We start from the raw sequence: 144,179 nt of genomic DNA, 5'->3' as shown, positions 1-144,179 counted from the left end.
GTTAGTGGTAAATTTCAGTTGATATATTTTGTTTTTATAAAAAAATCAAAAATGTTATGAAAATGTAACAAAATTTGCACTTTTCCAAATTTGAATTTCTCTGCTTTTAACACAGTCCGTTAATAATTAATATTTATCATATGTCCACTTTATCTTGGCATTATTGTTTAATCATACTTTGATTTTTGTGGAGAGGTTAAAAGGCTTATACACTTTCAGACGAGCGAGTATTACGCATTGCGCCCCCTCGGAATCTGGACCCATTCATTTCAATGGGGCTGTGTACATGTGCACCACTTGTGCGTTGCGTGAAAACCACAGCATGTTCTATATTCTGCGATTTTCACAAAACACTGGCCCCATAGAAGTGAATGGGGCTGCGTGAAAATCGCATTGCATCCGCAAGCAAGTGCGGATGCAATGCATTTTTCACGGATGGTTGCTAAGAGATGCTGTTTGTAAACATTCAGTTTTTTATCATGCGCGTGCAAAACTCATTAAATCGCATTGCACCCGCACAATAAAAACTGAACAACTGAACGCGATCGCAAACAAAACTAAATGGACTTGCTTGCGAAATCTCGCAGTTTTCACTGAACGCATCCGGACATGCTCGTCTGCAAGGGGCCTTAGCAGCAATTTTACAAATTTTCACAAGAAAATTTGCACAATGTATTTTTTAGGGACCAATTCAAGCCTAAAGTGGCTTCGAGAGACCTATGTATTAGAACACACCCCTTCCCCCCATTTAAAAAACTGCACCCTCAAAGTATTCAAAATTACATTTAGAAAGTTTGTTAACCCTTTTGGTGTTTCATAGAAATTACTGCAAAATGGAGGTGAAATTAAAAAATATTATATATTTAAGAGAAGGAGTGCCATTTGGCTCTTGAAGTGCAGATTTTACTGGAATGGGTTTAGGTGTCATGCTGAACTTGCACCACCCCTGAGGTACCAGTACTGTGAAAATAACACAAAAAAAACTAAATTTTTGAATCTGCACCCTTGAGGAATTCAGCTAGGGGTGTAGTGATGGTTTGGAATCCACAGGTATTTCATAGACTGTGAAAAGGAAAAAATGTTTAAAGCGAGAAAAAGCACCACATAATTCGTTATAAAATTTACAGAATTACCACAAACATGGTCATAAACAGCTGTTTGGAAAGACAGCAGCATCTGGATTTGCTGAAATGGATGAAGAGCCATAACTTTTTATTTTTTTGTTGACTGAGTGGTGTGATGACTGGTTTTTAATGGGACAAGCTGTCATTTTTATTGGTACATTTGACTTTTTATTTACTTGCTTTTTATTAATTTTTTTGGGGAGGTGAGGTGTGCAAAATTCTGTCTGTTTATTTTTTTATGGGGTTCATCATGCAGTATATATGATATAACTTTATTCTGGAGGTTAATAGGATTATGGCGATACTAGATGTATATAGTTATTTTTTCCATGTTTTTCTACTTTTGCATCATAAAATGACTTGCATTTTGCAATCATCATATACTAACATTCATAATATTTTTATTTTTTCTGTCAACATAGCTATGTAAAGGCTTGTTTTTTGCAGAATAGGCTATAGTTGTATTGGTACCATTTTGAGGTACCATTTTTTTTCATTTTTGTAAGGTCAAGTAGGGAAAAATTGCAATTGTCATTTTTTTAAAGGGAGTCTGTCACCTACCTGACCGGTTTCAAACAGGTGACATTGTTCAGTGGGGCACAAAGACATGACACAGATGTTACCTGTGGTTAGTTCTTCTGATGCTTCAAATCGCCCAAAAAGTCGTTTTTATCATATGCTAATGAGCCGTCGCAAGTGCCCAGGGGCGGAGAGTTTTCTGAATTTGCCCAAGTTCCTCCGCCTCACTCATGTCTAACTCCGCCCCTCAGTAAGCTCAGGCCAGCCCTGTGGTATCATATTTCCCTGTAGGCTGTTCGCGCATCACTGCCGGGCCCGGGCAGAGGGACAGGGATATAGAGTGTGCATGCACCAGTTACTGGCGTGAAATTGGCGCATGCGCACTGCATATCTCTGAGCCTCTGACCACAGTGGGCAGAACAGTGCGCATGCCCGGGCTGGCAGTGATGCGTGAACAGCCTATAGGGAAATATGATGTCACAGAGCCACAGAGCTGGCCTGAGCTTACTGAGGGGCGGAGTTAGACGTGAGTGAGGCGGAGGAACTTGGGCAAATTCAGAAAAATTCTGAAGAACTAACCACAGGTAACATCTGTGTCATGTCTTTGTGCCCCACTGAACAATGTCACCTGTTTGTCACCTACCTGACCAGTTTCAGACTCCCTTTAATGAGATTTACCATGCAGTACATATGACATGATAACTTTATTCTGCAGGTTAATAGTAATATGGCGATACCATATTTATATAGGTTTATTTCATGTTTTAATACTTTTGCAGTATAAAATTAAACTATTAAAAATCTATTTTTTTGATTCCCAATATCTAATACTCATAGCTTTTTTATTTTTCTGTTGTGTGGCAACTGAGTGAGGTCTCGTTTTTTGCTGGACAGGCTGTAGTTTTTATTGGTACCAGTCTGAGTATTTATGAGTTTTTGATCACAGTTTCTACCATTTTTGGGGGGAGGTGAGGTGTCAAAAACAAAAAATATATATGTCATTACAATTTGCGTTTTTTTTTTTTTACACAGTGTACATCACGCAGGATAATGATGATTACACTTAATGGTAATCGGATTTGCCAGGCCTCACGACAGCACCACAGAGAGGGTTCGCCCCCAGGTACAGGAAACCTACAGAATAAAAAGGCGGAGCCTCTCTCCCTCCTCAGTGGTTTTCAGAGTGTGATAGTGACTCCACCCAAAGTTAATTACGCTTACGCTCTTTTTTTTTATAATTTTTTATGCTACACCATTTGCAACTAGACAGAACCCATAAAGGAATACCAAGAAGAGAATAAGGAAGGGTGCTGTCATGGGGTCCTGAAAATCTAAATTACCGGTAAGTGTAAACATTTTTCTCTTCCCCCACAACAGCACCACAGAGAGAAAAAACAATTCCTTAGGGGCGGCAAGAAACTCTAGGGACCTTGACCGGAGCAATTCTATCTACTGTAGGAATCATGTACAAATGGCTGGCTCACAGTAAAATATTAGGCAATTTATTAAATCATATACAAATATTCAGATAAAATATATTAATATAAAAATATATAAATAACAGACTGTTCACTAATTTAAACCCAGTTGCGGAGCGCATGACTAATATTATTTCATATAGTGCTGTAAAAAAAAATCATGTAAGAAGATAAAAATCCAATGTTAGTGCACATTCTATTACTGGCCATTTGGAATTGAATAAATGTTCAAAGTTATGGTGACTAATTCGCTGTTTGATAGTAGTAAGCCACCTCTGTATCATAGTTAGTTTCCCAATGAATAGGCCAAGTGTATCGTGCCTCTTACCAAAATCCAGACTCCACCGTATACACATACACACAAACTATCCATCTATATTTACTGTTAAAGGTGAGCGTTATCTGCCCACTCTCCTGTATGTCCTCGGTGGCTAGTTAGTAAGCGCACCAAGGATATAGAGCACACAAACGCTGTCAGCATCTTCAGTGTATAGTACTGCTCTGTAGTGAACACTGATGACAGGTTAAGGAAAAATTTAGAGCCAGTTTTTAAATAAAGTAGAAAAATCACCAAATAATGTATATTGCAAAATTGGTAATTAGTCTTACCGGTAATTGTTTTTCCAGGAGTCCAACATGACAGCACATGGGAGGTTGTCCTTATAGGTCTCTGTAGGGACAGGAAGCAAGAGAGAGTTTAAAAGGCCCCTCCCCACCCCCCTCTCCAGTGTCTTATAAATCACTACACCAGAGTTTTCACAACATTATATATTTAATATATTTAAATTCACAATGTTAACAGCACATTGGTATTATATTAGTATATATAAATGTATATACATAATTTTTTATTTATTTTTTTGCGGGGGGGGGGGAAATAATGTAGGTGCTATCATGTTGGACACCTGGAAAAACAATTACTGGTAAGACTAATTACCGATTTCCAGGACGTCCCCATGACAGCACATGGGAGAAATACCCAATCACTTTAACTTCTACGGGGGACTGCTGCTTGAAGGACCTTCTGTCCAAACATCAAATTCTGATTGGTGAGAAGGTCCAGACAATAATGTTTACAGAAAATATTATAATTTGTCCATGTCGCCGCCCTAAATATCTGATCTGTCGTGGCATTAGCTTTCTCTGCCCACATTGTTGCCATAGCTCTGGTCGAATGGGCCTTAATGGAGATTGGACAGTTCTTTTTTTTGTAATCATGTTTGTCCATCTTGAATCGTATTCTTGATCCATCTTGCCAAGGTTTGTTTAGTAACTTTCCAGCCTTTATTCTTTCCCAAATGCTGAATGAACAAATTAGAATCCTGTCTCCAAGATTCTGTTGACTGAACATGTTTAACTACTGCTCTCCTCACATCCAATGAAAAACACTCCTCTTTGGTATTTCTAGGAGAAGCACAAAAAGGAAGGAAGAATTATTTCCTGCTCTTTATGGAAAATGGAGACCACTTTCAGTAAGAAAGCTGGGTCTAATTTTAAGATGATTCTGTCATCAAGTTGTTTTAGATAGGGTTCTTTCATAGAGAGAGCCTGAATTTCCCCTATTCCAGCAGCGGAGGTAAATCTAGGTAAGCAGAAATAGCCAAAACTTGGACTTTTAGGGTACTAGACCTCAACCCTAAATCAAACCCTTTTTGAAGGAAATCTAGAATGTATGAAATAGTAGGTAAGGGACAATCTGGATGTTAAGTAGACAACCAGGAACCACATTTTTTCCAGATTTTCCTATAAATGGCTGAAGTAACTGGCTTACGACTATTTAGTAATGTTGAGATTACTTTTTCAAAAATACCTGGCCTTTTTACCATTTCCCTTTCAGGATCCAGGCCGTTAAACTCAAGGTCTTCAGAGGTCCCAAGAAGATCCTGTCTCCTGGGAAGGATTAATGGATCTTCTATGCACATTGATCTGAGGAGTGAATACCAGCTCCTTTTGGGCCAGGCTGGAGTAATTAATAGCACCTTTGTCGTGCTCTCACCAATCTTCCTCAATACTGCTGGAATAAGAGGAATTGGTGGGAAGGCATAGACAAAGTCCATGTCCCAGATTTGTGACATCGCGTTCCACTGCTAGAGGATTGTCCCTTGGATTTAGAAAGTAAAAACAGCTTGACTGTCTGTTTACTCTGGTCGCAAATACGTAGGTCTATCTGAGGATGACCCCATCTGTGACATAATTCCTGGAACACTTCTTTGTTTAGCATCCATTCTCCAGGATTGACTTTGTTCCTGCTCAGAAAATCTGCCGTAGTGTTTTCCTTGCCCTTTTAATGTAGGGCTGAAATTGATAATACTTTAGACTGGGCCCAGTGAAAAATCTGATTTGACACCCTCAGCAGAAAGTGGTTTCTGATCCCCCCTTGGTGTTTGAGGTAACACACCGTAGTGATGTTGTCTGAGAATATCCTTAGGCGTTTCCCTTTGTTTCAGAGTCTTCAGAACCACCGTTAGTTCTTTTAAATTTGAAGATCCAAAATCCTCTAGAGGTGACCATTCTCCCTGAAAGTATTGATCCACCACCTGGGCTCCCCAGCCTAACTTGCTGGCATATGTGGTCACTGTCATAATTCGATCCAGTTTCCAGGGGATTCCTTTCTGTAGGTTGTTCTGAATTAGCCACCAGTTTAGGGATTTTTTTTTACCCCTGTGGTAAGGGATATCCTTCTGTTTAGGGATTTCTGACTCTAGTCCCAACGAGATAGGATCAATTTCTGTAATGGTCTTGAATGAAAATGGGCCCAGGGAATCATGGGTATGCAGGATGTCAAAATGCCCAGAATTCTCATTGCCTCTCTGATTGTGCAATTTCTCTTCTTCTTGAAGTGTTGGAACTTTATCACCAAGATCTTTTCTTTGCGTATAGGCAGTAGAAACATTTCTTTCACTGAATCTAGAAGGGTACCCAAGAAGATCTTCCTGGTTTCCAACCGTAGATTTGATTTGTCGTAGTTGATAATCCACCCCAATTTTGTTAGCACCTGCAGAGTTATCTGAAGATGATCCTTCAAAGTCTCCTGAGATTGGGCTGTTAATAAAAAATCATCCAGATGTGGGATTATAATTATTTTGTAGTGTCTTAGGCGAGCCGTCACTTCTACCATCAGTTTAGAAAAAAACTCTCGGAGCTGACGAAATTCCGAAAGGCAGATATTGAATTTGGAAATGATGTATGTGGCTATCCACATGTATGGTAAATCTCAGAAACTTTTGATAATGAGGATGAATAGGGATATGATAATATGCATCCTTCAGGTCTATTGTGCACATGAATGCTGCTGGGGCAAATGAGTGGAGTGGCCGACCGAATAGATTCCATCTTGAACTTGTAATAGGAGATCCACCTGTTCAGGAATTTTAGATTTATAATGGTCCTGAAAGATCCATTTGGCTTTTTTTTTTTTACTAGGAATAGTTTGGAATAGTGACCCTTGAACTGTTGATGAGAGGGTACTGGAACAATGGCCTTCATCCTACAAAGAGACTGAATATCCTGTAGAAGTTGAATCTGTAATGACTGAGTGAGGATTGGTTATCTGAAATCTCTGTGGGCAGGAGACTTGAATTCTAGTATGTAACCATCCTAAATGATTTAGATTACCCAGGGATTTCCTGTAATGGATATCCATTACTGACTGAAAAAACAAAGTCTTCCCCCCACAGGGATGGCGTCATTGTTTACCGGGATTATTTGTGTTATTGGGGTTGAGAAGAAACCTCTGCCACCTTTCGGGTAGCTCCATCTACCAGATTTTCCTTTCCCTCTACTTGTCAAGTACTTGGTTTAGTGATGGCCTTGCGGTTCGTGGCAAACTTTGCACGTTCGCGATCCGCCGAACATACGGCGATGTCCACGCGCGCCATATTCTTTTGCATTGCGCCGAACTTTGACCCATGACACATTCCTCAAGTGGGACAGGACAGCCAATTGAGACGTTTCAACACATGGACACACCCCCAACCCTATAACAGAACCCGATCTGGCAGCCATTTTACATTATGTGTTTTGCCAGTGTAGAGAGAGGTTGCATTTTGGAGCAGGGACAGGCTGTTAGGAACTTAGGGACACCAAACGCTAGCTAATAGGGCCATAAAAAAAAAGTCCTTTTAAGGACTGGTAATGTTGTGCTATCGATAGGTGTGATACACAGAGGGGTATGATATACTTATAAATATACTTTCTAATATAGAAAGTATATTATAGTGCATATGTATGCTTCCAGAAAATACTGATTGAGGGCTGCGATCTATCAGCTTCCACAAAATAGTGATTGAGGTTTTCCATATACCTGCATCCACAAAATTACTGCTTGAGGGTGATATACCAGCTTCAACTAACAACTGATTGAGGTCTTCCATATATCAGCTTCCACAAAATAGTGGTAGAGGTTTTCCAATATACCTGCATCCACAAAATTACAGCTTGAGGGTGATATACCAGCTTCAAATAACAACTGATTGAGGCCTGCCATATATCAGCTTCCACAAATACTGCTCTTCTCTAGGGACTTTGGCACAAAGTCATTTTGAAAATGACAGGCAGAGGGAGAGGCAGGCCATTCCGCAGGGGTGGTAGGGGTTGGGCAGGTGCACCAGGCCGGAGCCTAAGTGGGAAGTTGGAGAAGGTGCATGCGATTATGTCAAAAGACGCACCAGAGTTGGTTGAGTGGCTCACTCAGCCTTCCGCTTCTGCTCCCTTCTCACTCTCTGCTGTGTGTACCCCCAAAGACACCACCACCATAGCCCCTCCACTCGAGTTAGAGGAATTATTTTACCATCCATTCCCTGATCTTACCGATGCGCAGCCATTCTTAGCATCGGATGAGGAAGAGGAGGTAGCAACAGCCGCCACCCAGCGGTCTGACGACAGTACCCAGATCAGCCCAAGGAGGGTGGTCCCAGCTGTTTCTACCTACTCCGAGATCTCTAATGTCATTGGTGGTAAAGGTGAAGATGATGACGTGTCAATGGATGTCACGTGGGTGTCCACAAGATAGAAAGAGGAGGGGAGTTTAGAGGGAGAGACGGAGCAGCAGATAGGGAGGAGAAGCAGGCAGAACTCGCAGTGCACAGGAGGCAAAAAGCAGACTGCAAATGTATCTGGAGCGAGCCATCCACCAAGCATGGTCACATCTTGCACTCCCAGGACGCCGGCACATGGCTCTGCAGTGTGGGCTTTTTTTTAACGTGTCAGCTGCTGACAATAGTGTTGCCATCTACAGCCTGTGCTGTCAACGCATAAGTCGAGGTAAGCCCAACACTCACCTAGGGACAACCGCCTTAAGAAGGCACCTAGCCTCCCATCACAGAGCCCAGTAGGAGCAACGCCATCAGAACCCACAAACCCACACTCCCGGTGCTCCACGTCCTGCCTCTTCTCCTCTCTCCTCCAATTTGTTCTCCATTCCACCTTCCACCGTGCCGTCATCGCGTTCATCTGGTACAAGGCAGGCTTTGTTCTGTGGCCGAAATGTTCGAGCGTAAAAAAATTATGACGCCGGTTAATCCTCTTGCCCAGCGGCTGACCGCTGGCTTGTCAGAACTGCTAGCCTGCCAACTACTGCCATATAAATTGGTGGACTCTGAGGCCTTTGGAAAATTTGTGGCCATTGACAATGGAAGGTCCCCGGAAGGAAATATTTCTCCCGGAAGGGCATCCCTGAACTCTTTGGCCACTTTCAGCGGCAAGTTAATATATCTCTGGCACACAGTGTCGGTGCCAAGATACATCTGACCACATGGTCTAGCAAACACGGGCAGGGAAGGTACATAACCTTTACTGCCCACTGGGTGAGCCTTCTGACGGCCATCAAGCATGTAACCTGTGGCACCCGTGTGGATTTGGTGTTACCAACATGGATTGTATGCAGGCCTGCCTCCTCTTCTCCTCCTCCTACTCCATCCTCAGTCTCCTCCTCGGCTGACTCCTCCTTTTCCACTGCTACCGCCTCTTCCGCTGCACCCCCCAAGCTCCCCAGAACCTATTTGACGTGCCAGGTAAGATGTTGCCATGCTATGCTGTGGCTGTTGTGCCTGGAAGCCAAGAGCCACAACAGTCCTGCACTGCTTTCAGCTCTGCAGTCACAGGCCGATCAGTGGCTAACCCCGCTCAATTTGACAGTTGGTAAAGTCGTGTGCAACAACGGTGCCAATCTGCTGAGCACGCTGAAACAGGGCGAAATGACACACATGCCATGCATGGCACACGTCCTGAACTTAGTCGTTCAGCGATTCGTTGCCAAATACCCCGGGGTCCAGGACATCTTGCGGCAGGCCAGGAAAATCTCTGGCCATTTTAGAAGATCTTACAAGGCCATGGCTCGCCTTACTGATGTTCAGCGGCGACTAGTGTTGAGCGAGCATGCTCGGCCAAACTGCTGTTCGGCTCGAGCATCGCTGTGCTCGGAACTGGCAGTAATCGGTAGCCAATAAATGTGCAGGTAAGTACTGCCATCACTGTAATGCCGTAGCCTTGTTGGTTACTGGCATTACAGTGATTGGCTGGCAGGAACACCTAATCGGGTGCTATATAGCACCCGATGGCGCGTGTTCGGCTCATTATTAGTTAGGGAGAGCTGCGCTCAGGAAGGGACAGATAGTATAGGGAGTGTGATCGCAATCTATTTAGTTGAAAAACCATTTCAAAGACCCAAAAGTCATTTTAAGGACTATTGTGTGTGGTGGCAGCAATATAATATAGCCATAATTTTTTTTCTTTTTCTATAGAGGGTGTCTGCAGTGACTTGTGACATCTGTGCAATACCCTGTGTGTGTCAGGGCCAGAGATAGAAAAAATATAAGTGAAAAATAGTATATTTTTTCCATACTTTTACGTACTTTTCCTATAGAAGGGTGTCTGCAGTGACTAAGTGAAATCTATTTTCCCTTTTCCATCCTTTTTCCATATACTGTACTTGCTGTGAACTGTGATATCCGTGCCACATCTTGTGTGTCAAGCGTGCACATAACATTTAATATGAAGAAGGCGAGCATTAAGGGACGGGGAAGTGGCCGTGTAGCTGATGGTACACACAGAGGCCAAGGCCGTGGCCCTGGGCACGTTGAAACTATGCCTGCTGCCAGAACACAAGTAAAACAATCATCCACGATACCTAGCTTCATGTCCCAGTTTACAGGGCGTGGCAGGACAAAACTCTTGAAGTCAGACCAGTTCGACCAGATGGTCGGTTGGATTGCAGCAGATAATGCTTCCAGTCGGTTAAGCACCACCCTGTCTTCCACTAAGTCCAGTCTCAGTAGCCAAGAGTCTGGTCAACAGAATCCTCACCCTGATCCTCCTTCCTCCCACCATGGAGAGTCTGGAGAAACAAGTGATCCCACACTCAGATATTCAGAGGAGCTCTTTTCATCGCTATTACTTGATTTGGCCCTCTCTCCAAGCACGCTTGAAGAAGGACATAAGATCTTGTGCCCTGATTCCCAACCCCTTTGAGCATCCAGTCACAAGAAGATGACTGTGGGGAACGGAAATACGTGTGTAATGAGGTGGATGATGATGAGACACAATTGCCATTGAGTCAACCGCAATTACTGTCTCAAGAGGTTGATGAAGTGGATGAGACACAGTTGTCAATCACGGAGGTTGTGGTTGGGTCAACAAATCAGGAGGATAATCAGTGAGGAAGTGGAAGAGGACTTGGTGGACGATGAGATCACAGACCCAACCTGGGAAGGTGGAAAGCCGAGTGAGGACAGCAGTACAGAGGGGGAGCGATTTGCAGCACCGCAACAGGCTGGAAGAGGCAGTGGAGTGGCAAAAGGGAGAAGGCGGGCCACACAAAACAGGCACGCAACTGTTCCACGGAGCACCCCCTTGAGTGAATCTCCCTTGCCAAGGGGTAGGTGTTCCGCAGAAGAATAGTAGTTTGCAACCTGTGCCACACCAAAATAAGCCGGGCGTGAACACTAGCAACCTCACCACCACAAGCATGATCCGCCACATGGCATCCAAGCACTTTAATAAGTGGGACGAATGCCTGGGTCCACAATTAGTGTCTGCGGGTCACACCATTGCCTCCTCTTCCCCTATGGTACGTGCCGGCTAATCACCTGTCCTGCACCTGAACCTTCGTAAGCACCATCAGCGACCACATCCACTTACCTGTCCCAGCGCAGTGTCTAAATGTCCTTACACAGGCATTTGAACTCGAGCGCAAATACCCAGCCACCTACAGGACATAGCACTAAATGCGCACCTTTCAAAATTACTGGCCCTGGAAATGTTGCCATTTAGGCTTGTGGACACTGAGGCCTTCCGCAGCCTGATGTCGGCGGCCATCCCGCGGTACTCTGTCTCCAGCCGCCACTATTTTTCAAGGTGTGCCGTTCCCGCCTTACACCAACATGTGTCCCGAAACGTCACACGTGCACTGACCAATACAGTTACTGGGAAGGTCCACTTAGCCATGGACACATGGACAACTGCATTTGGCCAGGGATGCTACACTTCCCTGACAGCACACTGGGTGAACATTCTGGAGGCCGGGAGCGAGTCGTACCCTGGGATGGCACAGGTGCTACCCACGCCGAGGATTGCGGGCCCTACATTGATCAGGGTTTCCGCCAGCACCTATATTAGTGGCTCCAACCCGCACTACTTCTCCTCCTGCCTCCTCCTCCACTTCCACCTCTGAATTATCCGCGTGCAGCACCAGTCAGCCATCAGCCGGTAGCTGGAAGCAGTGTAGCACTGCAGTGGGGAAGCGTCAATGGGCCGTGCTGAAGCTGATCTGCTTAGGGGACAAACAGCACACCGCTGCAGAGCTGTTGCAGGGGATAAGAGACCAGACTGAGCTGTGGCTCTCGCCACTCAACTTACAACCAGGCATGGTTGTGTGTGATAATGGCCGTAACTTGGTGGCATCTTTGGAGCTTGGCAAGCTCACACACATCCCATGCCTAGCCCACGTCTTAAACTTAGTGGTTCAGCGGTTTCTTAAAACCTACCCCAATTTACCTGATCTACTGGTGAAGGTGCGCCGCGTGGGTGCACATTTCCGCAAGTCATCGACAGCTTCAGCCGATCTGTCAACGCTGCAGCAGCACTTGAAATTGCCAGCTCAGGGGCTGTTGTGCGAATGCTACATAGTCGTCACATTTCCAGTCAGCTTCCGCTAATTAGAAGCGAGGAGTGGGCATAGACGTCTGAGCTCTGTGAGGTTTTAAGAAACTTTGAGGAATCAACACAGATGGTGAGCGGCGATAACGCTATTATCAGCGTAACCATCCCACTTCTGTGTCTACTCAAACGCTCGCTGCTCACAATTAAGGCCAACGCGTTGCATATGGAAGAGGTGGAAATGGGGGAAGAAGACATTACACAGGGTGATAGCCAGACCACCCTCCGTCCGTCTTCTCAGCGCGAATTGGACGATGAATTAGACGAGGAAGATGAGGAGCAGAAGATGGTTGCCTCCGCTATAGAGGGTAGTACCCATGGAAGTTTAATTCCATCTGTTCAGCGTGGGTAGGCAGAAGAGGAGGAGGAGATGGACAGTCATTCTCCTGATGACGACAGCGAAGTCTTGCTTGTTGGTAATCTGGCACGCATGGCTGATCATGTTAGGCTGCTTTCCCACGACCCGCACGTTATACGCATTTTAGACAACACGGGACCCTTCTCGACCCCCCGCTACAAAGAGAACTTGTCATCTCTCATTCCTCAGGTGGAGAGGACGAGCAATACCAGAAGGTCCTTGTTGAAAAATTGCTCCAAAAATTTCTATCTGACAATGCTAGAGGCAGAGTCCGTACTTCCTTGGGCAACCAAGGAGGGGAGACAAGGGGAACACACAGCAGTTCCAACAGAGGCAGAGCAACACTCTCCAAGGCCTGGGACAGTTTCATGACACCCCGCCAGCACCCTCACCCTGATGCGCGACCTAGTGTTACAAGGAGGGAAAAGTTTTGGAAGATTGCTCCTGACTTCGACTCCACCAGAGGAAAGCTGATGAACATAAAGGCACTTTAAATGTGTTTTTTTTTTTTATAATGTACTGAATATTCTGTATTCCCATGCACCCCTTCCTTACACAACAAAAAAAGGGTTGAATCTTCCTTTTCTCCTCCTCCTCCTAATCCATCATATCAACATGCTTATTCGTCGCATATAATGCCCTCGTATATATATGCCCTGGCATATCATTTTTTCACATGGTCAGCTCACCCCCAGGTCCTCATATAATTTTTTACAGGGTCAGCTCACCTGCAGGCCCTCATATAATGTTTTAGAAGGTCAGCTCACCCGCAGGCCCTCTCATTTAACTTTTTACAGGGTCAGCTCACCAGCAGGCCCTCAGCAAAAATCTTTTATAGGGGGCGAGCTAACCAGCATGCCCTCACCCATAATGTTTTAGAGGGTCAGCTCACCAGCAGGCCCCCAGCGTAAATCTTTTCGAAGGTCAGGTCACCAGTAGGCCCTCAGCAGAAATCTTTTAGAGGGTCAGCTCACCTGCAGGCCCTCGTATATCTGTAAGATACAGTGTACCTTTGCTGTAGACGCTGCGAACAGTGCCATAACCTGTGGTACCTCTCCTGTATAACGTTTCCTCATTCTAAATATCTATAACATTCCCTGTAATTTTTTAGTACTCATTCCAATGAGTTCTGTATTGTTATTTATCGTCATTACCTCCCTGAGTCGAGAGTGGGTAATTTGCATGCCCCCGCCTGTCTTTCTTGGAAGTGGTAGTCGTTACTCAAGCTCCCTCTCCGGATCTAACCCTGATTCCCCGTGGTCACCATGGTAGGCGCATAAAAGAACATCGAAAGTTGCAAGGGCAGACATCCAAATGGATCGTCGACATCACGGGGACGTGCGATCACCCAGAAGTTATCTAGAGTCAACAAAGCGGCAGCAGGCACTTGCACATAATGTTTTAGAGGGTCATCTCACCAGCAGGTCCTCACCTACAATCTTTTACAGGGTCAACTCACCAGCAGGCCCTCACCTACAAGTCCAGTCTCACTATCCAAGAGTCTGGTCAACAACATCCTCAACACCGGGGGTCACGTGAGTACGTAGCACGGAGGAGTATCGTTGGTTATTGGAATGAACCACACAAATCATCTCGATCCACCCGCTCACAACAGCCATGCACCACCACCCACAGAATCGAGAGGTATCAATCTGTCAATCCTTTCCGAGTCCGGGCCGGGTGAGGATTCCCGTGCGTAGTAAAATTAAACCGCAGGCTCCACTCCTGGTGGTGCCCTTCCGTCAATTAGTTTAAAGTTTCAGCTTTGCAACCATACTGCCCCCGGAACGCAAAGAGTTTGTTTTCCCAGAAAATGCTCGGCCGGATCGCCTGTGGGATCATCTTCGAACCTCCGACTTTCATTCTTGATTATTAAAAACATCCGTGGCAACAAATGCTTTGGCTGTGGTTCGTCTTGCTCCGGTCCAAGAATTTCACCTCTAGCCGTACAATACGGATGCCACTGGCCAACCCTCTTAATCATGGCCCCAGTTCCGAAAATCAACAAAATTTTTGGCTGAACTTGCACTTTATATACAAGAAAATATACAGGAAAGAATGTTTCCTAACAATTTTTACTCTACAATCGATTTTATCTTTGGTTTTGTGCGTTTTATTGTCAGTCTGTAAAAGTGGCGTACTACTCGGACAACATCGGTCCCAGCAGCGACATGGGAGTTCAAGATGTATGCAGACATCCTTCCCCATGCTGTTCTCGAACAGTTTCGGTGGTGTTTCCTTCAATTTCAAAACTTTTCATATGAACCAGGCACCCTCCACTCTTCAGAGCAGGGGGTGCCTGGTTTAATGCTCGGGTCCTCCAATTGACTTCCATTATACTCGGGTGCTCGGTAGAGCACCCGAGCATCACGATGTGTTCGGCCAGAGCACCCGAGCACTAAGGTGCTCGATCATCACTAGTGACGACACCACTTGCCCGTCAGATGTTTGATTTGTGACTGCCTGACGCGCTGGAACTCCACCTTGCATATGCTTGATAGGCTGCTCCAGCAGAAATGTGCCGTTAACGACTACCTGTATGAACTCTGCGGCAGGACAGCTTCTGGGAGCTTGTTTTCTTTTCACCGTGCCAGTGGCTGCTCATGCGCGACGCATGCAGACTTTGGCAGCCATTTGATGAGATCACCAAATTGGTCAGTCGCAGCCAGGGCGCCATCAGTGACATTGTACCTTACGCCTTCTTTCTGGAGCATGCATTGATCAAGCCGTCGAGGAGCTGGAAGATGAGGAAGTCGCAATACTGAATGAATTCACAGGGGAGGCTACTCCATCTGAGACAAGTCAGGAGTCTGAAGAGGAGTCAGAGGAGGATAGGGGCTGGGGGGAGGAGGAGCAAGAAGAGCAGGCTTTAAACTTTTCGGGGATCCCTGGTGTTGTCCGTGGCTGAGGGGAGGAAACCGAGGACGACATTCTCTTGGGCAATGAGCAGGAGCAAGGGCGTTCCACCGCTTCCAATTTAGTGAAAATGGGGGCCTTCATGCTACAGTGTTTAAAGAGGGACCCCCGTACAAAAAGCATAAAGTTCAAAGACCTGTACTGGGTGGCAACGTACTTGGACTCCCGGTACAAGCACAAAAATGGGCGGACATTTTACCAGCATCACAGAGGGCTGTCAGAATGCAGCATTTCCAGGCCTTGCTTCGAGAGATGCTGCATTCTGCTGTTACGGGCACTGGCAGAGGAATTTCCACTCACAGCAAAACAGGTGCAGGTACCAATCCTACCGCGCCTGCAAATATAGGGCGGTTTGAAGAGGTGTTGGTTACTTCGGATATGAGATCATTTTTGCAGCCAATACATCGACAGCCTCCCCCAGATCCAGCCTCAGGGAACGCCTAGACTGACAGGTATCTGACTACATCGGGTTAACGGACTACGTGGACGCTCTGAGAAGCGAGGAACCCCTTGACTACTGGGTGTGCAGGTTTGACCTGTGGCCACAGCTGGCACAATTTGCCATGGAACTCTTGGCTTGCCCCTCGTCGAGTGTCCTGTCCAAAAGGAAGTTCAGCGAAGGAGGGGGGGGGGGGGAGGGGATCGTGACCGATAAGCGCACTCGCCTAGCTTACGACATTGTGGACTACCTCACATTTTAAAAAATGAATGAGGCATGGATCTCGGAGGAATTCAACACCGGTGATGACCATGTGTAATTGAATTTCCTCATGCCAGCCCACACATATCCACCAGCACCCAGAACAAAGAATGGTACAGACCTTATGTATATACAGCGGCATAAAAGGCCTTTTATGTCAGGTGAATGCCTATTTTTGGGGCCTGTACTGGCCGACAGTAACATATTTATCCTGTGACCACCTAATGTACCTCCAGCCACAGAATCCAAAGTTCTTTGCTGTCAGGTGAATGCCTATTGGCTAATTTTTATCCTGCGACCGCTGTGAGGCAGTGAAAGGCCTCATAGCTGCTAACGGAGATTCATGGCAGGAGTTTGTGTCTTCCCCGTCAGTCATCAGGTCTGAGGCAGCACCAGGTGACACAGTCAGTCTGGGATAAGAGCCCAGCCCAGACTGTCAGTCAGGGAGAGAGACTCTTGGTGCAACAGAGGCCTGCTGGAGGCTCTGGAAGGGTGGTCTCAGCTGGGCAAGGCTGAGGGACCACAAGGCTGGGAGACAGCCTGGAGTTCGGGGCCGAAGCGACTCCTGGGAATCGACGGTCGCTAGGCCATTGTCAGGCGGGCGTCTGTGCCACAATCCCCCAAAGGTACTGGACTTTGTTACAGCCTGGAAGTGCTGGAGTACTGGCTAAGAAAGCCGCATGTTGGTACAGTGTGTGAACGGTGCTATAAGTGAGGTAGGATTATTCCTGTTTAGTTAGAGCCCAGATGGGCAGGCTTTTATTTTGTACTGTTTTGTTGTTGCTGTGAAAATAAATCTCACGTCTGGACCTGCAATCCGGCTGTGGCGAAGCGATTTGTGAGAATGACCCCCGAAAAAGAGATGATTTTGTGGAGAATGCAGGCAATAACAACAGCAGGTTGCTAGGGGCAATGAGCTGACAGAAAAGAGTAGGTGCTGCTGAATGTTGCCAAGGAATTGCTGTGTTGCTGTGCAGTGATTTAAAGGGCTGAAAGCCTGCTAGTTCGCTAGAGCAGGTGCTGCTGGAAAACTGCTGGTGATAATCTGGAATTTTTTTTTCTGAGGTGCAGCACTGGACGACAGTTACATTTTTTATTTCTAGCTACATAATCGCACCCCTGTCTCACTCCTTTGCCTCTCATTATGGTGGCGTATGAACTGCATTCACCATAAGGACCTTCTAATGTCACAGGGTCATGTGTCTGTGCCCCCTTATACCCTGCATTGTGCCCTTACCACACCCTGTGCAGGGCCCCTAGTCATTCCCTGTACTGTGCCCTCTTATACCCCTTTTATCCGGTCACGGTATGGCGGTGTTATCTGGTCACTGTACAGAGGTGTTATCCGGTCAATGTACGGCGGTGGTATCCAATAACTGGATGGCCATAACTTTATCCCTTTCCCTGCCCACGACATCCTTTTTTTAGATCTGGCATGAGCGGGAAAAATATGCAGATTGCGGTGCTAAGGAACCTTGCGCCACAATCTGTCAGAAATATGCCTAACAGACGTATTTCTATATAATAAACGACCACCTAATTATATTATTATTCGGGAGTAGGGCTAATATCTTTATATTATATAGATTCTAGTGTATTTTACTGTGCCCTGTATTTCCCGGTAGAAAATGATCTCATCCCTGACCACCAGGACCAGGTAGCGCTCTGTCAGTACATGGCAGCCTCCCCTCTCCGCCACGCTGCTCCGCTGTGTACTGGTGCTTATTCTGACACTAGGGCTGGGTTCACATACTATTTTTGCCATCTATTTAATGCATACCAAAAATGTATGCGTTAACAGATGCCTCAGACTGATGCCGTACAATGGCGTCCGTTCACCATACAGTTCCATGGTAGAAAAAGAAATTGACATTAACTTATGCTTTTTTTTTTTTTTATGGACGCTGCAGGATACAAAACGTGGAGTGCTACACATTTGTATACATCAAGCAGACAGGAAATAAAAATTTTCCAGGCACATTTTTGAGAGTTTCCCTTTAAGACGCATACAAATGGCCCCTGATTCAAATACAAATTTTTTGTGGGAATTTTTGCCAATGATCCCCCTCTGGTATATCACTGTCCATGTTGTGGGACTATTTGTGTACTTCTTGTTTGCTGGCTGCAAATATGACCTAAAAGGTTTTTCAGGTTCGCCTGCCATTAAAGTGAATGGGGCCCGCCGCGAACATTTGATCTTTGTTCATCACTAATTGGGATTGTCTGTTTGTCTTCCGAAAAGGCTGACCTTTCTTGGGCTTGTCTTCCGGAAATCCCTTTTTCTTGTCCGCAGCTCTTTCTAAAATGGTGTCCAGTACTGGTCCAAATACATACGAACAGGAGAATGGTATTGCACATACTGTAGCTTCACAAGAACAAGTTACAGGTATGTCGCCTGTCCAGGTCTAACCATAAGGCCCTTCTAGCAGTATTTGATAGTGTTCCACTTCTCGCTGCAAAACAGATTCGGCAGAGGCGTCCACCATGAAAGCTGTAGCCATTTTTAGCAGAGGCAGAGATTTTAGTATTTCTTCTCTAGATGTCTTGAGCTTTAAATGGTTCTCCAATTGATTGAGCCATAATCCCATTGCGCTGGCTACAGACGTGGCAGCAATAGGGAGATTTTTTTGTGAAACTCACCTTTAAAATCTTTTTCTCGTCTTTTCCATTGGGGGACACAGACGATCGGTATAGCTTAGAGGTATTAGAAGGAGGGCCACTATGCAAATATAAAAGAGAGCTCCTCCTCCTCGGGCTATACCCCCAAACTCCACCAGGAGGAACTCAGGCGTTGCAAAAGCAGTAGGAGAAGGAGACAAAAAAAAATAAATAATGTAAGCCATCGGACCAAAGCCTATGAGGTGCAAACAAAAACAGAACAGAACTGAAGTCCCCTCCTGCAACAGGCAGAATGGGTGGGAGCTGTGTCCCCCAATGGAAAAGACGAGAAAAAGATTTTACAGGTGAGTTTCACAAAAAAAAACTCCCTTTCTCGTACTTTTTTCCATTGGGGGACAGAGACCATGGGACGTCCCAAAGCAGTCCATGGGGTGGAAAAAAAACACCAGCACCGCCAGGAGGAATGTCCATCGGTCAAATAGGAACCACAGCCTGCAAAACCCTGCGGCCAAAGACAGCATCAGCCGAAGCCAGCAAATGCAACTGATAAAACTTCGTAAAAGTATGTAAGGACGACCAGGTGGCCGCCTTACACAGTTGAGACGCAGAGGCACGATTGCGCCTTGCCCAGGAAGCTCCCACCGCCCTAGTGGAGTGAGCGGTAATCCGAGCCGGGGGAACCCTACCACGAGCGCGATAGCCGAGCGAATCCATCGCGCCACAGTGACCTTGGAGGCCGCCAGACCCTTACAAGGTCCCTCGGGGATCACAAAGAGGGAGTCTGAACGGCGGCGGTAGCCGTCAGATACACCTTCAGGGCACGGACGACATCCAGGGAATGGAGAGCGCGTTCCTTGGGGTTTGCCGGAGAAGGACAAAAGGAGGGCAGTACAAGATCCTCGTTAAGGTGGAAGGGAGAGACCACCTTGGGCAAAAAGGAGGTAACCAGACGGAGCACCACCTTATCCTGGTGAAAAACCAGAAAAGGCTCCTGGCAGGAAGTGCGGCCAGCTCCGATAACCGCCTGATGGCAGTTATGGCCACAAGAAAGACCACTTTCCAGGTGAGAAAAGTCAGGGAGACCTCCCTCAGAGGCTCGAAGGGGGCCGTCTGGAGGGCTCAAAGGACCAAATTGAGATCCCAAGGCGGCAAAGGAGGGACACACAGAGGGACCGAATGAGCCACCCCCTGAAGAAAAGTCCTCACAGGACCCAGAAGAGCAAGGGACTTCTGAAAAAAGACAGCCAGAGCCGAAACTTGACCCTTCAGGGAGCTCAACGACAGTCCCATCTCGAGTCCGGACTGAAGAAACGAGAGCACCACAGAGATGGAAAAACGAAAGGGAGGAAAACCCGAGTTCTCACAAAAAGTCAGGAAGGCCTTCCAGGAACGATAGTAAATCCAGGAGGAAGCCGGCTTCCTCGCTCTGATCATGGTTCTAACCACCGAGTCCGAGAACCCTTTCTTCTTCAGGATGGCGGTTTCAACAGCCACGCCGTTAAACGAAGAGACTGTAAATTCTGGTGGAAGAGCGGGTCCTGAGACAGTAGATCTTCTCTGTCGGGAAGAGGCCATGGGGCGTCCGCCAGCATCCGAGCCACGTTCGAGAACCATGCGCAGCGAGGCCAATCCGGGGCAATGAGAACGGTCGGAAACCCTTCTGCCTCGATCTTGCGCAGAATCTTCGGCAGCAGAGGGAAGAAAGAGGAGGCTGAAGTCCTGCCACGGAGACACCAGCGCATCCAGCCGGTACGCCTTCGGATCCCGGGCGCGAGCCAGGAACACCGGGAGCTTGTTGTTGAACCTGGACGCCATCAAGTCCACATCCGGACAGCCCCACCTGCGGCAGACATTTTCGAATACATCCGGATGCAGAGACCACTCGCCTGGATCCACCTTGTTGCGGCTTCAGAAGTCCGCTGTCCAGTTGTCTCCTCCTGGAATGTATACCGCTGACACCGGAACGTGCGACTCCGCCCACAGCACAATTCTCATCACCTCCTGCATCACGATCCGGCTGCGGGTTCCTCCTTGATGGTTGATGTAAGCCACAGCCGTGGCATTGTCCGACTGAATCCTCACCGGGCGGCCCGCAAGGAGAGGAGACCAATGGGAGAGGGAGTGGAAAATCGCCCTCAGCTCCAGAATGTTGATTGGGAGGTGAGATTCCGCCGCCGACCAAACCCCCTGAACCGTACGAGACTGGAGAACGCCGCCCCAACCCAGGAGACTGGCATTGGTGGTGACTATCTCAGGTTCATCGCGGACAGCCACCAAGGGAGAGCTGCCCGAACCCGCTGAGACAGGCGGATGCGATGGTCCAGACCACGAGAGGTCTTGTCCCAGAGGGAAACGATATCCTGTTGCAGCAAACGAGTGTGAAACTGAGCATATGGAACGGCCTCAAATGAGGCTACCATAAGACCCAGGACCCGCATGCACTCCCGGATGGAGAGACCCGGGGAGTGCAACAGGTGTGACACTGCCCCCTGGATCTGGGAGGACTTGGAGACTGGAAGAAAAACTTTGGCGGCCAAGGTATCCAAAACCATCCCAAGGCAGGAGAGCTTCTGGGACAGGAGGAGAGAGGATTTTGGGAAGTTGATCAACCAGCCGAACTGTTCCAGAATCTGAACAGTGATCCGGACGCAGTCCTCGGCCTGCAGAAGCGAGGGGGCCTTTATCAGGATGTCGTCCAGGTAGGGCAGCACAGGAATACCCCTGGTGCGAAGAAGCGCCATGAGCGGCGCTAGGATCTTCGCAAAGACCCGAGGGGCAGTTGCTAACCCGAAAGGAAGGGCGACAAACTGATAGTGCCGGCCACCAATGGCGAAATGCAGGAATCGTTGGTGAGATTCTGCGATAGGGACATGCAGATAGGCGTCCTGGATGTCCACGGACGCGAGGAACTCCCCTGGAAGAAGAGAAACAATAACGGAGCGGAGGAATTACATTCGAAGCCTCCGCACCCGCAGAAACTTGTTGAGCAGTTTCAGATCCAGGATCGGACGTACCGACCCCTCCTTCTTTGGGACTACGAACAGGTTTGAATAGAAACCTGTGCCCTGTTCCTCTGGGGGAACTGGGGTAATAAACCCCCCCCCCCCCCCCCCGGTCCAGAAGGGAAGAAACTGCCATCACGAGATCCGAGGCTCGGGCCGGATCCCCCGGAACGCGAGAAGGGAAAAAAGCGTTCCGGCGGCCTGGACGCGAACTCTATCTTGTAACCCAATGTTACAACTTCCAGAGCCCAGGCATCCTCAACATGAGCCCTCCAAACCTGCTGATAATAGAGCAGGCGGCCCCCCACCACGAGGGGTGGGGGTGTCCCTTCATGCGGAAGACTGCTTGGGGGCAGCAAGTCGGGCCGACTGCGCCCTCGGGCGCAAGGAAGGCTGGGGCTTGGAGGGCTTCTTGCGGGAGTCCTGTGAGCCCCCTGCGGAGGAAGAAGACGACGTCCTGCTAGAAGAGAAGCGGCGAAAGGACTGGTACCAGGAACCAGAAGACCTGGTCCGAAAGGGGCGTTTGGACCTAAGTTGGGGAAGATGAGTGCTCTTGCCCCCAGTAGCGGCAGAGATGAACTCGTCCAGTTGAGCCCCAAAAAGTCTGGAACCCTCAAAGGGGAGGTTAGCAAGGGAACGCTTGGAAGAAGCGTCGGCGTCCCATACCTTCAACCAGACCTCTCTGCGCTGAATGACCGAGAGGGCTGAAATGCGGGCAAAGAGGGAACCAATGTCCATGGAAGCCTCACAGAGGAACTTGGAAGCCTGAGACATCTGGAGAACCAAATCTAATGTGTCAGCAGACGTATCTTGTTCCACCAGGTCTTGGTGGTGGCGCTGCAACCACACCGAAAGAGCTCTGACCACCCATGACGAGGCAAAGGCAGGTCGCAGGGACGTGTCCGCCAGTGAGAAGATGGATTTGGAAAGAGAATCTAGGTGCCTGTCCACAGCGTCCTGTAGAGAGGAGCCGTAAAGGACAGGGAGGGCCATGTTTTTGGCTATCCTGGCCACCGGGGGATCCACCTTAGGGGGAGAAGACCACTTCTCCACACTGTCCGCCGGAAAAGGATAAAGAGTATCCATGCATTTGGTGGCAGAAAACTTTTGATTAGGACAGTCCCAAGCCTTGGATATGAACGCGAAAAATTCCTCATGGACCGGAAAGACAGCAGCCTCCCTTTTTCCACCCAAAAAACCGGCTTCCTCGTAGTGGAAGGGGGAGAATCCCCTTGGAGATTAAAAGGTGTCACGGACAGCCGCTACTAAGTCAGCCACCATGGTGGAGAGCTTAGGCGGAGGGTCCCGCTCCATGACCTCGTCCGAGCCGGACAATTCCCCTTCAGACCTGCGCTCCCTAGGGTCAGGGGAGAGTCGTCCGAACACGCCTCTAGACGAGGGGTGGAAGCGGAGTCATCCGAGGAGGGATGCTGCCGCTCACGCTGCCTCTTAGTAGTCAGGCGTCCTCTGCGGGAACCACTGCCAGGAGACGGAGTGGTAGGTGCCACAGGGTTGGAAACTGCCATACGTTCCATAAAGGACATGGCTGCCTTGGCGACTAAGGCCAAATCAGCGGCCGCACTGGACATGGCGGATGCCCAAGCGGGAGCCGCAGACTCCGCGGGTGGGCTGGTCTGGACAAGAGAAGGGGGAGAAGGGCGATCCTGTCCAGAGACAGGGCAGGAGGCACAGGTACCAGTGACCGAAAGTGGAAGAAGACACTCCATACAGGACCCTATTGGGGTCTGAGAAGAGGTCTTAACAGACTTAGGCTTAGGCATGATGGCAACCCACAAAAAAAGATCTAGAAGCAGCGGCTAGAAGCTAAAAAGTCCTACCACCCAGGCAACAGCACAGGAAAAAACCACCAGAGAGGAGCAGGGGAGCAGCCACACGGCGTGAGGAACTTCTTATCAGACGGAGGAAAGAGCAGGAGCGAAGCGCTAGGCTCCACCCCAGGACGCGTCATACAAGCGCGAAAAGAGAGCGCGCTTCACTGCCAGTGTTATATGAAAAAATGGCCCCCGGCGCGGAACGCGGCATAGCGGGGGTTAATGAAGGTACGGCACCCCCTGCAGGGGAGTTGGAGGCCCCCGAAGTAGCGGGAGATCCGCCGCTGGTGTGTGCTGCCGCTCAGAGAACAAACACTGCATGGAAAACAGAGAACAAACACTGCATGGAAAAGTGGGAGCCGAGTGGTTGATGAGACCCAGTATGGATATATGCCCTTAATAAAGTGTCTCCAGAAGCCCCAGCGCCCCAGACAGAATACACCCAATTCCCCATTCACCCAGGCAGCCCATAGGTATCAGACAGGGAGGGGAGCAGAGAGTCTTGTAGTATACTTATCTGCTCCTGAAGTCTTCTCCCTCAGATCGATACCAGCAGGGCTCACCTCTTCAGACATCTGACTCACCTGAGTTCAGTGCTCTGGATGGAGGGCAGCAGCAGGTGACCCAGGAGCTGGTGGGATGCCAGAGCTAACAGGTCGAGCCCGGATCCACTTGTCTTCTTGGGGGACAAATAGAGGCAGCCAGGTAGCGTCCGAAGACGGCAGCAGGCACTCCACGGGGGACCAGGAAGGCGCTATGCCGACCTGTGTCCCCATCTAGAAGAAAACAAAAAGGAGTAGAATAAAAAAAAAGTCATCCTCCTTCATCAGACACTAAGCAAAGACTGAGTTCCTCCTGGTGGTATAGCCCAAGGAGGAGGAGCTCTCTTTTATATTTGCATAGTGTCCCTTCTACTAATACCTCTAAGCTATACCCATGGTCTGTGTCCCCCCAATGGAAAAAAGTACGAGAAATTAATATTTATTGTTGATGAAGATTCCCAGACTATTTTTAGGAGCCAGTCAAATTTTCGGTCCATGTAATCTTTTAATTGGGATGAATCTTCAAATTGGATGGTAGTCTTTTTTGCAACCTTAGATACCTAGACATCTATTTTTGAAACCTCAACCCATAATTTAGAGTCATCAGGATTAAAGAGGAGACGTTCTTCTGAATTCCTCAGAAATAGAAAATTTATTTTCTGCATCTTCCCATTCCACTAGTATCTCTCAAGTTGGAATTAAACTGAAACAGCTTCTTTTTCTTTGCCCTTAATCAACCAAACATCTCGTCCGGAGTTGTTTTAGGTTGCTGAACCTCCTCCACCTCCATGGTTTCCCTTACCATCAATACTAGAAAGTCTAAATCTTCCAAAGAGAAAAGATATTTTTTCTGGTCTTCAGAAGAAACTGGAGGAATGACTAACTCTAATTCCCCATCAGAATAGTAAGTATTCCCACCTTGTCGATCTGAATCAGATTAACAAGGTGGATTCTAGTTTTTTTTGATACTGGTGGTGAAACAGGTGGAGAAGGAATAAAACTTCAGACTGAAGCCTGTACTACTTCTTTTATCATAGACTTCAGATCAGAGAGGAAGGATGGCTGTTCCTCCTTCAGAAGTTTGGCAATACAATAAGGGCATAATTGTTTTTTGTATGATTTCTGTAGCTTTTTAGTACAGGAAACACATTTGCTCGTTTTACTTTAAGGTTCCGTCTGGGATCTATGTCCCAGATCCTTTTCTCCCTAGGAGAAAACAAGAAGGAACTCTCCCTTAATATTAGGCACACAAGTAAACCAAACAGATCAGGGTATGGGTAATTAACTTACATAACAATGAGCAGGGGGATCACCAGCCACCTCAGGCTTGGTAGATAATTCGACCTCCATCTGGAACAGCAGACAAGCTTTACTGCTTGCTGGTTCCTTTATATAGGTCTTACCTTAAGGGTCCACCCCTCCTGCTGCCGCTGCGCTCCTCCTTCCTCAGGGGGGGCTCAATCCCCTACGGGAGAGTCGACCCTCCATGCGAGGCCCAACACCAGGCCTCCAGCATGGAAACGCTGGGCGCCGCCATCTTGGATCCTGGCAACACAGCATCACTTCCTGTACACGGAGCCGCCCCTGGAAGTGACGCCACGGCTCCCACCCGCAATGCCGAGGAGTGGTGCGCTGCCGAGCCCAGAGCCCCCGGAGGGGAAGCAGCATCGGCCCCCAGATACCGCAGCCATAGAGGAGAGGTATAGTGGGCAATGCTAGGGAACCTCACATAGAGGTACTAGCAAGGTCTTGAGGAACTGGGAGGAATGGCCGGACACCACCCGACCCAGCTCCATCCCTAGTTACCATGTGGCTACTTCCAATCCATTTTTATCTTCAACCCTAAAAGAGGGCCTCTCTTGCCAACTCCCTGTAGGGACAGGAATAACACTGGAGAGGCAGGGGTGAGGAGGGGCCTTTTAAACTCTCTTGCTTCCTGTCCCTACAGAGACCTATAAGGACAACCTCCCATGTGCTGTCATGGGGGATGTCCTGGAAAATACTCATTCGCTTCCCCCTGCATATTATTAAAAAATATATAATAATAATTAAATGACAGTTGCACTTTAATATTTGCAGTACTGTTGCATAGTGTTTTGGGTTTTTTATTTTTAGCCAAAGCAACGCTCACCTGCACACCTATTTCATTTATAGAAACACCCACTGCTACTATAAACTGATGTCATACTAGAGATCTGCTCCACTCTTTGATAGACTAAAATTACAATATTGTTTTGTGATAATAGGAAAGCCGACCTGTCCCCATACTATGGCACCTATTAGAGCCCATTCACACGACCGTATTGCGGACCGTAATGCGCAAGCACTGGCTGTGTGAACTCTGTGCTGCCGATACAGACTTATTAACTTGAATGGATCCACGATCCGCAGGATAAGGCAAAAGAGAGGACATATCCTATCTTTTGCAGAACGGAGGCACGGATTGGAAGCCCACAGAAACTCAGAAGCCTTTCTGTGAGCTTTCAGGTCTGTGCTTCCGCACTGCAAAAGATAGGACGTTATGTCTTTTGCAGATGGGTCCACACCGCAGAAAGTTCACACAGTTGGTGCCAGTGCATTACCCACCGCTATTTTCTGTCTTCAGCATGGGCACAGCAACCATAACGTTGTGTGAATGTTAGTCTGAGAATAGATCTGCTTTAATTAGTTGTCTGAAAGCAGCATTTCAGTCTGTGACAGGTACTTATCTGCAAGTTTATCAACTTCAGTATCAACAGCTATGATAAAAGAACGGTGGCTGCTGAATCATCCACACTTCAGTTTTGAGGGCCGGCAGCCATTTTAGCTTTTACTATTAATAGAATTTGGTAAACTGCCCATAAATTTAGGGATTTTGGGGGTCATTTAATATTCTGAAATACACCTAAATTAGGCATATTTCAGACGCAGATGTCGACTTCCGGAGTATCTGCTACTTCGCCCCATTCATGCCAGGTCCAAAGTTGTGGGCAGGACCTGTTTGAGGCTACTTTCACACTGCCGTTTCTTGGTCCGCTTGTGAAATCCGTTTCAGGGCTCTCACAAGCGGCCCAAAATGGATCAGTTCAGCCCCAATGCATTCTGAATGGATAAGGATCCGTTCAGAATGCATCAGTTTGGCCGCGTTTGGTCTCCGTTCCGCTTTTGAGGCGGACACCAAAACGTTGCTTGCAGCGTTTTGGTGTCCGCCTGATGAAACTGAGCCAAACAGATCCGTCCTGACTTACAATGTAAGTCAATGGGGACGGATCCGTTTTCACTGACACAATATGGTGCAATTGAAAATGGATCCGTCCCCCATTTACTTTCAATGTAAGTCAAGACGGATCCGTTTTGACTTAGACTTTTTTTTTTTTAAAAGAATGTAAACGGATCCGTTCTGAACAGATACAAGCGTTTGCATTATCGGTGCGGAGCCGTCTGTGCAGATACAAGATGGATCCGCACCGAACGCCAGTGTGAAAGTAGCCTTAGGTGTAGAACATGGTCTAAAATGTGGCGAAGTTAGAGAGGACTGCGCCTCTTCATAACTTCGACGGATCCACTGCCAGCTATGGGCCTTTATTAACACCAGTGTCTAAAACGCCGGCCTTAAAAAATGTGCCCCTTTGCAAATTGGATTATCGGGTTGGTAATTTGGTTCCTATGCATGGTCAAATCCTCAGCAATATTCAATAGTCATGCTCTGTGGAAAGTGCTGGAGTTATGCCATCTTTCAGAACTTATAACCTTAACAGCATTTTTAATCCTTATGAATATTTTAGCTCAAGTAATTAGAACCAAGATGGTTGATTAAGAGTCAAATACAATTCACCAGTTTTAAAGGGAATGCCTTAACAGAGAATAACCTACTGTGTAAGTCAAGCTTTTATATTACAACATATAGTATTATTAAAGACAGGCATTCACGTCAGAAGAACGTAGCGGCACTCAACATGAAATCTTTGGCACTTTATTGTTCCAAGTTAAAATAAGCATTCAATGGATGCTGATACATGTCATGCGACACCCGTTTCGCACTATTCATGCTTCGGTGTATGTGGGTTGTGCCTGCGCAGTCAGGCAGCCTTGGGCACTGTGATCGTGTTAAAGGCTGCCTGACCGTGCAGGTGCAACTCCGCTTACATTGCGGGTTTTAACCGGGCTAGGATCACGTGCCGATTGTACAGCAACATGAACCAGGAAGTGCCTGCAACCTAACAGGCCAGTAGAAATATTTTCGACATTATCATTGTTAACCACCTCCCATCCGCTCATAGACTATAAAAAGGTCCGGGAGGTGGTTCTCCATTTCTCACCGAGCGCTGTGTATGCAGAGCAGGAAGCGATGTGCGCTTCCTGTTCCGGCCCGGCGGTCATGTGATTGCCGGGACCGGAGAGTGCAGGAGCTGTGTGAGGTCTTTCACAGACCTCGATCAGCCCTGCACTGAGGCTGTACAGCGCTGTACAGCCTCTCTAGGGGGTGCATTTCTCCTGTAACTGGGGTTACTATCTCAGCCCCAGTTACAGGAGAAATCAACAGTGAAAAAAAGAAAGAAAGGGAAGTAAATGTCCCCCAGAGGTCTTGTATGACCTTATGGGGGACGAAAAGTGTAAAAAAAAAAATATATATAAATAAAGTGTTAAAAAAATAAAAATTAAGGTTTCACATGTATATTAAAAAAATAAAATAAAAATAAAAAAAACATTCCCCAAGTAAGGAATAAAAAAAAAAAAAAAAAAAAAGAAAGAAAAAGTTAAAAATAGAAAAAATAAAATAAGACATTTGGTATTGCCGCGTCCGTGACGGTCGGCTCTATAAATATATCACATAATCCACCCAGTCCAATAAACACCATAAAAAATAAAATAAACTGTCAAAAAATTCCATTTTTGTCACCTTACATCACAAAAAGTGCAACACCAAGTGATCAAAAAGGCGTATGTCCCACAATAAGGTACCAATAAAACAGTCACCTCATCCCGCAAAAAATGAGTCCCTACATAAGAAAATCTCTCAAAAAAAAAAAAAAAAACTATAGCTCTCAGAACATGGACACATTAAAAGGTTTCTATCACTTCGTATGCCATAATTAGCTCTCAGACACTAGCGATCCGCTAGTGTCTGCTCTGGCCAACCATCCTAATATAAGAGCTTTTAGGGCAGCCGTTTTGCTAAAAAAATAACTTTTATAAATATGCTAATGAGCCTCTAGGTGCCATGTGGGCGTCATTAGCACCTAGAGGCTCCGTCTACCTTCATACACAGCCACCGCCCAGCGCGTCCCTCCAGCCCGCCCATCTCCTGATGAATGCGATCCTCCGTGTGACGCAACGGACGAATTCTCGCGCATGCACCGTGCGCGGCTGCATTCGGCGCATGCGCAGAGAATGTCTGACCGCTTCCCTGCTCAGACATCTCCACTGCGCCTGTTCCTTGGAGCACTATGACGTCATCGGCGCAGGCGCAGTGGAGATGTCTGAGCAGGGAAGCGGTCAGACATTCTCTGCGCATGCGCCGAATACAGCCGCGCACGGCGCATGCGCGAGAATTCGTCCGTTGCGTCACACGGAGGATCGCATTCATCAGGAGATGGGCGGGCTGGAGGGACGCGCTGGGCGGTGGCTGTGTATGAAGGTAGACGGAGCCTCTAGGTGCTAATGACGCCCACATAGCACCTAGAGGCTCATTAGCATATTTATAAAAGTTTTTTAAGCAAAACGGCTGCCCTAAAAGCTCTTATATTAGGATGGTTGGCCAGAGCAGACACTAGCGGATCGCTAGTGTCTGAGAGCTAATTATGGCATACGAAGTGATAGAAACCCTTTAAAACATAGAAAAAATTCTATTATTGTGTAAAACTTTAATAAATTAGAAAAAGTATACATATTAGGTATTGCCACATCCGTAACAATCTGCTCTATAAAAATGTCACTTGACCGAACCCCTCAGGTGAATGCTGTAAAAATAAATAAATAAAAACTGTGCTAAAACAACCAATTTTTTAGTCACCTTGCCCCATAAAGTGTTATAATGAATGATCAAAAAATCATATGTACCCAAAAATAGTACCAATAAGGCCTATTGCACACGACCGTATGGCTTTTTCAGTGTTTTGCGGTCCGTTTTTCACGGATCCGTTTTTTTGTTTCCGTTGTGTTTCTGTTCCGTTTTTCCGTATGGCATATACAGTATACAGTAATTACATAGATAAAATTGGGCTGGGCATAACATTTTCAATAGATGGTTCAGCAAAAAACGGAACGGAAACGGAAGACATACGGATGCATTTCCGTATGTGTTCAGTTTTTTTGCGGACCCATTGACTTGAATTTGAGGACAATAATAAGACGTTCTATATTAATACGGAACGGAAAAACGGAAACGGAATGCATACGGAGTACATTACGTTTTTTTTGCAGAACCATTGAAATGAATGGTTCCATATACGGAACACAAAAAACCGGTCAGTAAACGGGAAAAAAAACGGCCGTGTGCAGGAGGCCTAAAACTGGCACCTTATCCCCTAGTTTCCAAAATGGGATCACTTCTTGTGAGTTTCTACTGTAAGGGTGCATCAGGGGGGCTTCAAATGGGACATTGCATTTAAAAACCATGTGGAGTTCCTTTTCTTCTGCACCCTGCCGTGTGCCCATACAGCAGTTTATGACCACATGTGGGGTGTTTCTGTAAACCACAGAATCTGGGTAAATATTGAGTTTTGTTTGGCTGTTAACCATCGATGTGTTAAAGAAAAAATTGGATTAAAATGGAAAATCTGCCAAAAGAGTGAAATTGCAAAATTTGATCTCCATTTTCCTTTAATTCTTGTGGAACTCCTAAAGGGTTAACAAAGTTTGTAAAATTGGTTTTAAGTAACTTGAGGGGTGTAGTTTCTACAATGGGGTATCCACTATGTAGGCCCCACAAAGTGACTTCAGACCTGAACTGGTCCTTAAAAAGTGGGTTTTGGCAATTTTCTTTAAAAAAATTTGAAGAATTGCTTAGAAACTTCTAACGTCCTAAAAAAATAAAATGACATTTCCAAAATGATGCCAACATAAAGTAGACATATGGGTAATGTTAAGTAATAAATATTTTATGAGGTATCACTGTTTTAAAAGCAGAGAAATTGAAATTTAGAAAATTGCGAATTTTTCAAAATTTGTTAAATTTGTGTTTTTTTCATAAATAAAGGTGAAATATATTGACTCACATTTATGACTATCATGAAGTACAATGTGTCACGAGAAAACAGTCTCTGAATGACTTGGATAAGTAAAGGCGTTCCAAAGTTATTACCACATAAAGCGAGATGTCAGTTTTGCAAAATTAGGCCTGGTCAGGAAGGGGGCAAATGGCCCAGATGGGAAGTGGTTAAACTGCTATATCATATTAAAGTGGGACAATAAAAAAATAATGTGGATAACCTCTAACGTGTAATTTACATCAGTTCTGATTTAAACAATATATTATGTAGGCCCCCATCCATGACAAACCAATGCCAAAAATATAATCCTTTAATCCTTAAGTGGAAACACGAGTTGCCCCCTCCTCTGCCCCACCTACATCTTGTAGACCAAGAACTCAAAAATATCCAATAACTTATTTGTCTTGATTTCACTTGAATTTAGTGCTGTGTGGGTTTGGAAGAACCCTTTATGGCAAGAACCAGCACCATTCACTCAACATTACAGTCGGTATGGCACGTACATATCTGTTCATTCCTCTAAATTCCAGGCAATGAGTGGTGAGAAATGTCTTATCACAAGAGATCTTCTAGTGATAGTCCCTCAGACCATGGCTGGAATCTTACACATGTAAATTCAGTTTATATCATGTGAAGTTATTACGAGGGCGGCTGCTCTTCTCCTCGGACTGCCTTGTATTTAGCCATATCTTCAGGAAAAACCTTGCTTAACTCTTGGATTAAAAGGCTTTTAAATTTCTGCAGAAGACAAAACAAAAACAAAAAACAACTGTTAGAAATCAAACATTTCAAGGGCAATAACCCTTTGTTCATAACCAAAAATTCTAAATATTAACAAGCAAACTAGTCCCTTCCATATTCAGTTTCTGATTGCGTACTTACACATACATTTTGGTGGTGCTCTGGACCGTACTCTGAGCCATAGCATCTGGAAATTGTGGTTTCACCCCTGGAAGACTTAAAGGGGGTCATAGCAATAGCAACCAATCAGGCTCCACCTTTCATTATGGACAGCTCCTTTGGAAAATGAAAAGGAGGAATCTAATTGGTTGCTATGAGCAGCTAAGCCAGTTCTACTTTACACAGTTTGATAAATGACCCCCAAAAGGTTTCGGTCACTAGAATTTTCACTATTAAACTGGCCGATGTCAGCTGCACCTAACTCTGCTATTCTTGTGATTATTCATGCCCCGTTACTGCAGAATTCTTACATTTATAGTATGCAAATTAGCCTCTAGGAGTAGGGAAGGACGCTTGCCGACTGCCAGCTTCCTCACCGCGCCTGCGTCGAATACTGAACGTCGGGAGATTTCCCCAGAGCACAGGCTCGGCAGGAGGATGCGAACGCTGCCTGGCCCTGTCAATTAAGACTTGGAGGGCGTGTAATGAGGTGGGAGAACTGAGCCTCTAGGAGCAGCGCAACGCCTCCCCCTCCTGGCTCCCAAAGGCTAATTTGCATACTATAAAAAGTAAGAATTCTACAGTAACGGGGCATGAATAATCACAAGAATAGCATAGTTAGGTGCAGCTGACATTAGCACATTGCTAATGTCAGCCAGTTTAGGCTACTTTCACACTAGCGTCGGGGCTCCGCTTGTGAGCTCCGTTTGAAGGGGCTCACAAGCGGCCCCGAACGCATCCGTCCAGCTACCAATGCATTCTGAGTGGATGCGGATCCGCTCAGAATGCATCAGTCTGGCAGCGTTCAGCCTCCGCTCCGCTCGCGGACACCTGAACGCTGCTTGCAGCGTTCGGGTGTCCGCCTGGCCGTGCGGAGGCAAACGGATCCTTCCAGACTTACAATGTAAGTCAATGGGGACGGATCCGTTTGAAGTTGACACAATATGGCTCAATTTTCAAACAGATCCGTTCCCCATTGACTTTCAATGTAAAGTCTGGACGGATCCGTCTGAACAACTTTCAGACTTAGAATTTTTTCTAAACTATAATGCAGACGGATCCGTTCTGAACGGATCCAAACGTCTGCATTATAGGAGACACCAGACGGATCCTCTCTGAACGCTAGTCTGAAAGTAGCCTTAATAGTGAAAATTCTAGTGACAGTAACCCTTTAATGTGACAGTGTAATACATTCTGATCTAAGTCCTTCAGCAGGGTGACTACATAGAGCCCTAAGCAATAACATGGATTCTTGGGGGTCAGAGAAGCCACAGGCAAGTATCGTTCAATCACTTTCATTCCAAATGCAAGTCAGATTTTCTTTCAGCAGAAAATCCCCAAGACAAATCCATACACAGTAGCACAGATTTTTCTTCGGAAATCAATCTTAAATTTTCATATGTATCAAATCGTTTTTTTTATACAATAAAAGCACACAGAGCTATGGGGACTGGGTATTGCGGATGTGCTAGTGGCCATCTAGCAACCCATGTCCTCAGCTCTATACCCAAAATACAGGTGACCGGTTCCCTTTAATCACAACATGGCATATTTTCTTTTCCCCATTGAAGTTAATGGATAAAAAGCTGTAAAAAAAACTAACAAAAATAAATAAAACAATCTGCAAAAGAACAGACATGCAGCAGTATTTAAAGCAGATACCACAGGTTAAATCCCATAAAGAATCTTCCACGGCATGTGGATGAGATTTTTGTGAAATCTCATCCACTTGCCTTGTATTTTACATCAACACCATCCTGTGTGAATTCACTCTAAGAAGAGGTCGTCCAAATGGAAACAAACTTCTCACCAAGAACATGTGGTCCAATCTGCAGACAGCATGTAATAGAGTAGAGGGAAGCAGAGTAGATTGACACAGTAGTATGGGAAAATATTTAATATAGCTTGTATTTTACTCATATATTCCTGCCCTTTCTGGGCTTATGAGTAATGTGGGTGGTTACAAAGTTAATGAGGTAGCAGGTAGTAGTAATGGTAGATGTAGGTTACAGACTTGCTGCCAGTGCTGTTCCCATTTGAAGTGGCAAACTCTCCAGATTTCAATGATATCTGTCTTTTTCATCTTCTGGATCCCCCAAGGATAAGGGAACAGATGCAATCAGCTACAAATGCTAAGAACTGCTGTCTAAGTGAGAATTTCCATTTTAGAACAGCTGCAGACAAAATGGAGAGTTACACGGTACTTAACCCCAACAGTCTGTTTTAAAGGGAATCTTTCACCAGCAACCTCCCTATCCAAGACACATAGCCATTGTTCACCTGATTAAAACTGTTTCTCTTAATCGGAGGCTCCGTTCTAGAGTTATGATACTTTCCTTAACCCCCTGTTTTGGGCATTAATGACCAAGTGATTTATTTATTTTTTTCCGCAATTTTGCAACTTATTTTTTCCATCGATGTAGCCAGAGGAAGGCTTGCTTTTTGTGGGGCAAGTTGTAGTTTTTAATGGCAACATTTTGGTGTACACAACTTACTGACTGATTAACCTTTATTAACTTTTTCTTGGGGGGGGATACAGCAATACTGCCACTGTTGTGGTATTCCAAATACATACGATGGTAGGCAAAAGTTTTGGCACCCCTGGTCAAAATTACTGTTACTGTGAACAGTTAAGCAAGTTAAAAGACAAAATGTTACTTTTGTATTGTAATCAAAAACTTTTTTTTTCATATTTTAAATTTTTGAGATGACAAAAGGGGCCTAAACCAAAACATTGGGCACCCTGCATGGTTAGTAAGTACTTAGTAGCACCACCTTTGGCAAGTATCACAGCTTAAACACTTTGTGGCCAGCCAAGAGTCTCAACTCTTGCTTAAAGGATTTTCATCCATTCTTCCAGTTCTGTGAAATTCCTGGACAGTCTTGCATGCACTGACACTGATCTTTTGAGGAACATCCACAGATTTTCAATGATCTACAGATCAGGAGACTGAGAGGGCCATAGTAAAACCTCCAGCTTGCGCCTTTTGAGGTAGTCTATTGTGGATTTTGAGTTGTGTTTAGGATCATTATCTATTCGTAGAAGCCATCCTCTTTTCAACTTCAGCTTTTTCTTTTTTACAGTTCAATTTCATTGAATCCATTTTTCCCTCTCCCCATTGGCTGCAACAAAACCACAAAGCATGAATGATCTACCCCCATACTTATGGTTGGAGAGGTGTTCTTTCCATGAAATTCTGTGCCCTTTTTTAATCTAAAAACAAAAAACTTTGCCAATTGTTGCCAAAGGCTTCTATGTTAACCTCATCGGTCCACAGGACTTGTTTTGATGTTCTTTTCAAAACTTCCGACGCTGAATTTTGTGTTGAGGAAGCAGGTGAGGTTTTCTTCTGATGACTCTTCCATGAAGGCCATATTTTTGCTGTTGCTGAACAGTAACAACAAGGTACCACAACTCCAGAGTCTGCTAAATCTTCCTGAAGGTCTACTGCAGTCAAGCGGGGGTTCCAATTTGCCTCTCACAATCCTACAAGCAGCTGTCTGAAATTTTCTTGTTGTTCCAGAGCTTCTTTTGACCTCCACTGTTCCTGTTAAATGCCATTTTCAAACTGAGGAAATAGCAACCTAAAAACGCTTTGGTATATTCTTAGTCTTCTCCTGTTTTGCGAGCCTCAACTATTTTCAGAAGGTTAGGCAACTGCTTAGAAGAACCCATAACTGCCTTTTTCTGGGACAAGGTTAGAGAAGTCTGGGTATTTATAAGGCTTTGAAATTTGCATCACCTGGTCTTTCCTAAATGATTGAGGCTAAGAGGCTATTTAATCTTGAATCTGTTAAAAAGCAATTTAGGGCAACTAGGTTTTCTTCAGTCCTTTTAGAATGGATCAAAATGAGTGTGGGGCCTAAAATGCAACAAAATACTGCTGTAAAAAACTGCCACAAACTAGGCTAACCAACAGATGGTACATCCCAAGCTGCTGTGAAAAATCTGATGTATTTTAAAGGGGTATCCCAGGATTTTGCCATTGATGGCCATCAATATCTAACTGAAGAAGGTCCCACAACCCTGGCGATCAGCTGTTTCAGTCTAGCTTTGGCACCCAAAAAACAGCTCCTTCCACTGTGTAGTGGACACAGCTGGCCACTGCAGTGATGCTCCCATTCACTTCAATGACAAGATTCTGGAATATCCCTTTAAAAGGGTTTTCTGTTTTCCATCAATATCCTATAAAATAATACTTTATGAACTTAGTTTTGATTTTGTAAGGTATTTCATATCCATTTATTGCTACCATCTCCCATTCTGGGCTGTGTTCACTATGATCTATTTCCTTTGATGTTATGTCCATGGGCGTGTCAAAGCAGCAAGGCACCATGATAGGGAAGGGCATGTAACCATCTGGGTGTGGTTAGGGGCGGTGCTGAAGCAAAGAAGGAAGAAGTGCATCATGGGTCTGGGGAATACATACATGAGCATATCTGTTAAAACCCACACTAATCCCAGAAAACTCCTTTTACCTGTAATCCCCTGGTCCACGTTTCCCTGTCTAAATACACTGTATGAAACCTCCCTTACACTTTATGGTCTAGAGAGAAGTTATCAACTTACCTTCATTGTATCTATTTTCCCTTTAACTTGCTCATTTTTAGCTAATGCTCTTTCCAAACATTCTTTTGTGTAAAGTTGAGGATTTCGGCCTTGATCAATGTAGCTAGAAAACAAAAAAGGCATTTCAAATGTGTAGCCCTTGAAAACAGCCTTCAATATCAATGCTAAAAGATGTTCCTGTTAATTTTCCAATGACTTCATATTACCAAACAATAGTGCAGCTGCAGACTAAGAAACAGGGGCTACAACAGAATATAAAAACCCACATTCACAAATCATTTCAAACAAGAAATAAAACAGTAAATCAAACTAAAAAGGGCAAAGATCATTTTGCATATTTGTAAGTGCTCTATTTCAGAGCATTTCAGGGATCAATAGATTTGGAAAATAGGTTTATAAACTTTAACTGAGGCGATTTTCCATTTTTTTTTTTGTTTTGCCTATGCGACAAAAGTGACTTATGTTCATTCTCTGTGTCAGTACAATTACAACATCACCTTTGTATATTTTTTTTGGCATTTTAACACTGGAAAAAAAAAAATATAATAAACTTTGGAATTTTTCTTTCTTTGCATTGCCATATTCTGACCACTATTATTACTTTTATGTGTACGAAGCTGTGCAAGGGTTAATTTTTTGCAGGACAATATTTTTCACCAATACCATTTTTTGGGGTGTGTGACTGATCACTTTCTATTCATTATTTGTGTAAGGTAAAGCAAACAAAAAACGGAAAATCAACCATTTAGACTTTTGCCGTTTGCCACATGGAATAAATACGTTTTTAAAAACGTTTTAATAGTACCTCTAGGGAACTTGAGCACGCAATCACATTGCTTCTTGAATAGACTAATTTTACTGCGTTCCTATGGAGCTCTCCATAGGAACAAATGTGTGGCAGCCTCGGATTATTCAGGAGGACCGAGGCTGCCACACCATCCTGCTCCCCCGATCCCCACTTAGAGGGAGCCGGTGCACAGCCAGGAGCGCGCGCTCCCAGTTTTTAACCTCAGATGCCATGTCCACATTTGACCAGGTATTTTTAAATGTGCAAAAGAAAAGTTGAGCAGCTGTCCATAGCTATAGGTCAGCTTCCAGCTCTCAAAGGCCATATTAAAAAAAAAAAAAAAAACAATTTGGTTGCTATGTCATGTTAGAATTTTGATAAATCATCCCATTTTTCTGCTTAATTACAGTGAAATAAGATGTGCAGCCATATTACTGGCAACCCCATGTTATTCTGAACAGGACATACATGCCAACCCGAGTGGACTTCGGTAGTGAATGATGCATCTCAAACACCCTTGCCACTGATGGCTGTATCTCAAGCAGCTTAGCAGCTAGCCACAATAAGGCCTCATGCACACGACCTGTTTTTTTGCGGTGCGCAAACTCTGGTTCCGCAAAAACTGAAGCCGCCCGTGTTGCCTTCCGCAATTTGCAGAACGGAAGCCGGCAATATAAATGCCTATTTTTGTCCGCAAAGCGCGGACAAGAATAGGACAGGTTATATTTATTTTTAACGGGGCCGCGGAACAGAGCCACAGATGCGGACAACACACGGAGTGCTGTCCGCATCTTTTGCGGCCCCATTGAAGAGAATGGGTCCGCATCAGAGCGGCGGCTCGGATGCGGACCCAAACAACGGTCGTGTGCATGAGGCCTAAAACTTAGACAGGTCCCAGTGAGAGATGCTCTCACCACAATACCAGTCTGGTTTTAAAGCTTAGATTGTTAGCTTTAAAATAAGACCTAGCTACACAGCCTGAGATATACCATTTTAAAGCAGCCCTCTCTACCATACACCCCCCCCCCCCCCCCATCTACAAAAAATAATAAATCATATACAGTCAGGTCCATAAATATTGGGACATGACAATTCTAACATTTTTGGCTCTATACACCACCACAATGGACTTGAAATGAAACAAACAAGATGTGCTTTAACCACCTCAGCCCCCAGTGCTTAAACACCCTGAAAGACCAGGCCACTTTACACTTCTGACCTACACTACTTTCACCGTTTATTGCTCGGTCATGCAACTTACCACCCAAATGAATTTTGCCTCCTTTTCTTCTCACTAATAGAGCTTTCATTTGGTGGTATTTCATTGCTGCTGACATTTTAACTTTTTTTGTTATTCATCGAAATTTAAAGATTTTTTTGCAAAAAAATGACATTTTTCACTTTCAGTTGTAAAATTTTGCAAAAAAAACAAGATCCATATATAAATTTTGCTCTAAATTTATTGTTCTACAGGTCTTTGATAAAAAAAAAAAAATGTTTGGGTAAAAAAAAAATGGTTTGGGTAAAAGTTATAGCGTTTACAAACTATGGTACAAAAATGTGAATTTCCGCTTTTTGAAGCAGCTCTGACTTTCTGAGCACCTGTCATGTTTCCTGAGGTTCTACAATGCCCAGACAGTAGAAACACCCCACAAATGACCCCATTTCGGAAAGTACACACCCTAAGGTATTTGCTGATGGGCATAGTGAGTTCATAGAACTTTTTATTTTTTGTCACAAGTTAGCGGAAAATGATGATTTTTATTTTTTTCTTACAAAGTCTCATATTCCACTAACTTGTGACAAAAAAAAAAAAAAGTTCTATGAACTCACTATGCCCATCAGCGAATACCTTGGGGTCTCTTCTTTCCAAAATGGGGTCACTTGTGGGGTAGTTATACTGCCCTGGCATTCTAGGGGCCCAAATGTGTGGTAAGGAGTTTGAAATCAAATTCTGTAAAAAATGACCAGTGAAATCCGAAAGGTGCTCTTTGGAATATGGGCCCCTTTGCCCACCTAGGCTGCAAAAAAGTGTCACATCTGGTATCTCTGTATTCAGGAGAAGTTGAGGAATGTGTTTTGGGGTGTCTTTTTACATATACCCATGCTGGGTGAGAGAAATATCTTGGTCAAATGCCAACTTTGTATAAAAAAAAAATGGGAAAAGTTGTCTTTTGCCAAGATATTTCTCTCACCCAGCATGGGTATATGTAAAATGACACCCCAAAACACATTCCCCAACTTCTCCTGAGTACGGAGATACCACATGTGTGACACTTTTTTGCAGCCTAGGTGGGCAAAGGGGCCCATATTCCAAAGAGCACCTTTCGGATTTCACTGGTCATTTTTTACAGAATTTGATTTCAAACTCCTTACCACACATTTGGGTCCCTAGAATGCCAGGGCAGTATAACTACCCCACAAGTGACCCCATTTTGGAAAGAAGAGACCCCAAGGTATTCGCTGATGGGCATAGTGAGTTCATGGAAGTTTTTATTTTTTGTCACAAGTTAGTGGAATATGAGACTTAGTGGAAAATGATGATTTTTTTTTTTTTTCATACAAACTTGTGACAAAAAATAAAAAATTCTAGGAACTCGCCATGCCCCTCACGGAATACCTTCGGGTGTCTTCTTTCCAAAATGGGGTCACTTGTGGGGTAGTTATACTGCCCTGGCATTCTAGAGGCCCAAATGTGTGGTAAGGAGTTTGAAATCAAATTCTGTAAAAAATGACTGGTGAAATCCAAAAGGTGCTCTTTGGAATGTGGGCCCCTTTGCCCACCTAGGCTGCAAAAAAGTGTCACACATGTGGTATCTCCGTATTCAGGAGAAGTTGGGGAATGTGTTTTGGGGTGTCATTTTACATATACCCATGCTGGGTGAGAGATATATCTTGGCAAAAGACAACTTTTCCAATTTTTTTATACAAAGTTGGCATTTGACCAAGATATTTCTCTCACCCAGCATGGGTATATGTAAAATGACACCCCAAAACACATTCCCCAACTGCTCCTGAATACGGAGATACCACAGGTGTGACACTTTTTTGCAGCCTAGGTGGGCAAAGGGGCCCACATTCCAAAGAGCACCTTTCGGATTTCACAAGCCATTTTTTACAGAATTTGATTTCAAACTCCTTACCACACATTTGGGCCCCTAGAATGCCAGGGCAGTATAACTACCCCACAAGTGACCCCATTTTGGAAAGAAGACACCCCAAGGTATTCGCTGATGGGCATAGTGAGTTCATGGAAGTTTTTATTTTTTGTCACACGTTAGTGGAATATGAGACTTTGTAAGAAAAAAAAAAATAAATTTAAAAAAAAAAATCATTTTCCACTAACTTGTGACAAAAAAAAAAAAATTCTAGGAACTCGCTATGCCCATCAGCGAATACCTTGGGGTGTCTTCTTTCCAAAATGGGGTCACTTGTGGGGTAGTTATACTGCCCTGGCATTTTCCAGGGGCCCAAATGTGTGGTAAGTAGGTAAATGACCTGTGAAATCCGAAAGGTGCTCTTTGGAATGTGGGCCCCTTTGCCCACCTAGGCTGCAAAAAAGTGTCACACCTGTGGTATCTCCGTATTCAGGAGCAGTTGGGGAATGTGTTTTGGGGTGTCATTTTACATATACCCATGCTGGGTGAGAGAAATATCTTGGCAAAAGACAACTTTTCCCATTTTTTTATACAAAGTTGGCATTTGACCAAGATATTTATCTCACCCAGCATGGGTATATGCAAAATGACACCCCAAAACACATTCCCCAACTTCTCCTGAATACGGAGATACCACATGTGTGACACTTTTTTGCAGCCTAGGTGGGCAAAGGGGCCCAAATTCCTTTTAGGAGGGCATTTTTAGACATTTGGATACCAGACTTCTTCTCACGCTTTGGGGCCCCTAAAATGCCAGGGCAGTATAAATACCCCACATGTGACCCCATTTTGGAAAGAAGACACCCCAAGGTATTCAATGAGAGGCATGGCGAGTTCATAGAAAAAAAAAAATTTTGGCACAAGTTAGCGGAAATTGATTTTTTTGATTTTTTTCCTCACAAAGTCTCCCTTTCCACTAACTTGGGACAAAAATTTCAATCTTTCATGGACTCAATATGCCCCTCAGCGAATACCTTGGGGTGTCTTCTTTCCAAAATGGTGTTATTTGTGGGGTGTTTATACTGCCCTGGCATTTGAGGGTCTCCGCAATCATTACATGTATGCCCAGCATTAGGAGTTTCTGCTATTCTCCTTATATTGAGCATACGGGTAATGAGATTTTTTTTTTTCCGTTCAGCCTCTGGGCTGAAAGAAAAAAATGAACGGCACATATTTCTTCATTCGCATCGATCAATGTGGATGAAAAAATCTCTGCCAAAAAAAGAAAAAGGAGGGGAAAGGCGTCTGCCAGGACATAGGAGCTCCGCCCAACATCCATACCCACTTAGCTCGTATGCCCTGGCAAACCAGATTTCTCCATTCACATCAATCGATGTGGATGAATAAATCATTGCCGGGATTTTTTTTTATATATATACAAAGTGTTTGCCAAAGTATATGAACACCGCCACCTCCTCAGCTCATATGCCTCGGCAAACGTATCTTTTACTGCAGAGGAGAAATCTCGTCTTGCAGCGCCGCATACACCGACTTGCGTGTAATCTGACAGCAGCACAATGCTTCTGTCCGAATGCACATCAGTGCTGCAGCTAGTCGATCGGTTGGTCCACCTGGAAGGTATAAAAAAAAAAAAAAAAAAAACAGGCCGCAACACAATAATTTTATTAACTTTGGAAGAGAACATCTAAACTTTAACTTTTTGAACTGAACATTAACCTTTTTGCTTACTGTTTTTTTTTTTTTTTTTTTTTTTACCTTTATAGAACAAACCTCTCCTTCCCCATGGGACAATGTGCAAAGCGCAAATCGCCCAAAGATGTGGCGAAGTGCGTTATGCACTTTATCCCAGGTGAAAGGAGAGGTTTGCAGCAGCTGTGAGTGAATGGGCCCTAATAGCCCTGTGTGCCTGTCCTGGTGAGATGTGATCCCTATGCTAGGAGTACCTGTGTGTGGTACTTCCGGAAACACTCTCCATAGCATAGGGCAGGGTGGTCAGGACAGTCAGGACAGAAATAGCGGGTGTCACGCCTTATTCCACTCCTGCTACAGACACGACATTTTTTTCGGGGTGGCGGTTGGGTTGAGGTACCAGCAACGACACTGGGGAAATGTCGCTCGTGTAGACGGCTAACTACACTGGTGGATGGGGCCACGGAACCTCCTGGATAAATGAGGTTCTCGATCTCTTCCTGGAATTTGAGGAAGGATCCTGTTCTCCCAGCCTTACTGTAGAGAACAAAACTATTATAGGCAGCCAATTGAATTAAATATACAGACACCTTCTTATACCAGCGTCTGGTTCTGCGGGAAACTAAATAGGGAGCCAACATCTGGTCATTGAAGTCCACCCCTCCCATGAGCGCATTATAGTCGTGGACTGAGAGGGGGCTTTTCAATGACACGGGTTGCCCTTTCAATTTGGATTGTCGTGTCTGCGTGAATGGAGGAGAGCATGTAAACATCACGCTTGTCTCTCCATTTCACCGCGAGCAGTTCTTCGTTACACAAGGCAGCCCTCTCCCCCCTTGCAAGACGGGTGGTTACAAGCCGTTGGGGGAAGCCCACGCGACTAGTTCGCGCGGTGCCACAGGCGCAAATCCGTTCTAGAAACAAATGCCTAAAGAGGGCCACACTTGTGTAAAAATTGTCCACATAAAGATGGTACCCCTTGCCGAATAAGGGTGACACCAAGTCCCAGACTGTCTTCCCACTGCTCCCCAGGTAGTCAGGGCAACCGACCGGCTCCAGGGTCTGATCTTTTCCCTCATAGATCCGAAATTTGTGGGTATAGCCTGTGGCCCTTTCACAGAGCTTATACAATTTGACCCCATACCGGGCACGCTTGCTTGGGATGTATTGTTTGAAGCCAAGGCGCCCGGTAAAATGTATTAGGGACTCGTCTACGCAGATGTTTTGCTCGGGGGTATACAAATCTGCAAATTTCTGGTTGAAATGGTCTATGAGGGGCCGAATTTTGTGGAGCCGGTCAAAAGCTAGGTGGCCTCTGGGACGGGAGGTGGTGTTGTCGCTAAAATGCAGGAAACGCAGGATGGTCTCAAATCGTGTCCTGGACATAGCAGCAGAGAACATGGGCATGTGATGAATTGGGTTCGTGGACCAATATGACCGCAATTCATGCTTTTTAGTTAGACCCATGTTGAGGAGAAGGCCCAGAAAAATTTTAAGTTCGGAAACTTGGACTGGTTTCCACCGGAAAGACTGGGCATAAGAGCTCCCCGGGTTGGCGGATATAAATTGTGTGGCATACCGGTTTGTCTCTGCCACGACTAAGTCCAAGAGCTCCACAGTCAAGAACAGCTCAAAAAATCCCAGGGCCGAACCGATTTGAGCCGTCTCAACCCGAACTCCAGACTGGGCGGTGAAAGGGGGAACTACAGGTGCGGCTGAAGTTGGTGACTGCCAATCAGGGTTTGCCAGCACCTCAGGGATTCTAGGGGCTCTACGGGCCTGTCTGCGCGGTGGCTGCGACGGGGTAACTACTGCACGTGCCACTGTACCAGCTTCAACTGCCCTTCTGGTGCTCGCCACGTCACCATGTTGTACGGCAGTACTAGGTCCAGGAAGGGCTGCGCTGCTAGTGTATGCCTCACCACGTGATCCGGCAGCGACAGCCCCACTCTGCTGCTCTTGAAACGGATCCTGCACAACCTGTGGTCTAGCGACACAGGGCCGAGTACGCCTGGTGCTGCCAGGGACCTCCTCGTCCGAACTTTGGGTCAGAGAGCCACTGCTTTCCACAGGTTTATATTCTGACCCGCTAGATTCGTCAGATGAGGGTTCCCATTCCTCATCCGACTGGGTCAGAATCCTGTAGGCCTCTTCAGAAGAATACCCCCTGTTTGACATTTTGGACTACTAAATTTAGGGGTATTCCCTGAGACTACCCAAGAAAAAAAAAGCAAGCCTGTCTTACAAAGGGGAGGCTAGCGAAGTACCGGAGGCCGCTGCGGTTGATAAAAAATATCAAAACTGATTTTTTTATCGCCGCAGTGCGTGTAAAGTGAATGTGCAGTGATCAAAAAACAATTTTTTTTTTGTCACTGCGGTGGGGCGGGCGTGGGTGAACGCACGTGTGGGCGACCGATCAGGCCTGATCAGGCAAACACTGCGTTTTGGGTGGAGGGCGAACTAAAGTGACACTAATACTATTATAGATCTGACCGTGATCAGTTTTGATCACTTACAGATACTATAAAAGTACAACTGCTGATTAGCGATACGCTAATCAGCGAATAAGTGACTGCGGTGCGGTGGGCGCTAACTGACGCTAAACTACCTAACCAAGGGGCCTAAACTAATCCTAAAGCCTAACAGCCAATACTAGTGAAAAAAAAAAGTGACAGTTTACACTGATCACTTTTTGTCTTTCACTAAGTGATTGACAGGGGGCGATCAAGGGGTTAATTAGGATGATGGGGGTGATCTGGGGCTAAGGTGTAGTGTTGGTGGGTACTCACAGTGATCTCTGCTCCTCTGCTGGATCCAACCGACGAAAAGGACCAGCAGAGAAGCCATATAACAGATCATATTTACTAATATGATCTGTTATCTGGCTTCTGATTTGATTTTTTGAAAATCGCCAGCCTGCCAGCCAATGATCGTGGCTGGCAGGCTGGTGACGAAATATTTCTTTAACTTTTGCCGGCCCGCGATGCGCATGCGCGGGCCGGCAATGCACGAAATCTCGCGTCTCGCGAGAGGACGCACCGGCGCGTCCACCCAGAACAACAGGACCGCCGCAAAGACGCAATCCTGCGTACGGCGGTCCTGAGGAGGTTAAAGAGGACCTTTCACCAGAATAAAACATCTAAACTAACTATACAGACATGTAGAGCGGCGCCCAGGGATCCCCCTGCACTTACTGTTATCCCTGGGCGCCGCTCCGTTCTCCCGGTATATTCATAGTTAGGCTCCACCCAGGGGAACCAGACGGCGTCTCATTGTCCCATGCTGTAGCGCTGGCCAATCGCAGCGCTCAGCTCATAGCCTGAGAGAAAAAAAAAACTCAGGCTATGAGCTGGGCGCTGCGATTGGCCAGCGCTAAAGCATAGGAGAAAGAGACGCAGTCAGGTTCCCCTGGGTGGAGCCTAACTATGAAGATACCGGAGGCTATACCGGGAGAACGGAGCGGCGCCCAGGTATAACAGTAAGTGCAGGGGGATCCCTGGGCGCCGCTCTACATGTCTGTATAGTTAGTTTAGATGTTTTATTCTGGTGAAAGGTCCTCTTTAACTGCAGACTGTCCGCTTTAATTTGAGGGTATTTACATCTAAATCAGGTGAACGGTGTAGGAATTACAACAGTTTGCATTTATGCCTCCCACTTGTTAAGAAACCAAAAGTAATGGGACAGAGTAATAATCATAAATCAAACTTTCACTTTTTAATACTTGGTTGCAAATCTTTTGCAGTCAATTACAGCCTGAAGTCTGGAACACATAGACATCACCAGACGCTGGGTTTCATCCCTGGTGATGCTCTGCCAGGCCTCTACTGCAACTGTCTACAGTTCCTGCTTGTTCTTGGGGAATTTTCCCTTCAGTTTTGTCTTCAGCAAGTGAAATGCATGCTCAATCGGATTCAGGTCAGGTGATTGACTTGGCCATTGCATAACATTCCACTTCTTTCCCTTAAACTCTTTGGTTGCTTTTGCAGTATGCTTTGGGTCATTGTCCGTCTGCACTGTGAAGCGCCGACCAATAAGTTCTGAAGCATTTGGCTGAATACAAGCAGATAATATTGCCTGAAACACTTCAGAATTCATCCTGCTGCTTTTGTCAGCAGTCACATCATCAATAAATACAAGAGAACCAGTTCCTTTGGCAGCCATACATTCCCACGCAATGACACTACTACCACCATGCTTTACTGATGAGGTGGTATGCTTAGGATCCAGGGCTGTGGAGTCGGTAGATAAATTGTCCGACTCCTTTTTTGGTACTTCCGACTAGGGATCGACCGATATTGATTTTTTAGGGCCGATACCGATAATTTGTCAACTTTCAGGCCGATAGCTGATAATTTATACCGATATTCTGGGTATTTTTATTTTTGAGAAAAAAAATAAAAAATTCCTACACAAATCTGCTGAAAATTAATATGTTTATTTTTAACGTGTATTATTATTTTCTTTTTTTGTAAATCTTTTTCATTTATACTTAATATTTTTTTTTTTTTTTTTTTTACTAACTTTTAGCCCCCTTAGGGACTAGAACCCTTGTCCTATTCACCCTGATAGAGATCTATCAGGGTGAATAGGATCTCACACTGTCCCTGCTGCCCTGTTCTTTGTGCACACAGCAGCAAGGTTACTGACTATGGCAGCCAGGGCTTCAATAGCGTCCTGGCTGCCATGGTAACCGATCTGAGCCCCAGGCTTACACTGCTGGGGCTCCGATCGGAGGATCAGGGGAGAGGGGATCCTGTGGCCACTGCCACCAATGATTAATACTGGGGGGGGGCGCACTGCGCCACCAATGAAGATACCTCTCTCATTCACATACAGGAGGCGGGAGCTGGCTGCAGAATCACATAGCCGGCTCCCGACCTCTATGAGCGGGACCTAAGGGGTTAACTACCGCGGACCGCAGCTGCCGTTCATAGAGGTCGGGAGCCGGCTATGTGATTCTGCAGCCAGCTCCCGCCTCCTGTATATGAATTAATGAAAGACTCATCTTCATTGGTGGCGCAGCGGCCGCAGCCCCTCCCCTCCTCTTGTCTTCTCCCCTCTCATTGGCGGCAGCAGCACAGGGGAGGGAGACACTGCTTCCTTCTCCCCTGTGCTGCGGAGGGAACACGGAGAGCGCTGAGAGCAGCGCGTTCTGTGTTCCCATTACGTTATCGGTATATCGGCAAAATAGATGCCGATAACTGTCAAAATCCTCAATATCGGCCGATCCCTACTTCCGACTGACTCCCCGACTCCTCTGTATTTAATATGCAAATGTATTTTATACATTCCTTGAAGGAAAGAAAGGCAACATACATGTCATTACCACAGAACTACTGGCTAAGAAGCTGCTGCCTTCTCCTTTGTGTGCTGATCTTCTGCTGAAGATAGAGCAGTGGGAGGATCCAGGAAGGGGCATTTATTTTAAAACATGATTTCCCTAGTAGAATCCCATAGTCATGTTTGAAGTTTAAGCTAACAATCTGAGTTTACAAGTTTTTATAGCCTTAGCTGAATGACAGCAGTTTTTTCAAATGGTTTACAGCTTCAGTCTTGAGCTACTGACTATCCATTCCCGTCACTTATACAAGTGTCTCTAGTCCTGCAAAAAACATATTTACTTAATCAGTTATCAGTGAGAAGCTAGGTTAACCATGGGTGTTGCGTTCCCTGTAACAGCGGAACACAACACAATGGAAAGTATAGGTATTTCCGCTCCTTAACTGTGCATTGCGTGCCATATAGTGAAGCATATGAAAAGCATGCTTCTTCATGGTCACTTAACGTGTTCGTTTTGCGGTAACGTGACGCACTGCATGCATTGGCCTTTATTCTTACAGTAGAAAAGTACCGTATTTTTCGCAAAAGTGGGGGGAAAATAGCAGTGCGTCTTATGGGGGCAAATGCTGCGACCGTCCGTTAAATAGGCTGAGAGGGAGGAGGGGCTGGGGGCCGGGGGCCGGCATCTGTTTCTGTAATGGCAGCGGGGCCCGGTGCAGTCACTGTATTCTACTACACCAGGCCCTGCTCACTGTAGTATACGGTAATCATATCTAACTTGTGGGTATTGTTAAAGTATTCCAATCATTTTAAATCTAGCGCTGTACTACTTACTACTAACTTCTTGGCAGTCAGGAGGCCGGGTGGGCGCTCGTAGCGTAGTTCACTAAGTCACGCGCCTGCTCCGCCCACTTTATGATTGAAGCAAGCACCGGGCCCCGCTGCCATTACAGAAACAGATGCCAGCCCCCATTCACTACACAGGGACACTTATGGGGGGAGATCTGTGGATGACAAATAAGATGCTATATATATATATATATATGTGTCATCCACAGATGCCCCCACAATAATCCCACATAACAGTGCCATCCACAGATGCCCCCCATAACAGTGCCATCCACAGACCACCATTAGTTCAAAACCCACCAAAAGCACACCTTTTGGTTCAAAATATATTTTTTCTTATTTTCCTCCTCAAAAACCTAGGTGTGTCTTATGGGCTGGTGAGTCTTATAGGGCGAAAAATACGGTAATTAATTATAACTTTTTGTGAATTGAGACATTTAAACTTGCTTTTTTTATTCCAATTTAAATCTAGTAGGTGTCGGAGTCTGTTCATTTTTTGCCGACTCCAGGTACCCAAAATTGCCTCCGACTCCTCGACTCTGACTCCACAGCCCTGTTAGGATCATGAGCAGTTCCTTTCCTTCTCCATATTCTTCTCTTCCTATCACTCTGGTACAAGTTGATCTTGGTCTCAACTGTCCATAGGATGTTGTTCCAGAACTTTGGAGGCTTTTTTAGATGTCGTTTTGCAAACTCTAATCTGGCCTTCCTGTTTTTGAGGCTCACCAATGGTTTAAATCTTGTGGTAAACCCTCTGTATTCACTCTGGTGAAGACTTCTCTTGATTGTTGACTTTGACACACATACACTCCTGGAGAGTGTTCTTGATCTGGCCAACTGTTGTAAAGGGTGTTTTCTTCACCAGGGAAAGAATTCTTCGGTCATCCTGACAGTCTGCAGTTAAATGCACATCTTGTTTGTTTCATTTCAAATCCATTGTGGTGGTGTATAGGGCCAAAAATGTTAGAAATGTGTCAATGTCCCAATATTTATGGACCTGACTGTGTGTGTGTGTATAATATATACACTCCTCAAAAAAATAAAGGGAACACAAAAATAACACATCCTAGATCTGAATTAATTAAATATTCTTCTGAAATACTTTGTTCTTTACATAGTTGAATGTGCTGACAACAAAATCACACAAAAATAAAAAAATGGAAATCAAATTTTTTAACCCATGGAGCTCTGGATTTGGAGTCACACTCAAAATTCAAGTGGAAAAACACACTACAGGCTGATCCAACTTTGATGTAATGTCCTTAAAACAAGTCAAAATGAGGCTCAGTAGTGTGTGTGGCCTCCATGTGCCTGTATGACCTCCCTACAACGCCTGTGCATGCTCCTGATGAGGTGGCGGACGGTCTCCTGAGGGATCTCCTCCCAGACCTGGACTAAAGCATCTGCCAACTCCTGGACAGTCTGTGGTGCAACGTGACGTTGGTGGATAGAGCGACACATGATGTCCCAGATGTGCTCAATTGGATTTAGGTCTGGGGAACAGGCAGGCCAGTCCATAGCATCAATGCCTTCGTCTTGCAGGAACTGCTGACACACTCCAGCCACATGAGGTCTAGCATTGTCTTGCATTAGGAGGAACCCAGGGCCAACCGCACAAGCATATGGTCTCACAAGGGGTCTGAGGATCTCATCTCGGTACCTAATGGCAGTCAGGCTACCTCTGGCGAGCACATGGAGGGCTGTGCGGCCCTCCAAAGAAATGCCACCCCACACCATTACTGACCCAATGCCAAACCAGTCATGCTGGAGGATGTTGCAGGCAGCAGAACGATCTCCACGGCGTCTCCAGACTCTGTCATGTCTGTCACATGTGCTCAGTGTGAACCTGCTTTCATCTGTGAAGAGCACAGGGCACCAGTGGCGAATTTGCCAATCTTGGTGTTCTCTGGCAAATGCCAAACGTCCTGCACGGTGTTGGGCTGTAAGCACAACCCCCACCTGTGGACGTCGGGCCCTCATATTACCCTCATGGAGTCTGTTTCTGACCGTTTGAGCAGACACATGCACATTTGAGGCCTGCTGGAGGTCATTTTGCAGGGCTCCTCCTGTTCCTCCTTGCACAAAGGCGGAGGTAGCAGTCCTGCTGCTGGGTTTTTGCCCTCCTACGGCCTCCTCCACGTCTCCTGATGTACTGGCCTGTCTCCTGGTAGCGCCTCCATGCTCTGGACACTATGCTGACAGACACAGCAAACCTTCTTGCCACAGCTCGCATTGATGTGCCATCCTGGATAAGCTGCACTACCTGAGCCACTTGTGTGGGTTGTAGACTCAGTCTCATGCTACCACTAGAGTGAAAGCACCGCCAGCATTCAAAAGTGACCAAAACATCAGCCAGTAAGCATAGGAACTGAGAAATGGTCTGTGGTCACCACCTGCAGAACCACTCCTTTATTGGGGGTGTCTTGCTAATTGCCTATAATTTCCACCTGTTGTCTATCCCATTTGCACAACAGCATGTGAAATTGATTGTCACTCAGTGTTGCTTTCTAAGTGGACAGTTTGATTTCACAGAAGTGTGATTGACTTGGAGTTACATTGTGTTGTTTAAGTGTTCCCTTTATTTTTTTGAGCAGTGTATATATTTTTTTGTTTTCAAATTCCTTTCCCCAAAATAAAAGTAAAAATACATAAACAAAAAACAAAACATCATGGGCATCGCCACACGCGCGAAAACACCCCTACTATTAAAATATTTACATTCTTATCCCATTCTGCAAAAAAAATAAAAAAATAAAAAAATAAACACAAACATTGAAAAAAAAGTGACCAAAAAGTCAATCACACCCCGGACACCGGTAAGGCATTTGACTCTGTTGAGTGGGGCTAGCTCCTAGAGGTTCTGAGTGTCGGATCTCTATCTTATATAAACATCCTAATGCCTTATTCACACACAATGTTTTGGTGAGTGATTTCCATTAGCGATTGTGAGCCAGGTGCGGCTCTAAACAGAACAGATGCAGATCTTTCCCTTATATCTCTGGAGCCTCCAGTCCTGGTTTTGAATCACAATCACTGACTGAAATCACAGACCAAAACACTGACGTGTGAATGAGGCATAAGGCAGGAATCCCGGATAATGGTAATCCTTCTCCAGTCCCAGACCAGCTAGAGTTGCCCCTTGTCCCTTCTGTTCGCTATACTAATAAAGCCTCTGACACCTAGACTGCGCAATGATACACAACACAAGGGGGTGGGCAAGAGGGAGGACAGGTTTGGATTATACACAGATGATCCCTTATTGTTCATGTCTGAGGTGGACCGTACCCTCCCATGTGCTATGATTGACCATCTGGACCTCATTGACCATTTTGGTACCTTTTTTGGTCTGCAGATTAATTGGGTCAAGTCCATCATGCCCTTATGCGACCCGCTATGGCCCCAGTTTACTGTTATTTACGCCTTTAAGCACTTTGGCATTTATGTAACTAAGAATTCCCGATATGAAAACTTCAGTAACCACCGCAGTATGCCATGATGTACAGGCAAACACTGGGCGACTAAACTACTGGAATGGTCATGGCACCGTAAATTAAGCCAATAACGTACTCAGAGAAAATATTTCACCAACATTTACAGATCACTCATTACTCAAGACAGCTGTACATTTACATGAATGGATATGGTTTAGAAAAACGTACTCAAACACTTCCAAGGGTACGGTTATGTCATGGAGCTGTTGACGACACTTGTCTATATCCTGCAATCCTGTGATCATGAAATTCCTGTAGAAAAATAAAAAATAAGAGGCAGGCAATTAATCAGCAAGCAGTTCTGCACCCTAATACCCAAAGAACCATGCCACTAGCACACTATAAAACTACTGCTAAACAAGGTTTTAAAGAAGCAAAAAGTTCAGAGATAGCGGTCAGCCATACCAAATGCTACACTCGGACCTCTCCAATGGTTTTTAAAGGGTAACTCATGTTCTCATTAAAAAATAAAAATAAAATGTTAGCATAGGTTACTGCTGCAGCAGCATTATGCATAAAGCAAATTTTTTTTCTTCACATACCACTGTTTTCCCTTGAGGTTTTCCCCTTCGTTACAGCTGTTTAAACATTTACAATATGAGGATCTTCTTAAGACTGCTTAAATTGCTTTCCCTCCCTTAACATACACACTTGCTGTAGCCAGCAGTTCCCTGCCAGCCAATCAGATTGGATTACTGAGACACGCCTCCTCACTCTGAAGCCTAAGGGTACTTTCACACTAGCGTTATTCTTTTCCGGTATTGAGTTCCATCCTATGGGCTCAATACCGGAAAAACTGATTAGTTTTATCCTAATGCATTCTGAGCTATCCGTTCAGTATGCATCAGGATGTCTTCAGTTCAGTCACTCTAACGGTATTTGGCCGGAGAAAACACCGCAGCATGCTGCAGTATTTTCTCCGTTCAAAATTCCGGAACACTAGCCGGAATGCCGGATCAGATTTTATTTTCCATTGAAATGCATTAACACCAAGTGTTCCAGCAAAAAGGAGGCAGTTTTCCTGTCTGCGCATGCGCAGACCTTTAACCACTTAAGTACCACGGGTTTATACCCCCCTAGTGACCAGGCCCTTTTTTACAAATCGGCACTTCACAACTTTAACAATTTATTGCTCGGTCATGCAACTTGGCACCCAAATGAATTTTACCTCCTTTTCTTCTCACAAATACAGCTTTCTTTTGGTGGTATTTGATTGCTGCTGACATTTTTTGTTTTTCCGATATTAATCAAAATAGGCCGCAATTTTCTCAAAATAAGCTTATTTTTAACTTTCTCTGGTTAATAAAAAAAAAAAAAAAAATCCAATAAGTCTATATTTATTGGTTTGCGCAAAAGTTAGTGTTTACAAACTATGGTACAAAAATGTGAATTTCCGCATTTTGAAGCAGCTCTGACTTTGAGCACCTGTCATGTTTCCTGAGGTTCTAGAATGCCAGGATAGTATAAATACCCCCCAAATGACCCCATTTTAGAAAGAAGACACCCCAAAGTATTCGCGGAGGGGCATGGTGAGTTCATGTATGATTTAATTTTTATTCACAAGTTAGCGGAAAATGACACTGAGGAAAAAAAATAAAAATAAAGTTTCCATTTCTGCTAACTTCTGGCAAAAAAAAAATAAAAATCTCCCACGGACTCACTATGCCCCTCAGTGAATACCTTGGGGTGTCTACTTTCCGAAATGGGGTCATTTGTGGGGTGTGTTTACTGTTCTGGCATTTTGGGCGGGGCTAAATTGTGAGCAACCCTGTAAAGCCTAAAGGTACTCGTTGGACTTTCGGCCCCTTTACGCACCTAGGCTGCAAAAAAGTGTCACACATGTGGTATCGCCGTACTCAGGAGAAGTAGGGCAATGTGTTTTGGGGTGTATTTTTACATATACCCATGCTGGGTGAGAGAAATATCTCTGTAAAAGTCAACTTTTCCCATTTTTTTTATACAAAGTTGTCATTTTACAGAGATATTTCTCTCACCCAGCATGGGTATATGTAAAAATACACCCCAAAACACATTGCCGAACTTCTCCCGAGTACGGCGATACCACATGTGTGACACTTTTTTGCAGCCTAGGTGCGCAAAGGGGACCAAATTCCAATGAGTACCTTTTAGGAGGGCATTTTTAGACATTTGGATTCCAGACTTCTTCTCACGCTTTAGGACCCCTAAAATGCCAGGGCAGTATAAATACCCCACAAGTGACCCCATTTTGGAAAGAAGACACCCCAAGGTATTCCGTGAGGGGCATGGCGAGTTCCTAGAATATTTTTTTTTTGGCACAAGTTAGCGGAAAATGATTATTATTATATTTTATTTTTTCACAAAGTCTCATATTCCACTAACTTGTGACAAAAAATAAAATTTTATATGAACTCGCCATGCCCCTCACGGAATACCTTGGGGTGTCTTCTTTCCAAAATGGGGTCACATGTGGGGTATTTATACTGCCCTGGCATTTTAGGGGACCTAAAGCGTGAGAAGAAGTCTGGAATATAAATGTCAAAAAAAATTTACGCATTTGGATTCCGTGAGGGGTATGGTGAGTTCATGTGAGATTGTATTTTTTGGCACAAGTTAGTGGAATATGAGACTTTGTAAGAAAAAACAAAATAAAAAAAAAAAATATATATATATATATATATATCCCTTTAACAATTACATTAGAATACTTATTATACTATCTCCAATGTCCTGATATACTCTATTTGCAGGCCCTGTAGGTTGTCCAGTTTCAGGATAATGATTACCTACCCTCAACCATGCTGATCAGCTGTGTGAAGGGGACGTAGTGCTCATGCAGGTGCTATGTCCCTTCTGTTTAGCTGCATGCCCTCTACATTGTAGTGGCAGATCAAGGGAATGGGTCGAACAGCTGTTATTAGGCTACTTTCACACTAGCGGCAGAGTGATCTGGCAAGCAGTTCCGTCGCAGGAACTGCCTGACGGATTTGGCAATCTGCATGCGACTAAACGGCGTTTTGGACAAAGTAAATTTCCTCCGCCCAAAATTCCAGATCAGTTGCCAGAATGCCGGATCCGGCATTATTTTACATTGAAAATGTATTAGTGCTGGATCCGGCATTAAAAATACCGCAATGCCGGATCCGTCCTTCCGCGCAGACCGGTAAAAATGTGAAAAAAAAATAATAACGGATCAGTTTCTCCGGATGACATCCGGAGAGACGGATACGTTCTTGCAATGCATTTGTAAGACGGATCCGCAACTGGATACGTCTACAAATGAACTGATGACATCCTGAACGGATTTCTCTCCGTTCAGAATGCATTAGGATAAAACTGATCAGTTCTTTCTCGGTATTGAGCCGATATGACGGAACTCCGTGCCGGAAAAGAAAACCGCTAGTGTGAAAGTACCCTTACACTACACCACCAATACAGTGTAGAGGGCATGCAGGTAAACAATGGAGAGGACATAGCACCCACATCAGCACAACGTCCCCTTCACACAGCTGATCAGCTGGAGTGCCTGGAATCAGACACCCACTGATCTGATATTGCTGACCTATTCTGAGGATAGGTCATCAAGATCATAAAACCTGACAACTCCTCTATTTGGGTTGTCCAGCTTTGTTTTTGTTTTTTTGTTTTTTTGTTTTTTTCCCCCCAAACAGACCCTTGCAGTGCGTTATAACCACTAAAAGACTCCTACTTACCTGCAGCACCTGAGCCCTAGTGCCACGTAAACTTCCAGATAGGGTCATGTGCGCCACTGAGGCCATTTACTGACCTCAGCAGTGGCGTGTCAATCAAGCAGTACATCATTTGCTGGGTCACCAGGTGCTGCCAGGGTTTGTTAAGACTATGTACACCTTTGGGGGTAATTTTTTTTATTATAATTGCATTGTACTTATTTTGGAGCTAAAAACCTTTTTTTTCAATTGGTCTTTATTAACCACTTCCCATCTGGGCCATTTGCCCCCTTCCTGACCAGCCCTAATTTTGCAAAACTGACATATCTCACTTTGTGGTAATAACTTTGGAACGCCTTTACTTATCGAAGTCATTCAGAGATTATTTTCTCGTGACACATTGTACTTCATGATAGTCATAAATTTGAGTCAATATATTTCACCTTTATTTATGAAAAAATCCCAAATTTACCAAAAATGTAGAAAAATTTGCAATTTTCTAAATTTTTATTTCTCTGCTTTTAGAACAGAAAGGGATACCTCATAAAATATTTATTACTTAATATTCCCCATATGTCTACTTTATGTTGGCATCATTTTGGAAATGTTATTTTATTTTTTTAGGACGTTAGAAGGCTTAGAAGTTTAGAAGCAATTCTTCAAATTTTTAAGAAAATTGCCAAAACCCACTTTTTAAAGGACCAGTTCAGGTCTGAAGTCACTTTGTGGGGCCTACATAGTGGATACCCCCATAAATGACCCTATTGTAGAAACTACACCCCTCAAGTTACTTAAAACCGATTTTACTAACTTTGTTAACCCTTTAGGCGTTCCACAAGAATTAAAGGAAAATGGAGATCAAATTTTTAAACTTCACTTTTTTGGCAGATTTTCCATTTTAATCCAATTTTTTCTTTTTTTCTTTAACACATCAATGGTTAACAGCCAAACAAAACTCAATATTTATTACCCAGATTCTGCGGTTTACAGAAACACCCCACATGTGGTCATAAACTGCTGTATGGGCACACGGCAGGGCGCAGAAGAAAAGGAACTCCACATGGTTTTTAGATGCCATGTCCCATTTGAAGCCCCCCTGATGCACCCTTACAGTAGAAACTCCCAAGAAGTGACCCCATTTTGGAAACTAGGGGATAAGGTTCCAGTTTTATTGGTATTATTTTTGGGTACATATGATTTTTTGATCATTCATTATAACACTTTATTGGGCAAGGTGACCAAAAAATTGGTTGTTTTAGCACAGTTTTTATTTATTTATTTTTACAGCGTTTACCTGAGGGGTTCAGTCAAGTGACATTTTTATAGAGCAGATTGTTACGGACGTGGCGATACCTAATATGTATACTTTCTTATTTAATAAAGTTTTGCACAATAGCATTTTTGAAACAAAAAAAAAATATGTTTTAATGTGTCTATGTTCTGAGAGCTATATTTTTTTCTATTTTTTTTAGAGATTTTCTTATGTAGGGGCTAATTTTTTGCGGGATGAGGTGACGGTTTTATTGGTACCATTTTGTGGGACATACACCTTTTTGATCACTTGGTGTTGCACTTTTTGTGATGTAAGGTGACAGTTATTTTTTTTTTATGGTGTTTATTGGACTGGGTCGATGTGAGATATTTATAGAGCCGACAGTCACGGACGCAGCAATACCAAATATGTCTATTTTATTTTTTCTATTTAACTTTTTTTTTTTTTTATTCCTTACTTGGGGAATTTTTTTTTTTTACACGTGAAACCTTTTTTTATTTTATTTTTTAACACTTTATTTTTATTTTACACTTTTTGTCCCCCATAAGGCCATACAAGACCTCTGGGGGACATTTACTTCACTTTTTTTTCACTGTCGATTTCTCTTGTAACTGGGGCTGACATAGTAGCCCCAGTTACAGGAGAAATGCACCCACCAGAGATGCTGTACAGCCTCAGTGCAGGGCTGATCGAGGTCTGTGAAAGACCTCACACAGCTCCTGCACTCTCCGGTCCCAGCAGTCACATGACCGCCGGGCCGGAACAGGAAGCGCTGCTCTGCACACACAGCGCTCGGTGAGCGCTGTGTATGCAGTGATCCAGAAGGCAGGGACACCTGGGCACTGTCCCTGCCTTCTCTCTGGGTTGCCCTGCCGTCACTGACAGCGGGCAACCCGATCTGCAGCTGCACGATTAGCGTGCAGCTGCAGTTTCTGAACAGACGTTCTGGAACGTCCATTCAGAAATGGAGAACCACCTCCCGGACGTTTATAGTCTATGGGCGGACGGGAGGTGGTTAAAAATATGGAATCCTTTTTTTTTGTGTACAAAGCTGAGATGCTGTAGTAGCAGCCTGTGGATTTTCTGTCTTTTCCATCATTTTGGGAGCTGACGGACTCCTTATCTTGGCTCTCTGACCTTATAAACACTTAAGGCTTAATCCTCATCTTACTGATAAGAATGTGGCTTAAATAAGTTTATTACCCTTAGTAGTTTAGAGATAAGGTTTATTAGATGACCGGCACAAAGTAAAAGTGAGAGTACCAGTCACACAGTTAGAAATACATTTAATTACTCTCACCGGTAATCTGTTTTCAATGAGTCCAAAAAACTAACATACTATACATAAAGAAAAGTATCTTAAATATATTTCTTTAAAACTTTAAATAAGAAAATTATAATTATATATTTCCATTACGCCACATGACAGCACCTGTGAGAGAATAGATTAGATAACTTTAGAGTGGGATTACTGCCTGCAAGACTTTTCTCCCAAAGCCCAAGTCCTGAGCAGAAGATAGATCTAACCTATAATGTCTATAAAAATGTGCTTGGAGAGCTACAGGTAGCCACTCTACAAATTTGGTCAATATTTGCCCGGCCTTTTTCTGCCCAGGAGGCTGCTGTAGCCTTTGTAGAGTGGGTCGAGAACCCTGAGGGCACCTGAAGACTTGCAGAAGAGTAGGCTAGACTTAGGCCCCTTTCACACGAGCGAGTATTCCGCGCGGATGCGATGCGGGAGGTGAACGCATTGCACCCGCACTGAATACTGATCCATTCATTTCTATGGGGCTGTGCACACGAGCGGTGATTTTCACGCATCACTTTTGCGTTGCGTGAAAATCGCAGCATGTTCCTCTTTGTGCGTTTTTCACGTAACGCAGGCCCCATAGAAATGAATGGGGTTGCGTGAAAATCGCAAGCATCCGCAAGCAAGTGCGGATGCGGTGCGATTTTCACGCACGGTTGCTAGGAGACGATCGGGATGGAGACCCGAACCTTATTATTTTCCCTTATAACATGGTTATAAGGGAAAATAATAGCATTCTGTATTCAGAATGCTAAGTAAAACAGGGCTGGAGGGGTTAAAAAAAATAAAAATAATTTAACTCACCTTAATCCACTTGCTCGCGATGCCCGGCATCTCCGTCTGACTCTTTTACTGTATAGGACCTGTGGAGAGCATTAACTATAGTTTAAGGACCTGGGATGACGTCACTCCGGTCATCACATGGTACGTCACATGATCTTTTACCATGGTGATTCACCATGGTAAAAGATCATGTGACGTACCATGTGATGACCGGAGTGATGTCATCGAAGGTCCTTTAGCCAGGTCCTAAAGAAAAGAATACAGAAGCAGATGCCGGCTGCGCTATCAAGTGGATTAAGGTGAGTTAAATTATTTTTTATTTTTTTTAACCCCTCCAGTGCTATTTTACTTTTCATTCTTTATTCAGAATGCTATTATTTTCCCTTATAACCATGTTATAAGGGAAAATAATACAATCCACAGAACACCGATCCCAAGCCCGAACTTCTGTGAAGAAGTTCGGGTTTGGGTACCAAACACGCACGATTTTTCTCACGCGAGTGCAAAACGCATTACAATGTATTGCACTCGCGCGGAAAAATCGCGGGTGTTCCCGCAACGCACCCGCGCATTTTTCAGCAACGCCCGTGTGAAAGAGGCCTTATAGTTCTCATTATCCATCTAGCAATCGTACGGCTAGTGACTTTTAGACCTTTGTTGGGGCCCTGGAATTGAACAAATAATTGAGGGGCTTTTCTCCACTCTTTTGTAGTGTCTAGGTATTTACACACGCATCTCCTAAACGTCTAGCGTATGGAATTTTTCCTCCCCATCATTTTTGGGATCCTAGCAGAATGAAGGCAAATTGATTTCTTGTGACCGGTGGAAATCGGAAACAACCTTAGGGAGAAAGGCCGGGTCCTGCCTCAACATAATTTTGTCTTCCAAAATTAAAAAGGTATAAGAAGGAGAGGCAGATAAGGCCGAAATCTCCCCCACTCGCCTGGCTGATGTAATAGCTACAAGAAAGGCCATCTTGTATGACAGCATCTTCAGAGAGATTGAATCCAATGGTTCCAAAGGACTTTGCGTAAGTATGGAAAGGACAATATTTAAATCCCAGGGAGATGATCTGGATTTAGGGAAAGGATTTAATCTAATTGACGCCTTTTATAAGGATGAGATGCCAAAGGACAGTCGAACAATACACTAAGGGCAGAGACCTGAACTTTAAGTGTACTAGGCCTTCATTTCTTATTTAGACCTTCTTGCAAGAAATTTAAAGTCAGAGGGATCTCTGGAGGGCCTGACAGATCCAGACTCGTGCCTGCAAACCTAATAAAGGTTTTCCAAATTCTTAAATATCAGTGGTCACTTTTTTCCTACTGGCTAGTAGTGTCTCTACTACCTGATCTGATAATCCCCTGGCTCTAAGGAATTTCCTTTCAATATCCATGCTGTTAAGTGTAGATTCCCCATCTCGTGATGAAGGGGCCCCTGAAACAAATCCTCCCTCTCTAAAGTATCCAGGGATCCGCAAGAGACAGATTCCTTAACCAAGTAAACCATACTCTCTTCGGCCAATAGGGGGCTATTAAGATTACTGTTGCCTCCTCCCTCCTTATTTTCTGGATTACTCTGGGTAAAAGTGTGAGATGGGAATGCAGATTTCAAGGTAAAGTATCAATTTATTTAAAATTTCTAAAACACAAAGCAATTAAAAGGTAAAGAAACCGGAGGTAATCACTGCAATTTCAAAACACTTAAAATGGAATTGTTACTGCAGGCACATTCAGGTATATATATGATGGCAGATATAATGTCTTGCTTTAGGTAGAAGTGTCCTTTGTATAATTAATACCATAAAATCGTCCTCGGTGACACATATGGCCCCCTTTCAAGGATCTATCCCCTTTTGACGCAGAGTAATGACATTTCTTCAGAGGACCAGAAATATGATTTGACCAGCTTGTGAAATCTCAGTCACAGCATGTGTTAGTATACTGACATAAATTTATGTCAGTATACTAACACATGCTGTGACTGAGATTTCACAAGCTGGTCAAATCATATTTCTGGTCCTCTGAAGAAATGTCATTACTCTGCGTCAAAAGGGGATAGATCCTTGAAAGGGGGCCATATGTGTCACCGAGGACGATTTTATGGTATTAAGTATACAAAGGACACTTCTACCTAAAGCAAGACATTATATCTGCCATCATATATATACCTGAATGTGCCTGCAGTAACATTTCCATTTTAAGTGTTTTGAAATTGCAGTGATTACCTCCGGTTTCTTTAGTTTTAATTGGTTTATGTGTTTTAGAATTTTTAAATAAATTGATACTTTACCTTGAAATCTGAAATGTGAGTGCTCTGTCCATATAACTAACTGTTTTGATACATTTTTCCTTGTTGACGTGGTGGATCAATAGGACTTTGTAGCACCTTCCTTGTTATTGTGGGGTGAGCCAGCATATCAGTTTCTTCATGAGATGGGAATGCGTATACAAGATCCTTGCCCCAAAGTTAAGACAGTGCATTGATCCCCTGGGCCTGATTTCTTGGGTTGAGGAAAAAAAAAAAAAAAGAAAAAAAAAAAAACTTTTGCATTTCCTGTTTGTCTGGGAAGCAAATAGGTCTATTGATGGGGACCCCCAGAGATGTACTATCTGATCAAACACTTCCTGGCACAGGCACCACTCTCCCTGACTGACCCTGTGCCTGCTCAGTAAGTCTGCCTGGGGTTCTCTGACCCTTTTAGATGAACACACATATATAAGAAAAGTCTGGTTTTAAAACAACCAGGGTGAGAGCCTGTGCTGATTGCGGTGTAGTCAAGGGCTTAAAGACACAGGCACTGATATAAAGTTGTATGGATTGGTATCTTGTAGAAGATTGATGTATGCGTGGAAAATTCTCCTAGTTATCGCAGGGAAGCTGGTGTCCTGATGGCTTCTAGTTCAACCTTCTAGCGTGAGTGGTGCTCCGGCCGGCAGCAAATCACTCGTGCGAGGGAACCACCAGTTTTCGGCGTGTGACGTCACCGCACTCTGTATGGATGCCTTCAGGGGACAAAAAACTATCCGATGCAAAAAACTATCCGAGGCAAATAGTTAGATCTCCTGGTATTTGCCTTTGATTAATTCATAACATTAACCCATAGTCTAAATGGGATTAAACACTCCTTGTTATACTAAACCAGCTGTTGTCATGGGAACGAGTGCCTATTTATTCTCAGGACTGACAAATCTCACCATCCCTGACGATGGAGCCCTACTGGCTCAGAAACGCGTAGGTTAGCTTTTTGTCCCCTAAAGGCATCCATACAGAGTGCGGTGACGTCACACGCCGAAGTTCCCGGACTTTAACCCCTTAAGGACTCAGCTCTACTTCACCTTAAAGGGAACCTGTCACCAGTTTTATGGTGTCCTAACTAAGGGCAACATAAATAAGTGACTGATTCTCTTAGCAAAATGCTGGGTCACTTTCTTTAATTGACCCAGTCAATCTGCCAACATCTTGTATTGAAAAGCTCCAGCTGATAATGATGAGTCCTGAATATTCATGAGCTCCTGACTCTCCTCGCCCACCTGCTGCTGAATGACAGTTTTTTTTCCATATGAATCAGCAGCAGGTGGGCAGGGGAGTGGCTATAGCTCTGAATTAAATATACGCTGGACTCAATGACATCACGCTGGACTCAAATCAGCTCATAAACATGCGGCATCTTTGTGTGTATATTATTAGGTAACCATCTGTCACACCAGTAAGTGAATACATCTAAGGCACTTTTTAGTAGTTAATGATTGTATATAATTAGTTAGATTATAATCAAATATCCACATGACAGGTTCCCTTTAACCCCTTAAGGACACATGACATACCGGTACGTCATGGCTTTAAATCGCGATGCCGGCGCCGCGGGGGTTAATCGGAACGGGATGCCGGCTGAAATCATTCAGCCGGCATCCTGTAACAACGCCAGGGGGGGGGGGGGGGGCATTTGACCCCCCCGTATCGGCGATCGCAGAAAACCGCAGGTCAATTTAGACCTGCGGTTTGCTGAGTTTCCGATCCATTCAGGTCTCCGGTGACCCGATGAACCGGAAAAAGACTGCGATCGGTGGCGTGATTATACACCACCAATCACAGTCCGAAGATTTGGAGAGGCGGTGCTAGCCCTGGTGCTGAACGCTGCTGTCCAGGGTGCTGATTGGTGCAGGGGAGAGAGGCGCGAGATTCAAACTTCCTGCGCTCCTCTCTCCCCTCCTCTTCCTGTTCTGCACGAGCACCCTGCAGCACCAGCTCCTGAGTCCCCCTAATCGCCATCCATCACCCTCCTGCACCCATCGCCCTCCAGGTAGGTTAGGGTCAGTGAGGGAGAGGCACTGTTAGGCAGGGATAGAAGGGAAAAGTTAGAAGGAAAAAAAAAAAAGCACATTTATTCTAAACTTTTTTGTTTTACCTTTCAGACCCTAGACCTCCCCTGCCACTTGCGCCCCCCCCCCCCCGCAACCCCCCTCACCACCACCACCACCAGTCCCCCCAAAAATCATATTTACCCCTAAAATAGTCCCAAAACAACAACCACCTTATCCCGTAGTTTCCTAGATGGGGTCACTTTTATGGAGTTTCTACTCTAGGGGTGCATCAGGGGGCTTGAAAGGGTACATGGTGTAAATAAACCAGTCCAGCAAAATCTGCCTTCCAAAAACCATATGGCGTTCCCCTTCTTCTATGTCCTGCCGTTTAGCCAAATAGTAGTTTACGACCACATATGGGGTGTTTCTGCAAACTACAGAATCAGGGCAACCCATGTTGAGTTTTGTTTGGCTGTTAATCCATTTTTTTAGTAATAAAGTAAGGGTTAAAACTGAAAATTTTCCAAAAAATAGAAATTCCAAAATTGCTTCTCCATCTGCCATTAACTCTTGTGGCAAGTTGTTTACTGTGTAAACAAAAGAGAGAGGGCGCACCATAGGGTAAAAACGTTTGGAAATTCAGATTAAATCCCAATTTGGGGAGGCTCACCTTGCAAGGTTGCGCAATTATAGGCACAACGCTAATGTAGGCATGTGGGAGATGATTTAATCCCCAATATGAAGGTTGGTATGCAGCCACGGATGTAGATGTCCTCGGATAAGCGTGCCTAGGCCCACACGGAGGATTAAAATGACAGGAAGAAAAGGAACATCTCTCGGCGCAAGGAACCAGAGGTAGACGGTGAATCTTCAAGAGTTTTATTGCAATCACACAACGCGTTTCGGGGGAAAGGGTCCCCTTCATCAGGTGAAGAAAATTGCATGATGCAATTTTCTTCACCTAATGAAGGGGACCCTTTCCCCGAAACGCGTTGTGTGATTTCAAGAGTTTTATTGCAGATTCACCGTCTACCTCTGGTTGGTTCCTTGCGCCGAGAGATGTTCCTTTTCTTCCTGTCATTAACTCCTGTGGAACAAGAGTTGGCAGTTAACCCTTGTTTTTTTCCATAAATAAAATTGATTTTTTGGAAAATTTTCCCCAAAAATCTAAATTCTTAAAATTTATGTCCATTTGCCATGAAGTCTTGTGGAAGACCTAAAGGGTTAACAAAGTTTTGAATACCTTGAGGGGTGTAGTTTCTAGAATTTTTGGGAGGTTTCTATTATCTAAGCCTCACAAAGTGACTTCAAACCTGAACTGGTCCATAAAATGTGGGATTTTGAAGATTTCAGAAAAATTTCAAAATTTGCTTCTAAACTTCTAAGCCTTGTAACATCCCCAAAAAATAAAATATCATTCCCAAAATGCTACAAACATGAAGTAGACATACGGGGAATGTAAAGTCATCATTTTTGGGGGTATTACTATGTATTACAGAAGTAGAGAAACTGAAACTTTGAAATTTGCTAATTTTTCCATATTTTTGGTAAATATGGTATTTTTTTATGAAAAAAAATTAACTTTTTTGACCCAATTTTAGCAGTGTCATGAAGTACAATATGTGACGAAAAAACTGTCTCAGAACGGCCTGGGTAAGTCAAAGCGTTTTAAAGTCATCAGCAATTAAAGTGACACTGGTCAGATTTGCAAAAAATGGCCTGGTCCTTAAGCTGAAATAGGGTTATGTCAGGGCTCGACAAATCCCGGGCGCCAGGTCGCCATGGCGACCAGGAATTTGGTCCTGGCGCTTGGGTATTTGTCAGCCCGTTTTCAAAGATGCGCTCTCGGTGCGCACCATGGTTTCCTGAGCGGCACAGTGGAGGAGAGGAGTCCCTCCCTCCCCACTGTGCGCGGCTGCCGCTGGCCACTAAGAACAGGGTAGGAGGAGGAGGGGAGGGACTGTGGCCACTGCGCCACCAATGAATGTGACGGCCATATCCCGGCCCCTATGACTGCACGCTGTGATCCGCGCGATTAACCCCTCAGTTGAGGGGTTATTCGCGCGGATCACAGCGTCCTGTCAGAGGTCGGGGGCCGGGTTCTTCAGTCTCGACTCTCTGCATTGGTGGCAGTGGGCAGTTCCGATCGGAGTCCCAGCAGTGTAATGCTGGGGCTCCGATCGGTTACCATGGCAGCCAGGAGTCACGCTACTGAAGTCCTGGCTGCGATGGTATGTTAGTGAGCAGCATTATACTCACGTGCGCCGTGGCCGCCGGGCGGGCTGATAAGAGGCTGGGGGGGCTGATCAGAGGCTGGAGGGGCTGATCAGAGGCTGGGGGGGGCTGATCAGAGGCTGGCTGCCATGGTCAGCCCCCTGCTGTTGTGTGCACAAAGCACAGGACAGCAGGGAGAGTGTAAAGTCCTATTCACCCTAATAGAGCTCTATTACGGTGAATATGACAAGGGTTCTAGCCCTTAAGGAGGCTAATAGTTAATAAAGTAAAAAAAAAAAAAAAAAAAAGTTTGAACACCACCCCCCCCCCCCCCCCCCCTCCGCCTGGCTCCTAACTTTTTTAGCTGGCTCCTAGATTCCAAGGAAATTTGTCAAGCCCTGGGTTATGTCCTTAAGGGGTTAAGGACTCGGCCATTTTTTGCAAATCTGACCAGTGTCACTTTAAGTGGTGATAACTTTAAAACGCTTTGACTTATCCAGGCCATTCTGAGATTGTTTTTTCGTCACATATTGTACTTCATTCACACTGGTAAAATGAAGTAAAAAAAATTCATTTTTATTTATAAAAAAATACCAAAAATTCAATTTCAATTTCTCTACTTCTATAATACATAGTAATACCTCCAAAAATAGTTATTACTTTACATTCCCCATATGTCTACTTCATATTTGGATCATTTTGGGAATGATATTTTATTTTTTGGGGATGTTACAAGGTTTAGAAGTTTAGCAAAAAACCCAATTTTTAGGGACCAGTTCAGGTCTGAAGTCACTTTGCGAGGCTTACATAATAGAAACCACCCAAAAATGACCCCATTCTATAAACTACACCCCTTAAAAAGGTATTCAAAACTGATTTTACGAACTTTGTTAACCCTTTAGGTGTTCCACAAGAATTAATGGAAAATAGAGAATCAATTTCAAAATTTCACTTTTTTGGCAGATTTTCCAGTTACAAAGCAAGGGTTAACAGCCAAACCAAACTCAATATTTATGGCCCTGATTCTGTAGTTTACAGAAACACCCCATATGTGGTCGTAAACTGCTGTACGGGCACACGGCAGGGCGCAGAAAGAAAGGAATGCCATACGATTTTTGGAAGGCAGATTTTGCTGGACTGTTTTTTTTCGACACCAGGTCCCATTTGAAGCCCCCCTGATGCACCCCTAGAGTAAAAACTCCAAAAAAGTGGCCCCATTTTAGAAACTACGGGATAGGGTGGCAGTATTGTTGGTACTAGTTTAGGGTACATATGATTTTTGGTTGCTCTATATTACACTTTTGTGAGGCAAGAAAATAGCTGTTTTGGCACAGTTTTTATTTTTTGTTTTTTACAACATTCATCTGAGGGGTTAGGTCATGTGATATTTTTATAGAGCCGGTCGATACGGACGCGGCGATACCCAATATGTATACTTTTTTTTATTTATGTAAGTTTTACACTATAACAACTTTTTTCAAACAAAAAAATGGATGTTTTAGTGTCTTCATATTCTGAGCCATAGTTTTTTTTAATTTTTGGGCGATTGTCTCAGGTAGGGGCTCTTTTTTTGCAGGATGAGGTGACGGTTAGATTGGTTCTATTTTGGTGGGCAAACTCCTTTTTGATCGCTTGCTGTTGTACTTTTTGTGATGTAAGGTGACAAAAAAAAAAAAAAAAGGTTCATTTAGCACAGTTTTTATTTTTTACAGTGTTCATCTGAGGGGTTAGGTCATGTGATATGTTTATAGAGCCGGTCGATACGGACGCAGCGATACCCAATATGTATACTTTATTTGGGGAAAATTACGTTTTTGTTTATTTTTACTTGAAACAATTTTTTTTTTCCACTTTATTTTTTGTCCCACTTTGAGACTTGAACTTTGGGGGGTATATTCCTTTACAATGCATTCTAATACTTCTGTATTGGAATGCATTGGCTGTATGAGTAATACTGTGTGTATTACTCATACAGCTTCCTGCCTGTGAGATCCAGGGGGCTGGATCTCACAGGCTCTTCACCGGAAGGCAGCGCAATGCCTTCCTTAGACATCGCGCTGCGTTCCATGCCATCGGGTCCCCCCCACAGCCTCATGTAGACCCAATGGCACCGCCGACACCCGCCGCAACCGCAGGTAAAAGCTGCAAACCGCAGGTCTGAATTGACCTGCGGTTTGCGGCGATCGCCGATACGGGGGTGTCACATGACCCCCCCTGGCGTTGTGACAGGATGCCGGCTGAATGATTTCAGCCGGCATCCTGTTCGGATTAACCCCCGCGGAGCCGCAATTGCGATTTAAACTTAGGGCGTATTACGCCCTGAGTCCTTAAGGATTCGGGAAATAGGGCGTACCGGTACGCCCTAAGTCCTTAAGGGGTTAAACTGGTGGTTCCCTTGCACGAGTGATTTGCTGCCGGCCGGAGCACCACTCACGCTAGAATGTTGAACTAGAAGCCATCAGGACACCAGCTTCCCTGCGATAACAAGGAGAATTTTCCACGCATACATCGATCTTCTACAACAGGGCTCGACAAATCCCAGGCGCCAGGTCGCCATGGCGACCAGGAATTTGCTCCTGGCGCTTGGGTATTTGTCAGCCCGTTTTCAAAGATGCGCTCTCGGCACGCACCATGGTTTCCTGAGCCAGCACAGTTACCATGGCAGCCAGGAGTCACGCTACTGAAGTCCTGGCTGCGATGGTATGTTAGTGAGCAGCATTATACTCACGTGCGCCGGGTGCTCCTTCTTCTGTCTGTGCGGCTCATTGCTAATGCTTATAGCATTAGCAATGCGCCGCACAGACCTATGAGAAGGAGCTCCCGGCGGCCACGGTGCACGTGAGTATAATGCTGCTCACTAACATACCATCGCAGCCAGGACTTCAGTAGCGTGACTCCTGGCTGCCATGGTAACCGATCGGAGCCCCAGCATTACACTGCTGGCACTCCGATCGGAACTGCCCACTGCCACCAATGATGGGATGGGGGGGGGGGGACCCTGTGGACACTGCCACCAATGATTAATACTGGGGAGGGAGGGGGGGTGGGTTTGTTACCAGAGGGGGCTGATAAGAGGGAGAGGCTGGGGTGGGGGGGGCTGATCAGAGGCTGGGGGTGGGGGGGCTGATCAGAGGCTGGCTGCCATGGTCAGCTCCCTGCTGTTGTGTGCACAAAGCACAGGGCAGCAGGGAGAGTGTAAAGTCCTATTCACCCTAATAGAGCTCTATTAGGGTGAATATGACAAGGGTTCTAGCCCTTAAGGAGGCTAATAGTTATTAAATAAAAAGTATAAAAAAAGAAAAAAGTTTAAACATCCCCCCAAATATAGAAAACAATATATCGCGATACATATCGCACATGCTTAAAATTATATCGCAATATAGATTTTATGACGCGGCTCCGCCTGGCTCCTAACTTTTAGCTGGCTCCTAGATTCCAAGGAAATTTGTCAAGCCCTGTTCTACAAGATACCAATCCATACAACTTTATATCAGTGCTTGTATCTTTAAACCCTTGACTACACCGCAATCAGCGCAGGCTCTCACCCTGGTTGTTTTAAAACCAGACTTTTCTTATATATGTGTGTTCAGATTTCACCAGTCTAAGCAGCAGACTGTCTGGGGACCTAGCAGCGATTCCCTCACGGGTGAGGAGTGTCAAGTGGCCACGGTAGCGCGGGTGGGCAGATACATTTAATACACCTTTTAGATGAACTGCTAAAAGAGAACAGACCTCTCATTCTAGCAACTGGAAGATCTTAGATGCCAATTTTAGAAGTTGAGGAGATCTCGCCCCCCTTGCTTGTTGATGTATGCTACCGCTGTCGCACTGTCTGACAGGCCTGTTTCTTAGGGAAGGAACCCATTTCATCAGAGCACAGTATATCGCTCTAAGTTCTCTGTAATTTTGGGATTGTTTGTTTTGGAATGCTGACCATTGCCCCTGGGAAAACCCCAAAACTGAGTGAGCCCCCCACCCCTGAGGGCTGGCATAGGTTGTGATGATTAGAGGATTGTCCTTTATCCATTCCACCCCTTGACATAGGTTCTCTGACCTTATCCACCACATCAGGGAGTCTCTTACCGACAGGGGTAGTAGAACTTTGAGATTAGAGAAACTAGGTCCATATCCCAGAGAGAAAGAATATGCATCTGAAGAATTCGGGATCTGAACTGTGCCCATTTTACTGCCAGTATATAGGATGTCATTGAACCTAGGATTGACATGGCCTCCCTTAGAGTGGTCATTCTGGACCTGCTGAATTGCCTTATCCTTTGTTGTATTGACAGGAGCTTCGCCATTAGGATTTATGACTTTTGGGATAAGGAATCTAGTTGAATTCACAGGAAAGTGCATTTGAAACTCAGCGTCAGACCCGATTTTTCCCAATTTATAATCCAGCCCAAGCTCATTAAAGTTTTTAATACTTCCTGCAGTTGAGCTGAAAGGGATTCTGGAGATCGTCCCACTACTAGCAGGTCGTCTAGATAAGGAATAATTATAATGTCTGACCTTATTTGTGCCATCACTTCCCGCATCAATTTTGTAAAAATTCTGGGTGCCTGTGATATCCCAAAGGGAAGGGCCCTGAACTGAAGATGGACGACTGATTCCTTCACCTGTTCTGCCACCCTGAGATATTTCTGAGACGAGGGGTGAATAGGCACATGGTAATAGGCGTCCTTGATATCTATTGACGTCATGACGCAATTGGGAAACAGATGTAGAACTGTTGATGATATTCAATTTATGCAGAATTTATGTTAGATATAAAATTCTGTTCCTTTACATTTATTATAGTCCGATAGGACCCATTCTGTTTGAGGACTAGAAAAAGCATCAAATAAAATCCCTCTCCTATTTCTTCTGTTGGAACTGGGACTAGAACTGATTTGTCTATGAGGCTTCTTATTTGGCCTAACAATGCCGTTTGTTTTGGAGTGCTCATTTAATGCCGTAACTTTTAGTCTTTTTGATGGGAGTCTTTTGAATTCCAGCCGGTAGCCTTCTTTTATAATATCCTTTACCCATGTACTTGATGTTACACTTTGCCAGGCTTGAAAATAAGAAGACAGACAACCCCCACCTGAGCCCTGGCATCATTGCTGAGGAGCATTGGAGGACTGCCTTTCTTTTGAAACGCATCTTTGTTCTTTTTGTCTCTGAAACAAAATGGTCTTCTCTGTTTTGGAAAACTAGTTACTGGAAATGCCTTTTTCCTATCGGATGCTTTATCTAATATCTCGTCCAGTACTGGGCCAAATAAAAAAATTCCTTGGCAATGAATAGCACACAACTGACTTGGAAGCAACAGCTCCTTTCCAACCCTTGAGCCAAAGAGATCTTCTGGCCGAATTTGATAATGCGGCTGCTCTGGCAGATAACCTTAGAGCATCAGCGAACGCATCCGAAATAAAATCTACCGCTATTGTCAGTCTGGATTGCTTCTAGTAGTTGTTGCCTCAGGGTTCTGTTAGCAGTGTGTAACTCCCCTAACCAGATTTTGAGTGACCTAGCGACTGAAGTTGTAGCAACATTTGGTTTAAAGGAAGAAGCAGATGCTTCCCAATTCTTTCTAAGATAAGCGTCCGCCCTTTTATCCATTGGATCCTTAAGGGAGCCCAGATCTTCAAATGGGAGCGCTGATCTCTTATTAACTTTCGCCATTGGAGCATGGACTCTCGGAACCTCCTGCCAGTCTGCGACATCCTCATCATTAAAGAGGTTGTACTTCCTTTTAACCGATCTGGGAACAAAACTTTTTATCCGGTTTGTCCCATTCCCTCTATCAACTTCTTAATACAATCTTGGACAGGGAATACTCTGGCCTTTCTTGGTTTCAGGCTGTCAAACATTAATTCCTGTATGGACTTTGACTCTTTCATCCTCTATCTCCATGTTGGTCCTCACTGCTTTCAAAAGAAGGTCCGTGTCTTCCACTTTAAACAATGGCCTGCCCGTAAGGTCCTCAGAAGAGGAATCTGAGCTTTCTACCACTCCCTCGTCGTCTGACTCTGAGAAGTCTAATTCTCTTTTTTGAGCCTTCCTCTGCCTGGAAGAACCCGGAAGCGATTTTTTTAAATTGTTCCACAGAGGAATGGACTTCCATCCTGACCAGATTCTGTATATTCTGGAACAAAGATTGGGATTCTTCCGCTACCAATTTGTCCAGGCAGGGTTGACAGCAGGCTTTTAGATAGGACGGGCTCAACTTTTTATTACAAATCCCACATTCTCTCCCTTCTGACTTGTGTGTAGCATTCCTGGGGGCCTCTAACATGTATCAACACATAGCCCATACAAATTACTGGAGAATATTATAAAGAGATAATCACCCCAAAGGGAGACTGTGGGGTACAACCCCTCTCACCCCTCCCAGGAGTACCATGCCGGTTTCTGTGTGCTGCTCCTGTTTCTCCATGCGCTGCTGAGCATCCCCTTCCTCCTGCATGATGCTGATACACTGGAGGGGGACTGGAAGGAAAGTGCAGCCATCAGCTGAACTTGCCCAAGCTGTATCCACCTTTCCTTACAACTTGGCTGCCCGGCGTCCTCTTTTCATGGACTGCGCACTGCCCGCTATGTTTTTAACCCCTTCCTGTTACGTGTGGAACAGGAGCTGCAGGAGCACACCAAACCGACGAGCCAGGATGAGGACGCCTTCCTCCGGAACTCCGCACGGCCGCAGGTATGAAGGTAACGAAGTGGCCGCCAGGCATTCCCCCATGGCATAAAAAAAAAAAACACAATATACCGGACTTTTATAGCAGCTCCTAGTGGAAACTTAGGCCGCTTGCAGACGAGCGTTCCTCCCGCAGTGAGTCCGCATCGCAGCACCCGGCCGGACCTCCCAGCACTGCCAGGGGTCACATAGCATTATATTGATTTACCATGATATGTAACCCTTACAGTTCTGGAATGTATTGGATAACACTGGCATAATGCATAGGGTTACATAGCATCATAAATCAATATAATGCTATGTGAATCCCGTCAGTGCTGGGAGGTCAGGCCGGGTGCTGCAATGCCGACTCGCTGCGGGAGGAACTGCAAGGGGCCTTACGCCGTCAGGAACTTCTAATAAGTAGAAGCCCTGCAGCCTCCTGAACGATCCGGGAAATATCCATCCCCCTGTCCTAAGGACAGGAAACAGGAAGAAACTGAGGATGGAGTGTGGTGAACCCCATTTAAAGATCTGGGAAGTTCCCGTTTCCTGTCCGAAAGGGGAAGGATCTCTCACAGGTGCTGTCATGGGGTGTAATGGAAATATTTTAAATAAAAGCCAATTGAAAATATGATTTTTAGCCAAAAATGCACAAGATGCAATCAAACAAAAATTGCCTCCAAAAGGTGTTGATAGCCTTTAAAGGCCCAAAATTGGACAAACCATGTAAAGGAGCTGTCCAGGATTCTGTCACTGATGCCCTTCCCCCCCAACCCCTCCAATATACTGGAATGTTCTTCTAGGATGGACTACATGGTGATCTTTGCCACAACACCCATCACATGACCAAAGCTCGCTGTGCAGCAGTATTGGGTTGCAGTGTGACTTGCTGAGGCAGGGACCTCAGAATCACAAAAAAATCCAACACTGATGGGTTTGTTACAATTCTGGGGTCACAGCAACTTGTGAGTCACACTGTGACCCCATTCAGTTCAAAACCTGCTACACAGGGACAGGTGGTCACATGAAAAGGTGTCGCTGCTAAGGTCACCATGTAGTCCACCTTTATTCCCGATGAGAACTCAAACACCACCACAATGTGCAATTACTATAGATTTGTCCAGTGTGGGTGGAAATTCTTACAACAGCCATGTGAGATATAAGGGTGCCAAACAAAAAAACATTCTTGCACAACCCCTTTAAAACAGAGCCAGGAGGAGGGAGCGATGCTCAACTGACTGCAACACCCTTATCATATAGGCAACCAACAGGGGCAGAAAGAGGCACCCTACCCTGACATGGCACCACATGGGGGGGGGGCATAGCTGACAGCCCGTGAGACACAGTTTCATGCACCAGGGAAATTTGAGTCAAGGGGCACAAGTCTATGGAAGCCCCAATGGGACATATTTCCTGGGGAGAAGAGAGCAGTAATTGGCTATACCCCTAGAAGAAGAGCCTGTAGTGGACAAGCAGCTACTTCCTCTGTCACGCTGGTGTCGGGACACATGGCCTCTAGGACTTACAGCTTCTGGTTGAGGCCAGCCTGGCTGCTCGGCTGGAAGTCGCTTACGATGATCCCCAGCTGCCGTATGTTCTCCACGAACTTCTCCAGGTGCTCCTCTAAGTTATCGAATTTCTCCGCCATGTCTCCCACCGGAACCTCTACCAGCTAAGCATGCCCCTGCAGTTCCCTGTCAGCACCGGGTCCCCAAACCGCTCGACATAAAGACGACAGCAGCGGAACGTCGACTTCCGACTCCAGCTTCTTCCTGTCTACGCCACGCCCCGCCCCCGGTTAATCTGGAAGGCAAGACAGTCACGTGATCGGCGCAACTAGACCTTGCGCGCGCTCAATAGGACGGGCTAGACGCCGAGCAGTGAGATCTTGCGGGAGCGCGCATGACGTCATTGGCTGAGCGCGCGACAGTAGTGCGCACTGCCTGCTAGTGAGATAGCTTGTAAAGGCTAGAGGTGTACTGAAATATTTAACGTTTAATATATATACCTTTATATATATTTATATATATATATATATATATATATAATGTTAAACATTTCAGAATATATATATATATGTATATATATATATATATATATATATATATAAGTAATATGTTCAGTTATATTTTATAGATAACCAGGGATGGACAGAGATTAAAAGGCTACATTCACACACACGACCGTATGAATGAGTCTGCATCCGTTGTGCAATTTTGTGGAACGGGTGCGGACCCATTCATTTCTATGGGGCCGCAAAAGAGCCGCAACCGTTGCTTCGGCTCCACAAAGAAAATAGAACATGTCCTATTCTTGTCCGCAATTGCAGACAAGAATAGGCATTTTCTATGATAGCCGCTGCATGTGCGGGCCGCAAATTGCGGAACGGACATGGGCTGGTTTATCCGTGTTTTGGATCTGGTCAAGATACCAGGTAGGTTAATGTACTTTTCCAAATTAGTAGATATTGTCTTTATGTGCACAGAGAAATTAAGCAAAGACACACACGCTGGGGTCAAAGCAAAATCTCTAGTTTATTGTGAGAGTTCACACAGAATATACCCCCGCGGTGGGAGGTGACTAAATGTGGTGTATTTTTATTGCTTACTGGGAAATAATAGCAAGCATTTAATGGGTTAATCTTACACTTCTTTTCCATCAGGCTGACTTAAGATATCAGCTTCACAGAACAGCTCCGCAACCCCCTCACTGTACCTAGGACCTTGGAATGCGCTCCTTCCCCCCTCCCATCTTCAAGATAGTGGAAAAGCTGTGTGCACCTGGTACATCCAGGAAGTAGGATATTTCTATTAAGCGGTGGCTGAGCAGCCGGCTTCAGTCTCGCTACAGCGCATGCACCCGCCAGCCTCGAAGCCGGCTGAGTGTACGAGCCGGAGCCGGGATCGCGCTACAGCAGCCCTTTACTGCGCATGCGGGCTGAGAGCGCGGTCCCGGCACTGAGATGCGGCGTGTCAATCAAGGCGGCGGGAGGCAGGGAGAGCAGGATTGGAGACGCCTAGGCCGCTGCCCCCCTTGACTCCAAGCCGACATTAAAACATCATTTTTAACAAGTATGAAGAAACACAAAGAGGCAAGAAAAACATGATTAGCAACACACTGGGGGATACTGTAAGGTACTGTGGTCGGTTTAATATGCGTTTTTCAGGTGACAGGTTCCCTTTAACTTGCAATTTACCCTGCCGGTCTATGTAATGGCAACAAGCGGGTCCCACAACCTGGCACATACCTCCATCTTTAGCTGTAACATAGTCTAGAACTAATGTGTGTTGGTTGGTGACAATGATCAACTGGTTCTGCACGATGTTCGAGGTATTCATAAGTCCCATCACTTCCCATATTTGATTGTCTAGATCAGGGATGCTCAACCTGCGCTCTAGCTGTTGCAAAACTACAACTCCCAGCATGCCCTAATAGCTGTAGGCTGTCCAGACATGCTGGGAATTGTAGTTTGGCAACAGCTGGAGGGCCGCAGGTTGGGCATCCCTGGTCTAGATAATCAGTTGCTACCACCAAATGATCCCACATCTGCATTACCATGGGATATATGAAAAGGGTACTAAAAAAGTTATTGGGAATGCTCATTTCTACAATATGTGGCTTACCGTTTGGTCTGGGTATGTTATCTTTGGCCCTACGGTACAAGGTGTGTTTAGGAATAGCATTTATGTCAATTTCAGAGTGTGGTACTATAAAGGTGGCAGGAGTAAGCCTGGCAACAGTGCACAGTCCTGCGACATTCTTGGATAACCATTTGTACGCTTTGTGTCCACAAACTAAGTATACAGTTGCAAGAGAAAGTATGTGAACCCTTTGGAATTATATGGATTTCTGCACAAATTGGTCATAAAATGTGATCTGATCTTCATCTAAGTCACAACAATAGACAATCACAGTCTGCTTAAACTAATAACACACAAAGAATTAAATGTTACCATGTTTTTATTGAACACACCATGTAAGCATTCACAGTGCAGGTGGAAAAAGTATGTGAACCCTTGGATTTAATAACTGGTTGAACCTCCTTTGGCAGCAATAACTTCAACCAAACGTTTCCTGTAGTTGCAGATCAGACGTGCACAACGGTCAGGAGTAATTCTTGACCATTTCACTTTACAGAACTGTTTCAGTTCAGCAATATTCTTGGGATGTCTGGTGTGAATCGCTTTCTTGAGGTCATGCCACAGGATCTCAATCGGGTTGAGGTCAGGACTCTGACTGGGCCACTCCAGAAGGCGTATTTTCTCCTGTTTAAGCCATTCTGTTGTTGATTTACTTCTATGCTTTGGGTCGTTGTCCTGTTGCAACACCCATCTTCTGTTGAGCTTCAGCTGGTGAACAGATGGCCTTAAAGGGATTCTGTCATGAGATTTGAGCCCTATAAGCCAAACATATGGCCAGGTCCATACTAATAACATGAATCCTAAACTGCCCTTATTAAACCTGCTTGTGGCTCTATTAGCCCAAAAAAATGGTTTTTATAAGCTGTCACTCACCTACCTAAGGTGCCCAAGGGGTTTTACGTTAACCCAGGGTGCCCGCCCGCACCCCTCGCCATCTGGTGCCCAGCGCTGCCTTCCTCACCTCAGCCCCGCCTCCGCAATCCTCCCGTCCCTCTGCTAGATCCGGCGCCTGCGCACTAGGCTCAGCCTGATGCGCCACGGACTCCTGGCAGCGGCTTCGTTGAGCGAAGGAGTCCGCGGCGCATCAGGCTGAGCCTAGTGTGCAGGCGCCGGATCTAGCAGAGGGACGGGAGGATTGCGGAGGCGGGGCTGAGGTGAGGAAGGCGACACTGGGCACCAGACGGCGAGGGGTGCGGGCGGGCACCCTGGGTTAACGTACGGACCTGGCCATATGTTTAGCTTATAGGGCTCAAATCTCATGACAGAATCCCTTTAAGTTCTCCTGCAAAATGTCTTGATAAACTTGGGAATTAATTTTTCCTTTGATGATAGCAATCCGTCCAGGCCCTGACGCAGCAAAGCAGCCCCAAACCATGAAGCCCCCACCACTATACTTCACAGTTGGGATGAGGTTTTGATGTTGGTGTGCTGTGCCTCTTTTTCTCCACACATAGTGTTGGGTGTTTCTTCCAAACAACTCAACTTTGGTTTCATCTGTCCACAGAATATTTTGCCAGTACTGATGTGGAACATCCAGGTGCTCTTGTGCAAACTGTAAACGTGCAGCAATGTTTTTTTGGACAGCAGTGGCTTCCTCTGTGGTATCCTCCCATGAAATCCATTCTTGTTTAGTGTTTTATATATCGTAGATTCGCTAACAGGGATGTTATCATATGCCAGAGACTTTTGTAAGTCTTTAGCTGACACTCTAGGATTCTTCTTCACCTCATTGAGCAGTCTGCGCTGTGTTCTTGCAGTCATCTTTACAGGACGGCCACTCCTAGGGAGAGTAGTAGCAGTGCTGAACTTTCTCCATTTATAGACAATTTGTCTTACCGTGGACTGATGAACAGCAAGGCTTTTGGAGATACTTTTATAACCCTTTCCAGCTTTATGCAAGTCAACAATTCTTAATCGTTGGTCTTCTGAGAGCTCTTTTGTGTGAGGCATGATTCACATCAGGCAATGCTTCTTGTGAAAAGCAAACCCAGAACTGGTGTGTGTTTTTTATAGGGCAGGGCAGCTGTAACCAACACCTCCAATCTCATCTCATTGATTGGACTCCAGTTGGCTGACACTTCACTTCAATTAGCTCTTGGAGATGTCATTAGTCTAGGGGTTCACATACTTTTTCCACCTGCACTGTGAATGTTTACATGGTGTGTTCAATAAAAACATGGTAACATTTAATTCTTTGTGTGTTATTAGTTTAAGCAGACTGTGATTATCTATTGTTGTTATTATTGACTTAGATGAAGATCAGATCACATTTTATGACCAATTTGTGCAGAAATCCATATCATTCCAAAGGGTTCACATACTTTTTCTTGCAACTGTATGTCCTCTTGGAACTGCCACTGCTGTGCTATTGAATAATTGGGTAATTCATTTGGCTAATTGTTCCTTTTGCCAGCTCATATCCTTTTAACTGACCTACGGTGGTGTTGGCTAATATACCTGTGATAAGGTCCTGCACAGTATGGTGGATACAGGGTAGGTCTTTTCCGTTCACTGCATCTACACCAATACACTGCATGTGCCTTTCAGTTTCTGAGTCATTGCAACCTGAGTGTATGTGTGGACTAAATGTCATGCCTTTGGTTTGTACTTTAAGACAATAACAGTGTGTCCAGCTAGGAAAACATGTGACATTAGCCCAGTATCCCTCTTGCCAAGGGGAAGAGCTATGATCTATCGAGGGTCCTGATCTGTAGATCATGACCCATGGGGCATCTGCCCACCCTGCGACAGGCAAGGGCACTTCCCTGTCCTTGTCTTTACTGGATTCAACTTGGTTTTATGGGTCAAAGTCATGATAAGTAGGTGGATCCTCATGGCTTATTGTTCGGGGGTCGTCAGGATGGCCTTTACTCTTTTACAATGTGAGGCGTGGATCCAGGTGGGTCTCCCTTCGAGTTTCACGAAAGTTGGGGTAGTCAACAGCACCTGGTAGGGTCCCTCGTATCGTGGCTCGAAGGTGCTTCTGACGTGTTTCTTGACCACCACCCACTCTCCAGGTTTCAGAGTGTGGCTTCCTTCTAGGGAGTCAGGATCTGGAATGGAAGAGAGAACTTGTGCATATATGTTACACAATTGTTTTCTCAATGCTATCACATATTTTGCAACAGATTCATAATGCATTTGTAGCTGCTGCGGAAAATACTGTCCCATTCTTGGCCCTGTCCCAAATAGGATCTCGTATGGGGTCGGTAAGGGGTGTGAAACGCTAGGTGTGACCCTACCATCTTCCAGACCTCTTGGGTTAGACTAGCAGTGAATGCTGGGCCCTGATCACTCTCAATGACCTCAGGTACCCAAACCTACAAATAGTTTCCTGCATTAGTTTCTTAGCAGTGGTGGTTGCTGTCTGGTTTCAGATATGGTAGGCTTCTGGCCACCCAGAGAACAAGTCTATCACTACTAGCACATATTGAAACCCTTGGCACATTGGCATCTGAATGTGTTCAATTTGGATCCTTTGGAATGTGTACAGAGCTCTGGAAAGGCACTTGGTGGGCGTGGGTTTAGTCCTGCCTGGGTTGCACTCGGCACAAATGAGGAAAGACTGGGTATGTCTTACCAGAACCGAGGTGATTCCAGGGGCCACCCATATTTTGTCAATTAGTTCTTTCATGATGGTTTTGGATTGGTGGGTGGGCCCATGGGCCACTGAGGCTATTAAGGGATAGAGGGCTCTGGGCAGGCACACGCTCTTTCCTTGTGTCCAGAGTCCAGATTATTCTTCGAGGGCTGACTCTTTCAGCCAGGTTTCCTTTTCCATGGGAGTGGCCTGTTTCTGCATTTGTTTCAGTAGGTCCCAAGTGACTTCTTTTTGTCCCAGGTCTTCCTGTGCTACCATAATCTGGTCTGACTGGACTCTTTCCTCTTCCACTGCTGCTTTCTTGGCTGCTTGGCCAGCTAGGGCGTTTCCTCTGGCCTCAGAGTCAGCTCGAGTATGGGCCTTCACCTTGATCACTGCAATTTACTCCAAGACTTCCAGGGTCAGGGATTTCCACTCAGGGTGACAGGTCACAAGGGCTTTGTTTATCTCTGGTCGCAGACCATCAACAAACGAGCGGGCCAGGAGTCTGAGGTCTACAGCTTCATTCTGACTGAAACCCTTTTCATGATCAAGGCAGGAGGTGGATTGCTATGGGCCATAAATGTGCCGTCTGGATTTATCATGGGATATAACGGAGACACTGGTGAGACTACAGGGGCGATGGGAGGATCAGGGCTGAAGGAGATGAATGGTCCAGCCATATGCGTCGGCTGGGAATAAGATGGTGCCGTAGCAGGCACTGGGGTGGACATGCTTGGGGCTTACAGGGGTGTGACTATGTGGGCGTGGAGCACCACAGGCAAAACACGTCTCTCGGAGGTGGGATTTTTCTGACAACATACATTACAGTCCCACCCACTTTCTTTCTTCTCAGCAGCATTAATAGGGCGGTGGCTGGCCCAGCTCAAGATCACCAGGTTTAGAATAATATCTGCCACTAGCTTCATCAAGATTTTGCTCTCCTCCCATCTGTTCAAATTCCTTGCTACAGTCCAGCCACACTTGGACTGTATCCACTAACTTCTCATCTTCTAATCTAACTTTCTTTTCTGTCAGCAAAGTTTGCCATGTTGTACAACACAAAGTACCACCTTTACTTATATATATATATATATATCTTCTCTAACTTGCTCAGACTTTTCACAAATCGTTGTTCTCTCTTGTCCGCCACGTAAACCTTTGGGACACTTGCGTTGTGTCCCATCGTCTCCCGCACCTACTGAAGCAGTCTAGAGACCTCTGTATAGAGTAATCACTGGACCTGATGCAACTTTGAGTCCCGGACGAGCACACTCTGGGCTGCCGCGGACCGTCTCCCCCTAGAAATAATACTAGGGGTGCACTAATGGGGCATTCATTTTAGTAGGGGTCATTAATAGGGGCTTTATTAATACTAGGGGGCCACTAATGGGACATTATTAATACTGAGGGTCACTAATGGGAACCTTATTAATACTGGGGGCCACTAATGGGGCATCATTAATACTGGGGGCCACATCGGCCGGTACGATTCGCGAACGCATGTTCAAATGTTCACGGCAGGCCCCATTCACTTTAATGGCAGGCAAACCTAAAAAACCTTCAGGTCATATTTGCAGCCAGCAAACACAAACTAGAAGTATACAAGTAGTCCCACAACATGGACAGTGATATACAGGGGTCAAGTCCTGGGGAAAAAAGTGTGGGAACTTACCCAAGATCCACTGCAACCCCCCCCTCCCAAAAAAATATATATTTCGCTGAAAATTCAGTGCAAAATTTATTGTAAAGTGCCAGTTTACACAAACAACTTCAAAATTAACATGAAATAAACATGGAGATCCCAGTGCCAGCTGCCTTGCTGGTGGACGATTGGCATATACTTCTGCTGTGGCCCACAGCATAAGTATATGCCAATCGTCCACCAGCAAGGCAGCTGGCACTGGGATCTCCATGTTATTGGTCAGTTAATACATCAGGGACCCCCTGGCATGGGGCCTGGGCATAGCTAAGTGCAAACTGGGTGATCCATAGGCAGGACCGGGTGGCTGCCCTCATCCACCAGCCCGTCCCTAATGCCAGTCAATACCCCCTTAGGAAATCTCTCATCAGATGTGAGAGCAGCAGCGATCGATCAGCCAGGATTAATGTGCACAGCCTGGGTGGGAGGCCCCCCTTACCCTGGCCTTAGGCAAGTGACAAACTGCCCCCCCCTCCTCAATCTTAGGCAAGTGACAAACTCAGCTCTGCTACATCTACAATGAGCAACTACAACAAATGTAATGCCAAACTGCAGTTCCTTTATGTGATGCCTTGGATAGCTTCCACTGGACCCACAGGCTGTGGGTCCAGTGGAAGCTATCTGAGGCATCACAATCGCATAGAGGAACTGCAGTTTGGCATTACATTTGTTGTAGTTGCTCATTGTAGATGTAGCAGAGCTGAGTTTGTCACTTGCCTAAGATTGAGGAGGGGGGGGGCAGTTTGTCACTTGCCTAAGGCCAGGGTAAGGGGGGCCTCCCACCCAGGCTGTGCACATTAATCCTGGCTGATCGATCTCTTCTGGCCTGCTGCTGTGCTGCCTGCAGTCACATCTGATGAGAGTACTGACTGAGATAAAAGAGGGGGTATTGACTGGTCTGGTCTGGGGCTGCTGGCCACCGGCGCTCCCACCAGGCGGGTTAGGGCCCCCGGACTCACTCAGGGACAGTCACAGACACTTAGACTGGTCTGGACCGGACCACCAGGACCCCGGTCCGGTCGGATGGTCCAGCCACGCTCACCTCAGAAGACAGTCAGGCAGGGGCGTACACAAAAATCATTGGGCCCCATAGCTTTTATGCCTTGCAGGACATCAGGAAAGCTGAGTCACATTACATAATGTAGTGACACCCAGCTTCCCTCCTGTTCTGAATGGCATATGTGCAGAGGAATAGCCTGGGAAAGCTGAGTGACCCCCTCCTCCACACACATACACCTCTGCACTGTCTTCACCTACAAGTCCTCACTTACTTCATTACGGGTTGTGGCAATCCAGAGGAATCAGGCGGGGGCGGAGCTAACAGGCAGGAGGCGGAGCTAGGAGGCGGGGCTAGCGGACGGGAGATAGGTAGGAAGATAGACAGGGGCGGGGACTCTCCTCCACTGCAGGGCCCCCCCTTCCTCACGGGCCCCATAGCAGCTACGTGGTCTGCCTATATGGTAGGTACGCAGGCTCAGGATAGGAGGAGGGGAGCTCTCAGCCAGGAGGGGGGGGGGAGTCAGTCAGTGAGTCTTCCGTCCTCAACTGAAGCCGCTCCCCCTCCCTCCTCACTTAGCCTGCCCTGCACAGTGCGAGTCACGCAGGGCCTTGCCTCCGCTCCGCCCCCTGTGAATCTGATTTCACCGCTTCCCCTCCTGGTCCTTTTGCCCTGAAAGGGAACGGCGTTCCTGCCATGAAAAAAGTGCAGGAACGCCGTTCCCACGCGTTCCCCCTCGACTCGACCCCTGGTGATATACCAGAAGGGGATCATTGGCAAAAATTCCCACAAAAACAATGTATTTTAATCAGGGGTCATTTTTATGCATCTTAAAGGGAAACTCTCAAAAATGTGCCCTGCTAGAGCCTAGAAAAAAATGTTTTCTATTGGTTTGATGTATACAAATGTGCAGCACTCCAGGTTTTTGTATCCTACAGAGTCCATAAAAAAATGCATACGTTAACGTAATTTATTTTTCTACCATGGAACTGTATAGTGAACAGCCCTAGTGTCAGAATAATCACCAGTACACAGCGGAGCAGAGAGGGGAGGCCGCCATGTACTGACAGTGCGCCACCTGGTCCTGGTGGTCAGGGATAAGGACTGTGTTTTTCAAGGATCATTTTCTACTGGGAAATACAGGGCACAGTATAGAATCTATATAATATAAAGATATTAGCTCTATCCCCGAATAATAATACAATTAGGTGGTCATTTATTATATAGAAATACGTCTATTTTAGGCGTATTTCTGACACAGATTGTGGCGCAAAGGTCCTTAGCACCGCAATCTGCATATTTTTCTCGCTCATGCCATGTCTAAAAAAGGATGGCGTGGGCAGGGAAAGGGATACAGTTATGGCTATCCAGTTGTTGGATACCACGTCCATACATTGACCGGATAACACCTCTGTACAGTGACCGGATAAAACCGACATACCATGACTGGATAAAAGGGTATAAGAGGGCACAGTACAGGGAGTGACTAGGGGCACTGCACAGGGTGTGGTAAGAGGGCACAATGCAGGGAATAAGGGGGCACAGTACAGGGTGAGAGGCACAATACGGGGTGGCGGGCACAGTCACATGACCCTGTGACACTAGAAGGTCCTTATAGTGAATGCGGTTCATACGCCACCATAATGAGAGGCAGAGGAGTAAGACGGGGTGTGATTTATGTGGCTAGAGATAAAAAATTTAACTGTCGGCGAGTACAGGCCCCAAATATTAGGCAATAGGCATTCACCTGACAGCAAAGAACTTTGGATTCTATGGAAGGAGGTACATTAGGCGGCCCCAATAATTAGGCATTCACCTGACATAAAAGGCCTTTTATGCTACTGTATATACATAAGGCAAGGACCATTCTTTGTTCTGGGTTGTGGCGGATATGTGTGGACTGGCATGAGGAAATTCAATTATAAGTGGTCATCACAGGTGTTGAATTCCTCCGAGATCCATGCCTCATTCATTTTAAAAAATGTGAGGTAGTCCACACTGTTATGAGCTAGGTGAGTGCTCTAATCGGTCACGATTCCCCCTGCTGCGCTGAATGTCCTCTCGGACAGGACACTCGATGAGGGGCATGCCAAGAGTTCCATGGCAAATTGTGCCAGCTCTGGCCACAGGTCAAGCCTGCACACCCAGTAGTCAAGGGGTTCCTCGTTTCTCAGAGCAGAGCGTCCATATCGGCCGTTAATCTGATGTAGTCGGACACCTGTCGGTCTAGGCGTTCCCTGAGGCTGGATCCGGAGGGAGGCTGTCGATGGGTTGGTTGCAAGAATGATCTCATATCCGAAGTGACCAACACCTCTTCAAACCGCCCTCTTTTTGCAGACGAGGTAGGATTTGTACCCGCACCTGTTTCGCTGTCGGTGGAAATTCCTCTGCCAGTGCCCACAACAGCAGAATGCAGCATCTCTCACAGCAAGGCCTGGATATGCTGCATTTTGACAGCCCTCTGTGATGCTGGTAACATGTCCGCTATTTTGTGTTTGTACCTGGGGTCTAAATACGTTGTCACCCAGTACAGGTCCTTGACCTTTATGCTTTTTATACAGGGGTCCCTCTTCAAATACTTGAGCATAAAGGCCCCCATTTTCACAAAATTGGAAGCGGTGGAGCACCCTGGCTCCTGCTCATCGCCCAAGAAAATGTCATCCTCGGTCTCCTCCCCCCAGCCACGGACAACACCAGGGATCCCCGAAAAGTTTAAAGCCTGCTCTTCTTGCTCCTCCTCCTCCTCCTCCGGCCCCCCCCCCCCCCAGCCACCAACCTCCTCTGACTCCTCTTCCGACTCCTGCTGACTTGTTTCAGATGGAGTAGCCCCCCTTGGGAATTCATTCAGCATTGCGACTTCCTCATTTTCCAGCTCCTGCTCCTCGACGGCTTGATCAATGACACAACGCAATGCATGCTCCAGAAAGAAGGCGTAAGGTACAATGTCACTGATGGCGCCCTGGCTGCAACTGACCAGTTTGATGATCTCATCAAATGGCCTCAGAAGTCTGCATGCGTTGCGCATGAGCAGCCACTGGCGCTGTGAAAAAAAACCAAGCTCCCCACAACCTGTCCTGCCGCAGAGTTCGTACAGGTAGTCGTTAACTGCACATTTCTGCTGAAGCAGCCTATCAAGCATATACAAGGTGGAGTTCCAGCACGTCGGGCAGTCACAAATCAGACGTCTGACGGGCAAGTGGTGTCACTGCTGAACGTCAGCACGGCGAGCCATGGCCGTGTAAGATCTTCTAAAATGGCCAGAGATTTTCCTGGCCAGCCGCAAGACATCCTGGCCCCCTTGGTATTTGGCAAAGAATCGCTGCACGAATAAGTTTAGAACGTGTGCCATGCACGGCACATGTGTCATTTTGCCTTGTTTCAGCGCGCTCAGCAGAGTGGCACTGTTGTCGCACACCACTTTACCAACTGTCAAATTGAGAGGGGTTATCCACTGATCAGCCTATGACTGCAGAGCTGAAAGGAGTGCAGGATCGGTGTGGCTTTTGGCTTCCAGTCACAACAGCCGCAGCACAGCTTGGCAACGTCTCACCCGGCACATCGAATAGATTCTGGGGAGCTTGGAGGGGGCTGTGGAAGAGGCGGTAGCAGTGGAAAAGAAGGAGTCGGCCGAGGACAAGACGGAAGATGTAGTAGGAGGAGGAGAAGAAGAGGCTGGACTGCATGCAATCGGTGGCGGTAACACCAAATCCACATAGGTGCCATGCTTGACGGCCGTCAGAAGGTTCACCCAGTGGGCAGTAAAAGTTAGGTACCTTCCCTACCCGTGTTTGCTAGACTGCGTTTCTGTGGTCAGATGTATCTTGGCACCGACACTGTGTGCCAGACATATATTAACTTGCCACTGAACGTGGCCATATAGTCCAGGGATGCCCTTCTGGGAGAAATATTTCCTTACGGGGACCTTCCATTGCAGTGTGCCAATGGCCACAAATTTTGTAAAGGCAGTAGTTGCTTTATTGCATAAAAATGTTTTGCTATAACACTGAACGGTATCTTGTAATTATATACAACGCATTCAATAACATACGTATAATGTGTTATAGCAGTAAAATGTATTTGCTTTAACCCTGAAGGGTATGGTTACATCAGTGACCCGTCTGTCAACGCCACACTATTTCTGTTAGGAACATTATTAATTGAACAACTACTACTTTCATTTTTGCCTTTGCTGTTCCTCCTCTCCTTGATCTGTGTGCAGCTGCACTGTTGCTTCTATTTACTAATCAGTTTCTGCAACAACATTTAGGGTACCTTCACATTCTGCAAGTGCAACGTGCCGGTCCTCAGGGGAGAACACGTGAGGTTCACGGTGGGCCGAAGGGTACAACAGTTCATCGGTTACTCACGGTTAGCAGATGCCTCCCTGGGCCAGCAGTGCAGTGAAGGGGAGAACAGCACTAGATTCTCTGGGGCACACTCTATTACAGGGGACACCGGCCAGGTGGTGATTGAGGTGCTTTGATGGTGATTGGGTTTCTGAGTGCTTGTGCGGCTGGTCCCCTGACTTAGGTAATGTCGTAACGCCAGCACCTTGGTGGTGCAAGATAATGAGAGTGGTTATAGTATGGAGATAGAAGAATGAGGCAGGGTTTGAATCCAACTAAGAACTGTACTGTGATAAAAAGAAGATGGAATGGTCACTCTTATATGGAAATATAGGACACTTTAACATATAATAAAATTGTGTACAATAAAATTACAATAAAATATTAAAAAATAAATGTTCCCTATCTAAATGTCATAAGCTTAATCAGTAATATAGTACAGGATAGACGAGAAAAAGCGTTTAGGTAGATAATGGTAGCTCCAAATAAGCTTCTCTCTATTCCCACCTGGACTGGTCAAGTCCTGGGTGTGATGTAAGTTGCCGATTATAGAGACAGGTTAGTGCAGACAGTATCTATCTAATTAGCTGGCAATCCGTCTACCAACTTCATATGAAAGCAAAATACATCGGGTTCATAAAAGATTAAATAGTGTATTATCCTATATTCAATTTAGGAACAAGAAAAATCACACCATTAGGTAGGTCAGTCTCTAGTTTTTTTGTTATTTCCTTATATTTAAACACAGTCTATCCAAACGTTTGTATCAAAAGAATACTCCAGCTGCTACAGGCTAATTATATGTTGTATCAGTTTTCCGGCTGCTGACTGTTGCAATATGCTAGCATTCAACTTAGTTACAACGGGATTCTTCGCTTGGATAGCCAAAGCAGTCCATTTATTAATTATTTGGTGCAACACCTCTTAGTGTGATACCCACTACTGTGGGCTTACCTTCACCCGGGCCGCTGGTCAAAACAGGACTTGCTACTGAGCTCTTGCTCCGTTGAGTCTGCCGGCGTCCCGTCTATGGAGCTGCTCGCTTCCCACGTGTCTCTCACAGATGGTGTCAGAATAAAGTCCAATGTGAGGATCACGGACCTTTCTTTGCTGGCGCTGTTGGATGACGTATCGCAGTCTTCTGAGGTCGATGGATTCCTTTTCTTTGTAGTGCACTAAATTAAGTAGGAAAACGGGGTATTCATCCAAGGTTTCTTGACGCAAGAACTGTACTGTAACCAGGGTCTTGACAGCACTTTACATCCAGTTATAAAACAGTCTCTTTTGAACATGCAGGTTGGATGTGATAAATCCCAGTAACAGGCTGTATATGTGGCTCTATCTCAGGCTAACGTAGGAAGTTGTGTTCTCACTATTATTCAGCTCTTTGCCTTGCTTCATTCTCAGTAAAGGTAGTTAAAGTCCTTGTGTTCTACACACAAGTGATGTAACAGATGGCTTATCTGTCTTTGAAGTAGCGGTGAAGCTGCTGGAAGCTACTAAACCTTCACCTTATTACAAAAGGCGCCTAAAGCCTAAAATAATGGCTATTGTCCTTCCTTTGTCTTTCCACAATAAACTTAGTAAAATCCACTTGGCACTCCGGAAGAGTAGATGGTAGAATACAGACTTCGCCTCTCCCTGTTTTCCTGGCTTGACACTGAGCCTATGAATTGGCTCCTCTGGGCCGTGGAGCCCAAGAGAGAGCTGAGAGGAGAGGGGTCCTCTCCTTCCCCCTTGCTCCTCACTCCATCTCCTTCAACTCCCACACTCTCCGAACAACTACCTAACTAGGCCTGAATTGTGGTGTATATATACTGTGGTGCTACCCCCATCTAGTGGTGGAATGTGTGTAATTCACCTAACAGCCTTGTAATCAACTGAATTTATCATAGGTGGACTCCAGTCAAGGTGTAGAAACACTTCAAAGATGATGAAGAGAAAAATAGGTTAAAAGTTTTTTCCGAGATTTTAATTCTGAAGACCTATCCTCAGTATAGGTCATCAGTATTTGATGGGTGGGGGTCATGTTTGGTATGATGCTCAGTCCCATTCACTCATATAGGGCTAAGCGGCATCTAGGCCATCTGACAGATTAACGTGTCATCACTGGCCTAGGAAAAACTCCAAGACGGCGCGGTGCTCATAGGAGCGCTGGTGCCTTCTCAAACAACTGATCGGCGGGGGTCCCAAATGCTGGACCGCCACCAATCAGATACTGTTGACCTATCCTGATGATAGGTCGTTAGTATTAAAATCTCCCCTTTCAAGTGTCATATCAAAGCGACTGTGGAAAATAGTTGGGTTTTGTTTTAAATTTTTTATAAATTTGCAAACATTTCTAAAATTCTGTTTTCACTTTCTAATTAGGGGGTATTGAGTGCAGATTGATGTGCAAAAACTTGAATTTTTTTTATCTTAGCACAAGACTGCACAATATGTGAACAAAAGTGAAAGCATCTGAAGACTTTCAGAATGCATTGTATTGGATATGCACATAAATATGTAGCTAAGGCCTCTTTCACACTTGCGTTGTTGGGATCCGGCATGCACTTCCGTTGCCGGAGGTGCCTGCCGGATCCGGAAAAACGCAAGTGTACTGAAAGCATTTGAAGACGGAACCGTCTTCCAAATGCTTTCAGTGTTACTATGGCACCCAGGACGCTATTAAAGTCCTGGTTGCCATAGTAGGAGCGGGGAGCGGGGGAGCGGTATACTTACAGTCCGTGCGGCTCCCGGGGCGCTCCAGAATGACGTCAGAGCGCCCCATGCGCATGGATGACGTGATCCATGCGATCACGTGATCCATGCGCTTGGGGCGCCCTGACGTCACTCTGGAGCGCCCGGGGAGCCGCACGGACGGTAAGTACACTGCTCCCCCGCTCCCCACTACACTTACCATGGCTGTCAGGACTTTAGCGTCCCGGCAGCCATGGTAACCACTCTGAAAAAGCTAAATGTCGGCTCCGGCAATGCGCCGAAACGACGTTTAGCTTAAGGCCGGATCCGGATCAATGCCTTCCAATGGGCATTAATTCCGGATCCGGCCTTGCGGCAAGTGTTCCGGATTTTTGGCCGGAGCAAAAAGCGCAGCATGCTGCGGTATTTTCTCCGGCCAACAAACGTTCCGTACCGGAACTGAAGACATCCTGATGCATCCTGAACGGATTACTCTCCATTCAGAATGCATTAGGATAATCCTGATCAGGATTCTTCCGGCATAGAGCCCCGACGACGGAACTCTATGCCGAAAGACAATAACGCAGGTGTGAAAGAGCCCTAAGGCTAGTTTCACACATGCAGCAGGACGGATCCGACATGCTGTTCACCATGTCGGATCCGTCCTGCGGCTATTTCGCCGTGCCCCCGGGCCGCCGCTCCGTCCCCATTGACTATAATGGGGACGGGGGCGGAGCTCCGGCGCAGCACGGCGGTGCACGGAGAAAGCCGCCGGACTAAAAAACCTGACATGCAGTAATTTTAGTCCGGCGGCTTTCGCCGTGCACCGCCGTGCTGCGCCGGAGCTCCGCCCCGTCCCTATTATAGTCAATGGGGACGGAGCGGCGGCCCGGGGGCACGGCGAAATAGCCACAGGACGGATCCGACATGGTGAACAGCATGTCGGATCCGTCCTGCCGCAAGTGTGAAAGCACCCTAAAAAGAACAAAACTATCCATTTGTGTCCCTGTTTATATTTGTACTTTCACTATAATCCAATAAACATGTGTGAACAAGACTTTACTCATATAATGTTCTCTTGTTTTGTTGTAAATACAAGGGACTAATGGATGTATTTCTACGGACAGCAGAGTATCACTGCTCTAAAACCTGTAAGCTCAGCCGTCTCCATAACATCAATATTAGAGATGGCCTTGCGGTTCACCCGGCGGTCGTTTTGCAATTTGCCAAACATGCAAACATATTGCGATATTCGCACGCGCCATATTTTTTTGCATAGGGCCGAACTTTGACCCATGACACATCCATCAGGTGGGACAGGACAGCCAACTGAGACGTTTCAGCACATGAACACACCTCCAACCCTATGACAGAACTCCATCTGGCAGCCATTTTTTATTTTTTATTTTTTTTATTTATTTAATCCAATAAAGTACAAAAAGAACAATAGTAGTACATTTAACAGTTACATAATAAAAAACAAAACAAAAAAAACATCAGGTCTGGCAGCCATTTTACATTATGTGTTTTGCCAGTGTAGGGAGAGGTTGCATTTTGGAGCAGGGACAGTTAGGGACACCAAACGCTAGCTAATAGGGCCACAAAAGTCCTTTTAAGGACTAGTATAGGTGTGCTATCGATAGGTGTGATATAGAGAGGTGTGATATAATTATAATATACTTTCTAAAATAGAAATGATATTATAATGTACAGTCAGGTCCATAAATATTGGAACATCGACACAATTCTAACATTTTTGGCTCTATACACCACCACAATGGATTTGAAATGAAACGAACAAGATGTGCTTTAACTGCAGACTGTCAGCTTTAATTTGAGGGTATTTACATCCAAATCAGGTGAACGGTGTAGGAATTACAACAGTTTGCATACGTGCCTCCCACTTGTTAATGGACCAAAAGTAATGGGACATAATAATCATAAACCAAACTTTCACTTTTTAACACTTGGTTGCAAATCCTTTGCAGTCAATTACAGCCTGAACTCTGGAATGCATAGACATCACCAGATGCTGGGTTTCATCCCTGGTGATGCTCTGCCAGGCCTCTACTGCAACTGTCTTCAGTTCCTTCTTGTTCTTGGGGCATTTTCCCTTCAGTTTTGCCTTCAGCAAGTGAAATGCATGCTCAATCGGATTCAGGTCAGGTGATTGACTTGGCCATTGCATAATATTCCTCTTCTTTCCCTTAAAAAACTCTTTGGTTGCTTTTGCAGGATGCTTTGGGTCATTGGCCATCTGCACTGTGAAGCGCCGTCCAATGAGTTCTGAAACATTTGGCTGAATATGAGCAGATAATATTGCCAGAAACACTTCAGAATTCATCCTGCTGCTTTTGTCAGCAGTCACATCAATAAATACAAGAGAACCAGTTCCATTGGCAGCCATACATGCCCACGCCATGACACTACCACCACCATGCTTCACTCATGAGGTGGTATGCTTAGGATCATGAGCAGTTCCTTTCCTTCTCCATACTCTTCTCTTCCCATCACTCTGGTTCAAGTTGATCTTGGTCTCATCTGTCCATAGGATGTTGTTCCAGAACTGTGGAGGCTTTTTTAGATGTCGTTTGGCAAACTCTAATCTGGCCTTTCTGTTTTTGAGGCTCACCAATGGTTTACATCTTGTAGTGAACCTTCTGTATTCAATCTGGTGAAGTCTTATCTTGATTGTTGACTTTGACACACATACACCTACCTCCTGGAGAGTGTTCTTGATCTGGCCAACTGTTGTGAAGGGTGTTTTCCGTGATCTTCCGGGTCTTTTGGTGTCGCTGAGCTCACCGGTGCGTTCCTTCTTTTTAAGAATGTTCCAAACGGTTGTTTTGGCCACGCCTAATGTTTAATAACACACACCTGGCCATGGAACAGCTGAGAAGCCAATTGTCCCATTACTTTTGGTCCCTTAACAAGTGGGAGGCACATATGCAAACTGTTGTAATTCCTACACTGTTCACCTGATTTGGATGTAAATACCCTCAAATTAAAGCTGACCGTCTGCAGTTAAAGAACATCGTGTTCGTTTCATTTCAAATCCATTGTGGTGGTGTATAGAGCCAAAAATGTTAGAATTGTGTTGACGTCCCAATATTTATGGACCTGACTGTATTTGTATTGTGTAGCAGTTGTGCGCAGTTCTGCTGCGATACTGCAGCAAGATAGAGGGACAAATGCTATTGGAGTAACTAATTGCAATGGGTGTGATATACCTGCCCCAAAAAAAACAGCTTGAGGGCTGCGATATACCTTCTTCCACAAAATCCTGATTGAGGGGTGCTATATACCTATTTCCGCCAAATACTGATTGAGGGGTGTTATATACCTGTTTCCGCCAAATACTGATTGATGGGTGCTATATACCTGTTTCCGCCAAATACTGATTGAGGGGTGCCATATACCTTCTTCCACCAAATACTGATTGAGGGCTGCAATACACCTGCTTCCACAAAATACTGATTGAGGGGTGTCATATACCTGTTTCCGCCAAATACTCATTGAGGGGTGCCACATACCTTCTTCCACTAAATACTGATTGAGGGGTGCCACATACCTTCTTCCACTAAATACTGATTGAGGGCTGCTATTGCTATTCACCTTCTTCCACCAAATACTGAATGAGGTCTGCGATACACCTAGTTCCACAAAATACTGATTGAGGGGTGCCATATACCTGTTTCCGCCAAATACTGATTGAGTGGTGCTATATACCTTCTTCCACAAAATACTGATTGAGAGGTGCTATTGCTATTTCCCTTATCATCCTCGGCAGCACAGAATGGGTTAAATGTTGGCCTCATTAGTCTGTAGGACCGCCCACCTAGATTAAACAATTAACAACCAGCTGATTAGCATGGCTATAAATAGGTACTAAATGCAACTACTCCTTGTATTTTTTATTTGTCCTCATTCTGAGGAAGTTTCCCACCTTATCAAGTGGATGGCCACATATGTCGTGGGGTTTCCCAGGCTCCAGGCCAAGTGTTCAGCGGTGCCATGTGGAGTGTCCTTGGCGCTGACACTCTCCTGCATCCTCGGTGTGCGGGCAGGCATGGAGGGCCGGATTCCAAAGGTGACACGCAAGTGGAACGCAAGACGCAGGAGCGTCTGACGTCATCTTCATGCGCCACAAGACGGATTCTTCTCCTTGCCGCTCCGGCAATACAAGAGGCCGCCGCCGCACTTCCGCATGTAGCGCAGACGCAGGAGCGTCTGACGTCATCAACCTGGGACCGGACAGCGTGCGCTGCATGGCGCCAAATCCAGGTATTTGAATGTGGATGCAGGCTGGAGCAGGGTGCCTTGTAGTGCCTGGCAGCCGAGCTCCTGCAGTCCTAAAGGTATTGTGTCAGGGGGCCCCTGTGTATTTGGGTCATCATTTTATTTACTAATTATGCCTCTTGATGTTTTCAGATGTCCATTCGGTCTAGCTCAGGGGGGAAAAAAATCTAAAAAGCACAAGCACAGATTCTGCCTATCCTGTGAACAGCCCCTGTCCGATGAACATCTAGATGACCAGTGTGAGAGCTGTAATGCTGCTGCTTCTATCCATTCTCAGAGGTCTTCTGCTGGATCAAAAAGGAAAAAGAGGAAACAATCCCTCTGTATTTCATGTATTCAGCCTTTGCCAGACGACTCGCAATCTAACGCTGGGTTCACACCTGAGCGTACTGTATGGAGCGCTCTGTATGCGCGATTTTATCGGGCGTTCCTATTCGAGGCCGGCAACAAGCAAACGCCCATTGTCGTGCGTTCCCGGAAGTCTATGTACGGGAGCGCGCGACCATATGCCCCAAAGAAGCTCCTGTACTTCTTGGGGCGAAGGGCATTTTACATCGCGTTCGTACGCGCTGTAAAACGCTCAGGTGTGAACCATGCCCATAGGGGATTATTGGTTCTTGCCTGTTGAGCGTTTTACAGCGCGTAGGAACGCGCTGTAAAACACTCAGGTGTGAACCCAGCCTTATGTCTGTGTCTCCTGTACTCAGCCTGAAGAGTTATCTGACGCAGAAACTAAGAGGTTAATGGTTCTTTTTAAGTATTTTTTGAAACAGACAAAAAGGAAAGAGAAAACGTCAAAAAGAGGGCGGGATCCGTCTCCCTCGTCCACCTCTGACTCATACGATCTGAAGGAGAACTTTCATCACAGTCTGATTGGGAAGTTTCTAATATAGAAGAGAACTTCCTTTTTGATAAAAAGAGATGCTAACCGCCTAATCAAGAATGTTAAAGGTGTTATGGAAACTAAAAAAGACCCGGTTGCCGAGCAAGACAAAGAGAGTCTTTTTATTTTCCAAAGAAAAAAGCCTGTGTACTCCCAAGCCACCCAGTCCTGGAATCCATATTCCAAAAAGAATGCAAATATCCTCTGAAGAAAATGGACCTGGGTTCCAGATTCCGTTCCGTCTATAGAATTGATCCCACCGAGTCTTCAAGCTGGGAATCCCCGGCCAGGGTTGATCCTGCTGTAACCAGGTTAGCTAAGAGGTCCTTTTTTCCCGTGGATGACTCCACGCTGCTAAAAGATCCTATGGATAAAAAAGCAGATAATCTTCTAAAAAGACTTCATACTTACCTAGCCACCTTAAATAAGGCAGCAATGGCCGCAGTTCCGGTAGCTCGAGCACTCAGAGTTTGGCTAAGTCATTTGGGAAGAGACATGGAAGAAGGAGTCTCCAGAGAAGACCTACTGCAGCAGCTACCATCCCTTAAGTTGGCAGCTGAATTTTTGTGTGACTTCCCGGTGGACTCGCTGAGACTCCTGACTAAGGACATGGCACTCTCTAATTCTATAAGAAGAACCTTGTGGCTGAAATTATGGACAGGAGATGCTCCATCAAATAGTAATCTCTGCTCCTTACCCTTTGAACCAGGGAAGCTGTTCGGTTCACAACTGGACAAACTGTTGGAAACAAATTCGGAAGAAAAAGCCTCGAATTTTCCTCAGTTCAAGACTAAGGATCGTGCTAAAAATTTTCGCCCCTTTAGAAGACAATCCTATCATAGAGGAAGTTTTCGCGGACGATCCGGCAGAGGCAGAACAGATAGAAAAGTCCGTCCTGGTTCATCTGAAGGAACAAGAGGGAAAGCAGACATCAATAAGAACCCCAAATCAGGTTTCTGACGCCAGAAGTCAGTCAGTAGGAGGACGTCTGTCTCACTTCTATGTGAACTGGGAAAAGATCACCACGGACAAGTGGACTCTGGACGTAATAAGAGACGGATATTCTCTAGAGTTTCAACATTACCCAAAAGACAGATTTCTTTATCAAAAAGAAGATCCTCGAATCAGTCACCTTGTGGAACAGTTCCTGAAAAAAGGAGCCTTGGAACTAGTACCAAGGGGTCAGGAAAAACAAGGAGTCTACTCCCGATTGTTTCCGGTCCCAAAATCAGACGGAAGGTGGCGCCTTATTATAGACCTCAGATACCTAAACCACTATCTAAAGAATATCCATTTCAAAATGGAGTCCATAAGATCCGTCACATCTGCACTCCAACAAAACCAGGTTATGGCCTCCCTGGATTTAGAAGATGCCTACCTACGTATGCCCATAAAAGCTACCTCAAGACGGTTCCTGAGGGTGGCAGTCGGCAAAGCAGGAAGAATTATGCACCTACAATTCAAATCATTGCCTTTCGGCCTAACGTCCGCACCTCGGATATTTACCAACATTTCTGTGGTGGCAGCAGTGAATCTACGTCTACGAGCCATTCAAGTATATCCGTATTTGGACGACTGGCTAATTGTGGCAGCTTCGCAGGGGCAGCTGGAAGCTCATCTCCACACAGTCATAGCTCTTCTCCAGTCCCTCGGTTTCCTGGTGAATCGGGGAAAATCCCAGCTCTCTCCGATGACGTCAAAGGAGTTCTTGGGGTTGTTAATAGACACCCGTTGCATGAAAATTTTGAGAAGATTCAGACTCTGAGACAGGAAGTAAGGACTTTAATGTCCATACACAAGCCGTCTGTCCGCAGAGTAATGAAAACCGTGGGCCATCTGACTTCTACTATAGATGCAGTGCCATGGGCGAAAAACCGCATGCGAGACCTCCAGTTAATGATTAATGATTCAAGCGAATCATGCCAATCATCACAACCTGGAGGGAAGATTCAGCCTGAAACCGGCAGTAATCCTCAGTCTGAACTGGTGGTTACAAACCAAAAATCTAACCAAAGGATGGTCATTTCAATATGTTCCCCCGATAATGATAACAACCGATGCGTCAGCCAAAGGCTGGGGGGCCTATGTGCAGAACAAATGGATCCAAGAGAAGTGGTCGCATCAGGATCTGCAGCAGTCTTCAAACTTCAAAGAAATGAAGACAGTACTGAAGTCAATGTGCCATTTTCAACCTCTCCTAGAGGGGAGATCTGTATTAATCCGGTCAGACAATCTCGCCACTGTCACGGCCTATGGTGTGCGCTGTGACACTGTTGCTACACTTGCGGGCAACGTGTTGCTGTGTGTGCATGTGGTGGCAGTGCCTCAGCCTTCTGGGTGATTGCCGGGACATGGTTGCCACGCATGCTGTTGCCGGTGGTAACATGTGGATTGGTATGCTTGTGTGTGCACATCCCCTTTAAGTGGCTTCCTTCCCTTGTCTGGTGTTGGAAGGGTTAACTCCCTTCCTAGTGTTTTAACACTGGGTTTATGTGTGTGTGGGTGTGGCTGCTTGGGCTTGGATGCCTGAAGCTGGGGGGTACTCCAGCCATGGTGTATGCTGGAGCTATCCTCCTGGTCTACATATTCCATCTGTCCAGTGAGGGCCACCCTTGTGGTCAATGGTTATAGATGTTTTTATGGTGTCTCAAGTTTATTGCAGCTATGGGTGTCCTGGGTTCCTGTGTGGTTTGTGGTGTGTGCTGTGTCCTTTTTATGTTGGTGTGGACACCAGCACTTGTGCACAGGTTCCAGTCAGTGTGTCTGTGGCAGGTAAGTGTGTTACTGGTTTCACTTACCTGCCATCTCCTTATAGCTGTATGTGTTCCCCTCTCCTTGCAGCTTGGCCAGTGGAGACTCCTGTTCGTCCGTGTTGGGGAGGAACAGGTAGTCTTTACCCTGCTCCTAGTCCAGGGATTTCCTGAGGGTTAGTAGGGCCCCGAGGTTACGGAGTATGAGCCCTCCTACTATCTGGGTTGGCTCATACGGTTAGGAGTCAGGGCCAGAATTAGGGACGCTGTAGGAGGTGACCTGCTCCCTTATTGGCCAGGCTGATCCCCTTTACCCTTTGACACTGCAAACAAGGAGGAACGCGGAGCCTATCCTTGATAATATTATGCAAGCAAATATTCATCTGGGCCGAATCACATCTTTTAGAGTTAAGAGCGATTCATATAAGAGGCTGTTGCAATACACAAGCGGATCTTCTGAATCGGACAACGATGAATCCAGCAGAATGGGAACTGAATCCACTCTTCTTCAATAAAGTAATAACCAGATGGGGCTCTCCAACCTGGGACTTGATGGCATCCAGACAAAACAGGAAGCTGCAGAAGTTCTGTTCCCTGAACAGGTGCGACCGGCCGACAGTGGTGGATGCATTTTCAATGTCTTGGAGTCATCAGTTTGTGTACATATTTCCACCAGTTCCTCTCATCTTGAAGGTCCTACAAAAGATTGTAGTAGAGAAGCCGAGAGCTATACTGATCGCACCATTTTGGCCCCGGAGGTCTTGGTTTCCTCTTCTTCTTCAGCTATCCAGAGGGAATTTTTGGAAACTTCCGAAAGCCCCCGATTTGCTCCTCCAGCGGGGACTATATCATCAGAATCTGGACAGGCTTCATCTCACGACCTGGATGTTGAGAGAAACAGATTAGAAGGAAGGGGTTTTCCAGATGCAGTTATTGATACACTACTGAATTCCCGCAAGCATTCTACCAATTTGAGATATGCCAAAGTTTTAAAGAAATTTAGAGCGTGGCTGTCTGAAAATAATTATGATGAAGTCAATAGATCTATAATTCTTCAGTTCCTTCAAGAAGGATTTGACAAGGGCTTGAAACCAAATACCTTGAAATCCCAGATGACTGCCATCAATATCATGACAGAGAACAAATTCATCTCTCATCCCCTGATATCTAGGTTCTTCAAAGCCTTAAGAAGATTAAGACCTGTGGTACACAAACCATTTCCAGTATGGGATTTATCCTTAGTGCTGAGAGGGCTTACCAAACCGCCCTTTGAACCATTGGAACAAGTGGACATCAGGTTCCTTTCCTGCAAAGTCTTATTCCTGGTGGCAATAACCTCAGCAAAAAGGTTAGGGGAGCTGCAGGCCCTCTTATCCAGATATCCATATTTACGGATGCTTCCCGATGGAATACTGATTAGGACCATGCCATCCTTTCTGCCAAAGGTCCCTTCCACTACAAACATCAATAAGGAGACTTTTCTTCCAGTGTTCTTTCCAAATCCGATGAATGAAGAGGAAGACCAGTTTCATACGCTTGATGTGAAAAGAGCGGTAGAAACCTATTTGCAAAGAACAGAGAAATTCTGAGTAGCCAAGAATCTTTTCCTGATATATTCTGGACCAAAAAAGGGTCAAACACCATCCAAGGATTCACTCGCCCGATGGATAAAAACTACAATCATGGAAACCTACTTGATAGAAGGAGAAACTCCACCCCTGTCCATCAAGGCGCATTCTACGAGGTCTGCAGCGGCCTCCTGGGCAGAATACGCTCAAGTATCCATACAAGAAATCTGCAACGCAGCATCGTGGTCCACTCCTTTGACCTTTGCAAAACATTATCGTCTGGACATCGACTCCAGGGGCTCAGCCTTTGGCACAGGCGTTCTGAATTCGGTACTGGTTTAATCACCCCCCCTTTGGAATCTATAAAAAATCCCATTCTGTGCTGCCGAGGACGATAAGGGAAAGAAGAAAATTAGTACCTGGAATTTTACTTTCCTTGAGTCCGAAGGCAGCACAGCGATACCCTCCCTAATAAATGTTTTCATTATTAATTGCTGCAACTGTGTGAATCTATATTTTAATACAAGGAGCAGTTGCATTTAGTACCTATTTATAGCCATGTTAATCAGCTGGTTGTTAATTGTTTAATCTAGGTGGGCGGTCCTACAGACTGATGAGGCCAACATTTAACCCATTCTGTGCTGCCTTTGGACTCAAGGAAAGTAAAATTCCAGGTACTATTTTTCTTCTATACCTTCTTCCACCAAATACTGATTGAGGGCTGCGATTCACCTGCTTCCACAAAACACTGCTTGAGGGGTGCCACATAGCTGTTTCTGCTAATTACTGATTAAGGGGTGCTATATACCTATTTCCGCCAAATACTGATTGAGGGGTGCTATATACCTGTTACCACCAAATACTGATTGAGCAGTGCCATATACCTTCTTCCAGAAAATACTGATTGAGGGGTGCTATTGCTATATACCTTCTTCCACCAAATACTGATTGAGGGCTACAATTCACCTGCTTCCACAAAATACTGATTGAGGGGTGCCACATACCTTCTTCCACTAAATACTGATTGAGGGGTGCCACATGCCTTCTTCCACAAAATACTGATTGAGGGCTGCTATTGCTATATACCTTCTTCCACCAAATACTGATTGAGGGCTGCGATTCATCTGCTTCCACAAAATACTGCTTGAGGGGTGCCATATAGCTGTTTCCGCCAAATACAGATTAAGGAGTGCTATATACCTGTTTCCGCCAAATACTGATTGAGGGGTGCTATATACCTGTTAATACCAAATACTGATTGAGGGGTGCTATTGCAATATACCTTCTTCCACCAAATAATGATTGAGGCTGCAATACACCTGCTTCCACAAAATACTGATTGAGGGGTGCCATATACCTGTTTTTGCCAAATACTGATTGAGGGGTGCTGTATACCTGTTTCTTCCAAATACTGATTGAGGGGTGCCATATACCTTCTTCCACTAAATACTGATTGAGGGGTGCTATTGCTATATACCTTCTTTCATCAAATAATGATTGAGCGCTGCAATATACATGCTTCCACAAAATACTGATTGAGGGGTGCCATATACCTGTTTCCGCCAAATACTGATTGAGGGGTGCTATATACCTGTTTGCGCCAAATACTGATTGAGGGGTGCCATATACCTTCTTCCACTAAATACTGATTGAGGGGCGCTATTGCTATATACCTTCTATCACCAAATACTGATTGAGGGCTGCAATACACCTGCTTCCACAAAATACTGATTGGGGGTGCCATATACCTGTTTCCGCCAAATACTGTTTGAGGGGTGCTATGTACCTGTTTCCGCCAAATACTGATTGAGGGTAGAGATGTCCCGAACTATTTACCGGCGAACAGTTCCCAGCGAATATAGCTTGTTCGCTTTCGCCGCGGCGGGCGAACATATGCAATGTTTGGTCCGCCGCCTATACATCATCATTGAGCAAACTTTGACCCTGTACCTCACACTCAGCAGACACATTCCAGCCAATCAGCATACCCTCCCTCCCAGACCCTCCCACCTCCTATCAAAAAGCAAGGACAGCATCCACCTTAGATTCATTCTGAAGCTGCAGTGTCACAAATTTGACTAAGTTGTAATCACAATGCGATTAATACAGGTTATATTAATCGCATTGCGAATTCAACTTAGAGCTGGGTTCCTAATGGTTGTTGTATTGCTAGAATATAACGAAGATTGAGAATATAGTGCTATATTCGTTATATTCGTCAATTCTAGCAATACAACCATTAGGAACTCAGATCTAAGTTGTAATCGCAATGCGATTAATGCAGGTTATATTAATGTCACGGATGGTTATGCAGAAAACTAGAAGTCACAAATAAAGATCCAACTGACTTGATCCCAAACTAAGGAACATATGGGTGAGCCCTACAAAAGTCTAGAGCTCTCCCTGACTGCTCAGCCCATGCAAAGATCTTAATGATAGAAAGTTGCATGCCCCCGTACCTAGACTGAGTAACACCTGAAAACCCTATAATAGTGAGGGGACACGACCACCGACTCCCTGCACTCAATACGAAGGGAGTCAGGGTCACCTAGAATCAAGCCAACAGGAAAACACAAATAAAGGAATAGACTTATCTGAGGAACCAGCAGTTGCAACATCTAGCAGTGAGCACAATCCAGGAAGTGGTATAAACCACAAAGTGAAGCAGGATGGGAGGGGATATAAAGGGAGGCGATCACTGCTTATAGATAACAGCTGGGAGAGGGAGGAGAGATGACAAAACAAAACCAAAACAAAAGAACATCATGCAAGAGGTACTGAAGAACGTCTGTCACAACTTCTCAGAGATCTGGCGGTGACAATTAATCGCATTGCGAATTCAACTTACCACACTCTGCGTCAACTACGTAATTTTCCATTGGAGTTTTGCCATGGATCCCCCTCCGGCATGCCACAGTCCAGGTGTTAGTCCCCTTGAAACAACTTTTCCATCACTATTGTGGCCAGAAAGAGTCCCTGTAGGTTTTAAAATTCGCCTGTCTATTGAAGTCTATGGCGGTTCGCCCGTTCGCGAACATTAGCGTAAATTCGTGTTCGCCGTTGACGAACGGAAAATTTTATGTTCGCAACATCTCTAATTGAGGGGTGCCATATACTTTCTTCCACAAAATACTGATTGAGGGGTGCTATTGCTATATACCTTCTTCCACAAATACTGCTCTTCTCTATGGACTTAGGCAGAGGTTCACTTAGAAAATGACAGGCAGAGGAAGAGGCAGACCATTCCGCAGGGATGGTCGGGGTCGGGCAGGTGCACCAGGCCGGAGCCTAAGTGGGAAGTTGGAGAAAGCGTGTGTTGATAACTTCAAAGGGGGCACCAGAGTTGGTTGAGTGGCTCACTCAGCCTTCCGCTTCTGCACCCTCCTCATCCTCTGTATCTGCACCCTCCTCACTCTCTGCTGTGTGCACCCGCAAAGACACCACTACCACCATAGCCCCTCCACTTGAGTCAGAGGAATTATTTATTCCATCCATTCTCAGAACTTACCGATGCGCAGCCATTCTTGGCATCGGATGAGGAAGAGGAGGTAGCCACCCAGCGGTCTGATGACAGTACCCTGATCAGCCCAAGGAGGGTGGTCGCCGCTGTTCCTGCCTACTCCGAGATCTCTAATGTCAGTGGTGGTGAAGGTAAGGATAATGATGTGTCAATGGACATCACGTGGGTGCCCACAAGAGAGGAAGAACAGGGGAGTTCATAGGGAAAGACGGAGCAGCAGATGGGGAGGAGAAGCAGGCAGAACTCGCAGTGCACAGGAGGCAAAAAGCAGACTGCAAATGTATCTGGAGCGAGCCATCCACTATGCACGGTCATATCTTGCGCTCCCAGGACGCCGGCACATGACTCCGCAGTGTGGGATTTTTGTTAACGTGTCAGCTGCTAATAATAGTGTTGCCAACTGCAGCCTGTGCTGTCAACGCATAAGTAGCGGTAAGGCCAACACTCACTTAGGGACTACTGCCTTAAGAAGGCACCTGGCCTCCCATCACCGAACCCAGTGGGAGCAACGCCGTCAGAACCCACAAAGCCACACTCCCGGCGCTCCATGTCCTGCCTCTTCTCCTTCTCCTCTCTCCTGCTGATTGTCCTCCACTCCACCTTCCACCAAGCTGTCGTTGCTTTTATTTGGCACAAGGCAGGCTTCCGTGGCCCAAATGTTCGAGCGTAAAAAAATGATGACTGTATAATCCTCCTGTCCCAACGGCTGACCGCTGGCTTGTCAGAACTGCTAGTCCACCAACTTGTCACAGCCAGACAGCTGAGAAGCGCTCACAGGAGCTTCTCAGATCCTCCTCCTTGAATTTCTTTGTTTTGGTTTAGTTTCTCATCTCGTTAGTCTATCTCAGCTGTCATGCAGTTGGACTGATTGCTACCCTTTAAGTTCCTCCCCATAATGCAGTAGTGTGCGGCTGATACAACTTCCTGGAGTGTGTGTGCATGCTGTTCCCAGTTCCCAGTCCCCAGTCCTCAGTCGTCAGTCGTCTGCAAGATAAGTGCTGTTTATGTATTAATGATTTTGTCTTTTCTGGATCCAGGTGACCCTGACTCCCTCCGTGTCAGTGTAGGGAGCCGGTGGTCGTGTCCCCTCACTATTGTAGGGTCTTCAGGTAATAGATAGCCGAGGAACGTGGATATGCGCCCATCCACCTTTGGGGTGTTCGCATAGGCTGAGCAGTGAGGGAGAGCGGCAGGTCTATTGCAGGGGTCTCCCTTTGTTCCTTAGTTGTGGATCCAGAGAGACATTGTTTATATGGTATTGTCTTGTTTCCTGTACACCATCCGTGACATTATCAGCCGCCAAAACCGTCTCAAGCATGGATCCGGTTTCACTTTTGGCTGAACGCTTTCAGGGTCTTTCTTTGGAGGTAGCTGATCTCCGTAAGACTTTTTCTCAGTTTCAAGTGACCGGTTCAGCTTGCGTTCATGGAGTTTGTGCTGAGCCTAAGATCTCGCTCCCGGATACGTTCTCCGGGGGTAGTGAGAATTTTGTGCGTTTTAGAGAGGCTTGCAAACTCCATTTTCGCCTTCTTCCCCATTCTTCTGGTGATGAAGAACGGAGGGTGGGGATCATTATATCGCTGCTCAGGGGTAACGCTCAGTCCTGGGCCTTTTCGCTGCCGGAGGGGGCACGGCCCCTTCGTTCAGTGGATGAATTCTTTTTAGCCCTGGGTCAGATATATGATGATCCGGATCGTATTGCTCTGGCTGAGTCTAGACTACGTCTGTTATGCCAGGGTAAACAATCCGCAGAGATATACTGTTCAGAATTTCGGAGATGGGCAGCAGATACAGGTTGGAATGATGCTGCACTCCGAAGTCAATTTTGCTATGGTCTTTCAGAGGGATTGAAAGATGCATTTGCCTTTCATGAAAGACCTACCTCCTTGGATTCTGCTATGTCTCAGGCTGTTCGTATTGACAGGCGTCTTAGAGAGAGAGGAGAGATCTCTCCTTCCTCTTCATACTGAGTCCCGGGACAGTGCAGCGGTCTCATTCTGTGCACAGGGGTCTCAGTCGCTGTCAGCCCCTTCTGAGCAGGAGTCCATGCAGCTGGGGTTGATTGCCTCTGACAATAGAAGATTCAGCCCGCAGGGGAGGGTTTGTTTTTGTTGTGGAGGTATAAATCATCTGGCAAATGTTTGTCCCTCTAGGAGATTCAGGCAGTTTTCTGGGAGTAATAAAGAGACAAAAAGGAAAAAATCTTTTAAAAATGTTCCGTCTGTTACTATTGGCAGGGTTGAGGCGGAAATTGAAGGTTTTCCGTTTGCTTGTAGTTCCCGTTTTGTCCTGCCTGCTAGGGTGGCGCTAGAGAGCAAGAGCATTTTTTGTGAGATTTTTGTGGATAGTGGAGCAGCTGTCAACCTCATTGATAATCAATTTGCAATAACTCATGGTTTCCAGGTATGCACTTTGGGAAAGGATATTCCTGTTTTTGCTATTGATTCAGCTCCACTTTCTCAGAAATCATTAAAGGGCATAGTTCACAATATCCGTTTAATTGTGAGTGATGCTCATGTTGAGGATGGTTCTTTAAGACCTTGTCTGGATTTCAGGGAGCTGAACAGTATCACTATTCGTGATCCTTATCCGCTTCCTCTGATCCCGGACCTGTTTAACCAGGTTGTTGGGGCTAAAGTCTTTTCCAAATTAGACCTAAGAGGGGCATACAACCTGGTCAGGGTCAGAGAAGGAGACGAATGGAAGACGGCTTTCAATACCCCTGAGGGACATTTTGAGAATTTGGTTATGCCTTTTGGTTTGATGAATGCCCCAGCCGTTTTTCAGCATTTCGTCAACAGCATTTTTTATCATTTAATGGGAAAATTTGTATTAGTGTATTTGGATGACATTTTGATTTTTTCTCCTGATTTCAAGACTCATAAGGAACACTTACGTCAGGTCTTGCTCATCCTGCGGGAGAATAAATTATACGCGAAACTGGAAAAATGTGTGTTTGCGGTTCCAGAAATCCAATTTCTGGGGTTTCTTGTCTCCGCTTCTGGTTTTCGCATGGACCCCGAGAAGGTCCGCGCTGTGCTTGAGTGGGAGCTTCCTGAGAATCAGAAGGCGCTGATGCGTTTTTTGGGCTTTGCCAATTATTACAGGAAATTTATTTTGAATTATTCCTCTGTTGTTAAACCACTCACTGATATGACCAGAAAGGGGGTAGATTTTTCTTCCTGGTCGGTAGAGGCGCGTAAGGCCTTTTCTAATATCAAGGAGAGTTTTGCTTCCGCTCCCATCCTAGTACAACCTGATATTTCGTTACCCTTCATAGTTGAGGTTGATGCTTCTGAGGTAGGGGTGGGTGCGGTCTTGTCTCAGGGTTCCTCTCCTGCCAAATGGCAACCGTGTGCCTTTTTCTCAAAGAAACTCTCCTCCGCAGAGAGAAATTATGATGTGGGAGATAGGGAATTGTTGGCCATCAAGTTGGCTTTTGAGGAATGGCGCCATTAGCTAGAGGGAGCCAGACACCCTATTACCGTGTTTACTGACAATAAAAATCTGGCCTACTTGGAGTCAGCCAAGCGTCTGAACCCGAGACAGGCCAGATGGTCTTTGTTCTTTTCAAGGTTTAATTTTGTTGTTACGTTCCGCCCTGGGGTTAAGAATGTGAAGGCAGATGCCCTGTCACGTTGTTTTCCGGGAGGTGGGAATTTTGAAGACCCGGGTCCCATTTTGGCTGAAGGTGTGGTGGTCTCTGCTCTTTTTCCTGAATTGGAGGCAGAGGTGCAGGCAGCCCAGTCAGAAGCTCCTGATCTTTGTCCTCCTGGGAGGTTGTTTGTGCCTCTCGCTTTGAGACACAAGATTTTTAAAGAACACCACGACACGGTCCTTGCTGGGCACCCGGGGGCAAGAGCCACACTGGATCTCATCGCTCGGAGATTCTGGTGGCCTGCGCTTCGTAAGTCGGTTGAGTGTTTTGTGGCAGCTTGCGAGACTTGCGCTCGTGCCAAGGTCCCTCATTCACGGCCATCAGGTCCTCTCCTTCCTTTGCCCATTCCTTCCCGTCCTTGGACACATCTGTCCATGGACTTCATAACGGACTTGCCTCGTTCCTCGGGGAAGTCTGTGATTCTGGTGGTGGTGGACCGTTTTAGCAAAATGGTGCAATTTTATCCCTTTTCCTGGTTTGCCCAATGCTAAGACGCTGGCGCAGGCATTTATTGACCACATTGTCAAATTGCATGGGATTCCTTCAGACATAGTCTCTGATAGGGGCACGCAGTTTGTTTCCAGATTCTGGAAGGCTTTCTGTTCTCGCTTGGGGGTTCGGTTGTCATTCTCTTCTGCTTTCCATCCGCAGTCGAATGGCCAGACAGAGCGCGTCAATCAGAATCTGGAGACATATCTGCGCTGTTTTGTGGTGGAGAATCAGGAGGATTGGTGTTCTTTTTTGTCCCTTGCTGAGTTTGCTTTAAATAACCGTCATCAGGAGTCCTCTGATAAGTCACCATTTTTTGGTGCATATGGGTTCCATCCGCAGTTTGGGACTTTCTCGGGAGAGGGCTCTTCTGGTTTGCCTGATGAGGACAGATTCTCCTCGTCTTTGTCATCTATTTGGCAAAAGATTCAGGATAATCTAAAGAGCATGAGTGAGAGATATAAGCGTGTGGCGGATAAGAGACGTGTGCCTGGTCCGGACCTGAATGTTGGTGATCTGGTGTGGTTGTCTACCAAGAATATCAAATTGAAGGTTCCCTCCTGGAAGTTGGGTCCTAGGTTTATTGGGCCTTACAAGATCCTGTCTGTCATCAATCCTGTTGCCTACCGTCTTGATCTTCCTCAGACTTGGAAGATCCATAATGTTTTTCATAAGTCCTTATTGAAACCTTATGTTCAACCTATTGTACCCTCGCCTTTGCCTCCTCCTCCGATTATGGTTGATGGAAATCTTGAATTTCAGGTCTCTAGGATTGTGGATTCTCGTCTTGTCCGCGGTTCCCTCCAGTACCTCGTTCATTGGGAGGGTTATGGTCCTGAGGAGAGGATGTGGGTCCCAGTGACGGACATTAAGGCCTCTCGTCTCATCAGGGCTTTCCATAGGTCCCATCCTGAGAAGGTGGGCTCTGAGTGTCCGGAGTCCACTCCTAGAGGGAGGGGTACTGTCACAGCCAGACAGCTGAGAAGCGCTCACAGGAGCTTCTCAGATCCTCCTCCTTGAATTTCTTTGTTTTGGTTTAGTTTCTCATCTCGTTAGTCTATCTCAGCTGTCATGCAGTTGGACTGATTGCTACCCTTTAAGTTCCTCCCCATAATGCAGTAGTGTGCGGCTGATACAACTTCCTGGAGTGTGTGTGCATGCTGTTCCCAGTTCCCAGTCCCCAGTCCCCAGTCCTCAGTCCTCAGTCGTCTGCAAGATAAGTGCTGTTTATGTATTTATGATTTTGTCTTTTCTGGATCCAGGTGACCCTGACTCCCTCCGTGTCAGTGTAGGGAGCCGGTGGTCGTGTCCCCTCACTATTGTAGGGTCTTCAGGTAATAGATAGCCGAGGAATGTGGATATGCGCCCATCCACCTTTGGGGTGTTCGCATAGGCTGAGCAGTGAGGGAGAGCGGCAGGTCTATTGCAGGGGTCTCCCTTTGTTCCTTAGTTGTGGATCCAGAGAGACATTGTTTATATGGTATTGTCTTGTTTCCTGTACACCATCCGTGACACAACTACTGCCATATAAATTGGTGCACTCGGAGGCCTTTAGAAAATTTGTGGCCATTAGCACACCGCAATGGAAGGTCCCCGAAAGAAAATATTTCTCCCAGAAAAGCATCCCTGAACTATATGGCCTGTTCAGCGGCAAGTTAATATACAGTCAGGTCCATAAATATCGGGACATCAACACAATTCTAACATTTTTTGCTTTATACACCACCACAATGGATTTGAAATGAAACGAACAAGATGTGTTTTAACTGCAGACTGTGAACGGTTTAGGAATTACAACAGTTTGCATATGTGCCTCCCACTGTTAAGGGACCAAAAGTAATGGGACAATTGGCTTCTCAGCTGTTCCATGGCCAGGTGTGTGTTATTCCCTCATTATCCCAATTACAATGAGCAGATAAAAGGTCCAGAGTTAATTTCAAGTGTGCTATTTGCATTTGGAATCTGTTGCTGTCAACTCTCAAGATGAGATCCAAAGAGCTGTCACTATCAGTAAAGCAAGCCATCATTAGGCTGAAAAACCAAAACAAACCCATCAGAGAGATAGCAAAAACATTAGGCATGGCTAAAACAACATTCTTAAAAAGAAGGAACGCACCGGTGAGCCCAGCAACACCAAAAGACCCGGAAGAAAAACGGAAAACAACTGTGGTGGATGACCAAATAATTATTTCCCTGTTGAAGAAAACACCCTTCACAACAGTTGGCCAGATCAAGAACACTCTCCAGGAAGTAAGTGTTTGTGTGCCAAAGTCAACAATCAAGAGAAGACTTCACCAGAGTGAATACAGAGGGTACACCACAAAATGTAAACCATTGGTGATCCTAAAAAACAGAAAGGCTAGATTAGAGTTTGTCAAACGACATCTAAAAAAGCCTTCACGGTTCTGGAACAACATCCTATGGACAGATGAGACCAAGATCAACTTGTACCAGAGTGATGGGAATAGAAGAGTATGAAGAAGGAAAGGAAATGCTCATGATCCTAAGCATACCACCTCATGAGTGAAGCATGGTGGTGGTGGTGTTATGGCGTGGGCATGTATGGCTGCCAATGGAACTGGTTCTCTTGTATTTATTGATGATGTGACTGCTGACATAAGCAGCAGGATGAATTCTGAAGTGTTTCGGGCAATATTATCTGCTCATATTTAGCCAAATGCTTCAGAACTCATTGGACGGCGCTTCACAGTGCAGATGGCCAATGACCCAAAGCATACTGCAAAAGCAACCAAAGAGTATTTTAAGGGAAAGAAGTGGAATGTTATGCAATGGCCAAGTCAATCACCTGACCTGAATCCAATTGAGCATGCATTTCACTTGCTGAAGACAAAACTGAAGGGAAAATGCCCCAAGAACAAGAATGTACTTAAGACAGTTGTAGTAGAGGCCTGGCAGAGTATCACCAGGGATGAAACCCAGCATCTGGTGATGTCTATGTGTTCCAGACTTCAGGCTGTAATTGACTGCAAAGGATTTGCAACCAAGTATTAAAAAATGAAAATTTGATTTATGATTATTATTGTGTCCCATTACTTTTGGTTCCTTAACAAGTGGGAGGCACATATGCAAGCTGTTGTAATTCCTACACAGTTCACCTGATTTGGATGTAAATACCCTCAAATTAAAGCTGACAGTCTGCAGTTAAAGCACAACTTGTTAGTTTCATTTCAAATCCATTGTCGTGTATAGAGCCCAAAAATTTTGAATTGTGTCGATGTCCCAATATTTATGGATCTGACTGTATCTCTGGCACACAGTGTCAGTGCCAAGATATATCTGACCACAGACACGTGGTTTAGCAAACATGGGCAGGGAAGGTACATAACCTTTACTGCCCACTGGGTGAACCTTCTGACTGCCGTCAAGCATGTAACCCGTGGCACCCGTGTGGATTTGGTGTTACCACCACGGATTGCATGCAGTCCTGCCTCTTCTTCTCCTCCTCCTACTCCATCCTCCGTCTCCTTTTCGGCTGACTCCTTCTTTTCCACTGCTACCACCTCTTCCGCTGCACCCCCCAATCTCCCCAGAACCTATTCGACATGCCAGGTGAGACGTTACCATGCTGTGCTGCAGCTGTTGTGCCTGGAAGCAATGAGCCACACCAGTCCTGCACTCCTTTCAGCTCTGTGGTCACAGGCCGATCAGTAGCTAACCCCGCTCAATTTGACAGTTGGTAAAGTGGTATGCGACAATTGTGCCAATCTGCTGAACGCGCTGAAAAAGGGCAAAATGAAACACGTGCCACGCAAGTTCTTAGACGGCCATGGCTCGCCTTGCTGACATTCAGAGGCGACACCACTTGCCCGTCAGACGTCTGATTTGTGACTGCCCGACGCTCTGGAACTCCACCTTGTATATGCTTGATAGGCTGCTCCAGCTGAAACATGCCATTAACGACTACCTGTATGAACTCTGCGGTAGGACAGGATCTGGGGAGCTTGGTTTTTTTTCACCGCTCCAGTGGCTGCTCATGCGCGACGCATGCAGACTTCTGTGGCCATTTGATGAGATCACCAAACTGGTCAGTCGCAGCCAGGGTGCCATCAGTGACAACGCTACTTACGCCTTCTTTCTGGAGCATGCATTGCGTTGTGTCATTGATCAAGCTGTCGAGGAGCAGGAGCTGGAAGATGAGGAAGTCGCAATGCTGAATGAATTCCCAGAGGACGGCATTCACCTAGGTGATGAGCAGGAGTCAGGGTGCTCCACCACTTCCAATTTAGTGCAAATGGGGGCCTTCATGCTCTAGTGTTTGAAGAGGGCCCCTCTATAAAAAGCACAAAGGTCAAGGACCTGTACTGGGTGGCAACGTACTTAAACCCCCAATACAAACACAAAATGGCGGACATGTTACCAGGGCTGTCAGAATGCAGCATTTCCAGGCCTTGCTGTGAGAGATGCTACATTCTGCTGTTGCGGGCACTGGCAGAAGAATTTCCACCGACAGCGAAACAGGTGCTGGTACAAATCCTACGGCGTCTGCAAAAAGAGGGCGGTTTGAAGATGTGCTGGTCACTTCGGATATGAGATCATTCTTGCAGCCAACCCATTGAGAGCAGCCCTCCGGATCCAGTCTCAGGGAATGCCTAGACCGACAGGATTCCGACTACATTGGGTTAATTGGTGCTCTAAAAAGCGAGTAACCCCTTGACTACTGGGTGTGCAGGCTTGACCTGTGGCCAGAGCTAGCACAATTTGCCATGGAACTCTTGGCTTGTCCCTCGTCGAGTGTCCTGTCCGAATGGACGTTCAGAGCAGCAGGGGCGATCGTGACCGATAAGCGCACTCGCCTATCTCACAACAGTGGGGACTACCTCACATTTTTTAAAATGAATGAGGCTTGGATCTCGGAGGAATTCAACACTTGTGATGACCATGTGTAATTGAATTTCCTCATGCCAGTCCACACATATCCTCCACAACCCAGAACAAAGAATGGTCCTTGCCTTATGTTTATACAGCGGCAGAAAAGGCCTTTTACTGTATGTCAGGTGAATGCCTAATTTTTGGGACCTATACTGGCCGACAGTTGCATATTTATCCTGTGACCGCCTAATGCACCTGCAACCACAGAATCCAAAGTTCTGTGCTGTCAGGTGAATGCCTATTAGCAAATTTTTGGGGCCTGTACTGGCCGACAGTTACATTTTTATCCTGTGACCGCTGTGAGACAGTGACAGGCAGTGATGGCCAGTTTGCCATGTTCACCCGCGAACACATGCGGGCTGCTATCTTAACTCACAAGTCCGGCGATGCACAGGTAAGTCCTTAGGCTACTTTCACACTAGCGTTCGGAGCGGATCCATCTGATGTTTCATCAGACGGATCCGCTCCGATAATGCAGACGTTCGCATCCGTTCAGAACGGATGCGTCTGCATTAAAACTTAGAAAATTTTCTAAGTGTGAAAGTTGTCTGAGCGGATCCGTTCAGACTTTACATTGAAAGTCAATGGGGAACGGATCCGCTTGAAGATTGAGCCATATTGTGTCATCTTCAAGCGGATCCGTCCCCATTGACTTACATTGTAAGTGTGGACGGATCCGCTCGCCTCCGCACGGCCAGGCGGACACCCGAACGCTGCAAGCAGCGTTCAGGTGTCCGCTCACTGAGCGGAGCGGAGGCTGAACGCTGGCAGGCGGATGCATTCTCAGTGGATCCGCCTCCACTGAGAATGCATTGGGGCCAGACGGATGCGTTCGGGGCCGCTCGTGAGCCCCTTCAAACGGTGCGCACGAGCGGACACCCGAACGCTAGTGTGAAAGTAGCCTTACCTGTGCCTGTGCGTGAGCCGGTCTGAAACAAATGCGGTCACCGGGAGCAGGCAGTTCCGAGAACAGCCCGATAAAGGCCCCCCGGCGGCTGTTCTCGGAACTGCCTGCTCCCAGTGACCGCATTTGTTTCAGACTGGCTCGTGCACAGGTAGGACTTACCTGTGCATCACCGGACTTGTGAGTTAAGATGGCAGCCCGCATGTGTTCGCGGGCGAACACGGCGAACTGGCCATCACTGGTGACAGGCCTCATAGCTGCTAAGGGAGATTCATGGCAGGAATTTCAGTGTTTTCCCCGTCAGTCATCAGGTCTGAGGCAGCACCAGGTAACACTATCAGTCTGGGATAAGAGCCCAGCCCAGACTGTCAGTCAGGGAGAGAGAGTCTTGGTGCAACCTGCTGGAGGCTCTGGAAGGGAGATCTCAGCTGGGCAAGGCTGAGAGACCACGAGGCTTGGAGATAGCCTGGAGTTGGGGGACGAAGTGATGCCTGGGAATCAACGGTCCCTATGCCAGAGTCAGGCGGACTTCTGGGCCACAATCCCCCAAAGTTACTGGACTTTGTTATAGCCTGGAAGTGCTGGAGTACTGGCTAAAAAAATCTGCATATTGGTACCGTGTGTGAACGGTGCTATAAGTGAGGTGTCAGGTGAATGCCTATTGCCTAATTATTGGGGCCTGTACTGGCCGACAGTTAGATATTTATCCTGTGACCGCCTAATGTACCTCCAGCCACAAAATCCAAAGTTTTTTGCTATCAGGTGAATGCCTATTGCCTAATTATTTGGGCCTGTACTGGCCGACAGTTACATATTTATCCTATGACCGCCTAATGTACCTCCAGCCACAGAATCCAAAGTTCTTTGCTGTCAGGTGAATGCCTATTGCCTAATTTTTGGGGCCTGTACTGGCCGAAAGTTACATATTTATCCTGTGACTGCCTAATGCACCTCCAGCCACAGAATCCAAATCTTTGCTGTCAGGTAAATGCCTATTGGCTAATTTTTGCGGCCTGTATCTCTAGCCACATAATCACACCCTGTCTCACTATTCTGCCTCTCATTATGGTGGCATATGAACAGCATTCACCATAAGGACCTTCTAATGTCACAGGGTCATGTGACTGTGCTCCCCACCCCGTACTGTGCCCCCTTATACCCTGCATTGTGCCCTTACCACACCCTGTGCAGTGCCCCTAGTAATTCCCTGTACTGTGCCCTCTTATACCCTTTTATCCGGTCACGGTATGGCGGTGTTATCCGGTCACTGTACAGAGGTGTTATCAGGGCAATGTATGGCGGTGGTATCCAATAACTGGATGGCCATAACTTTATCCCTTTCCCTGCCCACGCCATCCTTTTTTAGACCTGGCATTAGCTAGAAAAATATGCAGATTTCGGTGCTAAGGACCTTTGCGCCACAATCTGTGTCAGAAATACGCCTAAAATAGACGTATTTCTATATAATAAATGACCACCTAATTGTATTATTATTCGGGGGTAGGGCTAATATCTTTATATTATATAGATTCTAGTGTTTTATACTGTGCCTTGTATTTCCCAGTAGAAAATGATCCTTGGGAAACAGTCCTCATCCCTGACCACCAGGACCAGGTAGCGCTCTGTCAGTACATGGCGGCCTCCCCTCTCCACCATGCTGCTCCGCTGTGTACTGGTGCTTATTCTGATACTAGGGCTGGGTTCACATTCTATTTTTGCCATCCATTTAATGCATACCAAAAATGTATGCCTTAACAGATGCCTCAGACTGATGCCGTACAGTGGCGTCGGTTCGCTATACAGTTCAATGATAGAAAAAAAATGTAAGTTAACGTATGCATTTTTTTAAAATGGACTCTGCAGAATACAAAAATGTGGAGTGCTGCACATTTGTATACATCAAACCGATAGAACATTTTTGAGAGTTTCCCTTTAAGACGCATAAAAATGGCCCCTGATTAAAATACATATATTTTGTGGGAATTTTTGCCAATGATCCCCCTCTGGTATATCACTGTTCATGTTGTGAGACTATTTGTGTACTTCTACTAAGTGTTTGCTGGCTGCAAATATGACCTGAAGGTTTTTCAGGTTCACCTGCCATTAAAGAGAATGGGGCCCGCCGCGAACATGAACATTTGATCGCAAACGCACGTTCGCAAATCGTCCCGGACGATGTTCGTCCATCACTAATCAATATATTACCCTTAACCCATTCATTATTTCCCTGTAGCAACCTACAGCCATGTTCAGCTCTTGCTGCTAGTAAACAAAGTGTTAAATGAGGTGTATTACCATTCCATAATGCTGGAATAAAATGCACATGACCAGGTTGTATCAGATAAGTCATTCCAAGTACATGTTTCATTAGATACAAGGTCATCCTCAGAGGTTATAGCTTCTCTATACTGGAGAAAGTCTTATTAATTTTTCAGTGTGTAGACCTTATGGAGGCATCGCTGCCCGCCAGTCTGAATTTAATCACCCTGTTTTTTTTATCTGATTTTCTTCTATCACTGTTGTATAACAGAACACCAGACATCAGATTCTGCTTCGTTTTTTGTTTTAATAGATGGGTGTACATATTCCATAAAATATATCAGGAAGCCTATGTTCACGCTAGCATTGTGACTTTTGTTCATACCGGGAGTCACAACACACTGCTAGATCCTTCCCATTGACTTACAAATGGTCTGTCAGCTTTCTGCAGCATGGTGACTATCATTTTGATGGGAAAAAGCTGCCTGCAATGCAGATGCGAACAGAAAGTAAATACAGAATGTATCCTAAATCACAGCTACCAAAATTTACCTCATTCAATTGATTAAAGACTATGTACACCGTTGCAAAGAATGTTTTTCATTAACCTAATGTATCTAGAACAATGTAGCAATAAGCAAACCGCATACGAGCTGCTCCGACAGGCATACTCTGATCCTTTTGTCCCTTTCTATCAGGAGCATACCCAGATCTCTTAGGACCCAATGGTAAAACTTAGTATGCCCCTCCCCATGTAAGATTTCTGACAAATTGACATTTATTCATTTCACACTATGCCCCACCCACTTTGCTTCATAAATATGGTGTTTACTTAATACGTGGCATAAATATACTGATAAATCTCTCCCCATAAGGCTCCATGTCTCCCGTTTCACTAAATCAACAAGATAAAGCTGACTGCCTGCGGCCACAACTAGGGAGGTACCACATGTGCTCGAGCGCCATGCTCGAGTCTCCTTCCTGCACGTTTTGCGACTGCTAAGCAGCCAATAAACGTGCAGGTAAGTACTGCCATCACTGTAATGCCAGTAGCCATGTTGGCTGCTGGCATTACAGTGATTGGCTGTCCGGAACGCGTCATCGGGTGCTGCGGGTTCGGCTCATTACGAGTCAGGGAGTCTCCTTCCTGCACGTTTCGCGGCTGCTAAGCAGCCAATAAACGTGCAGGTAAGTACTGCCATCACTGTAATGGCAGTAGCCATGTTGGCTGCTGGCATTACAGTGATTGGCTGGCCGGAACGCGTCATCGGGTTCTGCGGGTTCGGCTCATTACGAGTCAGGGAGAGCTGCGCTTCGGAAGGGACAGATAGTGTAGAGAGTTTGTGATCGCTATTTATTCAATTTTAAAACGTTTCAAAGACCCACAAGTCTTTTTAAGGACTATTGTGTTTTAATACTTTTTGAAATAGCAGTTATTTTGCTATATAGAAGGTGTCTGCAGTGACTTGTGACATCTGTGGAGCAATACCTCCTGTGTGTCAGGGGCAGAGATAGGAAGAATATTAGTGAAAATAATTTTTTTCCCATAATCCACATTTTTGCTGTCAAGGGTGTAATCCGTGAATTGTGTAATCTGCACTTCAATACATTGTGTGGTTGTCAGGCCTAGATATAGGGGGGAAAAAATTAAATACAGAAAACTATTTTTTCCCCCAAATCTATCCACATTTTTGCTGTCAACAGTGCAATCCATGAATTGTGTGATCTGCGCTTCAATACAGTGGGATACGAAAGTTTGGGCAACCTTGTTAATAGTCATGATTTTCCTGTATACCGTATATACTCGAGTATAAACCGACCCGAGTATAAGCCGAGCCCCTAATTTTACCCCCAAAAAATGGGAAAAATTATTGACTCGAGTATAAGACTAGGGTGGGAAATGCAGCTATAATGCAGAGTGCATGTGTATATAATGCACACACTCTACATTATATACACACACATCTGCAAGAGGGTGACTCCCTGTATTTAATGCAGAGTGTGTGCATTATATACACACACTCTGCATTAAATACAGGGAGCCATCCACAGATCTCCCCCCTAAACAGTGCCATCCACAGATCCCCCCTAAACAGTGCCATCCACAGATCCCCCCTCCCCTAAACAGTGCCATGATGGCACTGTTTAGGAGAGGGGGTATCTGTGGATGGCACTGTAGGGGGATCTGTGGCTGGCACTGCCATCCACAGATCCCCCTACAGTGCCATCCACAGATCCCCCTACAGTGCCATCCACAGATCCCCCTACAGTGCCATCCACAGATCTCCCTACAGTGCCATCCACAGATCCCCCAACAGTGCCATCCACAGATCCCCCTACAGTGCCATCCACAGATCCCCCTACAGTGCCATCCACAGATCTCCCTACAGTGCCATCCACAGATCCCCCTACAGTGCCATCCACAGATCCCCCTACAGTGCCATCCACAGATCCCCCTCCCCGACACTCACAGCAGTATGCTTACTTTGTCTTTGCTCCGGTAATACAGGCAGTGCGGGGAGCGGCGCTCACTCACTGACGTCACGCGCCTTCTCCCACTAGGCGGCGCAGGCGAGTGACGTCAGTGAGTGAGCGCCGCCCCTGCACTGCCTGTATTACCGGAGCTAGACTAGACTCGAGTATAAGACAAGGAAGCTTTTTGAGCACAAAAATATGTGCCAAAAAACTCGTCTTATACGGTAAATCGTTGGTTGTTACGATAAAAAATGTCAGTTAAATATATCGTATAGGAGACACACACAGTGATATTTGAGAAGTGAAATGAAGTTTATTGGATTTACAGAAAGTGTGCTATAATTGTTTAAACAAAATTAGGCAGGTGCATAAATTTGGGCACTGTTGTCATTGTATTGATTCCAAAACCTATAGAACTAATTATTGGAACTCAATTTGGCTTGGTAAGCCTTAGTGACCCCTGACCTACATACACAGGTGAATCCAATTATGAGAAAGAGTATTTAAGGGGGTCAATTGTAAGTTTCCCTCCTCTTTTAATTTTCTCTGAAGAGTAGCAACATGGGGGTCTCAAAACAACTCTTAAATGACCTGAAGACAAAGATTGTTCACCATCATGGTTTAGGGGAAGGATACAGAAAACTGTCTCAGAGATTTCAGCTGTCTGTTTCCACAGTTAGGAACATCTGCGCTTCGGAAGGGACAGATAGTGTAGAGAGTTTGTGATCGCTATTTATTCAATTTTAAAACGTTTCAAAGACCCACAAGTCTTTTTAAGGACTATTGTGTGTGTGTGGTGGCAGCAATTTAATTGTGCAAAGTTGTACTAGAATTTTTTTTTAATACTTTTTGAAATAGCAGTTATTTTGCTATATAGAAGGTGTCTGCAGTGACTTGTGACATCTGTGGAGCAATACCTCCTGTGTGTCAGGGGCAGAGATAGGAAGAATATTAGTGAAAATAATTTTTTTCCCATAATCCACATTTTTGCTGTCAAGGGTGTAATCCGTGAATTGTGTAATCTGCACTTCAATACATTGTGTGGTTGTCAGGCCTAGATACAGTGGCGGAAATAATTATTTGACCCCTCACTGATTTTGTAAGTTTGTCCAATGACAAAGAAATGAAAAGTCTCAGAACAGTATCATTTCAATGGTAGGTTTATTGTAACAGTGGCAGATAGCACATCAAAAGGAAAATCGAAAAAATAACTTTAAATAAAAGATAGCAACTGATTTGCATTTCATTGAGTGAAATAAGTATTTGAACCCCTACCAACCATTAAGAGTTCTGGCTCCCACAGAGTGGTTAGACACTTCTACTCAATTAGTCACCCTCATTAAGGACACCTGTCTTAACTAGTCACCTGTATAAAAGACACCTGTCCACAGAATCAATCAATCAAGCAGACTCCAAACTCTCCAACATGGGAAAGACCAAAGAGCTGTCCAAGGATGTCAGAGACAAAATTGTAGACCTGCACAAGGCTGGAATGGGCTACAAAACCATTAGCAAGAAGCTGGGAGAGAAGGTGACAACTGTTGGTGCGATTGTTCGAAAATGGAAGGAGCACAAAATGACCATCAATCGACCTCGCTCTGGGGCTCCACGCAAGATCTCACCTTGTGGGGTGTCAATGGTTCTGAGAAAGGTGAAAAAGCATCCTAGAACTACACGGGAGGAGTTAGTTAATGACCTCAAATTAGCAGGGACCACAGTCACCAAGAAAACCATTGGAAACACATTACACCGCAATGGATTAAAATCCTGCAGGGCTCGCAAGGTCCCCCTGCTCAGGAAGGCACATGTGCAGGCCCGTCTGAAGTTTGCCAATGAACACCTGAATGATTCAGAGAGTGACTGGGAGAAGGTGCTGTGGTCTGATGAGACCAAAATAGAGCTCTTTGGCATTAACTCAACTCGCTGTGTTTGGAGGAAGAAAAATGCTGCCTATGACCCCCAAAACACCGTCCCCACCGTCAAGCATGGGGGTGGAAACATTTTGCTTTGGGGGTGTTTTTCTGCTAAGGGCACAGGACAACTTATTCGCATAAACGGGAAAATGGACGGAGCCATGTATCGTGAAATCCTGAGCGACAACCTCCTTCCCTCTGCCAGGAAACTGAAAATGGGTCGTGGATGGGTGTTCCAGCACGACAATGACCCAAAACATACAGCAAAGGCAACAAAGGAGTGGCTCAAGAAGAAGCACATTAAGGTCATGGAGTGGCCTAGTCAGTCTCCGGACCTTAATCCAATCGAAAACCTATGGAGGGAGCTCAAGCTCAGAGTTGCACAGAGACAGCCTCGAAACCTTAGGGATTTAGAGATGATCTGCAAAGAGGAGTGGACCAACATTCCACCTAAAATGTGCGCAAACTTGGTCATCAATTACAAGAAACGTTTGACCTCTGTGCTTGCAAACAAGGGTTTTTCCACCAAGTATTAAGTCTTTTTTTGTTAGAGGGTTCAAATACTTATTTCACTCAATGAAATGCAAATCAGTTGCTATCTTTTATTTAAAGTTATTTTTTCGATTTTCCTTTTGATGTGCTATCTGCCACTGTTACAATAAACCTACCATTGAAATGATACTGTTCTGAGACTTTTCATTTCTTTGTCATTGGACAAACTTACAAAATCAGTGAGGGGTCAAATAATTATTTCCGCCACTGTATAGGGGGAAAAAATTTAAATACAGAAAACTATTTTTTCCCCCAAATCTATCCACATTTTTGCTGTCAACAGTGCAATCCATGAATTGTGTGATCTGCGCTTCAATACAGTGGGATACGAAAGTTTGGGCAACCTTGTTAATAGTCATGATTTTCCTGTATACCGTATATACTCGAGTATAAGCCGACCCGAGTATAAGCCGAGCCCCTAATTTTACCCCAAAAAAATGGGAAAAATTATTGACTCGAGTATAAGACTAGGGTGGGAAATGCAGCTATAATGCAGAGTGTATGTGTATATAATGCACACACTCTACATTATATACACACACATCTGCAAGAGGGTGACTCCCTGTATTTAATGCAGAGTGTGTGCATTATATACACACACACTCTGCATTAAATACAGGGAGCCATCCACAGATCTCCCCCCTAAACAGTGCCATCCACAGATCCCCCCTAAACAGTGCCATCCACAGATCCCCCCTCCCCTAAACAGTGCCATGATGGCACTGTTTAGGAGAGGGGGTATCTGTGGATGGCACTGTAGGGGGATCTGTGGCTGGCACTGCCATCCACAGATCCCCCTACAGTGCCATCCACAGATCCCCCTACAGTGCCATCCACAGATCCCCCTACAGTGCCATCCACAGATCTCCCTACAGTGCCATCCACAGATCTCCCTACAGTGCCATCCACAGATCCCCCTACAGTGCCATCCACAGATCCCCCTACAGTGCCATCCACAGATCCCCCTACAGTGCCATCCACAGATCTCCCTACAGTGCCATCCACAGATCCCCCTACAGTGCCATCCACAGATCCCCCTACAGTGCCATCCACAGATCCCCCTCCCCGACGCTCACAGCAGTATGCTTACTTTGTCTTTGATCCGGTAATACAGGCAGTGCGGAGAGCGGCGCTCACTCACTGACGTCACGCGCCTTCTCCCACTAGGCGGCGCAGGCGAGTGACGTCAGTGAGTGAGCGCCGCCCCCTGCACTGCCTGTATTACCGGAGCTAGACTAGACTCGAGTATGAGACGAGGAGGCTTTTTGAGCACAAAAATATGTGCCAAAAAACTCGTCTTATACTCGAGTATATACGGTAAATCGTTGGTTGTTACGATAAAAAATGTCAGTTAAATATATCATATAGGAGACACACACAGTGATATTTGAGAAGTGAAATGAAGTTTATTGGATTTACAGAAAGTGTGCTATAATTGTATAAACAAAATTAGGCAGGTGCATAAATTTGGGCACTGTTGTCATTTTATTGATTCCAAAACCTATAGAACTAATTATTGGAACTCAATTTGGCTTGGTAAGCTCAGTGACCCCTGACCTACATACACAGGTTAATCCAATTATGAGAAAGAGTATTTAAGGGGGTCAATTGTAAGTTTCCCTCCTCTTTTAATTTTCTTTGAAGAGTAGCAACATGGGGGTCTCAAAACAACTCTTAAATGACCTGAAGACAAAGATTGTTCACCATCATGTTTTAGGGGAAGGATACAGAAAGCTGCCTCAGAGATTTCAGCTGTCTGTTTCCACAGTTAGGAACATATTGAGGAAATGAAAGACCACAGGCTCAGTTCAAGTTAAGGCTGGAAGTGGCAGACGAAGAAAAATCTCGGATAGACAGAAGCGACGAATGGTGAGAACAGTCAGAGTCAACCCACAGACCAGCACCAAAGACCTACAACATCATCTTGCTGCAGATGGAGTCACTGTGCATCGTTCAACTATTCGGCGCACTTTACACAAGGAGATGCTGTATGCGAGAGTGATGCAGAGGAAGCCTTTTCTCCGCCCACAGCACAAAAAGTGCGGCTTGAGGGGGGCTAAAGCACATTTGGACAAGCCAGCTTCATTTTGGAATAAGGTGCTGTGGACTGATGAAACTAAAATTTTGTTATTTGGCCATAACAAGGGGCGTTATGCATGGAGGAGAAAGAACACAGCATTCCAAGAAAAACACCTGCTACCTACAGTAAAATATGGTGGTGGTTCCATCATGCTGTGGGGCTGTGTGGCCAGTGCAGGGACTGGGGATCTTGTCAAAGTTGAGGGATGCATGGATTCCACTCAGTATCAGCAGATTCTGGAGACCAATGTCCAGGAATCAGTGACAAAGCTGAAGCTGCGCCGGGGCTGGATCTTTCAACAAGACGACCCTAAACACTGCTCAAAATCCACTAAGGCATTTATGCAGAGGAACAAGTACAACGTTCTGGAATGGCCATCTCAGTCCCCAGACCTGAATATAATTGAAAATCTGTGGTGTGACTTAAAGAGAGCTGTCCATGCTCGGAAGCCATCAAACCTGAATGAACTAAAGATGTTTTGTAAAGAGGAATGGTCCAAAATACCTTCAACCAGAATCCAGACTCTCATTGGAACCTGCAGGAAGCGTTTAGAGGCTGTAATTTCTGCAAAAGGAGGATCTACTAAATATTGATTTCATTTCTTTTTTGTGGTGCCCAAATTTATGCACCTGCCTAATTTTGTTTCAACAATTATAGCACACTTTCTGTAAATCCAATAAACTTCATTTCACTTCTCAAATATCACTGTGTGTGTCTCCTATATGATATATTTAACTGACATTTTTTATCGTAACAACCAACGATTTATACAGGAAAATCATGACGATTAACAAGGTTGCCAAAACTTTCGCATCACACTGTACATTGTGTGGTTGTCAGGCCCAGATATAGTGAAAAATATAAATATAAACAACATCAGAAAATAGTGTCTGTACCGCAGCTTCCAATAATCTGGGCCTAAAATAGTGTCCATATTCTGTGGCGTTCTGTGACATATACAGTATGCCATGTGAAAACAGTTTTTTTTAAGGCAAATTCCAATAATCTGGGCCTAATCTAGTGTCCATATTCTGTGTGTTTCTGTGACATATACTGTCCTGCATCCAAAAACTGATTTTGTATTGCAAATTTCAAAAATCTGGGCCTATGTCACAGCCACTATCTCTGGCTGTGACCTTCCGTCATTGCTTGTTCGGCGCTCCTCGCTGAAGTTCTGTTCCTGTGTCATTTGTGGTTCTTTATGGGTTAACTCCCCTGTGTGCCTATTAGGAGTTAATCCTCTGTCTGCTCCATGGGTGTGGTCTCTCTGCTGCACCCATGGAACCTGTATATAAGGCTGAGGTTTCCTCAGTTCTGTTTCAGCTCTCCTGGTGTGTGTTGTCCTGTCCTGTCTCTTGGTTTGTACTTTCTCTCCCATGCTGCTGACCCATGGGATCTCTGTCTGTCTGTGCTCTGTGAGTTTCCCTACTTGTTCATTGATGTCTTCCTTCCTGTCTTTCTGTTATCTGTTCTGTCAGTTATGTTTTTGTTACTTTGTGTTTATTCTGATGTCTGTGTTCAGCAAGCCTTTGCAGCAGAGTGGCATGACAAGGCCATGCAGTTTACTACTGGTGGAGCAAGTCCTTCTCTGCTCATTGCCACTCCTGCTCCCTTGCGTGAACTCCTGTTTGTATTATTAGTTGCCCTGTTTTGTATTTACCTGTCTGTAATGTTTGCCTATGTGCCGTCGGTACCTTCTGGTACCTGTTGTCCATTCGCTCCTGCTGTCACTGTCTAGGTCACCCTCCAGAGTGGACCCTGGCAACTTCCTGCGGCTAAGTCTAACCCTACCATCTAGGGCTCTAGTGAAAACCAGGAGTTGCTTAGTTACGCCCCTCTGGAGTATTACTAGACAGTGGCGCAGTGGGGGTTTTCTCCCACTGTGCTGACAGTACATAGAGCTCTTGTTTTGTCTGTGCTGCCTTCCCTGTTTTGTTTGTGCAATAAACTCTTATGTGTCTGTACCTGATTTCCGTTTGTTTATTGCATGACGACGCGGTGGTCTCTCCTGGGACCTCCAACTCGTGACAGCCTAATCTAGTGTCCATATTCTGTGTGTTTCTGTGACATATACTGTCCTGCATCAGAAAAACTGAATGTAAAACAATCTGCGCCACATCCAGTGACAAAACCATTAATATGAAGAAGGCGAGCACTAAGGGATGGGGAAGTGGGCGTGATGCTGATGGTGCACACAGAGACCGTGGCCCTGGGCGCAATGAAACTTCCACCGTACCCAGCTTCATGTCCAACTTACCTGGGCGGAGCAGGACAACACTGTCCAAGTCGGAACAGTGCGAACAGTTGGTCGGTTAGATTGCTGAAGATAATGCTTCCAGTCGGTTAAGCACCACCCTCTCTTCCACCAAGTCCAGTCTCTGTAGCCAAGGGTCTGGTCAACCGAATCCTCTCTCGGATCATCCTTCCTCCCACCATGGAGAGGCTTTCCAAACAAGTGATCCCACACTCGGATATTCTGAGGAGCTCTATCTAGCTCCACTATTACATTTGGCCCTCGCGCCCAGCACGCTTGAAGAGGGACCTGAGATATTTTGCCCTGATTCCCAACCTCTTGAGCCTTCACAGTCTCAAGAAGATGACGGTTGTGAAAGGCAATCATTCGTTCACGAGGTGGATGATGATGAGACACCGTTACCAATCACTGAGGTTGTGGTTAGGTCAAGTCAGGAGGATGAGCAGAGTCAGGAACTGGAAGAGGAGGTGGTTGAAGATGAGGTCACTGACCCAACATGGGAAGGTGAAAAGCCGAGCGAGGACAGCAGTACAGAGGGGGAGGGATCCGCAGAACCGCAATGGGCTGGAAGAGGCAGTGGGGTTGCAAAAGGGAGAAGTTGGTCCACACCAAACAGGCCTGCAACTATTACACCGAGCACCCCCATGCGTAAATCTACCTTGCCAAGGGGTAGGTGTTCCGCAGTATGGCGCTTTTTTGATGAAAGTGCAGACTACAAAAGAGTGGTAGTTTGCAACCTGTGCCATACCAAAATGAGTCAGGGCGTGAACACTAGCAACCTCACCACCACCAGCATGATCCGCCACATGGCATCCAAGCACCCTAACAAGTGGGCCGAACGCCTGGGTCCACAATCTGGGTCTGCGGGTCACAGCACTGCCTCCTCTTCCCCTGTGTTACGCACTGCTGGCTAATCCCCTGTCGAAGGCGCAGACCTGGATGCCCCTCGCCCTGCACCTATCCCCTGTCAAAGGCGCAGACCTGGATGCCCCTCGCCCTGCACCTGGACCTTTGCATGAACCATCAGCAACAACATCCACTACCCACCCACATGCCATAGCACTAAATGTGCAACTTTCCAAATTACTGGCCCTTGAAATGTTGCTATTTAGGCTTGTGGACACTGAGGCCTTCCGCAGCCTGATGTCGGCAGCCGTCCCTCAGTACGCAGTCCCCAGCCACCACTATTTTTCACGGCGGTGTGCCGTGCCTGCCTTACACCAGCATGTGTCCCAGAACATCACCTGTTCCCTGACCAACGCAGTTACTGGGAAGGTCCACTTAACCACAGACACATGGACAAGTGCTGGTGGCCAGGGACGCTACATTTCCCTGACAGCACACTGAGTGAATGTTGTGGAAGCCGGGAGTGAGTCATATCCTGGGATGGCACAGGTGCTACTCACGCCCAGGATTGCGGGCCCTACGTCCATCAGGGTCTCCGCCAGCAGCTATATTACTGGCTCCAACCCCCACTTCTCCTCCTCCGCTGCCTCCTCCTCCACTTCCACCTCCAGCAGCAGTGAGCCATCAGTCATTAGCTGTAAGCAATGTAGCACTGCTGTGGGTAAGCGTCAACAGGCCATGCTGAAGTTGATTTTTTAAGGGACAAACAGCACACCGCCGCAAAGCTGTGGCAGGGTATAAGGGACCAAACCGAGCTGTGGCTCTCGCCGCCCAACCTACAACCAGGAATGGTTGTGTCTGACAATGTCCGTAACTTGGTGGCGGCTTTGGAGCTCGGCAACCTGACATACATCCCATGTTTTAAACTTAGTGGTTCAGTGGTTTATCAAAACCTACCCCAATTTGCCAGAGCTACTAGTGAAGGCGCGCCGCGTGTGTGCCCATTTCCGCAAGTTGTCCACAGCTTCAGCCGGTCTGTCAACGCTGCAGCAGTTCTTGCGGCTTCCAACTCACCAACTGTTGTGCGACGTGAGCGCGGGCTGGAACTCTACGTTCCACATGTTGGCCAGGCTTTGTGAGCAGCAGAGGGCAGTTGTGGAATACCAGCTGCAACATGGTCGTCGCCTTTCGAATCAACTGCCACTATTCACAAGTGAGGAGTGGCATTGATGTCAGACTTCTGTGAGGTTTTAAAAAACTTTGATGAATCCACACAGATGGTTAGTGGCGATAACACTATTATCAGCGCAACCATCTCATTGCTGAATGTGGCAAATGAGGAAATGGGGGAGGACATTACACAGGATGATAGCCAGCCCACCCTCAGTTCATCTTCTCAGCGCGAATTGGACCATGAAGAAGAGGAGGAGGAGCTGGAGACAGTTGCCTCTGCTACAGAGGGTAGTACCCATGGAACTTTAATTTCATCTGTTCAGCGTGGATAGGCAGAAGAGGAGGAGGATGAGGAGATGGAGAGTCATCCTAATGTTGACATCGAGGTCTTGTCTGTTGGTACTCTGGCACACATGGCTGACTTCATGTTAGGCTGCCTTTCCAGCGACCCTTGCGTTATACGCATTTTAGATAACATGGATTACTGGGTGTTCATCCTTCTTGACCCCCGCTACAAAGAGAACTTCTCATCTCTCATTTTTCTGGTGGAGAGGACGAGCAAAATGGTGCAATACCAGAAGATCCTTGTTGGAAAATTGCTCCAAAATTTTCCATCTGACAACGCTGGCGTTGGAGTCTGAACTTCCTTAGGCAACCGAGGAAGGGAGACAAGGGGAACACACAGCAGTTCCAACAAAGGCAGGGCAACACTCTCCAAGGCATGTGACACTTTCATGACACCCTGCCAGCAACCTCAACTTGAAGCGCGGCCTAGTGGTACAAGGAGGGAAAAGTTTTGGAAGATGGTGAAGGAATACATAGCAAACCGTGTCAGTGTCCTAAATGATCCCTCAGTGCCTTACAACTACTGGGTGTCCAAGCTGGACACGTGGCACGAACTTGAAATCTATGCCTTGGAGGTGCTGGCCTGCCCTGCCGCCAGCGTTTTGTCTGAGCGTGTATTTACAGGGAGTGCATAATTATTAGGCAAGTTGTATTTTTGAGGATTAATTTTATTATTGAACAACAACCATGTTCTCAATGAACCCAAAAAACTCATTAATATCAAAGCTGAATATTTTTGGAAGTAGTTTTTAGTTTGTTTTTAGTTTTAGCTATTTTAGGGGGATATCTGTGTGTGCAGGTGTCTATTACTGTGCATAATTATTAGGCAACTTAACAAAAAACAAATATATACCCATTTCAATTATTTATTTTTACCAGTGAAACCAATATAACATCTCAACATTCACAAATATACATTTCTGACATTCAAAAACAAAACAAATCAGTAACCAATATAATAGGGATGAGCGAACCCGAACTGTATAGTTCGGGTTCGTACCGAATTTTGGGGTGTCCGTGACACGGACCCGAACATTTTCGTAAAAGTCTGTGTTCGGGTTCGGTGCTTTCTTGGCGCTTTTTGAAAGGCTGCAAAGCAGCCAATCAACAAGCGTCATACTACTTGCCCCAAGAGGCCATCACAGCCTTGCCTACTATTGGCATGGCTGTGATTGGCCAGTGCAGCATGTGACCCAGCCTCTATATAAGCTTGGGTCACGTAGCGCTGCACGTCACTCTGCTGATTCAAGCATAGGGAGAGGTTGCAGCTGCGACGTTAGGTCGAGATTAGGCAGATTAACTCCTCCAAAAGACTTCATTCTGTGATCGATCTGCAGCTGTGGATCATTGAAGTGCTAATATTGACTTGCTCACTTTTTTGAGGCTGCCCAGAGCGTTTTTAGATCACTTTTTTTCTGGGGTGATCGGCGGCCATTTTGTGACTTGTGGTGCGCCAGCACAAGCTATCACCAAGTGTATTTAACCATCAATAGTGTGATTATTTTGTGCTATATCCTACATCAGCTGCAGGCTGAGCCTGTGTCACCGAAGTGCATTTAACCATCAACAGTCTGGTTATTTTTTGGCCATATACTACATCTGGTGCAGGCTGAGCCTGTGTCACCCAAGTGCATTTAACCATCAACAGTGTGGTTATTTTCTGGCCATATACTACATCAGGGGCAAGTTGAGCCTGTCACCCAGCGCCTAAAAAATAGACCTGACATTTCTATTCAACCAAATCTGTACTGTTTTAGCTGGTCAAGTTATTTGTAGTGACCGTAAAAGCACACTTTTTGTTCTGGGTTGAAAAACTATTCCCAAATTTGCCATTCTCAAAATAACTAGTTTCTGGTATATGAGGCCTACTTGAAATCTTTCCCAAAAAGGATATCTTACATTGAAGGTACTGATAGTGTCATTCAGAAAAACCTAAGACACACGCTAGCGTGCAGATAGAAGTCTGATTCTGTGATTAAACCTATACCTGTCACACAGCACAAAAAAAAACAGGCCTCACATCTATATTCAACCAAATCTGTACTGTTTTAGCTGGTCAAGTTATTTGTAGTGACCGTAAAAGCAGACTTTTTGTTCTGGGTTGAAAAACTATTCCCAAATTTGCCATTCTCAAAATAACTAGTTTCTGGTATTTGGGGCCTACTTGAAATCTATCCCAAAAAGGATATCTTACATTGAAGGTACTGATAGTGTCATTCAGAAAAACCTAAGACACACGCTAGCGTGCAGATAGAAGTCTGATTCTGTGATTAAACCTATACCTGTCACACAGCGCAAAAAAAAACAGGCCTCACATCTCTATTCAACCAAATCTGTACTGTTTTAGCTGGTCAAGTTATTTGTAGTGACCGTAAAAGCACTTTTTATTTTCTGGATTGAAAAACTATTCCCAAATTTGCCATTCTCAAAATAACTAGTTTCTGGTATTTGAGGCCTACTTGAAATCTATCCCAAAAAGGATATCTTACATTGAAGGTACTGATAGTGTCATTCAGAAAAACCTAAGACACACGCTACCGTGCAGATAGAAGTCTGATTCTGTGATTAAACCTATACCTGTCACACAGCGCGAAAAAAAACAGGCCTCACATTTCTATTCAACCAAATCTGTACTGTTTTAGCTGGTCAAGTTATTTGTAGTGACCGTAAAAGCACACTTTTTGTTCTGGGTTGAAAAACTATTCCCAAATTTGCCATTCTCAAAATTGGGGTGAACGGGAACAATGGGGAAAACATCTAATAAGGGACGCGGACGTGGACATGGTCGTGGTGGTGTTAGTGGACCCTCTGGTGCTGGGAGAGGACGTGGCCGTTCTGCCACAGCCACACGTCCTAGTGTACCAACTACATCAGGTCCCAGTAGCCGCCAGAATTTACAGGGATATTTGGTGGGGCCCAATGCCGTTCTAAGGATGGTAAGGCCTAAGCAGGTACAGGCATTAGTCAATTGGGTGGCCGACAGTGCATCCAGCACGTTCACATTATCTCCCACCCAGTCTTCTGCAGAAAGCGCACAGATGGCGCATGAAAACCAAGCCCATCAGTCTGTCACATCACCCCCATGCATATCAGGGAAACTGTCTGAGCCTCAAGTTATGCAGCAGTCTCTTATGCTGTTTGAAGACTCTGCTGCCAGGGTTTCCCAAGGGCATCCACCTAGCCCTTCACCAGGGGTGGAAGAGATAGAATGCACTAACGCACAACCACTTATGTTTCCTGATGATGAGGACATGGGAATACCACCTCAGCACGTCTCTGATGATGACGAAACACAGGTGCCAACTACTGCGTCTTTCTGCAGTGTGCAGACTGAACAGGAGGTCAGGGGTCAAGACTGGGTGGAAGACGATGCAGGGGACGATGAGGTCCTAGACCCCACATGGAATGAAGGTCGTGCCACTGACATTCAGAGTTCGGAGGAAGAGGCAGTGGTGAGACCGAGCCAACAGCGTAGCAAAAGAGGGAGCAGTGGGCAAAATCAGAACACCCGCCGCCAAGAGACTCCGCCTGCTACTGACCGCCGCCATCTGGGACCGAGCACCCCAAAGGCAGCTTCAAGGAGTTCCCTGGCATGGCACTTCTTCAAACAATGTGCTGACGACAAGACCCGAGTGGTTTGCACGCTGTGCCATCAGAGCCTGAAGCGAGGCATTAACGTTCTGAACCTTAGCACAACCTGCATGACCAGGCACCTGCATGCAAAGCATGAACTGCAGTGGAGTAAACACCTTAAAAACAAGGAAGTCACTCAGGCTCCCCCTGCTGCCTCTTCTGCTGCTGCCGCCTCGGCCTCTTCTGCTACTGCCGCCGCCTCGGCCTCTTCTGCTGCTGCTGCCGCCGCCTCGGCCTCTTCCTCTGCCTCTGGAGGAACGTTGGCACCTGCCGCCCAGCAAACATGGGATGTACCACCAACACCACCACCTGCGTCACCAAGCATCTCAACCATGTCACACGGCAGCGTTCAGCTCTCCATCTCACAAACATTTGAGAGAAAGCGTAAATTCCCACCTAGCCACCCTCGATCCCTGGCCCTGAATGCCAGCATTTCTAAACTACTGGCCTATGAAATGCTGTCATTTAGGCTGGTGGACACACACAGCTTCAAACAGCTCATGTCACTTGCTGTCCCACAGTATGTTGTTCCCAGCCGCCACTACTTTTCCAAGAGAGCCGTGCCTTCCCTGCACAAACAAGTGTCCGATAAAATCAAGTGTGCACTGCGCAACGCCATCTGTGGCAAGGTCCACCTAACCACAGATACGTGGACCAGTAAGCACGGCCAGGGACGCTATATCTCCCTAACTGCACACTGGGTAAATGTAGTGGCGGCTGGGCCCCAGGCGGAGAGCTGTTTGGCGCACGTCCTTCCGCCGCCAAGGATCGCAGGGCAACATTCTTTGCCTCCTGTCTCCTCCTCCTCCTACTCAGCTTCCTCCTCCTCTTCTTCCACCTGCTCATCCAGTCAGCCACACACCTTCACCACCAACTTCAGCACAGCACGGGGTAAACGTCAGCAGGCCATTCTGAAACTCATATGTTTGGGGGACAGGCCCCACACCGCACAGGAGTTGTGGCGGGGTATAGAACAACAGACCGACGAGTGGTTGCTGCCGGTGAGCCTCAAGCCCGGCCTGGTGGTGTGCGATAATGGGCGAAATCTCGTTGCAGCTCTTGGCCTACCTGGATTGACGCACATCCCTTGCCTGGCGCATGTGCTGAATTTGGTGGTGCAGAAGTTCATTCGCAACTACCCCGACATGTCAGAGCTGCTGCATAAAGTGCGGGCCGTCTGTTCGCGCTTCCGGCGTTCACACCCTGCCGCTGCTTGCCTGTCTGCGCTACAGCGTAACTTCGGCCTTCCCGCTCACCGCCTCATATGCGACGTACCCACCAGGTGGAACTCCACCTTGCATATGCTGGACAGACTGTGCGAGCAGCAGCAGGCCATAGTGGAGTTTCAGCTGCAGCACGCACGGGTCAGTCGCACTGCGGATCAGACACACTTCACCACCAATGACTGGGCCTCCATGCGAGACCTGTGTGCCCTGTTGCGTTGTTTCGAGTACTCCACCAACATGGCCAGTGGCGATGACGCCGTTATCAGCGTTACAATACCACTTCTATGTCTCCTTGAGAAAACACTTAGGGCGATGATGGAAGAGGAGGTGGCCCAGGAGGAAGAGGAGGAAGAGGGGTCATTTTTAGCACTTTCAGGCCAGTCTCTTCGATGTGACTCAGAGGGAAGTTTTTTGCAACACCAGAGGCCAGGTACAAATGTGGCCAGACAGGGCCCACTACTGGAGGACGAGGAGGACGAGGATGAGGAGGAGGTGGAGGAGGATGAGGATGAAGCATGTTCACAGCGGGGTGGCACCCAAAGCAGCTCGGGCCCATCACTGGTGCGTGGCTGGGGGGAAACACAGGATGATGACGATACGCCTCCCACAGAGGACAGCTTGTCCTTACCTCTGGGCAGCCTGGCACACATGAGCGACTACATGCTGCAGTGCCTGCGCAACGACGGCAGAGTTGCCCACATTTTAACGTGTGCGGACTACTGGGTTGCCACCTGCTGGATCCCCGGTACAAAGACAATGTGCCCACCTTACTTCCTACACTGGAGCGTGATAGGAAGATGCGCGAGTACAAGCGCACGTTGGTAGACGCGCTACTGAGAGCATTCCCAAATGTCACAGGGGAACCAGTGGAAGCCCAAGGCGAAGGCAGAGGAGGAGCAAGAGGTCGCCAACGCAGCTGTGTCACGGCCAGCTCCTCTGAGGGCAGGGTTAGCATGGCAGAGATGTGGAAAAGTTTTGTCAACACGCCACAGCTAAGTGCACCACCACCTGATACGGAACGTGTTAGCAGGAGGCAACATTTCACTAACATGGTGGAACAGTACCTGTGCACACCCCTCCACGTACTGACTGATGGTTCGGCCCCATTCAACTTCTGGGTCTCCAAATTGTCCACGTGGCCAGAGCTAGCCTTTTATGCCTTGGAGGTGCTGGCCTGCCCGGCGGCCAGCGTTTTGTCTGAACGTGTATTCAGCACGGCAGGGGGCGTCATTACAGACAAACGCAGCCGCCTGTCTACAGCCAATGTGGACAAGCTGACGTTCATAAAAATAAACCAGGCATGGATCCCACAGGACCTGTCCATCCCTTGTGCAGATTAGATATTAACTACCTCCCCTTAACAATATATTATTCTACTTCAGGGCACTTCCTCATTCAATAATATTTTTAATTTCATTTTACCATTATATTGCGGGGCAACCCAAAGTTGAATGAACCTCTCCTCTGCCTGGGTGCCGGGGCCTAAATGTGTGACAGTGGCCTGTTCCAGTGGTGGGTGACGTGAAGCCTGATTCTCTGCTATGACATGAATACAGATTCTGCGCTGACATAAGGCCAGATTCTCTGTTACGGGACCGCTCTCCTCTGTCTGGGTGCCGGGGCCTAAATGTGTGACAGTGGCCTGTTCCAGTGGTGGGTGACGTGAAGCCTGATTCTCTGCTATGACATGAATACAGATTCTGCGCTGACATAAGGCCAGATTCTCTGTTACGGGACCTCTCTCCTCTGCCTGGGTGCCTGGGCCTAAATGTGTGACAGTGGCCTGTTCCAGTGGTGGGTGACGTGAAGCCTGATTCTCTGCTATGACATGAAGACAGATTCTGCGCTGACATAAGGCCAGATTCTCTGTTACGGGACCGCTCTCCTCTGTCTGGGTGCCGGGGCCTAAATGTGTGACAGTGGCCTGTTCCAGTGGTGGGTGACGTGATGCCTGATTCTCTGCTATGACATGAAGACAGATTCTGCGCTGACATAAGGCCAGATTCTCTGTTACGGGACCGCTCTCCTCTGCCTGAGCCTAAATGTGTGACAGTGGCCTGTTCCAGTGGTGGCTGACGTGAAGCCTGATTCTCTGCTATGACATGAATACAGATTCTGCGCTGACATAAGGCCAGATTCTCTGTTACGGGACCGCTCTCCTCTGTCTGGGTGCCGGGGCCTAAATGTGTGACAGTGGCCTGTTTCAGTGGTGGGTGACATGAAGCCTGATTCTCTGCTATGACATGAATACAGATTCTGCGCTGACATAAGGCCAGATTCTCTGTTACGGGACCTCTCTCCTCTGCCTGGGTGCCTGGGTCTAAATGTGTGACAGTGGCCTGTTCCAGTGGTGGGTGACGTGAAGCCTGATTCTCTGCTATGACATGAAGACAGATTCTGCGCTGACATAAGGCCAGATTCTCTGTTACGGGACCTCTCTCCTCTGCCTGGGTCTAAATGTGTGACAGTGGCCTGTTCCAGTGGTGGGTGACGTGAAGCCTGATTCTCTGCTATGACATGAAGACTGATTCTGCGCTGACATGAAGCCAGATTCTCTGCTATGGCATGAAGAGACTGATTCTCTGCTGACATGAAGCCAGATTCTTTGCTATGGCATGAAGAGACTGATTCTCTGCTGACGTGAAGCCAGATTCTCTGCTATGGGACCTCTGTCCAATTGATATTGGTTCATTTTTATTTTTTTTATTTTAATTTTAATTCATTTCCCTATCCACATTTGTTTGCAGGGGATTTACCTACATGTTGCTGCCTTTTGCAGCCCTCTAGCTCTTTCTGTTTTACAGCCTTTTTAGTGCCCAAAAGTTCGGGTCCCCATTGACTTCAATGGGGTTCGGGTTCGGGACGAAGTTCGGATCGGGTTCGGATCCCGAACCCGAACATTTCCGGGAAGTTCGGCCGAACTTCTCGAACCCGAACATCCAGGTGTTCGCTCAACTCTAGTGCTGAGTCAATTGCAAAGACAGAAATACTTTTCTCTAATGCATTAGTAGTCAACCCATGAATGCGTACAAACTCTCCATCAATCAAGTCCTGCCCCACTGTCGATAAATGCTTCGATTTTCACAGTTTTGGACTCTAGCGCCACCTCGACAGTCAGGAGAAAACAGGTACTACCACTAAAAGACAAATGTAGGTTTTCTTGCTCCACACCACCAATAGTAATTTGAGGATTAAAAGGTTTTTTCTTTTTGTTTACACCTTGATGCTGCAAGTACGGACAAATGTTCACAAAATGTCCCTTCTTGCCAAAATAAAAGCAGAATCCTTTCACATGACTCAAGCTTTTGCCAGGAGTAGCTCCTCCTAACTGCATAGTCTCATCACAAGGTGCAACTACCAGTGTCTCTCCACCATAAGTGTCAAAGGAAGCAGTACCCTTATTGGACAGTATGTCCTGAAGGTGAGGACCCCTAGATCTCTCCCTCAGGCGTCTGTCTAGACGTACAGCAAGGGACATAGCTGCCTCCAATGACACAGGATTTTCATGAAAGGCCAACGCGTCCTGCAGTCTCTCAGAGAGACCCTGACAGAATTGACTGCGGAGAGTAGGATCGTTCCACTCAGTATCGGTAGCCCATCTCCTAAATTCAGAGCAATAGGTCTCCGCGGAACGATCTCCCTTCCGCAAACTCCGTAACTTGGTCTCGGCCTGAGAGATCCGATCCGGGTCATCGTAGATGAGACCCAAGGCTCTGAAGAATTAATCTACCGACCGGAGGGACAGTGATCCGGTCGGCAGAGAAAAAGCCCAAGATTGGGTGTCCTCTTTAACCACTTCAGCCCCCAGTGCTTAAACACCCTGAAAGACCAGGCCACTTTTTACACTTCTGACCTACACTACTTTCACCGTTTATTGCTCGGTCATGCAACTTACCACCCAAATGAATTTTACCTCCTTTTCTTCTCACTAATAGAGCTTTCATTTGGTGGTATTTCATTGCTGCTGACATTTTTACTTTTTTTGTTATTAATCGAAATTTAACGATTTTTTTGAAAAAAAATGACATTTTTCACTTTCAGTTGTAAAATTTTGCAAAAAAAACGACATCCATATAGAAATTTTGCTCTAAATTTATAGTTCTACATGTCTTTGATTAAAAAAAAATGTTGGGGTAAAAAAAAAATGGTTTGGGTAAAAGTTATAGCGTTTACAAACTATGGTACAAAAATGTGAATTTCCGCTTTTTGAAGCAGCTCTGACTTTCTGAGCACCTGTCATGTTTCCTGAGGTTCTACAATGCCCAGACAGTACAAACACCCCACAAATGACCCCATTTCTGAAAGTACACACCCTAAGGTATTCGCTGATGGGCATAGTGAGTTCATAGAACTTTTTATTTTTTGTCACAAGTTAGCGGAAAATTATGATTTTTTTTTTTTTTCTTACAAAGTCTCATATTCCACTAACTTGTGACAAAAAATAAAAAGTTCTATGAACTCACTATGCCCATCAGCGAATACCTTGGGGTCTCTTCTTTCCAAAATGGGGTCACTTGTGGGGTAGTTATACTGCCCTGGCATTCTAGGGGCCCAAATGTGTGGTAAGGAGTTTGAAATCAAATTCTGTAAAAAATGACCTGTGAAATCCGAAAGGTGCTCTTTGGAATATGGGCCCCTTTGCCCACCTAGGCTGCAAAAAAGTGTCACACATCTGGTATCTCCGTACTCAGGAGAAGGTGGGGAATGTGTTTTGGGGTGTCATTTTATATATACCCATGCTGGGTGAGAGAAATATCTTGGCAAAAGACAACTTTTCCCATTTTTTTATACAAAGTTGTCATTTGACCAAGATATTTATCTCACCCAGCATGGGTATATGTAAAAAACACCCCAAAACACATTCCCCAACTTCTCCTGAGTACGGCGATACCAGATGTGTGACACTTTTTTGCAGCCTAGGTGGGCAAAGGGGCCCATATTCCAAAGAGCACCTTTCGGATTTCACTCCTCATTTTTTCCTGAATTTGATTTCAAACTCCTTACCACACATTTGGGCCCCTAGAATACCAGGGCAGTATAACTACCCCACAAGTGACCCCATTTTGGAAAGAAGACACCCCAAGGTATTCCGTGAGGGGCATGGCGAGTTCCTAGAATTTTTTATTTTTTGTCACAAGTTAGTGGAAAATGATGATTTTTTTTTAAATTTTTTTTTTCATACAAAGTCTCATATTCCACAAACTTGTGACAAAAAATAAAAACTTCCATGAACTCACTATGCCCATCAGCGAATACCTTGGGGTCTCTTCTTTCCAAAATGGGGTCACTTGTGGGGTAGTTATACTGCCCTGGCATTCTAGGGGCCCAAATGTGTGGTAAGTAGGTAAATGACCTGTGAAATCCGAAAGGTGCTCTTTGGAATGTGGGCCCCTTTGCCCACCTAGGCTGCAAAAAAGTGTCACACATCTGGTATCTCTGTATTCAGGAGAAGTTGAGGAATGTGTTTTGGGGTGTCTTTTTACATATACCCATGCTGGGTGAGATAAATATCTTGGTCAAATGCCAACTTTGTATAAAAAAATGGGAAAAGTTGTCTTTTGCCAAGATATTTCTCTCACCCAGCATGGGTATATGTAAAATGACACCCCAAAACACATTCCCCAACTTCTCCCGATTACGGAGATACCAGATGTGTGACACTTTTTTGCAGCCTAGGTGGGCAAAGGGGCCCATATTCAAAAGAGCACCTTTCGGATTTCACAGGTCATTTTTTACAGAATTTGATTTCAAACTCCTTACCACACATTTGGGCCCCTAGAATGCCAGGGCAGTATAACTACCCCACAAGTGACCCCATTTTGGAAAGAAGAGACCCCAAGGTATTCGCTGATGGGCATAGTGAGTTCATGGAACTTTTTATTTTTTGTCACAAGTTAGTGGAATATGAGACTTTGTATGAAAAAAAAAATAAAAAAAAAAATAAGCATTTTCCACTAACTTGTGACAAAAAATAAAAAATTCTAGGAACTCGCCATGCCCCTCACGGAATACCTTGGGGTGTCTTCTTTCCAAAATGGGGTCACTTGTGGGGTAGTTATACTGCCCTGGCATTTTCCAGGGGCCCTAATGTGTGGTAAGTAGGTAAATGACCTGTTAAATCCTAAAGGTGCTCTTTGGAATATGGGCCCCTTTGCCCACCTAGGCTGCAAAAAAGTGTCACACATGTGGTATCGCCGTATTCAGGAGAAGTTGGGGAATGTGTTTTGGGGTGTCATTTTACATATACCCATGCTGGGTGAGAGAAATATCTTGGCAAAAGACAACTTTTCCCATTTTTTTATACAAAGTTGGCATTTGACCAAGATATTTCTCTCACCCAGCATGGGTATATGTAAAATGACACCCCAAAACACATTCCCCAACTTCTCCTGAGTACGGCGATACCAGATGTGTGACACTTTTTTGCAGCCTAGATGCGCAAAGGTGCCCAAATTCCTTTTAGGAGGGCATTTTTAGACATTTGGATACCAGACTTCTTCTCACGCTTTGGGGCCCCTAGAATGCCAGGGCAGTATAAATACCCCACATGTGACCCCATTTTGGAAAGAAGACACCCCAAGGTATTCAATGAGGGGCATGGCGAGTTCATAGAATTTATTTTTTTTTGGCACAAGCTAGCGGAAATTGATATTTTTAATTTTTTTCTCACAAAGTCTCCCGTTCCGCTAACTTGGGACAAAAATTTCAATCTTTCATGGACTCAATATGCCCCTCACGGAATACCTGGGGGTGTCTTCTTTCCGAAATGGGGTCACATGTGGGGTATTTATACTGCCCTGGCATTCTAGGGGCCCTAAAGCGTGAGAAGAAGTCTGGAATATAAATGTCTAAAAAAATTTACGCATTTGGATTCCGTGAGCTGTATGGTGAGTTCATGTGAGATTTTATTTTTTGACACAAGTTAGTGGAATATGAGACTTTGTAAGAAAAAAAAATAAAAATTCTGCTAACTTGGGCCAAAAAAATATCTGAATGGAGCCTTACAGAGGGGTGATCAATGACAGGGGGGTGATCAATGACAGGGGGGTTGATCAATGACAGGGGGGGTGATCAATGACAGGGGGGTTGATCAATGACAGGGGGGTTGATCAGGGAGTCTATATGGGGTGATCACCACAGTCATTGATCACGCCCCTGTAAGGCTTCATTCAGACGTCCGGATGCGTTTTGCGGATCCGATCCATCTATCAGTGGATCCGTAAAAATCATGCGGACGTCTGAATGGAGCTTTACAGGGGGGTAATCAATGACAGGGGGGTAATCAATGACAGGGGGGTGATCAGGGAGTCTATATGGGGTGATCACCACAGTCATTGATCACGCCCCTGTAAGGCTTCATTCAGACGTCCGGATGCGTTTTGCGGATCCGATCCATCTATCAGTGCATCCGTAAAAATCATGCGGACATCTGAATGGAGCTTTACAGGGGGGTAATCAATGACAGGGGGGTGATCAGGGAGTCTATATGGGGTGATCACCACAGTCATTGATCACTCCCCTGTAAGGCTTCATTCAGACGTCCGGATGCGTTTTGCGGATCCGATCCATCTATCAGTGCATCCGTAAAAATCATGCGGACATCTGAATGGAGCTTTACAGGGGGGTAATCAATGACAGGGGGGTGATCAGGGAGTCTATATGGGGTGATCACCACAGTCATTGATCATGCCCCTGTAAGGCTTCATTCAGACGTCCGGATGCGTTTTGCGGATCGGATCCATCTATCAGTGCATCCGTAAAAATCATGCGGACATCTGAATGGAGCTTTACAGGGGGGTGATCAATGACAGGGGGGTGATCAGGGAGTCTATATGGGGTGATCACCACAGTCATTGATCATGCCCCTGTAAGGCTTCATTCAGACGTCCGGATGCGTTTTGCGGATCGGATCCATCTATCAGTGCATCCGTAAAAATCATGCGGACATCTGAATGGAGCTTTACAGGGGGGTGATCAGGGAGTCTATATGGGGTGATCACCACAGTCATTGATCATGCCCCTGTAAGGCTTCATTCAGACGTCCGGATGCGTTTTGCGGATCGGATCCATCTATCAGTGCATCCGTAAAAATCATGCGGACATCTGAATGGAGCTTTACAGGGGGGTGATCAGGGAGTCTATATGGGGTGATCACCACAGTCATTGATCACGCCCCTGTAAGGCTTCATTCAGACGTCCGGATGCGTTTTGCGGATCCGATCTATCTATCAGTGGATCCGTAAAAAACATGCGGACGTCTGAATGGAGCTTTACAGGGGGTTGATCAATGACAGGGGTGTAATCAATGACAGGGGGGGTGATCAGGGAGTCTATATGGGGTGATAACCACAGTCATTGATCACGCCCCTGTAAGGCTTCATTCAGACGTCCGGATGCGTTTTGCGGATCCGATCCATCTATCAGTGGATCCGTAAAAATCATGCGGACATCTGAATGGAGCTTTACAGGGGGGTAATCAATGACAGGGGGGTGATCAATGACAGGGGGTGATCAGGGAGTCTATATGGGGTGATCAGGGGTGATCAGGGGCTAATAAGGGGTTAATAAGTGACGGGGGGGGGGGGGTGTAGTGTAGTGTAGTGGTGCTTGGTGGGACTTTACTGAGCTACCTGTGTCCTCTGGTGGTCGATCCAAACAAATGGGACCACCAGAGGACCAGGTAGCAGGTATATTAGACGCTGTTATCAAAACAGCGTCTAATATACCTGTTAGGGGTTAAAAAAAACACATCTCCAGCCTGCCAGCGAACGATCGCCGCTGGCAGGCTGGAGATCAACTCTCTTACCTTCCGTTCCTGTGAGCGCGCGCGCCTGTGTGCGCACGTTCACAGGAAATCTCGGCCATCGCGAGATGACGCATATATGCGTGACTCTGCGCAGGGCTGCCACCTCCGGAACGCGATCCTGCGTTAGGCGGTCCGGAGGTGGTTAAGCAAAGAAATAATCATACCCACACGTTGACACTCATCCCCAGAAGAGTATGGACGCAGCTTAAAGTATAATTTACATGACTCCCTGAACCGGATAAAATTGTCACTACCCCTGGAAAACCTGTCCGGGAGAGCCACCTTTGGTTCAGGACAGGCCTGGGACCCACCACCGGAACCAGCAGCCTGTGGACTCTGAATCTGCAAGACAGTTGCGCGGAGGTCTGCTACCTCCAAAGTCAGATTCTGCATATATTCGACCAGTTTAGTCATAGCATCCATAGCTGCACAGATCAGAACAAAAAATGGCGGTATGGGCTTGGGATAATGTCACGGATGAAGTAGGGGAGAACACCAAAAGTCAATCAAGAAGGAAGGGGAAAGACACTAGGCCTCACCACTAAGGAAGGAAAAGGGTCACCACCTATAAAACCCTGCTCCTGGCCCTAACTCCTATCCGTATGGGCATCTCTCAATGGTAGAGATACCCATACACGGGAACCTAGATAACCCTGGTGACCCTCAGATCCCCTAAAGATAATGACTGGGCAGAGACCACCTGTTCCCTCCCTGGTGAAGGAACTAGCATCTCACTGAGGCCTAGTAAACAACCGGGGGGGGAATACAAAACACGACAAGCGGAACACTTAACTTCAGAGGATGAAGGATGAACAGGACATCAACATGAACCACACTCCAGCTCTTCCAAGACCAAATAAAGCTATCCCAAGCAAGGAGTGATGGGAAAAGTCAGACTAAATAGGGTGTGGTAGAGGTCACATGATCCACACCTAAACAGGAGGTGTGGACATACCAGCAACACACAGACAAAGTGAAACCAAAAGAGGATGTCAGATTACTAATGCATAGATAATCTTTCAGACCTTCTGGGACCTGTCACAGATGTGACAAGAACTCTCTGTAGCAAACCTGAGATGCAAGAGGACTTTCTAGCATGCAGAAGATTCAAGATAACCTCATGGGTGTAGGAACCCCCAAAAATCTGGGGGGGACAGCATTTTTGCTCGCCGGGTATATTCTTATTCAGTAAACTGCGAGTTGTTTATACCGTAAAATTTTAAGTGTGTGTGTGTGTGTGTGAGAAAAATATCACAACAAAAAAATATGCAAAATGAACAGCTCTTTGTTTATCAGGTCACAAAAATTAACCAAACGTTTGGCATATATTTCAGTTATTCCGGGTACTTTCTCTGGCACCCCCTGCCCCCCCCCCCCCCCCCCCCTGCCGAAACAATAATCTCCCCTTATATATAATTTACTTACAGTTCTGAAGACTCATGGGTGCTGGCTGGCTTGGCCTCAGGGGTGCTGGCTGGCTTGGCCGGGCAGAAGGAGCAGACCTCAGCTAACAGCCCCAATAAGATCCCCAATGTTAATAAGACCTCAGATCACACCTCAGCTCAGACCCCAATATGAATGACCCCCAATCAGACCTCAGATAACAGCCCCATGCCTTATAGCAGCCCCCAGTGCCTCTCCAGCAGCCCCCAGTGCCTCTCATCAGCCCCCCCAGTGCCTCTCATCAGCCAGTAATAACAGCCCCCCCAATCATTTGCCAGTAATAACAGGGCCCCCCAATCATGTGCCAGGAATAACAGCCGCCCAATCATGTGCCAGTAATAACAGCCCCCCCAATCATGTGCCAGTAATAACAGCCCCCCCATACATGTGCCAGTAATAACAGGCCCCCCCATTATGTGCCAGTAATAACAGCCCCCCCCCCATTATGTGCCAGTAATAACAGGGCCACCCCAATCATGTGCCAGTAATAACAGGGCCCCTCCAATCATGAGCCAGTAATAACAGCCCCCCAATCATGTTCCAGTAATAACAGGCCCCCCCCATTATGTGCCAGTAATAACAGGCCCCCCCATTATGTGCCAATAATAACAGCCCCCCCCATTATGTGCCACTAATAACAGGGCCCCCCCAATCATGTGCCAGTAATAACAGGGCCCCCCCAATCATGTGCCAGTAATAACAGCCACCCCCCAATCATGTGCCAGTAATAACAGGGCCCCCCCAATCATGTGCCAGTAATAACAGCCCCCCCCATTATGTGCCAGTAAAACTAAGTATTGTATATATTTTTTTTAAAATGAACACTTATACTTACCCCTTTGGAGCGATGCGATGCAGGCCTCTTCCGGCCTGTGTCCCGACTCCAGCTCTGTACGGCTTAGGCGGCGCGATGACGTCATCGCGCCGCCTACGCCGGCCTCTGATAGGCTGCCGGCCTAGTAGTGCCAGCAGCCTATCAGAGGAGCAGGAAAGGGACACATCTCCCTGCCCTGCTCCTCCGCACAGCCTTCTGTTTGTATCGCTGTCCTGAGGACAGCGATACAAACAGATCACTATGGAGATGAGCGCTTCGCTCATCTTAGTGTCTGCCCCGCCGCCGCCGCACACATTGCCCCGCTGCCGCTGGGGGGGATTTGACCATACCTGTCCCCCCTGCATTATTTCCGTCCCCCCCTTGACAAAAAACTAAAAATTCTAGGAACTCGCCATGCCCCTCACGGAATACCTTGGGGTGTCTTCTTTTTAAAATGGGGTCACTTGTGGGGTAGTTATACTGCCCTGGCAATTTAGGGGCCCTAATGTGTGGGAAGTATTTTGAAATCAAAATGTGTAAAAAATGACCTGTGAAATCCTAAAGGTGCTCTTTGGAATGTGGGCCCCTTTGCCCACCTAGGCTGCAAAAAAGTGTCACACATCTGGTATCGCCGTACTCAGGAGAAGTTGGGCAATGTGTTTTGGGGTGTCATTTTACATATACCCATGCTGGGTGAGAGAAATATGTAAAATGCCAACTTTGTATAAAAAAATGGGAAAAGTTGTCTTTTGCCGAGATATTTATCTCACCCAGCATGGGTATATGTAAAATGACACCACAAAACACATTGCCCAACTTCTCCTGAGTACGGCGGTACCAGATGTGTGACACTTTTTTGCAGCCTAGATGCGCAAAGGGGCCCAAATTCCTTTTATGAGGGCATTTTTAGACATATGGATCCCAGACTTCTTCTCACGCTTTAGGGCCCCTAAAATGCTAGGGCAGTATAAATATCCCACATGTGACCCCATTTCGGAAAGAAGACACCCCAAGGTATTCAATGAGGGGCATGGTGAGTTCATTGAAATTATTATTTTTTTGGCACAAGTTAGCGGAAATTGTTTCCGCTAACTTGGAACAAAAATTTCAATCTTTCATGAACTCAATATGCCCCTCACGGAATATCTTGGGGTGTCTTCTTTCCGAAATGGGGTCACATGTGGGGTATTTATACTGCCCTGGCATTTTAGGGGCCCTAAAGCGTGAGAAGAAGTCTGGAATATAAATGTCTAAAAAATTTTACGCATTTGGATTCCGTGAGGGGTATGGTGAGTTCATGTGAGATTTTATTTTTTGACACAAGTTAGTGGAATATGAGACTTTGTAAGAAAAAAACCAAAAAATAAAAAACAATTTCCGCTAACTTGGGCCAAAAAACACGGACACCGCGGATCCGCAAAATACATACAGACGTCTGAATGGAGCCTTACAGGGGGGTGATCAGGGAGTCTATATGGGGTTATCACCCCCCTGTCATTGATCACCCCCCTGTAAGGCTCCATTCAGATGTCCGTATGTGTTTTGCGGATCCGATCCATGTATCCGTGGATCTGTAAAAAAACATACGGACGTCTGAATGGAGCCTTACAGGGGGGTGATCAATGACAGGGGGGTGATCAATGACAGGGGGGTGATCAGGGAGTCTATATGGGGTGATCAACCCCCTGTCATTGATCACCCCCCTGTAAGGCTCCATTCAGTCGTCCGTATGTGTTTTGCGGATCCGATCCATGTATCCGTGGATCCGTAAAAAACATACGGACGTCTGAATGGAGCCTTACAGGGGGGTGATCAATGACAGGGGGGTGATCAATGACAGGGGGGTGATCAGGGAGTCTATATGGGGTGATCACCCCCCTGTCATTGATCACCCCCCTGTAAGGCTCCATTCAGATGTCCGTATGTGTTTTGCGGATCCGATCCATGTATCCGTTGATCTGTAAAAAACATACGGATGTCTGAATGGAGCCTTACAGGGGGGTGATCAATGACAGGGGGGTGATCAGGGAGTCTATATGGGGTGATCAGGGGTTAATAAGAGGTTAATAAGTGACAGGGGGGGTTTAGTGTAGTGGTGTTTGGTGCTACTTATTACTGAGC

The 144,179-nt window shown here is 46.0% G+C and overlaps 1 protein-coding gene and 1 long non-coding RNA gene across 2 annotated transcripts; both read right to left on the bottom strand.

The window, feature by feature from the left end:
- Positions 1–31,819: 31,819 nt before the first annotated feature.
- On the bottom strand, positions 31,820–74,136 carry MED10 (mediator complex subunit 10). Its single transcript, XM_040432141.1, has 4 exons — positions 73,860–74,136; positions 52,287–52,370; positions 36,904–37,006; positions 31,820–32,171 (listed from the first exon to the last, which is right to left on the bottom strand). The coding sequence occupies exons 1-4, from the start codon at positions 73,979–73,981 to the stop codon at positions 32,073–32,075; spliced, it is 408 nt and encodes a 135-aa protein (XP_040288075.1). The 5' UTR covers positions 73,982–74,136; the 3' UTR covers positions 31,820–32,072.
- Positions 74,137–75,551: 1,415 nt separating this feature from the next.
- Positions 75,552–96,740, bottom strand: LOC121002081. The gene is made up of 3 exons (XR_005779214.1): positions 96,730–96,740; positions 89,256–89,263; positions 75,552–75,700 (listed from the first exon to the last, which is right to left on the bottom strand). It is a non-coding gene; the product is annotated as an uncharacterized LOC121002081 (long non-coding RNA).
- Between the last annotated feature and the right edge of the window lie 47,439 nt (positions 96,741–144,179).

The sequence above is a fragment of the Bufo bufo genome, chromosome 5 (assembly GCF_905171765.1).
Source record: "Bufo bufo chromosome 5, aBufBuf1.1, whole genome shotgun sequence".
Lineage (NCBI taxonomy): Eukaryota > Metazoa > Chordata > Amphibia > Anura > Bufonidae > Bufo > Bufo bufo.
Note: the sequence above shows the minus strand (reverse complement) of the source record. Positions and strands in the feature narration are given on the sequence as shown.

What these genes read in the sequence shown, in the direction of transcription:
- MED10 (XM_040432141.1), bottom strand. Translation starts at nt 73,981, where the DNA reads ATGGCGGAGAAATTCGATAACTTAGAGGAGCACCTGGAGAAGTTCGTG. An exon ending in GCTGGCCTCAACCAGAAGCT is followed by an intron (nt 52,371 to 73,859) that starts GTAAGTCCTAGA and finishes ATTTTTCTACAG; the next exon opens with GAATTTCATGATCACAGGAT. An exon ending in GTACCCTTGGAAGTGTTTGA is followed by an intron (nt 37,007 to 52,286) that starts GTACGTTTTTCT and finishes TTTGTTTTCTAG; the next exon opens with CTACATTGATCAAGGCCGAA.